General features: G+C 40.4%; 7 protein-coding genes and 3 pseudogenes across 10 annotated transcripts; 8 read left to right on the top strand and 2 right to left on the bottom strand.

Annotated features, from left to right (window-relative positions):
- Nucleotides 1-35,460: 35,460 nt before the first annotated feature.
- Nucleotides 35,461-36,464, bottom strand: LOC120295592 (filament-like plant protein; the record flags this gene model as incomplete). Its single annotated transcript, XM_039316833.1, is given in 5 exon segments — nucleotides 35,461-35,793; nucleotides 35,881-35,974; nucleotides 35,976-36,015; nucleotides 36,018-36,134; nucleotides 36,137-36,464. Coding segments are annotated over 5 exon segments (912 nt in total), but the record flags the coding sequence as incomplete, so codon positions are not given.
- A 2,185-nt stretch (nucleotides 36,465-38,649) lies between these two features.
- LOC120295594 (scarecrow-like protein 8) lies at nucleotides 38,650-39,913 on the top strand. The gene has a single exon (XM_039316841.1). The coding sequence runs from the start codon at nucleotides 38,650-38,652 to the stop codon at nucleotides 39,862-39,864; it is 1,215 nt and encodes a 404-aa protein (XP_039172775.1). The 3' UTR covers nucleotides 39,865-39,913.
- Nucleotides 39,914-47,779: 7,866 nt separating this feature from the next.
- LOC120295599 (scarecrow-like protein 8) lies at nucleotides 47,780-55,757 on the top strand. Its single transcript, XM_039316846.1, has 3 exons — nucleotides 47,780-48,704; nucleotides 49,827-49,831; nucleotides 55,245-55,757. The coding sequence occupies exons 1-3, from the start codon at nucleotides 47,780-47,782 to the stop codon at nucleotides 55,755-55,757; spliced, it is 1,443 nt and encodes a 480-aa protein (XP_039172780.1).
- Nucleotides 55,758-72,421: 16,664 nt separating this feature from the next.
- LOC104453916 (transmembrane protein 87B) lies at nucleotides 72,422-73,494 on the top strand. Its single transcript, XM_039316852.1, has 2 exons — nucleotides 72,422-72,898; nucleotides 72,935-73,494. The coding sequence occupies exons 1-2, from the start codon at nucleotides 72,778-72,780 to the stop codon at nucleotides 73,492-73,494; spliced, it is 681 nt and encodes a 226-aa protein (XP_039172786.1). The 5' UTR covers nucleotides 72,422-72,777.
- A 12,088-nt stretch (nucleotides 73,495-85,582) lies between these two features.
- LOC104430627 lies at nucleotides 85,583-90,372 on the top strand (annotated as a pseudogene).
- A 758-nt stretch (nucleotides 90,373-91,130) lies between these two features.
- Nucleotides 91,131-96,446, bottom strand: LOC104422466 (adenine nucleotide transporter BT1, chloroplastic/mitochondrial-like). Of its 4 annotated transcripts, none has more exons than XM_039310694.1 (8): nucleotides 96,027-96,446; nucleotides 95,565-95,916; nucleotides 95,074-95,126; nucleotides 94,553-94,631; nucleotides 92,763-93,101; nucleotides 92,584-92,649; nucleotides 91,837-91,998; nucleotides 91,131-91,766 (listed from the first exon to the last, which is right to left on the bottom strand). In XM_039310694.1, exons 6-8 carry the CDS (start codon nucleotides 92,599-92,601, stop codon nucleotides 91,293-91,295), a joined length of 654 nt encoding a protein of 217 aa, XP_039166628.1. In that variant the 5' UTR covers nucleotides 92,602-92,649; nucleotides 92,763-93,101; nucleotides 94,553-94,631; nucleotides 95,074-95,126; nucleotides 95,565-95,916; nucleotides 96,027-96,446; the 3' UTR covers nucleotides 91,131-91,292. The 4 variants fall into 4 exon arrangements, with proteins under 4 accessions (XP_039166628.1, XP_039166621.1, XP_039166617.1 ...); XM_039310687.1 differs by having other exon boundaries at nucleotides 92,584-92,682; nucleotides 95,565-95,637; nucleotides 96,027-96,445; XM_039310683.1 differs by having other exon boundaries at nucleotides 92,584-92,682; nucleotides 96,027-96,445.
- A 469-nt stretch (nucleotides 96,447-96,915) lies between these two features.
- LOC120295608 (WRKY transcription factor SUSIBA2-like) lies at nucleotides 96,916-101,575 on the top strand. The gene is made up of 4 exons (XM_039316856.1): nucleotides 96,916-97,307; nucleotides 97,567-97,671; nucleotides 98,196-98,410; nucleotides 101,232-101,575. Exons 1-4 carry the CDS (start codon nucleotides 96,916-96,918, stop codon nucleotides 101,573-101,575), a joined length of 1,056 nt encoding a protein of 351 aa, XP_039172790.1.
- A 7,582-nt stretch (nucleotides 101,576-109,157) lies between these two features.
- On the top strand, nucleotides 109,158-117,190 carry LOC104432640 (annotated as a pseudogene).
- Nucleotides 117,191-133,637: 16,447 nt separating this feature from the next.
- On the top strand, nucleotides 133,638-135,415 carry LOC104432630 (annotated as a pseudogene).
- Nucleotides 135,416-137,619: 2,204 nt separating this feature from the next.
- On the top strand, nucleotides 137,620-139,963 carry LOC120288896 (disease resistance protein RUN1-like). The gene is made up of 2 exons (XM_039303134.1): nucleotides 137,620-137,637; nucleotides 138,666-139,963. The coding sequence occupies exon 2, from the start codon at nucleotides 138,666-138,668 to the stop codon at nucleotides 139,932-139,934; it is 1,269 nt and encodes a 422-aa protein (XP_039159068.1). The 5' UTR covers nucleotides 137,620-137,637; the 3' UTR covers nucleotides 139,935-139,963.
- The last annotated feature ends 4,216 nt before the right edge of the window (nucleotides 139,964-144,179 follow it).

Here is a 144,179-nt window from a genome sequence, read left to right on the forward strand (position 1 = left end):
AATGGATGTAAAGAGTGCATTCCTAAATGAATTTATCTGAGAAGAAGTCTATGTGGAACAACCACCTAGCTTTGAAGATCCAAGAAAGCCAAATTCGGTATATGTGGAACAACCGGGATCGCAGATGCAGCACGCGGAGGAGAAGCAGGCCTCTTCGAGCTCCTCTTAACGTCGGCGAGCGTCTCCCACCGAGTGAGACCCCCACACACCAGAAGGCTTGGATGCGAGGTTGCTGGAGAAGAAATGTTGAGCCCCTCCGCCTCCGCTGGTTTCTTCCATCGCCCCCCTCACCGACGCCGACGCTGACGCTCCTCCACCTCCCTCTCACGACGTCCGCTCTACTCTCTCTCTCCCCCTCCACGAAGTCATGCCTCTCTTACAGCAAAATGCGACTCCGATGGCCCTCCACCTTCGCCTCCACCGGTTGACTCTGCCGCCTCGATTCCGATACCCCCTCCTCCCCGAACCCAACTCGACGCCGACGCCCCTCCGCCTCCCTCTTACGACCTCTAGTCCGCTCGGTGTCGTACTGTTGGAGCTCATCACAGGCAAAAGGCCTCTAGACCCCGAGTTCGGAGAATCCTTTGACATGGAGCCATTTTTCTCTATCCATCTATCGGCTATGTTTCTTGGGGAGGTGCAAATACTTGTAGATCTTGCCCTTTTATTTCCAACTTGAGATAGCTAGTATAAGCACCTAGAGGGGGTGAATAGGTGCAAAAAACAATTTCTCGTGATATGTGAACAATATTAGACAATGAAAATGAAGCTCGCCTTTTGATATCACAAGTAATTATGATCAAAGTAAAAGAGTAGGGAAGAGAAAATGAACACAATGTTTATAGTGGTTCGCTTATTCCAAGCCTACGTCCACTCTTCCGCACTGACAGCCCACCGGCTGGATTTCACTATGAACAAAGGAGTTGTTACAGCAAAGCTCTCCTTGATTTCACAGTGTAGATACTCTACCACACTTCCTCAAGATTTCTCTAAAATATAAACTCTTTTTTGCGTACAAGATTTCGCTCAGCAAATGAATTGACTAAGAACAAGGAGCTTTAGACTTTGGAATTCTTCTATCGCGCACACACTCGAATAACTGGAACGTCTTCCTTATAAACTCCTTTATGCCATCATACCCGTTGACACTTACCAAATGAATTCCTCTAATCTATCCGTTGGACGGAATCAATTAGGAAGATCATTCGAGCTATTTAAGGAACATGTCGATAGCCCATCAATCACGTTCGCCCATACAATCAGAATCTCGATTTCCATAAGTAGAACCTTCCAAGTATACTTCGCCAATCATTGGATCCTTAATCAATCTTGATTCGAATAAAGGATTCCGTTATGTCATATCCAGCCAAGAGATCTTCATCAGTCGATAAGATCAAATCCTTAACGAAACATCCAGTCCTGGATAGACCTTCTTCGACAAACTAGAAACTGTCAATGATGATAGACTTTGAGTCCTGAGTCTGGCAGTCCAGAGGTCTTCGGACTTTAAATAGTAGAGTACGCAAATCTTCGAGACTAGATCGAAGGAAACGTTTTGTCGGGTTTCAAAACACTCCAGGAAGATTTCTCCAACAATCTCCCCCTTTTTGATGGTGACAAAACTTTCATGCAGATTTGAATAACTTTGACCTGCAAAACATTACTCATGCAAATATGGATATCTTATAAAGATAAATGGCTTAATGATAACACTAGAATCTGCAACCACAGAAAATAGGTTAGTCTTTCATGTGAGTAAAGCCATTCATAAGATATCAATAGTACTTAATATAAGCAATCAAATCCAAATCCCAAATTCAGTCCACATCCAGACACACAAGTCAAGTCAAGTCAAACATCAAAACAAACCAAAAGTTCAACAAGTTTAAGTTCAAAGTTTTCAAATCTCGCATCTCTCCCCATTTTTGTCATCAGAAAAAAAGGTTGAGATAGAAAGAGAATGGAATCAAGATTGCTTGGGAACACGAACAAGCTAGAAATCTCCCATTGACTGGACAATGCCTTCCAGCTTTCTCAATTCTTCCTTCAGTTGAGTTACATCTTCACCCTTAGCATTTGCTTGAATCTGAAGAGCAAGGGCTTGGATCCGATCATTTAGAGAAACTGAAGAAGCTTGGCTTGTAGTATGCAAATTCTGCACTTTGTGTCCCATAGCATATATCTGACCCCGCAACTCTAAGAGAACATCGAGAATTCTGCGAAAATCTGTTGAATTATCAGTCTGCGTACTGGCTCCTGCACGATCAGATGGAGTAAAGGCAGACGATGACAAATCAGCATAGTTACGCAGATTTGGCGATGAAACACCATGTCCCTCCTTAGGAAATTGAGAGGCATAGATGTCCTCTGGATTTGCTGGAGATCGACTTACTCCTTCACTGGTGGCAGGATATGAGGACATTCCTCTTTTCTCATGATCTCCCCCTGTTTCCATGCCTTCAGGTGGAGAAGAGTGTTCCTCATGCTCTCCTTCCTCTTGATCTCCTTTCTTCTCTTCTTCTTCTTCTTCAATTCTTTCTTCCTCAGCATCTCTTTCATCTGCTTCTTTCTCCTCTGTTTCTTTCTCTTCTGCTTCCAAATCTTCTCTTTCTCCAGTCCTATGTTCTGAGTCTTTCTCTTGTTGTTCCGTTGATTCTGGAACAGAACAACTCAGGTTCTTCAATGCCATAGCAGAAATTGTGATGTCTTCCTCATCATCTTCATCCTCAACGATGAGAGCTCTTCTTTTCTTGGATGGAGCAACCATGGGCTCCTTCCCTTTTCTTTTTGCTGCTGAAGAGATTTGATGATTCTTGATAGGGGTTTTCTCCTTGAATTTCTCCAATGCTTTGTTGAGTTCCTTCAAACGCATTTTGGACACCATTTTCAGTCCCACCACCATTTGATCATAAGATCGAACACAGAGATTTCGGGGAGGCTGAATATTCAAATGTCTGAATAACTTGGTCACAAGAGCTGGATAAGGAAGTTGACCATTGTCTTTCACCACTGCTTTATACATGTGGAACATAATAGTGTGAGGAAGAGAAAACTTTTTCCCAGTATTGATGGTGTACATCAGCTTTGCCTCTGAGTTTGAAACATCAGTCTTTGAAGTAGATTTTGGTCTAAGGCAATTAATCACAATATTGTGAAGCAGAATGTTGAACGCATGCATCCTTGAGTAGGAAATTCTTCCATCTATCCTTCTATCCTTAACAAGTTCCAGTGTGGCACGAGCAATAGACACATTGATAGGTTGATATCTCCCTCTTTCAACCTCAATCACATCAGCCAACATATCTACATCCACCACATAATCTTGATCTCGGACACTAAAAGAGAATCTATTCGCGTCCAGGAAACTGAGATTCGAATAGAAGTATGCAATGAGTTCAGCATAAGCTTTTGTAGGTTCAGAACAAAACTGCTCAAGTTGAAGAAGACTGAATTTTTCCCTCAAATTGACATTCACAGAGTCAAGGAAATCAAAATCTACACTTCTAGGGTTTATCACCCCACGCTTCAACAACTTAGTGTAAAGATACTTGTGTTCCTCTGAACGAAACAAGTCTGTCCTTTTGCTTCGAATGCTTGCTGCAACACCCATTCTCAGTTGAAATTGACTGTACAACTTGTCATCATCATTTCCATCTGGCTGATTCAGCCCTCCAACACGCGGATCACTTGGGATATTTGCAAGTGTTTCTTCTACCAACCCCGTAGGGGCAATTCCCAAACGCTCCATATTTCGTAAAAAGATGTACTCATTACCATACCCTTTGTCCTTAAGAAACTCATCGATGTAGTTTAATGGAGTACCGGTCCTCTTTAAAGCACGGTAAAGCTTATAATTAAAAGAGGGCTTTTGAATTCTTACAAGATCTGCGCCTTCGACGATTTCTTCCTCTTCTCGATGACCAACATCCTATGGACTAAAGGGAGGAGATGGATGCTGCTGAGAATATTGTGGGCTCTGCTGCTGACTAGGAGACTATTCTTCCTTGGTGAGATCAAAGTGAGTAGGCCCCTCACGCATTTTCTGCGGTCCCCTGCTTGCAATCCTCGAAGACTTCCTTTGAGACGACATCTTTCATAGTCTTTGAAAGATTCCAAACTTGTTTTTCCCAAGAAAGATGAAGATTAAACAAGAGAAGAAGACATAAGTGGAAGATCGATGCTTTTTAGTGTTTTTTGGAGTAAAACGAAGAAGAACTGTTTGTATATAGGACAGTCGAAGAGAGGCATACGGAATGTCATAAAAGTAAGTAAAAAGATGCCCTTTTAAAAAAAAACTGCATTTTTTAAAAATTAGATAACTGCCATTTAAGATTAACTTCATTTTCGAAAAAGAAAGATTGCGATAATCACGGAAATAGCAAAAATCAATTATGGACAGATAATTGTACCTTTTCGAGATTTAATCTAAGAGAGAGAATAAAATAACTTACAGTAAAAATCTCGATTATCTGAGTCTGAGAGTCTCTAGACTTTTACTTCTTCTTCAGACTTCAAGATGTTGAGTCCGGGAACGAATAAGTTCAAATTGATTTTCTCCAAAGGTTTTGTAAATATATCCGATAGTTGGTTCTTTGAGTCAACAAACCGAATCGAAACTTCTCCATTCTCGAACATGATCTCTAATGAAGTGATGTCGAATCTCTATATGCTTTGCTGTTGAGTGAAGAATTGGATTCTTGGTCAGATTGATTGCGCTGGTATTGTCACACTTAATCTCTGTGCATGAATTATGCTTCTGCTGTAGAAAGAGTTACTGTATTTTGCTTCCTTGAAAACCAAGACACTGTCCTGCTTCCAAGTAGTTGACAGGTACCCGAGGTGCTCTTTCTATCAACTCTGCATCCGGCTAGGTCTGCGTCTTTAACAAACCCGTTTTGAATTAAAAACTTACTCAGCCTGTCGTACCAAGCTCAAGGTGCTTGCTTTAAACCATATAAGGCCTTTTTCGGATCCGAATATTGAATCTCGGTTTCCTTGGGTCTTCGAACCTGTGGTTGTTCCACATAGACTTCCTCATGGATGGATCCATTCAGAAAGCGTTTTTGACGTCCATTTGGAATAACTCGAAATTCTTATAACAAGCAAAAGCAAGTAATAATCGAATTGCTTCTAACCTCGCTACTGGTGCGTATGTCTCGTCATAGTCTATCTCTTCTTCTTGCGTATATCCCTTGGCCACAAGTCTTGCTTTGTTTCTTACGACTTTTCCTTTCTCGTCCATCTTGTTCCTGAAAACCCATTTAGCTCCAATAACAGACTTACCTTTCGATTTAGGAGTCAATTCCCAGACATCATTAATACTAAATTGCCTAAGCTCTTCTTGCATAGCTTCAATCCAGTTTTCATCAGATAAAGCTTCTTCTATGCTTTTGGGTTCTATTTCAGAGACAAGAGCCACAGCACTAGACTCTTCGCGCCTTTTGGATTTTGTGCGAATTCCTTCATTAATGTCGCCAATAATAAGATCTTTAGGATGACCGGACTTATGCTTCCAGTTACTGATTGATTTGTTAGGTTGATGATCACTTCCTTCATTTGAATCTTCAATAATCATTTGTTGCTGGTCTTTAGAAGACCGAACGCTTCCCGAAATTTAGACTTTGTAGAGTCTGGAGCAAATTCAGATTCTTCAAGATGAGTCTGAATAGATTCATTTTGCATAGAATCTTGAAATCGACATTCATTGATTCCTCCTGATTCAGTCTTCTTGTTGTAGACTTTATACGCTTTGCTTGTGGTTGAATATCCAAGGAAGATGCCTTCGTCCGATTTTTCTTCAAACTTGCCAACTCGATCATTTGCATTTTTCAATATAAAGCATTTACATCCAAACACATGAAAATATGAAACAATAGGCTTCTTTTCTTTGAATAACTCATAGGGTTTTTTTTTTTTTTCTAGAATAGGCCTTAGAAAAACTCTATTAATAATATAACATCTTTGTAGAAACTGCTTGACCAAAAAACGTGAAGAGATGTTACTTTCAATTAAAAGAGTTCTAGCCATTTCTTGAAGCGACCTATTCTTTCTTTCCACAACTCCGTTTTGCTCTGGAGTATATGGAGAGGAGAACACATGCTGAAAACCATATTCATCACAAAATTTTGTAAAATCTTGATTTTCAAATTCGCCTCCATGGTCTGTTCTTATGCTTGAAATAACATACCCCTTTTCATTTTGAACCTTTTTAGCAAACTTTTCAAAGTAAGAAAATGTTTCAGACTTACTTGCCGGGAAATATACCCAAGTAAATCGTGAGTAGTCATCCACAATTACAAGGCAATATTTCTTACCTCCAATACTCTAAGTTCTGGTTGGTCCAAAGAGATCCATATGCAGAAGCTGCAGTACATGATTAGTGGAAACTTGATTTATTGATTTAAAGGAATTTCTTACTTGTTTTCCCAATATGCATGGTGTATATAGATCAGACTTTTGGTATGACAGATTGGGTAAACCACGAACAAGCTTCTTTGCTGAAATTTTGGTTATCTCGCTTCATATTGATGTGCCCAAGTTTTCTGTGCCATAAGTTTGCTTCGTCTTGAATTGAGATTAGACATTGTGATTCGTTTGGTTTGACATCCAAGAGGTAGATATTTCCATGTCTTCGACCCATGAATGACTGAGTAGAATCTTTACTGGTTCCTGAATATATTCCCTCTTGAAAGTTGATTTTGAAACCGGTATCGCATAGTTGACTGCATCGAGTGTATTGTAGTTGAGTCCTTCAACTAAAGAAACATTGCTTATCGTGAGATTTCCAATCTTTACAGTTCAAAATCCCACAATTCTTCCTTTGCTGTTTCCTCCAAATTAGACTTTTCCACCATTTACTTGAACGAGCTTTATGAAGCAATTTGAATCTCCTGTCATATGTCTTGAGCATCCACTATCCAGATACCATTTTACATTTTTCTTGATAGTGACCTGCATTTAAAAAAAAAAGACTAAAACTTTCTTTGGTACCCATATTTTCTTGGGTCCATTGGTGTTAGTATGATATGCGGTTTTGCCCATACTTTCTTAATAGGTTTCCAAACCATAGGACATTCTTTTTCAAAACGATTTGCACTATTGCGCTTTGAACATCTGAGAGCATTACGACCTACTGGTTTTACAAAAACCTTTTTGAAATGATTTTTGTAAGCATCTCTTGTGGGTCTTTGCTTAATTCTTTCCTTCACTTTAGGAAAATCAATTAAAGGAATGGTTTCTATTTGTCATTCTCAAACCAGATTTATTGAAATAAGGTCTTTGTACTAAAAGAATTTTCTCAAGTTTCTCAGATCCTATTGAAATTTTTTTTGAAATATTTGATATGTCATTTTTTAAAAATACATTTTCTTTTAAAAGATTATCTTCACTTTCTTTAAGAGAAGAAACATTTATGTCTAAACATTTCACATTTTCTTTCAAAACATTTTCCTGTTGTTTCAGTGTAGAGTTTTCCTTTTTGAGTTCGGAAATCCTTTTAAGAGAAGTCTTAAGACTAAAACACAACTCATCAATGTATTTAGAAACTTTAATAGGGATTTTGAAGTTACTCATCTCAAATTCACATGTCCGAATGAGTCTGTCTCGAGTTTGAATCGAATCCGATTGTGCCATCAAACATATATTGGCATAATTATCATCACTTTCTTCACACTCTGTATTACTCCAGGTTTCTGCTTTAAGAGCTTTTCGATACTTTTCAGCTTTTTCCTTTCTTCTTCCTCAAAAGAGAACAGTTGGGTCTGATGTGTCCCTTTTTCTTACATTCAAAGCAGACTACATCTTTGTTTGATTCATCATCCTCAACAGACTTAGTCCGTTGCTTTTGAAAACTATGTTTCTTTGGATTGAATCTTCTTCCTTTTCTGTTAAGCTTTCTGAATCTTCTTATCATGAGAGCAAGCTCCTCATTATCCATATCATCTTCAGAATCTGTAACATCAGAATCATCATTGGATTTTAATGCAATGGATTTCTTACCTTTAGGATCTTCGTCTTCATTGATTCGCTCCACTTCATAAGACTGAAGAGTCCTAACCAACTTATCGACAGATAGTGGCATAATTCTTTGTCTCTCTTATTGAGGTCTTTATGTGATTCCAATCCTTGGAGAGTCCACGCAGTAGCTTGTTTACCTTCATGGGATCAAAAATTGGTTGACCTTGATTTTCAAGACCATTCACGAATTCTATAAAACGACTAAACATGTCAGTTATAGATTCTCCTGATTTCATTTTGAAGGCTTCATATTGACCGACGAGAATGTTGATTCTGGTCTCTTTCACTCGATCGGTTCCTTCATAGGTAATATGTAATCTATCCCAGACTTCTTTCGCTGTAACACAAGAAGATATTTTGTTATATTCAATAGGTGACAAAGCACAATATAAAGAATAAATTGCTTTTGCATCAAGAGCTTGTCTCTTGATTATCTCTTCCTGAGTCATTTCACTAGACTCAATGGCTTCTTTTCCTCTTTCTGAGATAGGTGCAGCTTTAGGAATGATTCCTTTTTCTACAACGTCCCATTCCAGAGGATCCTTTGATCTTAGGAACGCCTTCATTTTGTTTTTCCATATGTTGTAGTCCTTTCCATCAAAGTAAGGCGGTCTGGTATTACTTTGCCCTTCTACCAGCCCTGGAGCTAACATACTAGCCATGGATCTTTAACTCTGAAGTAAAACACTTCAAACAAAGTAAGTACACAAGCTCTGATACCAATTGAGATAGTTAATATAAGCACCTAGAGGGGGGTGAATAGATGCAAAAACAATTTCTCGTGATATGTGAGCAATATTAGACAATGAAAATGAAGCTCGCCTTTTTGATATCACAAGTAATTATGATCAAAGTAAAAGAGTAGGGAAGAGAAAATGAACACAAGGTTTATAGTGGTTCGGCTTATTCCAAGCCTACGTCCACTCTTCCGCACTGATAGCCCACCGGCTGGATTTCACTATGAACAAAAGAGTTGTTACAGCAAAGCTCTCCTTGATTCCATAGTGTAGATACTCTACCACACTTCCTCAAGGTTTCTCTAGAATATAAACTCTCTTTTGCGTGCAAGATTTCGCTTAGCAAATGAATTGACTAAGAACAAGGAGCTTCAGAATTTGGAATTCTTCTATCGCGCACACTCGAACAACTAGAACGTCTTCTTTACCAAAAAAAAAAAAAAAAAAACAACTAGAACGTCTTCCTTATATACTTCTTTATGCCATCATACCCGTTGGCACTTACCAAAGGAATTCCTCCAATCTACCCGTTGGACGGAATCAATTAGGAATATCATTCGAGCTATTTAAGGAACATGTCGATAGCCCATCAATCATGTTTGCCCATACAATCAGGATCTCGGTTTCCATAAGTAGAACCTTCCAAGTATACTTCGCCAATCATCGGATCCTTAATCAATCTTGATTCGAATAAAGGATTCCGTTATGTCATATCCAGCCAAGAGATCTTCGTCAGTCGATAAGATCAAATCCTTAACGAAACATCCAGTCCTGGATAGACCTTCTTCGACAAACTAGAAACTATTAATGAGGATAGACTGTGGCATCCCAAAAATTCAAAGCCAAGCCATGAGATGTGTTACAGTTCCTAATTAGGTGGTAGAATTTACATGGCTTATGTTTTAGCCATTAGTCTTTTAATTAGATGATTTATGCTTGTGATTGTGGAAATTTAAATTTAATAGATTAATGCTTGGCCATATGATTTAAATTTCAATAATTAAAATATATCCCAAGACTTTGGCCAAGGTGAAAATTTGGAATTCAAGAATATTTATAAAAGAATTTCAAAAAAAAAAAAGGGGAAAAAGGGTTAATTTTTGGAATGGGCCTTAGGCCCATTGGCCAAAGCCTTAGTGGGCCAAGCAAGTCGGCCCAATTAGGCCCACAAAGGGGGCTGTCGACCAGCCCAAGAGGAGGCCCAAGAGTGGCCGGCCCAAGCCCACCTTGCATGTCCTCCAACACTTGTCTTCAACCTTGCCACTTGTTCTCTCATTTTTGCCACTTGTTCCCCATGCAAAATAAGATGGCATGCAAATATATATAACCAAAAAGTGAGGGAGAGAGAGAGAGAATTGTGCGAGAGAGAGGGAGAGTGGCCGAGAGAGGAGGAGCTCGTCCGTCGCCGGTGTGCTGCCGTTCGTGAGGTCTAGAGGCAAGTTGGGAATCCACTTTCTACTCTTGCACCATTGTTTTCGCATGAACTGTTTGGAGTCAGAATCTTGTTTGAGCTTGCATGTGTCTTTAGAGTCCGATTTTGGCTTCGATGTCTTCATGAAAGTTGTAGCTAACATCTTTAAATATAACATACTGAAATTTCGTGGAAAATTATGGATATTGGAGGGGTCAAACTCTCATCTTACGGAGATGTCAGATCTGGAATGTTTTCGCATGAATCCGCTCGAGTCAGAATGTTGTGTGAGCTTGCATGCATATTTGGAGTTTGATTTTGGCTTCGATGTCTTCATGGAAGTTGTAGATAACATCTTGAAATATAACATACTGAAATTTCGTGGAAAATTATGGAGATTTAAGGGGCTAAAGCTTCATCTTACGGAGACCCCAGATCTGTGATGTTTTCACTGACCTCTTGTTGGATTCTTGGTTGAATGTTGGTTTGTGATGCAAATCTGACTTCGTTGTCTTCTTGAAAGTTGTAGGTAACATCTTAAAATACAACATAATCAAATTTTAAGATAAATGAAGGAGTGTAGCCTAGTTAATCGGCTAGATCTTGAAGATGCTTGATTCTGTTGAAGTATACCGAGACACTCGAGACTTCAAGGACTTAAAAGAGGATCATAATTTGGTTATTTAACCTATATCTCTTCATGAAACTTGTAAAGGACACATTGATACATAACATACTCGAATTTTAGAGGAAACGAAGGGGATTAGATGGGTCAAACCTAAGTTTTTCGGTGATATGTACTCTGGACGAAACGGTAGAGGTTCCAGAAGCTTCGTGGAGTTGTATAAATTAATATATAAAGAATTTGACTTAGAGTTCTTCATGAAAAATGCACGAAAATGTGTTGTCTATCACCCTGTAAAATTTAGTAATTTTGGAGGCCGAATAGATATTTTAATTAAATTTATTCGGAAACTGTGCATTTGGTTTAAATCCGAGAATTATAGGATGTTTTGGGGAAATTGTGGAATTTGGTAAAATTTAAATTGGCCACGAATTTTGCAAGAAAATATCATCCTATGGGTTTGTTAAATACTTCTTGGATTTTTGGGAAATTATTGATATTAAATAATAAAATAATAATAAAATAAAATGGATTTTTATTTGGCCATGGATTCAATTGTATTTGGGTAGCATATGTGTGATGAGGTCTTTGCACATGTATTTGATTGAGATGTATATGTGATAAAGTCTTGATATGCCTATGACATGGTCCTTGTACATGTATTGAATTGAAATGCTTATGTGATTAAGCTATGACATGTGCATGACATGTGAATTGAAATGCTTATGTGATTAAGCTATGACATGTGCATGACATGTGAATTGAAATGCTTATGTGATTAAGCTATGACATGTGCATGACATGTGAATTGAGATGCAAGTGTGATATGTTTGATGCCATGCCAAATTGCCATGTTAAATTGAGATAAAAGATAAATGTGGATTGAGAATGAGGTTGTGGTGGAGGATGTTGTCTGGTGGCCTGGTGGCGTAATTCTAGAGATTCCCTGGGAGTTTCAGGATGCCCAGAATGTGGGGGGCCGGAAGTCCGGTTGTATCTTGGATACATGCCCGGAGGTTCCTCGCGACACCAGGATTTGGGTGCGGGATGCCTGGCTAGAAGGGTAAAGGTCAGAAGTCCGGTTGTATCTTGGATACATGCCCAGGAGGTTCCTTGTGATGCTAGTTGGGATGCGAGATGCTTTGGAATGTGGGGGCGGATGCCCGGTTGTATCTTGGATACATGCCCGGAGGTTTTTCTCGCATGGGATGCGAGTGTAAAATATGGGATGAAATTGATGAATCGAGGAAGGGTGATGTGGTGATCAAATTTAAAGATAAAGATGAAAATTAACTCATGGCATGATATGCATGATGATTGTGATGATATGTGATGTGATATGATGATCACCCATGGCATGATATGCATGATGATATGCGTGATGATGGTGATGATATGTGATGTGATATGATGATCACCCATGGCATGATATGCATGATGATATGCATGATGATGGTGATGATATGCGATGTGATATGATGATCACCCATGGCATGATATGCATGATGATATGCATGATGATGATGATGATATGTGATGTGATATGATGATCACCCATGGTATGATATGTATGATGATATGCATGATGATGGTGATGATATGTGATGTGATATGATGATCACCCATGACATGATATGCATGATGATATGCATGATGACGATGATGATGTGTGATGTGACGATGTCATGATAAGGGTGACATGTATGATATAATGATGCCATGATGATGATTATGATGATGACATATGATGATATGATATGCATGATGATAATGCATGTTGATGCATGATAGTATTACGCATGGCTGCAAGGTAAGTTACGCCTGCAATGCATGTATGATTTGTATGATGCATTGAGTTGTTATGGATTCCTTTACTCGCCGAAATGAGTGGTTACTTCACCCTTTTGGGGACCAACATTTCAGATTAGTAGGGTTTGAACGGTTGGATGCGACCGTGAGGAGGAGGATAGCAAGGGAAGGAGCTTTTGACGCCGACACGAATCGATGGACTTAAAGTGTATGACTGTTTGAGAAACATCGGTCATCTTTTGGAGTGTAGCCGAATATAGAAGACTATGGCATTTTGATGTACCGATGAATGATGTCCATCTGATTTAAGTAAATAAAAAGTGTACGGCTTTTACCTATAAATGTTTAGTAGGTGTGCATTGTGTTTGAATATAAGGAAGGGAGTTGTTGGATGTGCTTCTGCATATAAATTGCGCAAGGGACCGATCGAATAAAATAAATAAATAAAAAATGTAAACCCCCAAGTTGTATGGACCCGCTGCAATTGAAATGGTATCAGAGTGACATGTTAATAGGGAAAGTAAATGGTAAGCAAACTGTGGCGACCCAAATCGGATCGGGGGCCGTCGAGGGGTGTCACATAGACTTTGAGTCTTGAGTCTGGCAGTCCAGAGGTCTTCAGACTTTAAATAGTAGAGTCTGCAAATCTTCAGACTAGACTGAAGGAAATGTTTTGTCAGCTTCAAAACACTCCAGGAGGATTTCTCCAACACAACTTTCACTTCTGATATAGTTTTTCGGTTACTGAATGATGCACCATTTTATTGTGAGTTGTTGTAAAGCTCGTCATTTTTTGCAACCATTTAGTTTGCTAAGTTAATATGGTTACTCGTTGAACCGAACATGTAATGTTCATGTTTCTTAATTTTCTGATGATCTCAAAAGACTAATGATATTCATGGTGTAGCATTTAATATCCGCCTCCCATTTTAACTTTTTTTTTGTCTTTTTTGGCCCCTACACTTTCCGACCATATAGGTTGTCTCTTCTCTTTTACCAATCGTTGGTGGAGTTGCACTTGCATCAATGACAGAGGCTTCCTTTAACTGGTGAGAAACTTTAGCAAAATGCTAAAGATATAGGAGTAGAAAAATGGATATAGCCTAACTTTATGTCTGATTTCAGATATGTATTCTAGCTAGCTCATCGGTCGAAGAGTCATAGTTTAGGTCTTTTATTTTTGTTCGGTGCACATGACTTTGGCTTTTATGGTTTCTAAGGGCTGGGTTTTGGAGCGCAATGGCCTTGAATCTGAGTAATCAATCTCGTAATGTGCTCAGCAAGAAAGTCATGGTCAATAAGTGTGAGCTATTGACACCTCAATTTTAATCGGGTCAATTTTATTAATCAAGTTTTTAATTTATTTTGTCTTTTCGGATAAGTAGATAATAAAAAAGAAAAACAAAAAAAAAATAAAAACAGGAAAAGAAACAAAAAGAAAAGCATAAGCCAATAGCCACAAGAGCTGGGCCATCAAAGCCTAGCCCCTCCCTCTTTTCTTTTCCTTCGCAGGCCCGCGAGGCCCAGCCGCGTGGCTTAGCCCGGCCCTTTCTCCTTGTCTTCTTCCTCCCCTATCTTCTTCCCCAACCGGATAAGCAGCACGCGCCGGAGAGGAGGACGCGCGCGACGCCGGAGCAAAATGGAGGAACAGTAGCGCACGTGGAGCAAGGGGGTGGCTGGCGTCGGAGCAAGGACGCGCAGGAGCAGCCGGGCGTTGGATGGGACGCCGGTTTGGCCGGCGGAGGCCGCTCGGCGCATGGGGACCGGCGGTCGAAGCTTCGTCAACCGGCTGCCCCCTCGCCTATAAAAGGGCACCACCTTCGTCGAAGAACGAGCAAGAGCGAGCTCCGAGATCTTCCCACTGAGAGACTTCGGGGGAGGAATCGAAGAGCGAGCGAGAGAGAACTCGGGCTGCGAGCTCGGCTGACCTCCCACCGAGAGACTTCGGGGGGCCGCCGCGAGCGAGTCCGAGGAGGTTAGATCCGGCCGGTGGAGGCTCGAATCTAACCGGAGTGAGAGAGAAGCGAGGCCGGAGGAGGCGAAGGAGTCTCGAAGAGGGGGAGCGCGGCGACAAGGAGGGCCGGCGAAAGCCCGGATCGATCGATCGGGATTCGTTGTTGCCAGCGCAACCGCGTCACCACCGCCATCTCCGACGTTGTCAACCGCCCACGCCGAAGCCCCAATTAGCCGCCGTGTTCGTCATCGTCCTCCGACGTTGTCCGACGGAAGCCGAGACCTTGCAGAGCCGCGTCACGCACCCTCTGATGTCGTCGCCGTCTCTGGCGCTTGCCGCCACCTCGCCACTGGTAATAGGGGTCGTCGTCATCACCGTCACCACCGTCGCCATCATCACCGTCGTAGTTGTCGCCGCCATTGCCCCGGCGATGCGCCCCGTTCCCCCTCCCCCTCGGCGCGGGCGAATCAGGGGAACCCTAGGGTTCCCGATTTTCCGAGTAGGACCCGGCCGAGCCGGGTAGGGTTTTGAGCGATTTGGGGCAGGCGGAGCGGGTCACGGAGCCGGGTTGTCGGGTCGGGCCGGTGTCCCGAACGCCCGGCCACGACGCCGTTTCAGTAAATTAAAGATGAAAAAATCTGAGTCGGGCCCGCAACGCGGCCCGTCCTCATTCGGTCGCCGACCCAGTCGAACACAACCCGTGGATCCGACCGGTCGGTTTTTATTTTAATAATAAATAAATAATTTATTTTCCAAAAAAACAAAAAATATATTTTATTTTAGAAATATATTTAAAAAAACATTTTAATTTCCAAAAAAACAAACAAAAATATCCAAAAAATATTTTATTTTCCAAAAATATTTAAAAAAATTTTAATTTCGAGAAAATCGAAAAATAGTAAAAAATGATAAAAATATTTTATTTTCCAAAAAATAAAAAAAAATAAAAAATATTCCATATTTTCCAAAAAATGCCAAAAATCCAAAAAAGGCCAAAAATTCATGAAAAAGCCAAAAAAATTTAGAAAAAGCCAAAAAGACTTGCATTTCCCAAAAATACCAAAAAAATCCCAAAAAAAAAACTCCTTTTGTGTTCAAAAATTAGAAAAAGACCTAGAAAATGTTTTTCCTCCCAAAATGCATGGAAAATCCCTCGAACATCTAAAAAACCTCGGGTTTAAACAAGATTAGGTACCGAAAGAGCATTAGTGATTAACTAGTGTAATCAAGTCCCCGATCCTAATTTCTCTGGTTGCGCAGAGTGAGTATTTCTCCCGATACTTCACTTGGGTTTCTAATCAACCCACCCCAAATCGATTAGTGGCGACTCCAATTTAAAAATTGATTTACGGGTTAAAAACTGAGACTATTAAAGTCCCGAATTGGTGGACTTGGGAGAGTCCGGGCATAACAAATTTCAGCCGAGCCATTAGCCTCCTTTAGGCGCTCGTACCCGATTGCGGGCGCCGAAAAAAAATAGAGGTCGCGACAGCTTGGGACGACTGGGACTTTGAGGACTTAGGCCATTTTATCTTTGTTTAAATGCTTTACCGACTTGGGTTTTTTTTTTTTTTGTGCGGAGTTAGTGTCTTAGATTTTCTTTTAAATAAAATGTTTTGTGATTATAAATTGCTATGCATGTTTTACTGTTTTAACACTACACATGGCACACACTCGGCCGCCGGACTCGGGCCGCCATAGGTTATTAGGATGGTGTTAAGAAAGATACGGCCGGACGCGAGATCGCTTCATGAGGTTGCCTTTCTTTTCCTCGAATTTCTTAGCCGAGGTTAGGAGGGTATGCTGCTAACGCGAGACTGCGACGGGCGGATATCCTTTTAATCTCTCCAATCCTTCTCAATTAGAAATCGAGCCGCACATCCCATGCGCATGTCTTTGTGCTTGCCATTTTTCTTAAAAAGCAAAATGATTTCTTTACTTTGTTACTCAGTTTTTATTTGGCCCATGGCAATTTAGGATAAGCTTTTCAAGTCCCGTTTATATGCGATGGGAAAGACGATATCCAGTTCATTCCTACTCCCAAGGCGTAACTCTTCGATGGTGGGTCAATTAGATCAATTTGCCCAAGAGCGTGTGAAGGCCGAAGTCGGTCATCTCCTATCGTTGATCCAAATCACTGTTCGCCCTGAAGTCATACAAGCCATGGCACATTTCTGGTGCCCGAAGACGGTTACTTTTATATTCGTAGGTTTGAGCTAACCCCAACCCCGGAAGAATATAGCATCATCACCGGAATGCCTCTTGAGAAAAAGCTCGTCAAACCATCGACAGGCGCCCTCCCGTTGCGCGGGTTGGCGCGACTTTTAGGAACTGAAATCCATGTCATGAGGCAAATTCTTGATGATAACCATAATACCTGCCCACTGGAATTCATGAATGCATGTTTTCAAAACCAGCCTATGACCCAAAAAAGTGAGATTTTCCTCCTAGCCTTTTTCGGGCTCATCGTTTTCCCCCATCAAAGAAATGCCATAAGTCCTAAGATGGTATGGATAATTGATCAAATCTTGAGAGGAGGGAATTATGTCAACATGATTTTAACTGAAACATTCTTGGCTTTTAATCGTTTTAAAGACAACTCGGAAAAAATCATGCGAGCATCTCCTGAAATTTTACAAGTCTGGTTCTTTTCTCACCTAAGCGAATTTCGAGATTTCATGCGATCATCTGAAACAAATGCTTTCGAAAATCCGTTACAAAAATTTATGGTTCTAAGACCATACATTCCCAATCAAAGCTGTTTAAATTGGGTAAACTTCCTAAGAGACCCAGCTCCGAGGCATTCCAATGGTGTCTGGTTGGTTCCATGAAAAGAGAGCTCGCTTTGCTTTCATACGCACCCGCCCAATTCCATTGCTCGGCCTCACTGGCGCCATTCTCTATTACCCGTATCAAGTAGCACGACAATATGGAGCCCTTCAGGAGATCCCACCGCCTTTCAAGAGGATGATCCCTCCAGTTCCTTACTCAATCAGCGAGAGTAGCCAGCACGAGCAAGCAGAGCTCATGGAGAGGGATTTGGGAATGGACTGGATGCACACCTCAGAGCCAGCCCAAGGAAACAAGCATCTGCGCAAGCGCAAGACTCCCCGTCGCATATAAATTGGCAATCATGTGCCCCTTAGTGTTAATAGTGTGAAAGTTTTGTCCCATTATTTAGGGACTCTTGTTTAATATCTAGTATTTCATCCCCTCATTTCAATTTCAAGTTTTAGATGTTAGGAGTTGGCAGCCTATAAATCCTCTTTTGATAAATAAAAAAGCAGTTAGACCATTGCCATGGGTCAATCTTTGTTTACTTTCATGCTCATTCATTGTTTTCGCAACAGCAGGTAATTATGAATCGCCAGCCGCTAATAGCTCGCGAATGGCCTCATGCACTAAGGCCCGATCAGAATGATGTACAAAATCGCCTCATTAACATTGAAGACGGCGTAAGACAGATGTCCATTGTCCTTCAACAACTCTCAAGACAAATGAAATCTACCCAAGCTGAGCCTAACTCTGCAGTTGCCTTAAACACCATCATGACACCTGCAAATTTGCCTTAAAATAGCCGTACCATAGACGTTTGAAAAGATCATGAAAAAGTTAAGCCACGCAGGAGAGAGTAATCCCATGGACTCCGTCCAATTACACCAAAGATTGAGATCCCCGAAAAACTCAAAGCACCTTAATGTGAAAGGTATGCTGATACCTCTCGCCCAGAGACCTACTTGTAGGCCTACCTGGTTCGAAGGATGATTCAATCATATCAATTGAGCTTAATTGGCCCTGCCTTGCGATGGTACATTATCAGGAAGATTAGTCCCCTTAAAACCTGGAGGGAACTAATTCATGTTTTTCACCAAGAATATGATATTGACATCAGCCTTGACATAGCCTTGCCCTACGAAGAATTGATGATCGCGGAGCACGAGGAACCGTTAGTCGATGAGATAGGAGAAGAGCATGTCAATGAAGCCTTGCATGATAAATGGGCAGCCGAACAACACCGTTTCGGAAAATTTCCCACTAGGAAAGGCAAGGAGCCTTTGTACGAGATCAAATACACAGAGCCTGTTCAAGACCGAGGCACGACTGGACAACTCCCCAAGCTTACTCCAAGAGCTAGGGTCCAAAGAATACTAACCCCTATCAACCCGGAAAGTGAATCGACAAAGTGAAACTCTAATGTCTCTCACTTCCCTTGACGAATCAAGCTGGCAAAACGAAGGGCCTTACTCAAAAGGTCTGGACCAGAAGCCAAGAAAAGAAAGCCTAAGCAGATCAATGCAGCACCTGCCGACGAGCCACCGCACCAAGGTTTCGAGCATTCCCAAGAATACAGCTTTGAAGGCTACAATCCCCTAGAATGCAACCCGAAAACTTCCCGGCTCCAGAATACAATCCCAAGGACTTCCAGCGTTATTTCGACAATGAAACTGACGATTCATCATATAACTGTTTCCTACTCTCATCCGGGGATGAAGGCCCGTCAAAAGAGGAAGCATACGTCTTTATCCACTACGATCCTAATGAAGTACTAAGCTTGTCCTCTGACCATGAGGATAGCTTCAATACTTTATCCTCATTCGGAAATTTTGACCAAGAAGAAAGTAATGGGGTAATCTCGGTAGAATCCAACTTCCCTGAAACAGAAAAATTCACCACTACAACAGATATGCAGTGGGAAAACCAGTGGCCTAACCAAGATACATCAAGCCCGTCTTGCGCTCATAGGATCATGACCCCTGGAGAGATGTGGATACCTAATCTCCGCAAGTATAATGGCACGACTTGCCCCGTGGCCCACTTGTAGTACTTCCATGCTGAAATGAGTCGGTACTATGGCTCGATGTCATTCACAACTCAGCCTTCCAAGAGAGTCTTACGGGATCCGCATTACAATGGTTCATCACAAAGAGATATCTACCTCATGAGAGATTGGAATGAGCTGTCTTCTATATTCCTGCTTCAGTATCAAAGCCAGATTGGGACTGAAGTGCCTTGTCATAACTTGGTTCACTTCAGAAGAAGACCAATGGAGGATTTCTGAGCATATGCAAGGAGGTGGGAGGCTTTTATGATGCAAACTTACCCTCAGCTGGCCAAGGAAGAAATGATAAGGCTATTCATAGGGGCTTTACCTCGCAAGCATCGTTGTTGGTTGTATGGGTTGCATTTCCATAGCTTCAATGAAGTGGTCCTCTCATGTGAATACTTCGAGTCTACTCGGAGGCGAGGAACTCAAAGGCGCTTGATTTCAGAACCAACACTATCAAAGCACTCCTTTACACAGGAGTTTTCATGGGTTTTACTTGTTTTTTTATAGTTTCATGTTTCTTATCTTGTCTAGTGTGCTACTGTTGTATTTTCCATTCCAAGTACTCTATTGTACAGTTCTAATATTTTGTTTTAAGAGCACGAGGCGGTACTCCAAACCAGCCCGGTGATGCTATCCAACCATGAAAAATATATCATCCAAGGAGAATACCGAGGGCCGGGCTTCCTCATGCTTTTTCTCGCCCCAAAGACGTATTTTGAAAATAAAAAATATTTCATCACCCAAAAGCTTTTGTTAAAACAAGATGATAAATTTAATCATGTTTGTCTTTCGACTCACTCACTTCATGTCTCGTAAGATCATTCCCGTCCCCTTTGACTTAGTGTGACGGGGGCATTTGAAGCAAGCGCATCAGGTGAACTCGCCAAATTCAAAGACATCATGCCAAGAAAACAGGGGCAAATAGAAAGAATCATCCTACACCAAAAGAGCGACGTAATAGGTACAGGCATACGATTGGAATCAAGCCGTTCCCAAGAGCTCTATACACTCCACCTTGCTCTTGCCCAACTCCTTTACAAGCCAGAGCAATATCCTTTCCCCACAATGTGCCTGAGCAACCAGATGCTGTGGTTTCATCAACGGGACTTCTAGCTTTGACAAGCCCAGAAGCACAAGGAGGGGATCTTTCTCTTTCTTTGAATTGGCTACTATCAACAGGAAGAAATCCAGACGGTTGAAAGTCTCTAGCCCCTATTCAAAATGAGGACCTAGAAACCCGACTTCCTATTCAGACACATGCTCTCGCAAGAAGTGATTGCCATCAGAGAATGGAGGTTTTGATTGTCCATCTCAGATTCCATAGAAGCTTGAGGTACATGACTTTTGCCCAATGATGCTATAGTTAAAGACAGAAGGAGAAATTCCACAGAAGGAAGGCGTTGAAGATGAACCAACGACCAGCAATCATGCATACATGGTCACAAGTGAGGAAGGCCAATCGAAAGAAATGTCAAACTATGCCAAGACGAAAAGGTTGTCATCGACATTCAAACATCATCAGGAGTCAGCAAATACAAACTTTGGGAAGAGTAATTTGGTATTATTTCCAATACTCCCCCTCTTTGAATTCACTTTTGACATATTCCCCCTATTAGCAGGAAGCACCAGGATTCAAGAGCCAAATTTGATGGTTAGGCAAATCAATATTGGCCAAGCTAGTACATGGAAATGACCTATATCAAATTTACCTGGCTTCATGTAAAAAGACATGTCATCCAGAGCTAATTCAGAGAATAATTGACCTAACGAAGCAAGGGACACAGGACTTCGTGTCCCCCTTCTCACTTCAGTTCACCCAATCATCTGCAAGCCAATGAAGGGTAAAGTTGTATCGATTCCAGTTATTCGACTCTTGAAAGAGTTCACGACTAACACATTCCCTCTTGTTTGTTGCAGATCACCGATGTCAAAAGCAATGATAACAAATCAACGAGAAGCATGTCTTGTTGTAGGATCACTTGACAAGGGTAATAATCAATGAGAGGCATGACAAACTCTCCTAAATGAAATGGCGTCTTGAGTAATCGCCAAAGCAAATAACAGAAAATCTTCAGGCCTTAACTCACATTTGATTTTGGCCAGACTGATTGATCTACTTGTACATCTTCTCTCCTACAGGGGCAAAAGCAGAGATGCCCTATCAGATCCCCAACCCCGGCTGATCCTTCATGTGTCATATCCCTAACCAATAGGGACAACTATCGACACCCATTTGTGACTAACTCTTTTGATGTTCAAAATTTAACATATTTGGAAACACCATTATGTTAACTCCTAAAGTTGTCAATAAGGTCTTTTTCAAAACCATTCACTTGTTTTGAAGAGTTCAAACTCCATCATATTTAAAATGTTGCATGTCATTTCCAGATGAATTCTGCATGATGATTTTGTCTGTTTAAGTCACTGATTCCACTAAGGATTATCAGAACAGACAGCTAAGTGAAGAATACAAGATTAATTGAGCATGCTGGATGAGGCGTGTCGGAATGATGACAGGCAAGCCATATCCTATACACAATCCCCCATCTATACACTTGTGAGATGAGTGCAGAAGATTCCATGGCTGCAGGGTAAAGAGTTCTCTCTCGAATGGTACAATAACCAAAATAGTGAGAGGCATTCCATCACTCACCCCATTGAGCCCCATACATTGGTGAAGCTTCTCTCATACCCCCGTCAAGAACAACCCCTACACTGGGGCAGATTAGAAGCGAAGTAGCATCACAAGGTGAGAAGAGAGATAGAAATTTTCTTACTCGCACTCGCATCAATCTTTGGGTGTCTTTATTGCATATGAACACTCACATTAATTTAAGTGCCCTAGAGTCATGAAGAGCAATTCTTTCTTTACGCACTTGTATCTATTGTACAACTCGATTGAGTCTGTAAATTCACCCTCACATGGAGGCAAAACAGAAGTTACTGCCATTTAAGCAGCATAGCCCAGAGCACCTACTGAAGATGAAGACTCAAGAGTCTAATAACGGTGCTTCGATTGAACTTGCCTAGGCCAGTTCCTCCAACGACAAGAATAAAAATAGGGGCATGAAAAAAGCAGTGTGCCTGGTAAAAGCAAGGCCAATGCCCATAAATGAAGAACTAGAATAAAAATAGGGGCATGAAAAAAAAAAGTGTGCCCGGTAAAAGCAAGGCCAATGCCCCCCAGTCAAAAATGCAACCAAGAAAATGTTGCTGTTGTGGTCCATAGAACCTCCATTTGACAGTGAGAAGAAAGACCGGTGACAAATGCCAAGGCAATCATCAGCTCTACCTTTTTACACATGAATCAAGCCTACGTTGCATCCCATTGTAAAAGTCTCTTCAAACTAGGGGCACTTCAATTAACGTAGGATTTCATATGTCTATAAACATCGCTCGAAGAAGTACGAGCAAGATTACTCTATCTCTTTTCGCAGGGTTCTTGACTTGTAAACCCGGAGATGATTGTGCAACATTTTCGTCCATCAGCTTCAACCTTGATGGTCCCCTTCGACGAGCCACTGACCAAGACTTCATCACAGTTTCAACAAAGACCTCTCACATTGGTAAAGTCGTACCGTTTGCGAGAATACTCAGACCCCTGCTGACATGATGACAGTGAGATAGTGCGGTCCTTATGAATCCTGCATCAATGGTCAGGATAGCCTTTTCCATGAGAGTGAGCGGAAAGTCCTTTCGATCGAAAGTCCCTCATCTCGGCATGCTCAAGACATCTACATTCTAAATGAAGGTTGTCTTTCAAAATCTTCCCCAGTGGAAATCAAAAGATGCAGAATTGACAAAATTATCATGCATGAACCTCATTTGAACTCATGAATTTACAGCATATACACAATCATGTGTGCATACTATGCAAATAGCAGACATACTCATAGAGATCAGAGATATTGCCAGGTAAGCATATCTCTATCCCCATTTGTCTCAAGGTACCTATCACTGTCCAGGTACTCTCTTCTTGACACTCGACCTATTCAAGTCGTCCCTTGAGTTTGGGTGCTTGCAATTGTCTTAGTATCCCGTTGTCTTTGAGTACCCACCACTTGCCGGGTACTCCCTCTTAACGACACTCGACCTGTCCGAGTTGTCCTCGGAGTATTGATGTTTGTGACTGACCAAGTATCCCTTTATCATTGAATACCTACTGCTGTCTAGGTATCCCTATCGTCTTTGAGTACCGGTCACCGTTCGGATACTCCCTTTTCCTGACACTCGACCTGTTCGAGTTGTCCCCAGAGTATTGATACTTGTGACTGACCAAGTATCTCTTGGAATACCTACTGCTGTCTAGGTATCCCCATATCGTCAAGTACCCACCGTTGTCTAGGTACTTCCTTTTCATGACACTCAACTTGCTCGAGTTGTTCCCAAATAATAGCAGCTGTTCAAGCATTCCACTGCTTTGTGTGCCTGCGCCTACCCAGGTATGCTTTCTTACACTTGGACCAACTAAGTGGTCCTAGGTTGTATCATTAAATACTTGTGTTCATCCAAGTATCCTAGTACTTTGTACACCTGTGGCTATCCAGGTGTTCCACCCCTTTTAAGTGCATGCGGCAATCCAGGTAAGCCTCGTGTTACATTCAAATTCCCAATTACCAGGAGGTGAGAGACCTTCACGAATATCCCGGGGCACGTCCTCGATATTCCCATTACCAGGAGGTGAGAGACCTTCATGAATATGCGAGGCACGTCCTCGATATTCCCAATTACCAGGAGGTGAAAGACCTTCACGAATATCCTGTGCACGTCCTCGATATTCCCAATTACCAGAGGTGAGAGACCTTCACGAATATCCTGTGTACATCCTCGATATTCCCATTTACCAGACGTGAGAGACCTTCATGAATATGCGAGGCACGCCCTCGATATTCCCAATTACTAGGAGGTGAGAGACCTTCACGAATATCCCGGGGCACGTCCTCGATATTCCCATTACCAGGAGGTGAGAGACCTTCATGAATATGCGAGGTACACCCTCGATATTCCCAATTACCAGGAGGTGAGAGACCTTCACAAATATCCCAAGTACGTCCTCGATATTCCCCTTTACCAGGAGGTGAGAGACCTTCATGAATATGCGAGGCACGCCCTCGATATTCCCCTTTACCAGGAGGTGAGAGACCTTCACGAATATCCTGTGTACATCCTCGATATTCCCATTTACCAGAGGTGAAAGACCTTCATGAATATGCGAGGCACGCCCCGATATTCCCAATTACTGTGGGAGGTGAGAGACCTTCACGAATATCCCGGGGCACCTCCTCGATATTCCCATTACTAGGAGGTGAGAGACCTTCATGAATATGCGAGGTACGCCCTCGATATTCCCAATTACCAGGAGGTGAGAGACCTTCACGAATATCCTAGGTACGTCCTTGATATTCCCCTTTACCAGGAGGTGAGAGACCTTCACGAATATCCCAAGTACATCCTCAATATTCCCATTTACCAGGAGGTGAGAGACCTTCATGAATATGCGAGGCACGTCCTCGATATTCCCAATTACCAGGAGGTGAGAGACCTTCACGAATATCTTAGGTATGCCCTCGATATTCCCAATTACCAGGAGATGAGAGACTTTCATGAATATGCGAGGCACGCCCTCAATATTCCCAACTACCAGGAGATGAGAGACATTCACGAATATCCCATGTATGTCCTCGATATTCCCCTTTACCAGGAGGTGAGACACCTTCACAAATATCCAAGGTATGTTCTCAGTATTTTCAATTATTAAGTACCCCTTCGATACTTGTGATCATCCAGGTATCCCCCAAGAGTTTGTACCTGTGATCGTCCAGGTACCCTTTCGATACTTGTGATCATCCAGGTATCCCCAAGAGTTTGTACCTGTGATCATCCAGGTACCCCTCCGATACTTGTGATCATCCAGGTATCCCTAAAGAGTTTGTACCTGTGATCATCCAAGTACCCCTTCGATACTTGTGATCATCCAGGTATCCCCCAAGAGTTTGTACCTGTGATCGTCCAGGTACCCCTTTGATACTTGTAATCATCCAAGTATCTCCCAAGAGTTTGTACTTGTGATCATCCAAGTACTATCTCCCAACTAGCAAATGCCTTGAGAAAGGTCGGCGCATCTCTCGTCAAGGCAACCGAAGAAAGGTTCGGGTCCTAGACAAACCAACTTATTGCTTTAACAGGCGACCGAAGAAAGGTTCGGGTCCTGGAAAAGCAATTCCCCATCAAGGCGACCGAAGAAAGATTCGGGTCCTAGACAACCAACTTATTGCTCTAACAGGCGACCGAAGAAAGGTTCGAGTCCTAGACAAACCAACTTATTGCTCTAACAGGTGACCGAAGAAAGGTTCGGGTCTTGGAAAAGCAATCTCCTCGTGCAGCAGGTAAGATGACGCCTTGATACTTGCCAAAACTCGGGGTTCACACCCTATCTCACTCACTCTCGGTAAGTCACTACAGGTATCTTCTTATCTGTCTTAGTATATGTAAAGTTATATTGCTCTTTTTCTGCATAGAATAATAGGTCCCAAATAAAATCTACTACGCATGCATGGATAAAATTGAGGCATCGCCCGTCTTTGAATGCAACTCGTGAGCTCACCTTAAAAGAGGGGCAGCTGTGACACCTCAATTTTAATCGTGTCAATTTTATTAATCAAGTTTTTAATTTATTTTGTCTTTTCGGATAAGTAGATAATAAAAAAAGAAAACAACAAAAAACAAATAAAAATAGGAAAATAAACAAAAAGAAAAGCATAAGCCAATAGCCACAAGAGCTGGGCCTTCAAAGCCTAGCCCTTCCCTCTTTTCTTTTCCTTCGTAGGCCCGCGAGGCCCAGCCGCGTGGCTCAGCCCGGCCCTTTCTCCTTATCTTCTTCCTCCCCTGTCTTCTTCCCCAACCGGATAAGCAGCACGCGCCGCAGAGGAGGACGCGCGCGACGCCGGAGCAAAATGGAGGAACAGTAGTGCACATGGAGCAAGGGGGCGGCTGGCATCGGATAAGGACGTGCAGGGAGCAGCTGGCGTCGGATGGGACACCGGTTTGGCCGACGGAGGCTGCTCGGTGCACGGGGACCGGCGGTCGAAGCTCCGTTGACCGGCTGCCCCCTCGCCTATAAAAGGGCACCACCTTCGTCGAAGAACGAGCAAGAGCGAGCTCCGAGATCTTCCCACTGAGAGACTTCGAGGGAGGAATCGAAGAGCGAGCGAGAGAGAACTCGGGCTGCGAGCTCGGCTGACCTCCCACTGAGAGACTTCGGGGGAGGCCGCCGGCGAGCGAGTCCGAGGAGGTTAGATCCGGCCGGTGGAGGCTCGGATCTAACCGGAGTGAGAGAGAAGCGAGGCCGGAGGAGGCGAAGGAGTTCTAAAAGAGGGGGGAGCGCAGCGACAAGGAAGGTCGGCGAAAGCCCAGATCTAACCAGATCTGGGATTCGTTGTTACCAGCGCAACCGCGTCACCACCGCCATCTCCGACGTTGTCGACCGCCCACGCCAAAGCCCCAGTTAGCCGCTGTGTTCGTCATCGTCCTCCGACGATGTCCGACGGAAGCCAAGACCCTGCAGAGCCGCGTCACGCACCCTCTGATGTCGTCGCCATCTCTGGCGCTTGCCGCCACCTCGCCACAGGTAATAGGGGTCGTCGTCATCACCGTCACCACCGTCGCCATCATCACCGTCGCAGTTGTCGCCGCCATTGCCCCAGCGATGCTTCGTTCCCCCTCCCCCTCGGCGCCGCGAATCGGGAACCCTAGGGTTCCCGATTTTCCGGGTCGGACCCGGCCAGAGCCGGGTAGGGTTTTGAGCGATTTGGGGCAGCTGGAGCGGGTCACGGAGCCGGGTTGTCGGGTCGGACCGGGTGTCCCCGAACGCCCGGCCACGACGCCGTTTCAATAAAATAAAAAAGACTAAAAAATCCGAGTCGGGCCTGCGTTGCGGGCCCATCCTCGTCTCGGTCGCCGACGGGTCGAACACAACCCGTGGATCCGACCCAGTCGGTTTTTATTTAATAATAAATAAATAATTTATTTTCCAAAAAAAAAAATATATTTTATTTTCGAAATATATTTAAAAAAACATTTTAATTTCCAAAAAAAAACAAACAAAAATATCCAAAAAATATTTCATTTTCCAAAAATATTAAAAAAATTTAATTTCCAGAAAATCGAAAAATAGTAAAAAAATGATAAAAATATTTTATTTTCCAAAAATCAAAAATATCAAAAATATTCCATATTTTCCAAAAAATGCCAAAAATCCAAAAAAGGCCAAAAATTCATGAAAAAGCCAAAAAAATTTAGAAAAAGCCAAAAAGACTTGCATTTTCCCAAAAATACCAAAAATCCCAAAAAAAAAAATTCCTTTTGTGTTCAAAAATTAGAAAAAGACCTAGAAAATGTTTTTCCTCCCAAAATGCATGGAAAATCCCTCGAACATCCAAAAACCTCAGGGTTTAAACAAGATTAGGTACCGAAAGGGCATTAGTGATTAACTAGTGTAATCAAGTCCCCGATCCTAATTTCTCTGGTTGCGCAGGAGTGAGTATTTCTCCCGATACTTCACTTGGGTTTCTAATCAACCCATCCCAAATCGATTAGTGGCGACTCCAATTTAAAAATTGATTTACAGGTTAAAAACTCAGACTATTAAAGTCGTGAATTGGTGGACTTGGGAGAGTCCGGGCATAACAAATTTCAGCCGAGCCATTAGCCTCCTTTAGGCGCTCGTACCCGATTGCAGGCGCCGAAAAAAAATAGAGGTCGCAACATGAGTAAATTGGATTGAACAGAAAATGAAGAAGAAGAAGAATATTGATGAATTGAGAGTTTTTGTAATTTTGCTGTATCCTGGATTTCATGAACAGTTGAGTAATACATTCATCTGAGAGCTTAGCTTTTCAGTTTCTCTTCCTCACTTGATTTATTCACCATCATCAAAAGTAAAAGGAAGAAGAAGATGAAACAAAATTAACAAATTCTGTTAATCTTGTAAAACCGAATGACTATTTTTCAGTAATAAAGCACGTGGACACGTGGGGCTCTGAGTTGTGCTTCTGATAGAGGCTAGAATCGAGCTTTTGACTTCATTGTCTCTGTTCTTCTCAATGACTCCATATGCACGTGTAGTTGTAGCTGTCGACACACTTGTAGCAGCAACATATTCTTCAGGCTTTGTTTCCTCATCCTCATTCACTTCCACGAACTCTGTTTTCTTGTACTTCTGATCCTTAGTATCATGAATCGTTTTGTCTTCATCTTCAGACTGTTAAGTATTTGAAGCTGCATTATGCGATTGTTCTCTTATTTTGGCAGTTGAATTTGCTTATGTACAGGAATCCTTGGACAATATAACTCTCTTTTCGTCATAACCATGATGTCATTTGTTTTATTATTCCCTGTGACTTTTTTCACGGAAGGTCTCAAGCTATGAAGCATGGACACGTTGTCCGTGCTTCCGTGTCGTGTCCGACACGTGTCGGAGCGTGTCGGACATGTCGACACGCTCGGACACACGGTCAACGCATGTCGGATTTTCCGACACGCGGTCAACTTTTCTCGACACGCGTGTCGACGCGTGTCCGGAAGACTCCGGGTGGAGGCGAGGGAGGGGGAGGGAGCAGAGGCCGCGAGCGACGGCGAGAGACGGCCAGAGAGAGGAAGAGAAGAGGAAGGGATCGGGGCCCGAGGGGGCGCCGAGCGGCGGCAGCGGCGGCGGCGAGAGACGGCTAAAGAGAGGAAGAGAAGAGGAAGGGATCGGGGCCCGAGGGGTGCCGAGCGGCGGCAGCGGCAGTGGCGGCGACGGCATCTCCTCCTCCTCGGCGTCGCGTCCGCTCCATCGTCGGAAGCTGAGAAATGATACGAGGTGTGAAAGAGGGGAGCGAGGTCTGCTGTCTGCATGTTTGTCTTGGTCCAGTGTTTTTTGTGCGAGCAGTAGAAGGAGGAGGAAAAAGAGGGTCGCTAGGGTTTGTGATAAAGGAATAAAAAATAATAAAAAGAGGGTGACGATGGCGTGTTTTTGAGTTTTGGGGGAGGGGAAGTGAGGCTAACAGCCTGTCCGTCGCGGGTTTTGGGAGGGAAAAAGTAAAATAAGTTTGGGGTGGAGGGAAATGGACAAAGGAAAGAAAGAGTGGATTTGAGAATTTTTTTATAGAAAAATTAAATAAATGAAATTGAAAAATAATTTCGAAAAGTAAAAGTATTGAATTTTGAATAATGATAAATTTTGATCATTCTAAAAATCATGAATTTATTTAAATAAATTGATTCTAATTTTTTATTAATTATTAGTTTTATCAATAACTTTTGTTAAAATTAAAAACATGTTTCGCCTTAGTTATGAATATATCTTTCAAATTTCAAATGAATTGATTTATTAATATTATTAGTGTAAATTTATTATAGGATTTATTTATTTATTTACTTATTTATGAATTTGAATCAAATTAATTAAAAATAAAAATATTCATTTAATATTCAACGTGTCACAACGTGTCGGAATTCTCTATTTTTTAGAAATGACGTGTCGACATATCGTGTCGTGTCGCGTGTCCATGCTACATAGGTCTCAAGTTCACTCCTGCATCCCTAGAAGCCGCAGTGAGTGTTCTTTCAAACTTTAATGTCCAGCAGGTATTAACCTGGTCCTTCCTTGCAGCGTTGTGCTTCCATGCATACCAGCAGGTGAGGCTTTTTGCTCAATGCAATATTTTCATTATTTTTGGGTCACGGGCCACACATTTCTTTGACGATCTAAATCTTTAGCTATGTTGTATGCCTCATTCATAATTGCTTTTGGCATTCATTTTCAAATCTATAGCTGTGACCTATTACTTTAAGCACTCAAAACCCCTTGAGTCTTCTCTATAGGACATCGAGTTTAGATAAGCAAATTTACGGGATGGCAGAAAATCGAAAGGATCAATTTGTGATATCACTAGTGAAATTTTTTTGGAACTTTTGAGAAACGAAACAGCTATGTCTCCATCATTGTGACATCAGTTGAAAATCAATGTGAGGCAATAGTGATTTTTAACTCATCTCGCATCGGATCAATTATCCCTTGATATTGTTGATCTTCTTATTGGATCAGCAAACTCTATAATGTTGTCTGTTTACATGTCTATAGAATTGGATAACCGTCTGCTTTGGATCAATCACGATATGCCACATTATCTGCACTATGTGCATAGTGTTCGTGCCCGCAAGAATAATGAAGTACATGCAAGAGAAGGAATTGATTGTTTTTCAGTCATGCAGGTCTTCAATAGCACTTTTTAATGGGGAAATACCAACCTTAATTGTTGAATTTGTGCAGGTCTCTTACATGATACTACAGAGGGTATCGCCAGTGACCCACTCCATAGGAAACTGCGTGAAGCGTGTTGTGGTCATTGTCAGGTCAGTTCTCTTCTTCCGAACTCCAGTTTCACCCATAAATTCCCTGGGTGACTTATGCTACCATCTAAACAGCCTTTTTCGAAGTTTGTTATTTTCTTGGCTTTTGTTTCTTCCCCTTCCCTCCCAAACCTTAGTGAGAAAGCATTTAATGGCATTTGCTTCTAGGAAAATGAGATATGGTATCTGTTTATTGGTTAATCAACTGGTTTAGCTTGGTTCCATAGTACGACTATTGTCATTACTATTTAGATTATTTTGCTCTCATGGTTATGGTTTTGTTATCTTTCTCATTGTAGTGATGTTATTAGGTACGGGAGTGGCCCTTGCTGGAGTCTTTCTGTACTCACGCGTGAAGCACATTAAACCCAAGCCAAGGACTGATTGAAGGACCACCAATGATGCTCCGGAAGAACGAAACGGTATCGGTAGTGGCAGGGTCCTATGGATACAATGCGCCGAGTAAGTTGATTATTACTCTCATAATCTTCCATCGAATTGATCAACTATCAGATCTTTCCAGTGTCCCAGTTAATAACCGTATTACCCTTGCAAAATAGCTACTGGTCAATGCTAAAAAGTGATGAAAGTATCGCATATGCTCATCACCTTTCCTTAGCTAACAATGCTGCAATTTTTTTATGTTCGCCGACAGAGTACGGATACACCATGAATGCATACAAAAAGATAGACATATACAGCTTCGGTGTCGTACTATTGGAGCTCATCGCAGGCAAAAGGCCTCTAGACCTCGAGTTCAGAGAATCCGTCGACATTGTCGAGTGGATACGGAGGAAAATCAGGGACAACAGAGCTCTAGAAGAAGCTCTAGAAGAAGCTCTAGACCCCAATGTAGGAAACTGCAAGCATGTGCAGGAAGAGATGCTTTTGGAGCTCAGACTAGCGCTCCTCTGTACTGCAAAGCTACTGAGAGATAGGCCCTGCATGAGGGATGTCATAACCATGCTCGGAGAGGCGAAGCCTCGGAGGAAGAGCAGTAGCAATGGCGCCGCAATGTATGAAGCTAGCAAAGACAAGCCAGTTTTTAGTACGTCACCTGTAAATGGCCTTCTCTAGGGACTGAGTTCTGAGCATTTGAGTTCCTTTTGGCTAATAGTTCCTTCAATTTTTTTTTCTATATGTAGAATTTCTTAATTAAATGCTTGTAGCTACTGGTTTTGATATCTGTAGAGATCACTGGTATATGATGTAGGTACCTTTTTTTGCGAATAAAACTTCATTTGCTGTATATGTCCGTGTCTAGAATCATGCAGTAGTATGTTTATAGAGCTTCAGTTTTTCTTCTTATGTTGTTTTCTTGGTAACTTTCACCTGAAAAGCAAAGGATATCCAGATGGTCGTTTCTGTTTAAGAGGTTATGGTTGGTAATGGCAATGGAAATTAACACATTCTTAAATCTGAGGAAAAAAACATTGCATGACATATAAATAATGTAGACCAAGTTCATAAGGATAATTGATCTTGTGATGTTCGTCTATATAGTCTATAGACCATGCAATAATTTCTTTAATAGGTCAATGCATTAAAGAGTTCATGGCATTAAGGGGTTCATGGATTATGAAGGGTATTTTTGGTTTTTTATTTATAACATGAGTTGTTTCAATCCCTGTTCCATAGTGTAAATAAATACTAAATTGAGCACCCTAGAAGCCTTAGCAGTCAGTATATATATATATAAACAAGGATAATCGATTGTCCTGTGGTTATTGATCCATCAAACTGTGCACGCACCTAGTTTAAAACCTCATTGTGTTATTGAGCAAAAAAAAAATTGGCGTCTAAACCCGATACCTCATTTTTTTTTTTTCTCTATTTCTTGCCCAACAACCCATTTCCAACTCTTTTTTGGGCAAGAAATAGAGAAAAAAATGAGGTATCGAGTTTGGATGCCAAATTTTTTTTGCTCAATAACACAATGAGGTTTTAAACTGAGTGCGTGCAAAGTTTGATGGATTAATTTTGAATATGGAAACACGTACGAATTTATTTTCGAAAGCTTTAAAAAAAGTTGGAAAAGGGTTGTTGGGCAAGAAATAGAAAAAAAAAATGAGATATCGGGTTTGGATGCCAAAATTTTTTTGCTCAATAACACAATGAGGTTTTAAACTAGGTGCGTGCAAAGTTTGATAGATTAATTTTGAGTATGAAAACACGTACGAATTTATTTCCGAAAGCTTTAACAAAAAAAAAAAAAACAAATTGGAAAAGGGTTGTTGGGCAAGAAATAGAGAAAAAAAATGAGGTATCGGGTTTGATGCCTCATTTATTTTCTATTTTCTTGCCCAACAACCTTTTTGGAAATAATATTGGGTTGTGTTGGATGGCATATCATACAACTGGTGAAGATAAAAGGAAATTGAGACCTACTCATTTTTAGAGGGAATAGAGATTTACATACCATTGAAATATGAAAGTAGATTGATAGATCAACTGTTACACGACATCACTAGGATAAATGACTATAGACACATACTTGCAAATTGTGAAAAATTAATGTCGATACGAGATGTTGGACCTACTAGATTATAATGTAATGTAAAATAAGTTAGAAAGAGTTGGTTGGCCGTGCTTCTTTTCCAAAGGAAATTCAGTTCCATCCATATTTTGCGGGTACAGATGGTGTCTTAGGCCAAAATGAAATGGTTTATGAACTACTCACAATTGAAAATTCACTTAGAGGACTTGATATTGTGAAAGCAAAGGACAATTAAGAATACATAAATTGCAAGATGTAGAGCTGTACGGATGGCAAGTTTCAGAGGTTAAACTGTTTTTCCGTTTAGTTTTCGTATTGCTCCTACGCAACTCCTTTTCATTTTATTTTCCACCTCTGATTTGATTTAGTGGAAAAACTGAATGCCAAGTTGCCAAACGGTCTAGCTAAAAGTTTTTCCTAAGAAAAAAAAACCAAACTAAAATGGTCACGAAAGTCGCTAATTATTTTGTCTGGTGGAGAAAGTTGGGGCATGTGTACTCTTCTAGGTGGCCCGCCATGGGATTACCGGGGGCCAAGATGAGCTTACAACCTCTGCTAAAACTCACTAACACCAAACAAGACAATTGGCAGCTTTAAGCAATATGGACATCCACATGCTATAAAGGAATTCAAACCTTATATCATTCAAAAATCTGACTATGTACCACTATACTTGAGATTCACGAGCGTCGGTTTCAGAGATGTCATGAATGCATTTACAATGGTGGTTGTTTATTCACAAGGCAAAAAATCAAAGTAAACACTCTTCCTATCTTACCTCACTCATTTCATCTTCTTGTCTCAACTAGTTGAATAATCAAATTCTTAAACCATTATTATTTCATCTTTGTTCAGCAAAAATGAGGACCGGTGGGCTGTTTAAATGGTGCAGCTCGTTTTCGGGGCTTAGTAATCCTTCATCCATGTGATTGCACATTGGATCGGAATCGGCGAAGAAGTCATCTACTGCAGCTAGAGATTTTAATTGCAGAGCGAGAGATGAAATAGTCTTCGGCACTGCAACCGGCTAGCAGCAATCGCTAGCTCTTGCTCCTGTTTTTACATAACAAAACTAAATGAGAACTTAAGGAGGAAACTAAATTCAGACTAAGTCATGATCGCCCATTTAGCATGAATAAAACATTGGTAAGCTTATCCTATCAGATAGTCGATGGTGTCAGCAAGCGCAGTATTGCTCAAAGCACCACAACCCACGGAAAAAAAAAAAGTTCGTCTAGCATGAGAATTTTCTGGTTAAGTTAGTTTAGAATCACCCTATCGCAGCACTATAAGTGCTTTTTAAGCTCAAAATTACATTACATCAAAGGTCAAGTGCTTTGAAATTCTATATTAACCTTTGAATGTCTTCAATGCTACAGTGAAATTTGAGATTTGTTTAGATTGTGCCCCAATCATACAGTTTGTACTAATAAAGTACAAGATGCTGATGCGGCCCTCCTATTTCTAACATAGCTATATGTCAATATGAAGATCAAAAGCATCTTGCATTACTAGAAAATAATCATTTCATCTTCCTTGAGATGGCTATAAATAAATAACTATTCACCTGGGAGATTGAAGTCATATCTCATAAAAAGCACCCAAATCGGATGTCCAGACACGAGATGTGAATGTACCAAGAGAGGCATCTCTCTTTTCTCATGTAGATGGAACTCACTCTACATGCAACTGTAACATTGCCACTCAAAATGTAGTGGCGGGTTTGTCGGCAAACTTGATCAATTATGTAAAAGGAGCAATACCATCTCAATAATTTACTCATGTTATCATGCTTTCCATTAGATATAGACTAACATCCACAAGCCATAGAGAACTAACCTGCTTTACTTTTAGCTGTTCATCAGAGACAGCCACACGTTGAAGCTCGATCTCATGCTGCAGTTCGGCATCCCTTTTCATATTTAGATTTTCATCCTCTAGCTCCCCACATTTTGCCTCATTTTCAGCAGACAAAGCACACTCTCTTTCAACCTCTTCTTGTAGTAATTTGTCATTAAGGAGCAAGTTTTTCATCTCCTCTTCAACATCCATCAGTCTTGACTCGTTACTTCCATCCTCTCATGGGTAATCCTTGCTTCCTCCTCTGCAGCTTGCTTCGATTTTTGTGCTGCAGACAACATGTTGTTGAGTTCTGTCAATCTCATCTCAACCTCATTGAGCTGACTCCATGACATTTCCAGCTGCTTTTGCCATTGACTTAGAGCCATCTCTAGCTTCTCCTTTTCTTCTTCCTTCTTCTCTAATTCCTCCTCCAGCTCTGCCGTTCTATTAATCATGGCTTCAAGCTCAGATTTGAGAGTGACTTCAGATCTGTTTTGATCCAGAGCAGGCCCCCCTCCATGGCTGCAGCTTCCACTTTCTGCGTCTGGTAAAGCTGCAAGCCTTTCCATCTCCAGAAAATCATCCATTAAATCAAGTTCTCCTGAAGAGATCATGAGATTCTTTCCAAAGGATTTCTCTTTCTTAAAATGGTCAAGTTCAGTTATTAGAGCAGATGCCCATGACTCAAAGTAGCACGGCTCACAATCACTTGGCTCCAAGCAACTCGCTTTATGCACGTCATTCTCAACTGCTAGCAACCTATCCCCTACATCTGATTGGCTATCATCGAAGGACTCTACACAAACCGATGATGCAGAGAAAGACTTAAGATCGTTTGTCGCACTTGCTTTTTGAGACATGGCTGAGTCTGCGGCATTCGGCTTCCAGCCTAGCTACCTTCTTATGCTCTCTAAATGCCATTTGCTGGCTGTTTCTGCTGCTTGGGTGCTCAAATCACGCTCAATAATCCTAAGTTCTAGCTCCTCCGACATAGAAAGGACTTTGGCTTTGAGGGCCACATTCTCTTTTCAGCAGCATCAAGCTTAGGGCCGAGGTCAGAACATATAACTGAAAAAGCTTCACTCTTGGCTGCTTGAAGCTGGGCATGGACATTGGAAAGCTTAGTCTCAAGCTCGGCCTTTGTTGATTCCCACTCACGAGTTTTCTTGACCACGGCTTCTTGGATCTTCTGATCTTGCTCTTCCCTCACCTGTCCGAGCTGCCTCACACATTCCTTAAGTGCTCCATCAAGATGACCGATTCGATCTTCTAGTGTCGAGTTCCTTTGTGTTGCAGCCTCCGGTTGTTTCTTTAGCACCAAGACTTCACTTTCAGCCTTCTCCAATCCTACCATTGAATATCGAAGATAAAAACTTACGGAAGTACATAGGCACACAAATGCAAATCGAATGCAATGTCAAAAGATTTAACGTAGGAACGGTTGAAGTAGATGTCATCCTCAAATCTAAAACTCCATGCGATTTCACTCTTGCTCGATTGAAAGCTTCCAATCTTGTTACCAGACATTAGTGCTAGTAAGGCTAGTATCCTCCTTCACTTTCTCCACTTTCTTTATTGACGTCTCGGCTGCAAGACCGGAGGAGGACGAAGTAGCTATCGATGATGATGGCGGCGCTTTAGGTTGTTTGGAGCATTTCCGGAAGAGGGGGAAGTCCTCATCCACTCGAGACTCTTGGTCCATTACAAAGCCAAGAAACAACTAATTACGAGCTGCCTTTTTTTCTAAGAGGATGGCCAGCAGAGCAAGAATCGAGTTGATCAAAGCCCCTCGAGCACACCCCAGCCGATTGGTCAAACCGAAGCTGCAAACCCACCACAGAGAGAATCCAGTGTGTGAACAAAAACTAACACTGAGCATGAACCTTCCCAATATTAACATAACCCGACACCGAAACTTCAATCACAACATCGAATGAACTTGTGATATCACCGACTAATAGCATAATCAGAACAAGGAAACAACTAAAGTTCATCTTTTGAGCTTCCAAAGCACGACCCAACACTCTATTCGGCACAAGAGACGCACATCCCATTACGAACAACCTCCGCACCAGTGTATCTTAATCTCAATCTCATGAAACGAACCTACCCATGATGCGTCATCAAGCTAGAGTACACTTGCTCATGAACATGGAACAGAAATAAGAAAGAAGAATCAGTGACACGTAAAGAGAGAGAGAGAGATGGACGACGTCTACCTGGCCGCGAAGGAGACGGAGACTCAGAGAGAGGTTGCTCGCGGGGTTGGCCAGTAAGGGCGCTCCGCAGAGGAAAGAGGGAGAGAGCGGAGAGGTCGCGAGAGGGAGGCGAAGGGGCGTCGGCGTCGGAGTCAACCGGCGGAGGCGGAGGTGGAGGGCCGTCGGCGTCGCGTTTCACGTACGGCACCAGCTTCTCCAGCAACCTCGCCTCCGAGCCTTCCGTGTGTGGAGGTCTCGCTCGGCGGGCGACGCTCGCCAACGTTGAGGGGAGCTCGAAGAGGCCTGCTTCTCCTCCGCGTGCTGCATCTGCAATCCCGGGAACTCCGAAACGAACGACGGAGCAGCAACGAGCCCGAAGAGAGAAGCGAGCGAGCACCAGAGTAGCGGCGGCCATAATGTGGTTCGTCGGCGACGGCAGGGGAACAGCCGCTTGATGCTCAGCGACGGCAGGGGAACGAGCGCGGAGAGAGAATTTCAGATTCAAAAATTCTAAAGGAAAGAAATGAGGAACGAACGGCCGTTTTCTTTCTCAAACGAAGGAAAGAGAAAAGTTTCCGCAATAAACGCTCTGACAGGAGAGAGAGCGTGCAGGCTAGAAGGAGAGAGGGCTCGGCACGGAAGAGGAGAGAGAGGGGAAGAAGGCAGAAGACACCAAATGGATCCAACCCTCCACATGGCACGTGGTCCGGGACCACGCTCACGTGGAGGTCCCAGACCACCCAATATTTTCTCGCATCTTCCTTGCCTCCTGCCCATCTCTCTCTCTACTTTTCATTCACTCCTTCATCAATGCAAAGCGTTCTGCTTGGCCTAAGAACCTCTCCTCCAGCCGCAAGCGCGCGATCCAGGAGCTCTGTGGCCAAAATCCTACGAAGCTCAGAGATGCCTTCGACGCTTGCTCTCAAACTGGCGATCACCCACGGCAGCCCTTGTTTGCGGAAGATCTGATCGACAGCGTCCTCGGGTCGTTCAGCAACACCCAATCCCTATCGAGCGGGTCTGAGTCCTATGAGGTATTGCAGGTCCCGAGCAATGCCTGTGTCATTTCCGAGGACTCCAAGGAAAGTGAGAGCGTCGAGATACCCGTCCAGAGGTCTCCAGTAGAGAGCGTCAAGAGCTGTGTCATGTCCGAGGACTCTGAGGAAAGTGAGAGCGTCAAGATACCCGTCCAGAGGTCTCCGGTAGAGAGCGTCAAGAGCTGTGTCATGTCCGAGGACTCTTAAGGAAAGTGAGAGCTTCAAGATACCCGTCCAGAGGTCTCCGGTAGAGAGCGACAAGACCCCCGTCCGGAGACTCCAGAGGTCTCGGGTAGCGTGGGTCATGGACCATGTCCGGAGACTCCAGAGGTCTCCGGTAGCAAGGGTCAAGACCCCCGTCACCCCCTTCTGGATACTCCAGAGGTCTCCAGGATCCATCTTGTTGGAGCAGTCGCTAGTGGAGGCTGCAACGGCGATATTCAAGGGCAGAGTAGACGTGGCTTCGGAGATCCTGAGGCGCTTGTCAGCCGTGCCGAAACCCATGGGTTATTCAGAGCAGAAATTGATGGAATACATGTTGTCTGCGCTTAAATCGCGCGTGAGCCCCGTCGATTACCCCCATCCCGTGGCGGAGTTGTTCACCGAGGAACATTTGTCGTCGTTTCAGTCTCTTTACGATCTGTCTCCTTGTTTTAAGCTGGGTTGCATGGCTGCCAATCTCGCGATTGTGGAAGCTGCATCGGAGCAACCCTCCACTAACAAGCTCCATGTAATTGATTTCGATATTGGTTGGGAAGGACGGTACCTCAATCCCCTCATTCTCCTTTACGCGGCGTCCGTGCATCAGGCGGGCAATCAATCCACCCTCAAGATCACGATGGTCGCAGATAGCTTCAACGGTGAGAAGAGGCTCAGGATGATTGGGGATCGACTGAGTGAACTCGCGGCCCAGGTGAAAGTTAGGTTAGCATTCAACATCGTGAGGCAGAAGCTGAGCGAGTTGAGCCGCAAGTCGCTGGGCTGCGAACCCGACGAGGTGCTGGCGGTGATCTTGGCGTACAAGCTGCACAGAATGCCGGACAAGAGCGTGTCTGTGGAGAACCCGCGCGAGGAGCTCCTCCGGCGCGTAAAGGGTCTGGCGCCGCAGGTGGTGACGCTGGTGGAGCAGGAGATGAACGGGAACACGGCGTCATTCCCGATGCGCGTGGGGGAGGCGCTGGCGTACTACAGGACGTTGCTCGAGTCGTTCGAGTCTGAATTTTTGGAGGACGGCTCGGAGCGAGGGAGGGCGGAGGAGGGGCTGAGTCGGAAATTGGGGAGCTGGGTTGCTTGCAAAGGTAGGGACCAGGTTGAAAGATGCGAGGTGTTCGGGGAGTGGAGGGCCCGCATGGGGATGTCTGGGATCGAGTTGAAGCCACTGGGTCGACACTTGGCCGCAATGAAGGCGTTGCTTCATTGTTGGCCCTTGCCCTGGGACCCGAGATTCACTGTGAAAGAAGAGAATGGCGGGTTTTGCTTCGGCTGGCGCGGCCGAACTCTCACTGTCGCATCTGCTTGACATTAACCGAATTGACATACGTATGTGTATGTCATGTGCGGCGATGGGATGTGATACTTATCATGTATTGTTTTGGAGGTGTTTTCATGAGAAAATGGGAAAAGAAGGAGAGGATCCAATTTCCCCACCCAAGCAATTGAGTAATAAAAAGAGAGATGTTTGGATTTGAGGGGAAAAAAACATTCCCATGTGTTGCATTCATTTCTTGTGTTATTCGATTTGTTTCATTTGGTATGTATTGAATTTTTGTGCGCACTCTTTCTTCTCGATCCATAACTGCTGTGGGGCTCCACCTGTGACAGCATTTATGGAGGTTTGTGATAGTTTGCAGCTTAGCTTGAGCTCCAATTTCGCTGTCTTTCAGGAGAGGGAGAGGGAGAGGGAGAGAATGTCACGCATTATTCTATTTGCGTCCATTTTAATCCCTCCCAAGTGATTCACGCTGGGAATAAGGAGAGAATTGTTTTAACTACTATTTGTACCTCCATTTCTTTAAGGATTAAGCCTTTGTTTTCAATAGCTAATATAACATTTTAAGTTAAATTCCTATATTTTCGTTCCATTTTGAGATCGAGTAGTTTTATGAGTGATTTGTCTTTTTTATGAAACTGAAAGTCGAAATTAGTTTTCGACATGAGTGATACTTAACGTCATAAGACGCTCATATTTGTGCTTTAATTCCTGTCCATGATGGTGATATCTCTTTTCCTGGTTTAATAGAGGAGCAATATTATTCATTTGCCAATGCTTTGCCTTTGAATATCCTTCCTCAAGCTCGCACTTACACCAAAGAAGCCCTGCGCAAGCTCCAAAAAAACATGAGGACCCTTGCTTCAACAAGCAGCTCTCACTATGCTACAGGATCGAATCTCGCTATGCTACAGGATCGAAGTCCAAGCCCATCCCTAAACATGAATTCTTCATTGTTTTGAAGGGTCTTGTAAAACGCAATGCCACGGTCGAACAAACATTGAGGCAAGTGGATGAATTGAGCTCTAATGAGGAAGAGGGTGAAAAGGGACAGGCGTTTGAGGAGAAAACGGAAGATTCATATAGAGATGATGCAGAGAGACAGTTGGCTGCGATTGGAATTGCGAAGGGGCAGGATTCATCCAGGTTGTTTCCCCATCAGGCAATGATAAATGCGATAAGGGCGAAGAGAGAATAGCTAAGGCAATCGTGCGCAGCTGCGTCGAACTATACTTCATTGGATGAAGGATTTAATCATGGCACGGCTGAGGGCTTAAGCGATGAGCAGCCGGAGTTTTAGGGGCAAATTGCCATGTTCAGAGGGAAGATTAAGGGTGGAAAGAAAGGTTTTTTTCCAGAGTTTCGACGATAGGGCGGTGGATGTGCCATTGAGAAAAGAGATTGAGCTTGAGGACGATGAAGACGAGATAGGGGAGGAGAAGCAGTTTAGGAAGGGATGATGGAACTATGAGTGAAGTATCTATTACCGGTAACGGCAGTACTGTTCTTGCTTAATGTGCAGCAGCCACAAAAGTTTGCATATACACGTCCTGCAGTGGCTTATGGTCCTGCACCATGCATCTGGGCAGTTGGCCCTCCTCCTCCAAGCATAGGAGGGGCGATGGTTGCTGGGCGGGAATTGGATTTTATGTCACTTCTACAGTGAACTGAGCTTGCTATGAAGGCTTTGTGCAATTATGCTAAGAGGCTGGAGGTAATGTGTTTTGTTTTGTTCACTTTTCTTCCCATAATGTTAAATTAGATCCCCTTTTCTTCTCAGTAGAGGCAAGCCATTATTTGGCCTGATGTATGAAGAAAACACTTTTTCTCCTTCAAGTTGGAGGACCTAATTATGTATATAATTCTTTTGCTTTCTGTCAGGAATTTGCTTCCTCATTGTTGAATATCACTGCACTTGAGAAGTCTCTGTCTGCTGCTGGTGGGTGTGCATCTTTCTGCAAAAGCTTCATGAATATATTTCTGTTTTACGTAAGTTGTTACAGGTGTGGCTTTATTTTGTTCATCTTTTACCCATATCCTTTAAACCATTTTTGTTAATTTCCTTTGATCCGTATAGGATAAGTTAAAGCTCTGTGGTGCTTATGGTTTCTGTGCCCACCTGCAAGCGATCAACACGATAACTCTGTGCAAGAATATGAATCACCTGATCTTCCCTACATGTGTTTGACCTTTCCAAGATTCATTAGAAGTCTCCAGCAATGAATGTATTCAATTTCATTTTGGCTTCATCGAATGCTTTGCAAATGTCAATCGGGGTGGCAGGAGGTGGAATTAATTAGGTTTGAGCTCGACATGTTTAAACTTCATAGACAAGCAAATGAAGATCATAGACATCTACATTATGTGCTGGGATACTAGCCAGGCCTAAATCCAGGTCATGGATATTTGTTTGCCCCTAGGAAATCAATAAACTTTATGTGTAGAAACAAGTGAGGAGTTGCATGAGATACTTTCTCTTAATTTTTATTTCATAGTATGTTACACATCAATTACCAAAGAGCAACGAGGTTGTCACGGATTTTTGTTTGAATGTGGCTGGAGAGAATCGAACCTTCCAAATCTTGTAAAGGTTTGAATTCACGTAAGATTTCAATGTGCAGCAATGTGGGCGATAAAATCATATTGCTATTAAGCATTTACTTAGTTCTGTGACTGAAAGACGCCATGCTCTGCCTATCAAAAGGAAGATGATGCGGTGAGCTTACACAATACTCTCCTAGTCATGGGGACAAGGACATAACTCCATAAAGATCACCATAATGAGTACACGATTTGCTCAAGCAAAAACTCCAAAATTAGAGACCTCTATGATTAACAAAAGAGCAAGAGGATGAATCTACAGTGTAGAAAAAAAAATGAAATTGTCACTAAGTACACCAAAGATGGAGCAACCCCCATTAGTCAGCATCGGGAGAGGGGTCCTTCTCATTATTGAGAGAAGTATCCATTGGTTCTTTTCTTTTCCCTAACTAACTTTATATTAATTAACATGAACCGATTCCATCAAGGGCCAAGAAACAAAAAGCCTCAAATACTATGATCAAGATATACCAAAATCATTACATATTCATCATATACACCACACCCTTTTAAAATCTAAACCATCGACCATAGCTGCTACATAATGGATGCAACCGCTCTAGAGGTCCATAATATGAGGGAGCTCTCCTCCATAGCACGTAATCTCAAATGCAGCTTAGAGGTGATTGTAACCTCGAGAGTCCCTATATATATATCGAAGCTGTGTTTGATTGTGAATCTCAACAGTTTGAATCACAACATCAACAAGAGGTAGAGGAAAAGATTGAATGTAGCTTGGAGTTGCTAGCTTTCCATTGATGAATGCAACAAACACTTGCGAAATTTACTTCTTTTAGCGGGTCTTGCTACAAACAAGTTAGTCCAACATTCCAATTGCCAATGCTTCGATGAATGAAACACGTCTGCAAAATGCGAACCCAAATCTAATGAGAACAACAGCACTGGAAGAATAGGTGAGGTCTGGATTCACTATGATCGTCATGAAACAGCAAGCCCGGAAATGAACAACTTACTGCTAAGCAATTTATCCTTCCTTCTGCTTCTAACAATGTTAGCTCAAATCCTTTTTATTTGACGAAAAATACCTAGAATTACAGTGCCTGACCCATCACATGTTTGACCTGTCTCCAATGATTCACGCTAGGTAGGTTGACTTTGTATTCACCAAATCGAACATGAAAATTAGCCTCTATTTTTGCTGACAATTTTTCTTTGAACATCTAATCGATTCATAAGGAAAATTACCAAAAATGTCCAAAATCTATTGTATTTTTTTCTATTCGGTCCTAAACCTTTTTTATTGTCAATTCAATTCCAAAAATTTTGTATTTGTGCTAATTTAGTCTAGCAAAGAAAAAAAAAGAAAGAGAAAAAGGAAAAGAAAAAGGAAAGTTTAATAAAAATAAAATATTATTTAAAATTATTTACATTAGCATTTCCGGATGGTCGACATCAACCGGCCTTCACATTAGTGCTCGCTACACAATATTGGTCAGATGAATTGAATTGACATAATTGTAAAAGGTCTAGAACAGAATTGGAAAAAAAAAATTAGGACTGTTTTGATATTTTTCTTTGATTTATATTAGTGCTAGTTTAGGCCTCGCAAACATTAAATTGAAAGAATGTGCCAGTTTACTGACAGCTAAGTAGTTGTTGACTTGTTATGACTAAAATATCAAAATTAGAAGTTCAAAATCCAACAAGGGCTAAGTTATCTCTAGTCGAAGCCCATGGTAGCTCAGCTCGTGGACTTCCGTTCAACGCAAAGTAGAGGACAAGAATAGAAGAGTGTCAATGTCACTGCGCAGAAGTCCCAATATGCAATTATCAAACCAATAAAAAAGTATTTTATATTCCATGTATTCCCCGTTAGTTTGATAACAAATTTCAATATATCATGAATATTAAAATCTCTGAATGCATCATGTTAACAAGTGCTAGAATTTACTCTCCTTTGTCTAATTAAGATTGTAAACCCATGTCAAATCATCGTCTTCAAAAAATTACAATTACCATTAAATCAAACCGGACAAAAAAGTGTTTTTTAGATTCATATTGTTTTGAAATTAGGATTTTTGTTTATATCTACTTTCATAAACATACCAAAAAAGACCGGTATCATTTGGAAAAACAACTTAATTATTCTCAATTTTGATGTGAAACTACGAAGAAATCTTTTCAAGATCCTCCTATACAATGATGTACAAAAAAAAAAGGAGAAGGGATATTGGCTAATCAATAGTGGTCTTCCTTTGAAATTCACAATTTTTGTTGATAATAGCAACTTACGAATCACATATCATTTTGTAACCTTCTTTACAAAACATAATTTCCATTTTTGTTGTCGCAAGTAATATAGATCCCATGATTTCTATCCGTCCACAAAAAAATAGCAAGCTGCCTAAGTTAATAGTACATCTCTTTTTCTATTATTAATAAATTACATAATGAGTCAAAACTTATATTTAATATGGGCATAATTTTCTTGTTGATGGTCATAAGTCCTTTCGATCATATGACTTGTAATTTTCCATGAAAATTAAGAACCTACCCAAGTTGATAACATAGTTTTTATGCTATCAGTAGTAATATACTCTTTACTCATCCAAACTTTAGTTAAAATGAGAAAATCGAAATTGGAAGTTTGATAATTTTTTATTGGCTAATCGATAGTGGTCTTCCTTTGAAATTCAAAATTTTTGTCGATAATAGCAACTTACGTATCACATATCATTTTGTAACCTTCTTTACAGAACATTATTTCCCTTTTTCAAGTAATATAAATCTCATGATTTCTATTTGTCCATAAGGAATAGCCAGCCGCCTAAGTTAATAGTACATCCTCTTTTCTATTATTAATAAATTACATAATTACTCGTAACTTTTATTTAACATGGACATAATTCTCCTTTTGATAGCCACACATTCTTTCGATCATATGATTTATAATTTTCCACGAAAATTAAGAACCTACCCAAGTTGATAACAAGTCTTTTATGCTATAAGTAGTGAAATATTCTTTACTCATCAAAACTTTAGTTAAAATAAGAAAATGGAAATTGGAAGTTTGATCATTATTTTATCCAAATAATCCAAATTTACTTATTGGGAAAGTAGGGGAAAATTCCCTTATTTTTCGGAAATTAAAATAAGGAAGATGGAAAGAATCTCAGTAGAGAGAGAGAGGGGGGTGAAGGAGGAAAGAGAAGGGAGTGAGGCAAAGCTCATCGTCGGTTAGGGTTCTTCTCCTCCTTCTTCCTCGTCGTGGCTCTGATTTCGATCACCGCCGTCGACGCCTCCATCCACAACTACTTCAACGAGGTCTTCACCTCCCGCTCCAACGCCTTCTTCTTCCAAGGCAGCAGCGAGGGCCTCCACGCCCCCCGGTCCGCGATCCCGCCTTCCTCCTCCACGACGTCTCCCATTATCATGACCGGCCCCAAGGGGAAGTCCTTCATGGTACGGATTCATTCATTTTTGCGGTTTGCTGGCGTCCCGAATGGATGCTCCATCTTTGTTTTGGTTTCTGGAACGTTGTGCTGCAGCCGCGTGATCGTTTGAACTCGCTTAGATTCTATGCGGTTTGTACGTATATCCGCGGAAGAACGCAATTGAAGTCCTCTAGATGAAACGTCTGGAGTCGGCCGCGGGTTCGCCATCCATTGGTGAGGTGAGCTCACCACTGGCCAGCGACTAGTCCTCCTCTTTGGCTGGTTGCTGGAGCAAGAGGAATGAAGGAAGAGGAAAAAGAGAGAGAGAGAGAAAAGAAAAAAATAAGAATAAAAAATAAGAAATCATAAAAATAAAAAAATTTATTAAAAAATTGTTCATTGCTGTCCACTTAGCGCTGGTTAGCCAAATTTAGCCAGATGAATTAAATTGACATAATTATAAAAAATTAAGAATTAAATTGATAAAAAATTAGAATTGAATTGAAAAATTACAATGGAAGTTTCCCTTCGTCAAGTGACTTTTCTCTTCTTTTTCTCAGTCATGTGCCGGCATTTGCCCCAAAAGAGCATCGGGTTGGTAAAAGAAAGAGTAGGGCACGACAATAATAAAATAAGAAAAATTGAGAAACGGCATTTGCACCATTTCGTGTTCTTCTTTTGTTTTGATGGTTAAACACCATGTGAAACCTCGGAATCTTCGACATTAAATGAATCCCAGCATCTTATAATCTTTGAGCGAAATAAAGATGCCTTTCTTTCTATTCATCTTTTAATCTCCGAATACATTTAAAGTGGGCCAGCAAAATCAATTTATATTGAAATTTTGCTTTTTTAGTCTAATGTTCAATTTTGTCCGCCAAACCGTAGTCATGCTTACTAGTATCACCTTAGTATAGATTGAATTCCATTTTGGCCATGGTTTGTTTTAAGGTTTTCTTTCTTTTAAATGGATAATGTTCCGTTACCCATGAAGTAACTCATTTTGAGAGAGTGAGGGCTGCTCTAATATAGAATATCACATTTGCAAAATACCCCTTCCTTTTACACATTAGTCTCTCCTGGGAAATTGGTGAGAGCACTTCTAGACTTTCCTATTACCGCTCAGGGGTCTTGTCCTGAGGTATAACAACAAAATACATTTTCCTTTTCCACATTTGTCTCTCTTAGGAAATTGGTAAGAGGCCTTCTAGACTTTCCTAATACCCCTCATGGGGTCCTATACTGAGGGGGTAATAATAAGACTTGTTTAATTTTTATCCTTAACGGCTTTGGGTTTTGTACGCACTATTAGTGACTTAGCTTTAATAAAAATGGACAAGATTGTGTGATCAAACATTTTCAAAATGACGAGAGAATATATAAAAATGGTGCTAATTAGACTTTGTTTAACTAAGTCAATAAGATCTTTAGCTCACGGAAGATGAAATGACTTCTGGCGTCTCAATTGGCTCAAAATTAGCTTAGAATAGGTTAGTATTGATTTTTGAAAAAGGAATAAAAATATTCATAATCAATCGAGTTAATCAAATGTTGCGGATCGGTGGAGCTTGAAAAAGTCCGCGTTGAGTGTTAGCAGAATCTTGCACGAGGCAGCGGAAGTTATCGCTTGGCGAGCCATCGTCGTAACAAATGCCCCTCTCTCCATTCCGAAGGGATGGCCATGATACTCGTTAAAGTGCGACGTAAGAAAATTTGAAAATAAAAGAAAAATGGAAAATGTCAATGTGAGCGCATGCTGTGTGGCCGCCCACCTAATATGTTCTCACGTCATCGCGCTATTTTATCCAAACCCCCAAAAAAAGAAAACTTAATATTTTCTCACGTCACCACGCTCTTTTATCTCCCCCTCCTTCTCTCTCTCTCTCTCTCTCTCCACTTTCAGTCACTGCCTCATCATTACGAAGCAAGGCACAAGACTTCTCTCATCAATGGAGCGTTCCGCTTGGCCCAAGAGTCTTTCCTCCAGCGGCAAGCGCGCGATCCAGGAACTCTCTGGCCAAAATCCCAAGAAGCTCAGAGATGCCTTCGACGCTCACTCTCAAACTGGCGATGACCCACGGCAGCCCTTGTTTGCGGGAAATCTGATCGTCAGCGTCCTCGGGTCGTTCAGCAGCAACACCCAATCCCTATCGAGCGGGGCTGAGTCCTATGAGGTCTCGCAGGTCCCGAGCAACGCCTGTGTCATGTCCGGGGTCTCTAAGGGAAGTGAGAGCATCAAGTCTCCGGTTAAGCGCGTCAAGACCCCCGTCCAGAGGTCATCGGTAGTGGAGGCTGCGACGGCGATATACGAGGGCAGAGTAGACATGGCTTCGGAGATCCTGACGCGCTGGTCTGCCGAGATCCTGACAAGCTTGTCTGCCGTGCCGAACCCCATGGGTTATTCAGAGTGGAAATTGATGGGATACATGATTTCTGCGCTTAAATCGCGCATGAGCCCCGTCGATTACCCCCCTCCCGTGGTGGAGTTGTTCACCGAGGAACATGTGTCGTCGGTTCGGTCACTTTACGATCTGTCTCCTTGTTTTGAGCTCAGTTTCATGGCTGCCAATCTCGCGATTTTGGAAGCTACATCGGAGCAACCCTCCACTAACAAGCTCCATGTAATTGATTTCAATATTGGTTGGGAACGACAGTACCACAATCTCCTTCTTTTGCTGTCCATGCGTCAGGCGGGCAATCAATCCACACTCAAGATCACGACGCTCACAGATAGCATCAACGGTGTGGAGAGGCTCAGGATGATTGGGGATCGACTGAGTGAAGTTGCGGCCGAGATAGGAGTTAGGTTAGTAGTCAACATCGTGAGGCAGAAGCTGAGCGAGTTGAGCCACGACTCGCTGGGCTGCGAGCCCTGTTAGAGATTGCATATAAACAAAACTTGGAGATCCCGATTTGTCCATAATAGGTAAATTCATACAAATCCGGGATCGAATAGCGGAAACATAATTATCAACTTACCTCCAGCCATTGATGAAATCTAGAAGTGGGAAACCTCAAAATCTTTGATGGATCCACACAGCACGAGGGATCTGCAGTATAGAAACACACGTCATGTTCTACTAGTCAATCCCCTTCACAAAAACTTGATGGTGTGTTTTTCTGTATCGTGAGGGTTTGAACCAGACGACCTGACGTTTTTATTCCGTTGGTTACGTTACCGATATCTCCCATCAAGACCATTATGGCAATGTAATAACGGACAAATATCACTTAATACACGTGGGTAATAAAATTGGGCAATAACGGGAATTTATATAGGAAATTCATTGGGTATTTATTAGGAATTAATATTGGAATCATATTTAGAATAACAAAATATATTACACATTTTAACATTCTCCCACTTGATCCCAATATTCCTTCAAATGAATTATTAACCCAAACCCACAAAACTTCATACTGAAATAAAACACATGAATCACGGCGATGAGTCCTCTTAGAGCGAGTATTATCTCCCGTGTATCACAATGTATTTCATCAGCCAATATGTGATCAAATAACTTAATGAATAAACCTTATGTTTACCAGGTCAAACGTAATTATTTTTCTCATAATAACTGAATGTATACAACTGTATTGAGAAAACATTATAAATTAATAAAAATCTCATAAATTCTTCCATATAAAGAAAAATTTACATGATTTGACCAATGCCCATTCTAGAAACATGATCCTTATAACTCATTGGCGGCATGCTTTTAGTTAAAGAATCAGCTATCATCAATCCAGTGCTTATGTGTTCTACGACCACTTTCTTCTCTTTAACACGTTCTCTGATGGCTAAATACTTGATGTCGATGTGCTTGCTTCGACTACCACTTTTGTGGTTCTTAGCCATAAAAACTGCAGCTGAATTGTCGCAAAATATTCTTAATGGCCTAGCAATGGAATCCATAATTCTAAGCCCCGATATGAAACATTTCAACCACACACCATGTGCGGTGGCCTCAAACAGAAACGAACTCGCCTCCATAGTGGAAGTGGCAACCAAGGTTTGTTTTGCACTCCTCCAGGATACAGCTCCGCCGGCGAACATAAAAATATATCCCGATGTTGATTTACGGGAATCAATGCAGCCAGCAAAGTCTGAGTCCGAGTAAGCAACTACCTCCAAGTTGTCCGTCCGTCTGTACATAAGCATGTGTCCCTTTGTTCCTTGAAGATACCTCATCACCTTCTTTGCAGCTCTCCAATGGTCAATACTTGGATTACTTTGGTTTCTTCCCAACATTCCCACAGCAAAGGCTATGTCAAGTCGAGTGCAAACCTGAGCATACATCAAGCTTCCAATAGCAGAAGCATATGGGATGTTCTTCATTTGTTCCCTTTCAAAATCATTCTTCGGGCATTGGTTTAAATTAAACCTATCACCCTTCACTATGGGTGTTATACTTGGTGAACAATCTTTCATCCGAAACCTCTCTAAGACCTTATTGATATAGGTTTCTTGAGATAGTCCTAATATACCTCGAGGTCTATCTCTATGAATCTTAATGCCAATGACATAAGATGCTTCACCCATATCTTTCATATCAAAACTCTTAGAGAGAAATTGTTTCATTTCATATAACAACCCCTTGTCATTGGTTGCAAGTAAAATATCATCTACATATAGCACAAGGAAACAAATTTTGCTCCTACTGACCTTTTGGTATATACATTGATCCATGATATTTTCTTTAAAACCGAATGAAGAGATGATCTCATGGAATCTTAAGTACCATTGGCGAGATGCTTGTTTCAAGCCATATAGAGACCTTTTAAGCTTGCCTACCAAATGCTCACCAGCATTAGAGAAAAATCCTTCTGGTTGTTTCATGTAAACCACTTCTTCTAATTTTCCATTGAGGAATGCCGTTTTCACATCCATTTGATGTAACTCCATATCAAAATGAGCAACCAATGCCAAAATAGTACGAAGAGAATCTTTCTTGGATACAGGAGAAACGTCTCCGTGTAATCGATTCCCTCCCTTTGAGTAAATCCCTTGGCAACGAGTCTAGCTTTATATCTCTCTATATTGCCTGATGAATCCTTCTTAGTTTTGAAGACCCATTTACAACCAATGGCCTTTGCACCATCAGGCAACTCAACTAAATCCCATACTTCGTTTGATGCCATAGAATTCATCTCTTCCTTCATGGCATTGTACCATAAATTAGATTTATCACAACTCATGGCTTATGAAAACGACTCAGGATCACTTTCAGCTCCAATATTATAGTCAGATTCTTGTAGATACACAATGTAGTAATTAGGAATCGCTGATTTCTTCATTCTAGTAGACCTTCTTAATGTCGCATCAATATTCTCCCCGAGGAGTATGCTGTTCTACCGGAAGTTCAAGATTCGGTAATTGCTGAACAGTTTGGTCAATATCGCCCGGTTGTGGATCTTCAATGATTGGTTGCTCGCCGACCGGTTGAACTGAAGGGCGCTCGTAAGCAACAACCAACCAATATCGAGGTGGAAGGTTAAGTATCTGAATGACCTTCTTCGGGGACAAAGTCCTTGAATTGATCGCTCCCACTAATCAGATCATTTTCAAGAAATTTAGCATTTCTTGATTCCACAAACCTAGCGGTGTGAGATGGACAATAAAATTTGTATCCTTTGGACTTTTTGGCATATCCAACGAAATACCCACTTATAGTCCTTGGATCTAACTTCTTTTCTTGTGGATTGTAGACTCTTACCTCAGATGGGCATCCCCAAACACGTACATATCGCAAACTCGGTTTCCAACCTTTGAATAATTCAAAAGGCGTCCTTGGAACAGCCTTGGTTGGAACTCGGTTTAATATGTACATAGCTGTTTTAAGAGCCTCATTCCACAAAAACTTAGGAAGTTTGGAGTTGCTAAGCATACTCCGCACCATGTCCAATAATGTTCGGTTTCTTCTTTCTGCAACACCATTTTGTCCGGTGAACTGCATAGTGTATTGGGCAATAATCCCATGCTCTTCAAGAAACTTCGCAAATGGACCAGGTGCTTGTCCATCTTCGTGTATCTACCATAGTATTCTCCATCTCTATCCGATCTCACGATCTTAATTTTCTTGTCGCATTGTTTCTCTACTTCGGTTTTAAATACCTTGAGGCATCCAGTGCTTCGTGCTTATTACGAAGCAAGTAGAGATACATGAATCGTGAATAATCTTCTATGAAAGAAATGAAGTATCTCTGACCATTTGAGTCCATATCTAGACTACATATATCTGTATGTATGATTTCTAATATTTCTGTACTCTTCTTAGCACCTTTCTTTGACTTGTTGGTCTGTTTTCTCTTTATACAGTCCACACAAGTGTCATAATCAGTAAAATCTAGAGTATTAAGTACTCTATCATTTACTAATTGCTTAATTTTATCCATGGAGATATGTCCCAACCTCCGGTGCCACAACATAGAGGAATTTCATTCACAACGCATCGTTTTATCCCAGCATTATCATGAACGTGCATCGCATTATTAACGGTATTGTCTTGTAAATTAATTCGAAAGAGACCGTCAGACAAAATATCATTCCCAACAATTTCAGATTTATACGATAAATTGAATGTTAAATCTGAAAATTCAAAGGAGTATCCCAAAGGTACAAGTCTTGAAACTGAAATTAAATTCCTAGAAAAACTAGGAATATAAAAGGTCTTTTCCAAAATTAAAACAAAACCACTACCGAGAACTAATCTGCATGTCCCAATAGCTTCTACACGCGAGCGCATCTTGTTTCCCGAATAGATGCCTTGTTCACTTCCCACCTGGATTCCGCTGGTTCAAAACCCTGCAAGGAATTGGAAATGTGGATTGTAGAACTAGAATCAATCCACCAAGTGTTGTGACTCACATCAACCATATTAGTTTCATAACATACACATGTGAGTTGGTTACCTTTCTTTTGGAGCCACGCCTTAAATTTGGCGCAATCCTTCTTCATATGCCCCTTCCTTTACAGAAGAAGCACTTGATTCCTTCTTAATGCCAGCTTGGGGAGGTAGAGGCATCTTACCCTTCCCCTTTTGCTTGCCTTGCCCTTTATACTTATCCCGTGTTGCCATATGAGCACTTTCTCCTTTCTCCATAAGTAGCCTCTCTTCCTCTTGAACACACATGGTCATGAGTTAATTGACCATTTAGTGTTATGCGTGTTGTAAGAGATCTTGAAGGGAGCATACTCTTGTGGGAGAGTATTTAGGATATAGTATACAAGAAAGGATTCTGATATCCCAACCTCAAGATCTTTCAGCTGAGCTGCAATGTCCCTCATCTTCATGATGTGCTCACGCACACCTCTTACACTGGTAAGCTTCAATGATGAGAACTTCATAATTAGGGTCATGGCATGCGCCTTCTCTCAAGACTCAAATTGTGCATCAATGGCCTTCAAAGCAATTCCTTGGCATTGTTATGTCAATGACCGAACCACGAATGCTAGCAGAGAGTTTTGTCTTTATGTACATCACACCGAGACGGTTGGACCGCTCCCATTGAGCATAATGAGTATGCTCGGTTCAGCATGAGTACTACTCTCGCAGGTTCAGGTGGTTCGTCCGACCTAAGAGCATAATCAAGATCCATGCACCCCAATTGAGAAGAACTAATTCTCTCCATTCTTTGAAGTTATTTCCCGTAAGCTCAGAACAATTATACCAGAATTAATCGTAGGTGGTAAACCGCATTATAATCAAAGGAAACTTATGTATCAATATATTTGAGGCAAATAAACTTAAATCATATTTTACCAATGTAAAACATGTTTTAAAATATGAATCATATAACATCAAAGACTACCTGTGGGTTAAGTTTCTAATTTAAGTTGATTCATAATTACTTCATGATGAAACTATCAAATTATATTCCCTTCCTTAATCCCTATGGGTAAATTAAGAAAGATAAAATAATATTTCATCCTAATTAATCACATTAATATATTGAAAATTCCTGTGGGATAAAATTGTAACATTAATGTGAATAATTACAATTATTGTCTTTAACTATATGTGATCCAAAGGCTCTTAATGTATATAATTTAATATAATCAAAGATGTTGTGGCTAATCCTTAATTAATTAAATATATACGGATCACTAGACATTTAATTTTATTCATAGAATTGCACCTTAGGGTAGAACAATAAAATCACGTGCAAAAGGAGTAAAACGGGAATTTTGCATGCAAGGCCGAATTGGAATTTTACTTTTAAGGGGTAAAACATGAATTTCATGCCCAAAAGGGCAAAATTGTAAGTTTACACACCCCAAGGTGGGGCAAAATCGAATTTTGTGCGGGCAAGGGCGTAATCACAATTTTCCTAAATGAGGGGGCAAAATTGAGAATTTTGCAGGCAAGGGCAGAATTGTAATTTTCCTAAAGGCGGAGGGGCAAAATTGAGAAACCATAGGCAAGCCCGCTGCAGCCCCTCGGGCGCGTGTGACGTCTTCTTTCGGGCTCTCTTCCACCGCTTCTTCCGCCGCGACCACCTCGTTCCGCCGTCCGGGTCTCCTCCCACGGCCCATGTCCGACCAAATTGGTTGATGGGTTTCAAGATAACGCCGGACAAACGAATAGATTCAAGATCCAGAAAAACGACCATGTATGGACCAGAATTAAGCCAAAAAACAATCTGCCCTATAAAACCCTAACCACCAAAATTTCACCGCTCGATTAACCTTCGACGATCAGCAATATGTCGAAAAAATTTAGGGGTTTCTCTTCCTAATGCGGTGTGATCATTCAGATCCATTATCGCATGGTGGGTGGCTCGAATTTGGTCGGAATTCTCAATTCCGATCCAAGCCATATACAAATCCGAAATTTATCCACATATAATTCAATAAAATAAATTCCAAAAGGTTTCACCAAGGCAGTAGATTGCAAATAAGGGCTCGATACCAACCTGTTAGAGATTGCATATAAACAAAACTTGGAGATCCCGATTTGTCCATAACAGGTAAATTCGTACAAATCCGGGATCGAATAGCGGAAACATAATTATCAACTTACCTCCAGCCATTGATGAAATCTAGAAGTGGGAAACCTCAAAATCTTTGATGGATCCACACAAAGACGAGGGATCTCGCAAAGATAGAAACACACGTCCCCTGTTCTACTAGTCAATCCCCTTCACAAAAACTGATGGTGTGTTTTTCTCGTATCGTGAGGGTTTGAACAGACGACCCGACGTTTTTATCCGTTGGTTACGTTACCGGTATCTCCCATCAAGACCATTATGGCAATGTAATAACGGACAAATATCACTTAATACACGTGGGAAATAAAATTGGGCAATAATGGGAATTTATAAAGGGAATTCATTGGGTATTTATTAGGAATTAATATTAAAATCATATTTAGAATAATAAAATATATTACACATTTTAACAAGCCTGACTAGGTGCTAGCGGTGAACTTGGCGTTCAAGCTGTACAGAATGCCGGACGAGAGCGTATCCGCGGAGAACACGCGCAACGAGCTCCTCCGGTGCATGAAGGTGCTGATGCCACAGGTGGTGACGCTGGTGGAGCAGGAGATGAACGGGAACACGGCGCCATTACCGATGCGCGTGGGGGAGGTGCTGGCGTACTATGGGGCGCTGCTCGAGTCGATCGACTTTAAAGTGCCGGAGCAAGTGAGGGTGGAGGAGGGGCTGAGACGGAAATTGGGGAACTGGGTTGCTTGCGAAGGTAGGGACCGGGTTGAAAGATGCGAGGTGTTCGGGAAGTGGGGGGCCAGCATGGGGATGGTTGGGTTCCAGTTGAAGCCACTGGTTCCACACGTGACCGAATCATTGAAGCTGCGGCTCGGCTATTGGACCTCGGACCCAAGATCGACGGTGAAAGAAGAGAATGGCGGGTTTTGCTTCAACTGGCGCGGCCGAATTCTCACCGTCACATCTGTTTGGCATTGACCGAATTAACATACATATGTGTATGTCATGTGTTATGGATTGTGATGGCAATGGCGATGGAATGTGATATCTACAATGTATTATTTTCAAGGTGTTTTTCCTGAGAAAATGAGAAAAGAAGAAGAGAATCCCATTTCCCCTCCCACACAATTAAGTAATAACAAGAGAGATGTTTGGATTTGAGGGGAAAAAACATTCTGACGCGTTGCCTTCATTTCTTGCGTTATTTGATTTGTTTCATTTGGTGCGTGTTGAATTTTTGTGCGCACTCTTTCTTCTCCGACAATAACCGTTGTGGGGTTCCACCTATTACATCATTTCTGGAGGTTCCTAGTAGTTTGCGGCTTAGCTTGAGCTCCAATTCCTCTCGGTCTTTCCGAAGGGAGGGAAAGAGAGAGGGAGAGAGAATGTCGCGCATTATTTTAATTGCATCGTCATTGTGCACCTCCGGTTTTAACCCCTCCCAAGTGATACATCTGGGGATAGGGAGAGAATTGTTTTAACTGCTATTTGTACCTCTATTTCTTTAAGGATTAAGCCTTGATTTTCAATAGCTGATATAACATTTTAAGGTCATTCCTACATTTTCTTTCCATTTTGAGATCGAATAATTTAATGAGTGATTTGTCTTTTTTGTGAAACTGAAAGTCGAAATTAGTTTTCGACATGAGTGATGCTTAACGTGGTAAGATGCTCATCGACTAGTACTTTGTTTTTGAATGTCCTTCCTCAAGCTGGCCCTTACACCAAAGAAGCCCTGCGCAAGCTCCAAAAAAACATGAGGACCCTTACTTCATCAACCAGCTCTCTCTATGCTGGGGGAAAAGTCCAAACCCGACCCTAAGCCCGATTTCTTCATTATTTTGAAGGGTCTTGTGAAACGCAATGCCACAGTCAAACAAACATTGAGGCAAGTGGATAAATTGAGCTCTAATGAGGAAGAGGGTGAAAAGGAAAGGCGTTTTGGGGAGAAAAGGGAAGGTTCATATAGAGATGATGCAGAGAGACGGTTGGCTGGAATTGGATTTGCAAATGGGCAGGATTTGTCCAGGTTGTGGTTTCCCAATCAGGAAACGACAAATGCAATAAGGGCATAGAGAGAAAAACCGAGGTAATTGTGGGGAGCTGCACCGGACTATACTTTGCTAGATGGAGGGTGTAATCACGGCATAGTTGAGGGCTTGAGCGATGAGGAGCCGGAGTTTCAAAGGCGAATCGCCATGTTCGGAGAGAAGATCGAGGGTGGAAAGAAAGGTGTTTTCGAGAGTTTTGACGATAGGGCGGTGGATGTGCCGTTGAGAAAAGAGACTGAGCTTGAGGATGATGAAGACAAGATAAGGGAAGAGAAGCAGTTTAGGGAGGGATTAGGGAAGAGAATGGTTGATGGAACTACGAGGGAAGTATCTACTATTGGTAACAGCAGTACTGTTCCTGCTTAATGTGCAGCAGCCACAAAAGTTTGCATATACATCTCCTGTAGTGGGCTATGGTCCTGCACCAAGCATTGGGCAATTGGCCCTCCTCCCAGCATAGGAGGGGTGATGGTTACTAGGCAATGTCGCTTCCACAGCGAGCTGAGCTTGCTATGAAGGCTTTGTGCGATTATGCCAGGAGGCTGGAGGTAATGTGTTTTTTTTTTTTTTTTTTGGTAAAGGTAAGATATATATTAAGAAAGGCCAAATGTAGAAAAGATCTCGTCACAGTAACTTGCACTCCAAATGAAGTACCAAAAGAAGTGGAAGGGTGACGAGATGCAAAAGCCGCAGAGGCGGCACAACAACAACAACAACACGGCCAAACTAAGCACGGCTAGCTCGACCAGCTATCTAGCAGAGACAAAAAACAAAGAGGAGGCCATCGTCTGATCTAGGACCTAAGGGTCCCCATTGAAAATAATCGGGTCTAGACTCCAACTTCTCGCAGCCTTCATTTCGAAATTGTCTTCGACGTTCTTGAAGGTGATAGCCTTGTCCCGAACCACTTTAAAGAGGTGGTTTTTAATGGCCGAAATAGAGAGAGGCTGATCTCTAAAGATGATGGCATTCCTATTTTTCCAAATGATATGACACAACGCGCCAAATGAAAACCGGGCTATGCACTTATAGAAATCTTTCCCCATCAAATAGGTAGTTGCCCATCTGAAATTCTCCCCCAACCTCTCTGCGCTGTGGTAAATTGCATCTCGGACGCCCAAAAGAAGGCAACGCTAGCCGTGACACCGTTAAAGTCAAAAATAAGTGGTCAAGAGAGTCAGCACATTCTTGCAAAATGTGTAGCATTTCCAATAATACCATAGGCCAAAAGGAGGTCCCGGGGTTGGAAGCCTACGTCCGGCCATGAGCCAAAGATTGAGTTGATATCGAGGCACTATGGCATTGTCCCATACAAAGGAGTACCAAAGGGACCCGCCCTCTTCTTCCCGATGAAGTTCCACGCCGATGCCATAGTGAATTGGCCCGAAGAGCTTCTCGCCACCAGCAACGATCCGAGTCATTCGTCAGTGGCTCGGAAGAGGTTGCCCCCACGATTGAAGCACCAATCTAAGAGCTTGGCCAAGCATCTCGAGAAGAGGTCAACACAAGCTTGTCTAGAGAGCCCCGAGCTATAGATAAGAGAGTCCGAAAAGAACAGTTCAAGGGCCCTCTAGGATGCCGCTGTCAAACCACAGAGAGGTTGTTTGGCCATCGCCAATTTTCCAGCCGAAGGCCATCCTGAAATTCCTTCTTAGGGTCAACAAGGTCTTCCAGGCCCAGGAGCCAGAAGTTGGCTTCCTAGCAACCCAGAAATTCTTGTTTTTTAAGAACGTGGAATGGACCCATCTACACCAAAGCGCTTCCTTGTCGTAACAAGATCCAAATATGCTTTAGCATGGAGGCTTTATTGCAATCTTGAGCCTCCTAACACCTAGCCCTCCTTCATCCTTTGGAAGGCAAACGTCATCCTGTGCTACCTTCGCACCACCCCCGCCTAGGTCCCACCTTTCCATAGGAATTGTCTAAATATTTTCTCTATCCGTTCTATCACAAACCTGAAGGTAAGACAAAGACACTAGCCCAAAGAGGCTTGTATAGCATGAAGAATCGACCCGATAAGTCAAGCCGACCAGCAATAGAGAGGAAACGGTGAGTCCAAGATCGAACCCTTGCAAAGGATGCGATTGACCAGGTACAGCCACCGCTTTTATTGATTCTCGAAGTGATAATGGGAACCCCTGTGTATCGGAACGGTAGGCTTCCTTCTCGAAAGCCCAACTCCAATAGAATATTATTCCTTAGGGAAGGATTGCCACCCGCCAAGAAGATTTCACTCTTGCACGAGTTAGACGAAGGCCACCTGTGAGGAAAATATGTTTAAAGCTTCCTTAAGGAGAGTTACCGAAGGAAGGTGCGCCTCACACAAAAGGAAGACATCATCTGCAAAGAAGAGATGTGAAAGACCCACTGCCTTGCACCTCCAAAAGAATTTGAAATCGGGCCTCGAGGATTGCTTAAGAATGATCCCTGAGAGCACTTCCATGACCATTGTGAAAAGGTAAGGAGAGATGGGATCCCCTTGGCGAAGACCTCGACCGCTCGCAAAAAACCCGTGGAGCTCTCCATTCAAGGCAATTGAGAATTTAGGAGTGCGAACACACGTCATAATTAGGCTAGTGATGAGAGTGAGGAAAGCCAAAGGCCAGCATCACATTCTCAAGGAAGCTCCAATCCACCGTATCATATGCTTTCCGAAGTCCACCTTTATCGCACATTTAGGTAGATAAGGCTGAAGGTGAAAGCTAGAGAATAGCTCGGGCCGCAATATATTGTCCCTAATTCGTCTACCTTTTATAAAAGCAACCGAAAAGGGCCTATCATGTTCTTCAAAGCTAGGGCCACCCGATTAGCTGAAGCACCTTTGTAATACACTTGTAGATAGTATTACAACAGCGATAGGCCTATAATCCTCCACGTAATGGCGTTGAGCACTTTCGGAACCATTACCAAGATGGTATTGTTAACCTCCTCAAGAGTTTTCCGGAGTTGAAGAAATCCAACACCGGCAAAGCTACTAAGGGAGCTACCGTGTCCTTTCTTTGAAAAACTCCGTTGTAGAAACCATCCGCCCAGAGCCTTTTTTCTTGGGCAAAGAGAAGATAGTGTTCCGGATCTCTATCTCTCAGAATCGGCTGAGCAAGAAGAGCAAACGATCAATCGAAAGTGGATGTTGGATAACCTCTCTCAAGTCCTCTAACGAAGGTCTAATAATCTCCTCTTGTGGCATCAAGAGGTCCTCAAAGAACTCTACAAACCTTCGTTGCACTGTGCATGGCTCCGCGCATGTTCCCCGAAGAGTCGAGGACGGAGAGGACTCGTTCCTTAACTGTCTTTTTGTTAACATATTGATGGAAGAATTTGGTATTTCGGTCTCCCTCCTTGAGCCATCTAACCCCGGACTTTTGCCTGAAGAAGGACTCTTCCGAGGAGCGCAACTCGCAAAGATACATCTTTGGCTTTTCCACCTCAAAGAAGGTCGGCAGAAAAAGGGATTTAGTTGTAATTCGCTTGGGTGGCCTCCATCATCTTCCGCACATCAAGAGTTCTAGCAGATATATTAGAGAAGGAATCTCGTTGAGTTGCTTGCCGACATTTGAGAGCCTTGAGTTTAGAAACAAGCTTGTACATAGGGACACCATTCCCGGCGCATTCCACACTTGTGAGACAATTTCCTTGAACTCCCGGGTGCTTCATCCGTAAGTCGAAGAACTTGAAGGGCTTCCTTGTATGAGTCGGATTGAGAATCTTCACCACCATAGGCGAGTGGTCCGAGATTCCAGAGCAAGGAAGGAGGCTTCGAGTAAGATAGATCCAAGCTCCACTTTGCATTCACTAGAACCCCGTCAATCTTCCTTGCTTTCCTAGTATGCCCCGAAGACGTAGTCCAAGTGTATCTAAACCCAACGAACCTCAAGTCTTCCAGCCCGCCTTGCTCCAAGCACTGTCCAAACTCATTGAAACAAGGAGCCAATCTTCTGAGCCACCGACCCGGTCCGATGGATCCTTAATAGCATTGAAGTCCCCAAGACAAGCCAAGGAGTGTCTCGGAGATGGGTGCTTTTCATGATGATGTCTTCCCACGGCGGTCTCCTCAAAGCGAAAAGGAGTGATCTCCATAAACAAAAGAAACACAGCAAGCCACCCTGCAGTCTAGGCTCTCAAGGTTCCCATGAATTGCCTCGCTTTGGAAAGAGAGAAGGTTTCAAACTTGACTCTCATGGGGTCCCATCCGACCCAAATTCTACCCCGGGAAGAAGTCATAGTTTGCAGTCCAACACCAACCTCTCAATAAAGTTTTGGAAATGGAGTTAAAGCGATCCTATGGCACCTTAGTTTCCACCAAACCAACACAAGACAAGTGGTTCAAGTAATAAAATTACGAATCTCCGCTTGTCTAGTCGAATCAACCATACCTCTAATATTCCAAAGAACCTATATACATATGTACAAAAGAGGAAACGAGGAAGGGTTACTCCTTTTCGAAGGCCCGCGACGGCCCGAGTGGAAGCCGCCTAGCCGCCGAAGGAGGCGGGTCAGAGGAAGCACGAGCGGCTTGTCCCGGGGTGTTCTCCTCCATGTTTTTCGTTGGAGGAGCCTTCGGCGATAGATTTGGAGGGCCTTCGGCGATTGACAAGGCGAGAGAAGATCTTCATCTGAGCTAAGGTGGTTGACAGACTCATTCAATTCCGCTCCACTCCCTAATCCTGCCTCTGGATGGCTAATGGGATCTTCCTCCATTGTCGAGGTGTGGTCATCCACACCGATTAGTGCTTGAAACCCACTGAGCCCTCCGGTGGAGGTTGATGGCAAGCTTTTAAGAGCTGCTTCGATCGCTTGAGAGGTGGTTCCTCTTCTCCCAGAGCTTGCCGGATGGTCCAAATATGTCTCCTGGGGGGGGAGATTTGTTCTTCTTTCCCTTGACTTGTTTCCATCCAAAATCAGCCTCATTCAGTCTACCACCAGCATTGGTGAAGTCTCGCAGGGGCGGGCCTCCACTCAGTGGGGGGGGGGAATGGTCTCGAACTTGCTTCGGCCTTGCACCGCCTTCCGCCCATTCAAAGAGGTTGCACAATTGTGCCCAAAGGAGCCACACTTCAAGCATTCCGCGGCTTCCACTCATACTCAATGGCATCGACCGAACAACTCCGTTTAGTCTTACTCGGTCAAGTAGAACCTGGCTTGTTTACTTGAATCTCCACACAAACTCTTGCAAAAGAGATCCTTTGAGATTGCTCCGTGCGTTGATCAACAAATAACGGCTTGCCAATGGTGCTCGCGATGGCACTAATTGCCGGGGCTGTCCATAGGTCAAGAGGTAGGTTTTTCAAGCGAATCCACACTGGCACCGTGGTTTGCTTCTCCCTCTTCAACTCTAGGAGCGGCTTCCATTGTTGCAAAACAAGTGCAACCCTTGCAACCGTTATATGACCTTCTTCCAAAATCTTCCTTCGAACTCTGGGTCGTGGATGCGGAAGAAAAAGAAACCCCGGTCATCAAAGAAACCTCAACAAGCTTCGGTCCCCAACATAGCTTGAGCGAGTTCTCCGTGAGCTGGAACGGCAAACTCTTTCCTACATAATATCCAACCAGACACTCATGCCATTTGGGATCCACCGCATCTAACACTTCTTCAGGAAGATCCACCACCGGGACATCATCCTCAAACGAGGGAGGAACAAAGGTAAGGTCATACCCCTTTCGCCGCAAGTTTCGCAACATTCGCCCACGTCCGACAGCCGGGGCGTCTGGTTTCTTCGCTTGTTTTTTGCGAGGCTTGAGGCCGTTTGAAGCCGACCTCGCTCTACTTCGTCCTCTCGAGCGCCTATCCCTCGCCTATAGTTTTGGGACCACGGTTTGAGGTCTCGCTAGTGCGGAGCCTTGCCGTGTGCATGGAGGCCCGGCCTCCTTGTCTCGATTGAGGAGGCTAGACGTCCTCTCCGATTCATCCTCAATTGTGCCGTGTTACTCGGCTCACCACCCACGGCCATTGGAGCAGCCATAACACTACCCAACCAGCCTAAACCCACCCTCTACACATCAGCCATCTAGAGAGTAAGAGACTAACCGTTCGGACGCCTCGCACCTCTCGGGTTGGCCGGACGCAGCAGACGGGGCGGGAGGAGGACCACAGGACCGCTCAGAGCAAGGCGGGCTCCAAAGAACCGTTCAAGATCGGCGCGACGCAAGGTCCGAACAGGGGAGCTCCGACACACCTGCTCAAGAATAGGCCGCAACACACGGCGTCGAGCACCAGCAGTAGTTCGGTGCGGTGGCACGGCATGCAGAGAGGAGCACCAAGAACCGCTCAATGAGCCGAGGGAGGCTTACCTACCGTTGTTGGGACGCCTGCGAAGCAAGACCCGAGCCGCACCAGCACCGCACCTCCAAGGGCCGAGCGGCGCAGCAGAAGGCGATTTCCGAAGCTCAGATCTCGCCGCAGGGATGGAAAGAGTCTAATCCGTTCGGTGAGGAGCGAGGGCCTACCCAGGAGCTGAACCCCAATTTTCATGCCAATCGAAGGTCGGATCGGCCGGATCGAGCAAACTCGACGCCGGCGAGCTACAGTTCAAAACCCCCAGGAAGAGAGGCGATGAACAGTACCCGTGCGAGCATTTTGGCTTTTTCACTTGGCGTAATGTGTTTTTTTTTTGCTCCCCTTTCTTCTAATAATGTTGAATTAGGCTACTGATCCCCTTTTTCTCGATAGAGGCAATCCATTATTTGGCCTGATGTATAAAGAAAATGCTTTTCTCATCAAAGTTGGAGGACCTAAATATTATATGATTCTTTTGCTTTCTATCAGGAATCACATAGCAAAACCATCTTTGGCAAAGACTAATGAGAATTTATTTTCCTAATTGCTGAATATCACTGCGCTTAAGAAGTCTATCGTCGAGGTGAGTATAGTACATCTTCACGCAAAAGCTTCGTGACTATATTTCTGTTTTGTGCAAGTTGTTGCAGGTGTGGCTTTATTTTGTTACTTTAAACATCTTTGTTAATTTCCTTTGCTCCGCATAGGAAAGGTTAAAGCTCTCGATGCTTATGGTTTTTGTGCCCACCAGCCAGCGATCAACAACAACGACTCAACGCAAGAATGTGAGTCACCTGATCATCCCCGCATGTGTTTGACCTTTGCCAAATTTTGTCAGAACTCTCCAGCGATGAATATACTTAATTTCACTTTGGCTTCATCAAATGCTTTGCAAATGTTGATCGGGGTGGTGGGAGGTGGAATTAATTAGGTTTGAGCTCGACATGTCTAAACTTCATAGACAAGCAAATGAAGATCATAGCCATCTAGGGATATCGGAGTTGTTCTTAACTACATTATGTGCTCCAAAAACAGCCAGGCCTAACTTCGGGTCATGGATATTTGTTTGCCCCCAGGAAATTAGTGAACTTCTTGTGCAGAAAACAAGTGAAGACTTGCCCAAGATACTTTCTCTTAATTCTTAAATCAATAGTATGTTACACATCAAATACCGAAGAGCAACGACTAATTGGTTGTCGCAGATTTTTGGCTGAATGTGGCTGGAGAAAATCCAACCTTGAAAATCTTGTGAGGTTTGAATTCACACCAGATTTCAATGTGTAGCAGTTTGGGCAATAAAACCATACTGCTATTGAGCATTTACTTAGTTCTGCGAACAAAGCTTTGCCTATCGAAAGGAGGACGACATGGTAAGCTTACACAATACTCTCCTAGTCATGTGGACAAAGGACATAATTCCACAAAGATCACCATAATGAGTACACAATTTGCTCACGTAGAAACTCCAAAATTAGAGACCTCTTTGATTAACAAAAGAGCAAGAGGATGAATCTACAGGAAAAAAAAAAGGAACAAAATTGTCACTGAGTATATCAAAGATGGACCAGCCCTCATTAATCAGCATCAGGAGAGGGATCTTTCTTATTATTTTTTCTTATTATTTGTGTGGCACCCCTCGAACAGCCCCTGATCCGTTAGGGTCGCCACAGTGCGCTTACCTTTCTCTTGTCCTGGCAATATATCACTCTGATATCATAAAATCATAATAGGACCATAACTCCTGGGGGTTTATATCTTTTAGATTGGTCCTTGCGCAATTTATATGGCAGAAGCGTATCCAACAACTCCATTCCCTATATTTAGAAAACGATGCACACCAACTAAATATTTATAGGTAAAATCCGAACACTTTTATTTACTTAAACCAGGTGGACATCATTCATCGGTACATCAAAATGCCGCAGTCTTCTATACTCGGCTATACTTCAAAAGATGACCGACATCTTTTCCAACAGCCGTATACTTAAAGTCAATCGATCAGTATCGGCATCCAAAAGTTCCTTCCTTTGCTGTCCTCCTCCTTGCAGTCATATCCAACCACTTAGTCCATTTGCCGGTGGCGGTGATAGCATGGGCATCTTATCTAGTCTAAAATGTTAGTCCCCAAAAGGGGTAAGTACAACCACTCAGCAGTAAAAAGATTCATTAAGCTATATCACGCAGTACCATCAATATCTAGATTCATGCAAGATAGACAAGATAGGCAATCAATGAATGAGTATGCATCCAAACCATATAACTCTTCAATGCAATGACCAGTGCATTTCCAACCAATAAGATGCATCATGTCCAGTCACACAAGTCCCGATCATAGGGCCAAACTATAATGACACGTCCCATTCCATAACATACAATTTAGTCCTACAACTAGACCACACGCACACTTAGTGGAACCATCAGTTTTAACATTCAAAAGGTTTCACCCCCAAGAGGACCAATGTTTGCGTCCTTCTGGGCATTCGCACCCAATCTTGGCATTGCGAAGTCCTCCGACACACACCTCTGGGCATCCGGCACACACCTCCGGGCATCTCGCATCCCACCTGGCATCATGAGAAATCGCTGGGACTCGCCATGAAAATGGTTACCCCTGCCTTCCGGAATTACGTACCAACATACCACGGGGCATCCCCTGGAATTACATGCCGATATACCACCGGGCGTCTCGACACTCCTGGGGAAAAACCTCTAGGCATATATTCATAATACAACCAGGCATTCAAAAGGCATCGACTCATTCGAACCTTTGGGCATCCCGACTCCCGGGGCATTGTTGACTCGAGGGTCTAACTGCAATAATTAACATCTTAATTTCCAAAAACACTTTTCAATGCAATGACAAGATGTCTCGAGTCTCATCACATCTCAATATTGCATGATATGCCAATGCTAGTATCATCATATCACATAACAACCCAAGATGCATTCATTTTTGAAATCAGTTGAGCAAAATCGGAGTAAAACAGCTTAAAAACCAGAATGTGCAGTTTTAATGAAAATTTTGGAATAACCCCTAAATGAACTCAAAAAATTATGAAATTTTGATATGTTATAAACAAGACCTAAAGGAAAAATTTTCATGAATAACACTATGTCAGATTCATTGTATATCAAGAGCAGTAATCGTTATACTCTTTACTGACATTCTGTAATAGCTTTCAAATTTAACATTTACAAGGAAAATCGTTTTACTGACCAAACCTTGTCCATTTATTCTCAAATTTTGATATGTTATTCCGAGGGATGTGTCCTACAATTTTCATTAAGGGTTTGAAGTCCAATTCTATCTAGGTAAATACAGAAAATTCGAAGAATCATCAAAGGTCAGGCCATTTTCTACAGAACAGTTTTTCTGTTTTAAAATGAATTGCTTCTATCTACACGTTCTTGTATTCATATAGCTATAACTATGAGTTAAACTGAATCTACTGAATGTTATCTTAAGTCAAATGGTTCTATTCCTCATCTTCATCTCTAGAAATTAAAGCGACACAATATAAATGACTTTCTATCCATGTTCCTCTAAGACAGAAAAGATCTAATGCTTTTCTCTTCATTTCCAGTTCAATCAAACCGTTTGTTTTACTACAAATTCATCATGTAGCATCTCAACACACTTACACAGCATCTAGGAGTAGTCATAGTACATTTTCACTCACCTAGAATCCTTCACAGCTCAGTACAAAGCACATACTCACATCTCGGCTTATGTAACTCAACATGCATCACCTTTTCTTCACTCAGCACACACCATTACACCTCACTCAACAATCACAGCTCACTCACAATTAGATTTCAAGACATGCAAGCCTCAAATGCAACATGCAATGACTTATAGCCTCAATCTAAAACTTTTCTAGCTCAATCCAACACAAAACAACAACTTCACATTCAATCCTCCACAGATTGGCATTCAGTTTTCATCTCAACCCTTTCTCAAGTCTATTGCACTACACTAGACAGCAACAGCACTACATCACATAGATTGATGAACTTCTACTTGCCTTAAGCCCTATGCGACCACAGCAAAATGGAGAACTTGGGGTCTCGGACGCGGCTCGGCGACGGTGAACTCGGGTGACATCAACGGTGGCAACTCACATGCACGGTAGAGGGGCGATCTCTTTCCCTTTCCCTCGCCGTACTCTCTCTAGCTCGCTGTTCTCTCTTCCTCTCTCTCTGTTTGTGTGTTACGAAACTGCCTCGTCCTCTCACTTTCTCTTAAAACTGAGCCCCTTGTTTCCTCTAATGTTAGTAAGCTAATGATGATTTTGCATGTAGGGGTTTCGGTGGATGCATGCATGGAGGACAGGTGGAGGAGGCAAGGACAGGTGGGTGTGAGACGTGGCAATTTTCTTTGGCCACTTGTAGACACGAACGAAGCAGCTGTTCCGAGCTCCTCCTTCGCTGGCCACCGAAATGTAGAGCAAAGTGGCTGTTGCTGGGTGCCCCTCGGTCAACCACCCACCTTGGTTGACTCCTCAACGTTCGTGTGGGCTGCATGGGCGTGGGCTGTGGGCTCTTCATTCTGGTGTGAATATGGGCTGAGAACGTGGGCCTTCACCGAGAATTTTTTTCGCCATCAATTCCCACTTCCCATAAACAAACGTGACCCTATTTGTTGCATGGGTTAGCCATCCTTTCTATTGTTTGACCGGCCAAATGGACGTGAATATGGTCATGCAAATTGATAGTCTTCCAGTCTTCATGAAGGAAAATAGAGAGACACGGCTGCATGGCTGAAGAACGTGGCCGTTGGCGAGGCCGTTCGCATGGCCGTCTAAGGAGAAAAATCGTGCATGAAGTTGTGAACGTGGACCTTCGGTTGCTTCATTTTTGCATGGAGAAAATGTTGCGGACGTATGTATGGCCGTTGCATGCTACGGGCCTTCAGCTCGGTTGATTTGCGAGGCTGCTCGGGACTAATATCGGACGTGTGCTTGGCTGTGCAAATTTCTCTCCGAAAGTTGATGTTTCGGAACGACGAATGGTGATGAAACGATGGCCTAATGCTATACCGACGATGATGAAGACGAAATAGTGTCCGTAAATGGTGCCAATGATGTAGATACTCCCGTCGATCTGTGATGAGCCGTTACTTATTCGAGGTTTGACGAAAACCCGGATGCCACAATTTGAGTGAACGTATCCACGGGCTATTTTTTTTCCTTGACTGACTTTATATTGATGAGAACATGAACAGATTCCATCAAGGGCCGAGAGACAAAAATGTTCAAATTCTATGATCAAAATATACCGGTACCATTATATGTCCAACATATACACCACACCCTTTAAAATTTTAACCATCGATAATAGCTGCTGCGTAATGGATGGAACTGATCTGGAGGTTCGTAAATATGAGGGAGCTCTCCTTCATAGTGTGTAATCTCAAATGCAGCTTATTAGGTGATTGTAACTTCGAGAGTCCCTACATATTTCGAAGCAGTGTTTGACTGTGAATCTCACGGTTTGAATCACAACATCAACAAGAGGAAGAGAATGGATGCAGCTTGGAGTTCCTAACTCTCCACTGGTAAATGCAACAAACAATTGCGAAATTTACTTCTTTTAGTGGATCTTGCTTCAACCAAGATAGTCCAACATTCCAATTGCCAATGCTTCAATGAACGGAACACTTTTGGGAAATGCGAGCCCAAATGGGCCAAATCTGATGAGAACAACCGCACTCGAAGAATAGGTGAGGTCTAGATTCATTATGATCATCACAAAATAGCAAGCTGGGAAATGAACAACCTACTCGAAAGTAATTTATCCTTCCTTCTGCTTCGAACGCTGTTAGCTCCAATCCTTCTAATTTGACGAAAAATATCTAGAATCGCAATGCTTGTCCCATCGCATGTTTGCCCTATCTCTAGAGTTTCACGCTAGCTAGGTTGACTTTGTATTCACCAAATAAATGTAAATATTTTCACCGACCTCATGCATATATAGATGCTAAGGAATGTTGCCGATTCAAATTTGACAAAACGAACATGATAGAATCAAACAATTTCTCATTTTTTATGCCAACAAGTTAAAATGGTGTGTTCAAAGCTTTTTGAGCATCTATGTGATCCAAAGGAAAAATTACCCAAAATGTTCTTAATTTATTGCAATTTTTTCAATTTAGTTCTATTTTTTTTCTTTTTGCCAAGTCAATCATAAATTTTTTGCAATTGTACCAATTCGGTTCATCTGGCCAATTTTGGTTGGCCATCCAGCCAATACTAATGTTGACAATATTTTAATAATTTTTTTTTCACTTCCTCCTCCTTCCTCCAACTAATTGCTATCGTCGATTAGCCAGAAGCAAGACTAGCAAGAGACCTTAGCGGCCTTAACGAAGCTTGGTCATGCCTGGGCAACCTTGCCTAGGCTGCCCATTGGGCTGGCGAGCATCGAGCCTCGCCGACCATGGGTGATGCCTAACCCTGCTAGATCCAACAAGGTCGAAGGCCATGACCTCATGTGGCCTCCGGCGTGGACGAGCTTCACCGACCACGAGTAGGTCACGGCCTCGCCATGGCTAGGCAAGGCCAAGCCTCTCTAAATCTTGTGGAGCCTCACTTAGCCATGGCAAGGCGGCCTTGCCATCGCCAAGTAAGGCTCGCCTGCCAGTGGCTAACTTGGGGTTCCAGAGGAAAGGAGAAGAAGGAGAAAACAAAAAGATAAAGGAAAAATTTAATAAAAATAAAAATATTATTAAAATTTGTTTTCATTAGCATCGCCTAGACAATCAACACTAACTAGCATCCACGTCGATGCCCGTATGGTCAAAATTGGCCGAATGAACTAAATTGACACAATTACAAAATATTTAGGATTGAATTGGTTAAAAAAAAGTTTGAAACTGTTTTGATAATTTTCCTCCTATTCGCATTGTTGCACTAGTTAGGCCCTTGCAAATATTAAATCGAAGGAATGTGCAAGTTTAGTGATACCTCAGTAGTTGTTGACTTGTTGTGACTAAAATATTAAAATTAGAAGTTAAATCAACAAGGGCTACGTTATCTCTAGTCAAAGCCCATCGTAACTCAGGTCGTGGACTTCCATTTCATGCAAAAGTGGAGAACAATATTAGAAGAGTGTCAATGTCAGTGTGAATGTGCAGAAGTCCCAGTCATAAAATTATCAGACCAATAAAAAAAGTATTTCATGTTCCATATATTCCCCATTAGTTTGATAACAAATTTTGACATATCATGAGTGTTAAAATCTCTTAATGCATCATATTATCAAGGTTATAATTTGCTTTCACGTGTCAAATTAAGATTGTAAACCCATGTCAGATCATCATCTCCAAAAATTACAATTACCATTAAATTGTGCTAATGATCTCCAAAAACTACAATTACCATTAAATTGAGCTGGACAAAAAGGTGTTTTGGTGTTTTTTAGATTCATATTGTATTGAAATTACGGTTTCTGTTTATATTTACTTTTAGAAAAGACAAGTATCATTTGGAGAGACAACTTAATTATTTTTAATTTCGATGCGAAACTACAAAAAAAAAAAAATCTTCTCAAGATCCTCCCATACGATGATGTAAATGAGAATGGATATTGACTAATCGATAGCAATCTTCCCTTGAAATTGACAATTTTTGTTGATAATAGCAACTTACCCATCACATATCATTTTGTAACCTTCTTTACATAACATAATTTCCTTTTTGTCGTCACAAGTAATATAAATCCCATGATTTCTATTTGTCCAAAAAAAAAAAAAAAAAATAGCAAGCTGCCTAAGTTCATAGTACATCTCTTTTTCTATTATTAATAAATTACATAATGGGTCATAACTTATATTTAATATGGGCATAATTTTCTTTTGATGGTCATAAGTTCTTTCGATCATATGACTCGTAATTTTCCATGAAGATTAAGAACCTAATCAAGTCAATAACATTTTTATGCTATGAGTAGTGAACTATTCTTTACTCATCCCAACTTTAGTTAAAATTAGAAAATGGAAATTGGAAGTTTGATCGTTATTTTATCCAAATAATCCAAATTTACTTATTGGGAAAGTAGGGAAAATTCCCCTTGTTTTCTCAGAAATTAAAATGTGGAAGATGGAAAGCATCTCGGTTCAGATCCGAGGTTAGTTCCCTTGTCAAAGCTCGTTCTGCTCAGGAACAGAGAGAAACACTGAGAGATAAGAGTGTGAAGGAGGAAGGAGATGGAAGTGAGAGAATCGCGCAGAGCTCATCGCCGGTTAGGGTTCTTCTTCTCCTTCTTCCTCGTCGCGGCTCTGGTTTCGATCGCCGCCGTCGACGCTTCCGTCCACGACTACTTCAACGAGGCCTTCACCTCCCGCTCCAACGCCTTCTTCTTCCACAGCGGCAGCAAGGGCCTCCGCGCCCCCCGCTCCGCAATCCCGCCTTCCTCCTCCTCCACGACGTCGTCTCCCAACATCACAACCGGGCCCCAAGGGGAAGTCCATCAGGTACGGATTCCTTTGTTTCGGTGGTTTGCTGCCGTCCCGAATGGATGCTCCGTCTTCGTTTTGGTTTCCGGAACGTTGTGCTGCAGCCGCGTGATCGTTTGAACTCGCTTAGATTCTATGCGGTTTGTACGTATATCGGCGGAAGAACGCAATCGAAGTCCTTTGGATGAAACGTTTGGAGTCGGCCGCGGGTTCGCTAGAGGATTTCCTACGTTTTGATTTGAGTTTTAGGGCTTGATTGGGAATTTTAGGACTCGATTGCGCTTTGTAGTCAAAGTGCGGGGCTAGATTGCGTTCGTTACATAAGGTTTAGGACTTAAGGTGCGGGTTACTCGTTCTCTTTCTATCGTAGATGGGGTGCTGGAATTTCCTTGATTTACTCTGCGTCATTGACCGAGTAGAGCTTTTGCTGGAGGTCCGAGAAGTCGATGATTCGTTACGAAGTTATGATGGAAATGGCAATTGTAGTCCCCCCCGGATTGTTGCTTGCTGTGGAAGAACTGTTTTATAGGTCGATTGTATGTCGGTTTGTCTAAGGAAAAAAAAGCTTTTTTTTTCTATTGAAATCTGAGTAACGAGTGATTTTTTAATGCTTTGCTGCCTCTAAATTATGCTGATGTTCTTTCTATTTGATGGTTCATGTGATGTAAGCATCATATTTGTACCTCTTGGTGTGCCTGCTTTCCCTTTTTTTTTTTTTTAAATGTGCCAACTACCTGCTCTATAGACATGAACACATGCCTTCACACAAAATATATTGCCTGAACTTTGTGCATATTGTTACTGGATTGCAGATGGACGGTATTGTAGTCTCTGATTATACATCTCTTTGGTGCAAACCCTCGTCAATCTCTGTTTGAAGGTTTTCCCTATGATTATTGATATTGATTCGATTTCTTTATCTTGATTCCCCAACTTAGGTTTGACGATGTCACCTTCATAAGGACAAAGGAGTCAGCTGATGCACAAAATGAAATGCAAGAGAATAGTGGCTCGGTGGAGGCTATCATACTTGATATAAAAGATCGGAAAAGGATTGGAGGTGCTTATTTGAAATCTGATATGATATGTTGCACTCCGCAGTTGGCTGAAGAGAAAGCCTGCAAATTAGGTCAAGTTATTATTTAGAGAAACCCAGATAACCTCGAATGGCCTAGACGCATAACAACTTCCTTTGCTGGGAGAAATCAAGAAGCAAAGATGGAGAGTGTGACGGTCGAGATCGATAAGACAGGGATGTACTACTTGTATTTTATGTTTTGTGATCCATATCTCAAAGGTACCATAATTAAAGGGAGGACAGTATGGAGAAATCCAAGTGGTTTTTTTCTTGTTTCGGTCTGAAGAAATCCAAGTGGTTATTTGCCTGGAAAAATGGCTCCTTTGATGGTAGTGTTTGGTTTAATGTCATTGGCTTACCTTGTATTTGGACTTATATGGTTTTTGAAGTTTGTTAAACACTGGAAGGATGTCGTACAGTTGCATTACCACATAACTGCAGTTATTGCTCTTGGAATGTTTGAATCGGCTCTCTGGTACTCTGAAAATTCCAACTTAAACTCCACTGGAAGAAGACCGATGGGCATCACGATGTGGGCTGTCACTTTTAGTGCAGTAAAGAAAGCACTCTCGAGACTTCTCTTATTGGTAGTGTCAATGGGTTATGGAATGGTGAGACCTACCCTTGGGGGCATAACCTCAAGAGTGCTTCTTTTTGGTGGAGCATATCTAGTTGCATCCGAGTCGTATGAACTCGTTGAACATCTTGGGAATATCAATGACTTGTCTGGAAAGACAGCATTGTTTCTGGTCTTGCCCGTTACATTGCTGGATGCTTGCTTTATATTATGGATCTTTTCATCATTATCCAAAACTCTGGAGCAACTTCAGGTACTCATGCTCTGTTTACTTTGGTAGGTAAATTACACGATAAAATTTCCATCCAGCAAACAGGTGCATAGAACATTATAATACTATTGCAAGAAGCAACTACCAACCCATAACAGCTCATACACTCTAAGGAAGTAGCATGGTGTCAAAACATAATATGCCCATTTTATCTTGATTTTTTTTTTATCCTATTCCTTAAACACTCCCTCCCTCCCTCCCCCTCTCTCAACTATGGACACAAGGGGCTGCATTCGGTCAAATACAACAAAAGCTAATCATTCTAGCGCAACTGATATCCAAGAACCCATTCAGCTGAGGTAAACTAACTACTCCAAGCCTTAGAAAATGGTTAAAAAGGCAATAAGCCATAACCAACAATATCTATCGAATTCACCTCAGCTTTCGAGCTCAATGACCTTCTCAGCAAGCGCTCGGCGGTCCTTCCCATCCATCTCCGCTTCGACCCTCCTCTCCAAACCGCCTCCAGTCCCCTCCCCCGCCCCCTCCATTGTCCTCCAACCTGACATTCCCCATTATATTACCATCCAGCAAGGCCACCGACGGAGGTGGCTGCAGCGGCCCATCAATGAAAGCCACTGCCTTTTCCCTTGCCACCGCTCCTTGCGGCCACGATCCATCAGGTAGACATAGAGCCATCTACCCGAGCCGCAAATGAGGGAAACAATATATGCAGGAGCCAAATTTACTCAAAATATATAAGAAGGGTGTTTTTAGTTTTTGTCTTTTCTTCTTTCTTTTTTCCTTTTACTTATATTACCGAAAAATAAAATGAAAAAGACTTCAATTTTCATCTCCATATGTTGTTTTTTGTTACACGCAATTTATGCGAATCTCAACATGCATTTTAAGGTTGAACCTGGCAATTTTGATTCATCGACTAACGGATTCTTCATTTTATTTTTATCTTTAAATATTGCTTTTGATGTCTATATAACTTGCAGTGTGTACTTGTTATGATGGTCGTGTTTGGAATTATCATATTCAATCAATGTTTGAGTGTATGTTCATCTCTCCTCTTTTATTGGGATCACCTCACACGAGGAAGATCAAGGGATATTTCTATGCATTCTCCTTGTCGAGAGACAATTCCCCGAGTATTTCATGAGCATGTAGTATCCTCATTTTACTGGCTGTTCCTTAAAAACCTCCATCTTCGAAAGAGAACGACCGAACCACCCCTTAGCAAAAGTGAGGGCGTATGAGCCCTCGCCCAGAAACGGTGAGGGTCGCAACGCCCTCGCCAGATCTGGCCAGGCGGGGGCTCCGAGGGCCATGATGCCCTCACCAAATAGGGCCAAGTGAGGGCTTGTCGTTTCTAGGCAAGGGCTCACGCTCCCTTGCTTTCACTAGTGAGGGCGTTGTAGCCCTTGCCTAGAGCTAGCGAGGGGCATGACGCCCTCACCCAAAACCAATGAGGGTTAGCTGGCCCTAACTTCGAAAGTCCACAAAAAAAAAGCAAAAAAGTAAATATAAAATTTTAAAATATCAAAATATTATTTAAAAAGTGCCACGGCAGCACCATCCGTCCGTCGGTAATTTCCAGTTAAAGTGAGCCGGATGACTTAATTGGCAAAAAGTAAAAATGTTTAAAATTGAATTTGCAAAATTGAAAGGTTTAGACTCAATTGGCTAACATGCAATAAGTTTAGGACCTTTTGAACAATTTTCCTGATCTCCTCAGGCTTCATGAATATAATTTTGGGTCACGTGCACACGTGCGTAATATGACATTTAAGAGAATTTAATCATCACTCCCATCAAGATATGAATATGATAACAATTATTACAATAATGTTACTAACAAGACCAGATATTCATTTTTATCTAGACCCCGCAGGACGAGGAATTTTCGCACCACCTCCCGTTCATCTTCCTCGCTTCGTGCTCATGACACCGAGCTCTTTTGTCCTCATCTCTCTTTCTCTCTCTCTCTACTTTCACTCCTCATCACAAAGCAAAGCACAAGACGTCTCTCATCAATGGAACGTTTTGGTTAGCCTAAGAACCTACCCTCAAGCCGCAAGCGCGCGATCCAGGACCTCCTCCACGCCTAGAATCCCACGAAGAAGCTCGCAGATCTCTTGGATGCTCACTCTCAAACTGGCAACAACAAAGGGCAGCCCCTGTTCGCAGAACATCTGGTCGTCAATGTCCTCAGGTCGTCCAGCAACACCCTATCCCTATCAAGCAGCGGTGAGTCCAACGAGGTACTGCAGGTCCCGACCAATGCCAGTGTCAGGTCCGAGGTCTCCGAGGGAAGTGAGAGCGTCGAAACCTCGCTTCCGAGGAAATTAATGGCCAAAATTCATGATCTTTTGCTTCTGATTTTGTCTGAAAAGTAATTTATCTATTTAAATGATGTTCCGAATAATTCAAAAATGAAGTGAACTTTCTTTTTGGGAAGAACGATTGCATATATGGTAAGCATCGCATGAAGATCTCTTAGAATTTAGGAAAAAGAGAAGACGTGAAAAGATGGTTCCGTTGTTCATATGATTTTGAGACACAACTTGATAGACATTAATTAGATTATAACTAGCTTGTCTAACTTGCTAAGAATACAATTTAATTTTTTTGTTATTTCATTTATCTTGTTAATGGGCAAAGGATGAAAGAGGTTTAGATGGACCTAAATTATATATATGGATCTAAGTAATTCTAACATGAAATGTAAAATTACTCATTTTTGCACAGAAATACTTCAGATATACAGACAAGACTAGACCAGAATATGATATACAACAAGCAGCAATGGAGGACATTTTATCAAGAAATGATTATCAACTTCAAGTTACCAAGGTACTTTAATAAATGATGCATCCATTTTCATTAATTTCTCATATTTATTTTATTTGATTTGTTATTAGTTAAGATATACACATGGATCTTGATACTTCTAACATGAACTGAGAATTACTCATTTTATAGAAGGACAATATTCTGCCCTGATTGAATCAACGGGCACCAATGGAGGAAATATGGTAAGAGATTGATTCTCAACAACGAATTCTCCTCATACTTCACAAATGATGTATCTTGATTCTCAATAACAAATTCTCCACATACTTCACAAATGATATATCTTCTCCTAAATCTCTCATATACATGCATTACTAAGAAAAATATTGTATAAAGTAGAGAGAAATCAATTCTTGCTTAATGTCTAAAACAAATATTGTTTGGGATAAGTCATGGCTTCAAACTTAATAAGAAACACATCCATCTATCAACTTGGCTAATAGATCATGCATCCCAGCAGAGAAATCCTATCTACAGAGGCTTCAGAGCTTCAAAAGGAAGCTCAAAGGAGAATTCAACTTGAGGTATGAATAATTTCTTTTTGGCAATTTATTTCTTTAAAAAGGAATATTCATAAAAGTGCATCGGAGAATATTAGGGAACACGCAACATGGCAATCATACAGTCGATTAAAAGTATTATCACTGTTAATATGATGCGATCTTTGATCCAAAGTCACAACAAGATGTGTTAATTAGAGATATATCCAAAGATAAACTTCACTAAGATAGTTTTTAATTAAGAGAAGTACGTTCTTAATGTTTAGGGGGATTAAAAGCCTTGGAGAAAGCCTAACCATTTCATGCTAATCACTCAAATCCAAAACAAAAAACAGGTACAGAGGAAGCTGCAGGAGAGAATAGAGGCCAACGAGAAGTAACTGAAGGCAATTACTGAGGAACAACAAAAGAGAGCCTCGCTTGATGGGAGCAATCCTGCGAATCTGGAGGGCGCAAGAGCCCAAAGAGCCAACTTCAATTTGGCCATCTCCAACTCTGTCGACCCCGCGCGTGAAAGAGGAGGTGGTGGTGGAGAGAGGGACAACAGCAACATCAGCAACATGACGATGGGCAAGAAAGGAGATGTAAGAGAGAGGAGGCCATTAAAATCGTGGCTCACCATTCAGAAATATGAAGGTGAGGCCGCCACACTTGCGGGATCATCCTCAAATCCACCTCAACTATTCATCCTGGACTCACCAAGCCCTAGGGACGATTCCATCCCCTAAGTTTCAACACTAGCCGCACCACCGAACAAGGCGATCGCATCAACACCCGTCTTCTTCGACTTTCTATCAGTGAATCATGAGCAATAGTTGCCCAATGAGGATGATCTGAACCCCCCACGGCCACAGCCATGGCCATGGCGACAATAGCAACAACGACGATCATTCCACATCAGCTGATTACTACGCTGTATTCAAATCTGTTGAGGAGATCAGTCGTGATTAAGGGGATGTGATGTGATGTCTAGCTCTTATGGTTTTGACATGATTGTGGCGTCTAATTGTGATGATCTTTTGGAATATGAATCCTCAACCTATCATTATCTCCCCTTTTCCACGAAGAAAATGCCTTTTGAGCTAATCATATTTGTGTTGAATCATAAGCAGTGCCATTGACAAGGACAAGAAGCATGAGGCACGGCAATTTTATACATTACTTGGACTATACTTGCCAAAATAATAAAGCTATTCTGTCCAAAAAGAATTGATCCAACACCTACAAGATGAATTACAAAATAATGATCGTAAGTAGAAAAACCATCAAATCCAAGTCCATCTTAAAAAACTTTGTTCAATATGTAATAAATCAGTAATTTCTAGAGATAGATTATGCATCCAACTCACATTCTCTCCCAGATTCAGCTTGTTCTCCAATGCAAGTAGCTTTTCCTCTTTTGATCTTATAATGCTTTCTTCTTACTGTACTTCCTGCAACCAAATTAAATAGTGAACTAAGCAACCATTGGAAAAATATGATGTAGGTTGATTGCAAAGACTGACAGGAGAACCAGCAGCACTGAACAGTGAACTTACCTTTTCTTTTGCAGCCAAGTTTGCTAAACTTTTATTTATATCTTTCTCTTTCTCATACAACATTGATTTAGATGACATCATGTTTCTGTAAGCTTCTTCAAGATCCATCTCCTTCTGCATAAGAAGTTGGTCAATTTCATTGGCCTTTCCCTCCTTCACGTTAAGGATTCTCCTATCCTCACACAGCTTTTTTTCCCTTTCCTGAAACTTTTGATCCCACTCTTGCAAATTTTCTCTGTGTTTATAAAATGCAGCCCTGTGTGCTTCCTGCCCGCCAAAAAAGGCCAGATTCGCAACATCACTTGCTGAGTATTTCTTACAGCTATAGCAATGTAACCAACGTTATCATGCATGATGCATAAAGATGCACAGGTTGAAAAGAGCATACTCAGTTTTCAAAGAAAAATGCTCCCTTTAAAATACACTTTCACGTGCCTCCATCTCTTGCATCTTCAAGTCCAATTGTGAACCTTTTCTGCTGACCTACGAAGTTTGGCATCAACATCATGCAGTGTCTCATTCACCTCCAATGACCCATCCTCCATTCCAATAGTCAAAGCACTCGCTTGAGACAACTTCTTCTCAGAATCAAGCTTTATTCGGTCCTGCTCATTATGTATTTCGTGCAGAGCCTTCTCAAGCTGCATTAACGAAGTTCATCTATGTAACAAAAATACGGAAGACTTCAAATGCTAATCACATTCACTTCCAGCACTCACATGAGATAATATATATTAAAAAAATCAAGTTGAAGAATGGCTCTCGTTATATCTTCCCATTTGCAGTGCAACTCAGGCAAAGGAAGAAACAAGGATAAAGCTCAACTTTTTATACTAAAATAGGAAAATATGGCCCCACATTGCCACATATTAAACCAACGTCGACAATCTACTATTTCCCTAGACATAAATTTGTCTAAAACATGCCTATGCATGTCCTGCAACTCTATGTGTGCGCAGTGCAATCACATACTTCATGTCTAAGAAGGGTCAGGTTGTAGGGAAAGGGAGGCTAGCAAATAAGATCCACAATGGCATAAATCCCGAACGCGTGAAACGAGCTTACAAAAGCAATACTTATTTTCCTTTTCACGCTTGGCTTTTACAGAGGAGTTAGAAAACTTACTTTTAAGAAGATGGTGACTTGTTGCCACAAACTGAAAATTCAATTGAATAAAAGGAGCAAGCTCTTCCCAAATTATACCATAACCCCACAAAAACCAAACAAAGCTAAAACAGCACTCTCGTTAACCTTTTTGGCACAAGAAGATTTTCATCAATAATTCATGAAAAAAACAGACAAAGATCTTGAACTTTTTTTAAGAATCGGTAGAGCACTCTCGGATTCATCAACCACCAGATTAACACAATCAACCAGAGTGGCTAATCTAATATGATTAGCAACACATAATTTGGCAATCGGAATCAAACCGGTGCTCTAGAAAGAGTTCTCCATCGGGAGTATGGTTGTTATGCCAGATCATAGAAGAATCATCTGGCAATTGAGTGTGTTTTACCTTTAAACTATCTGATTTAGCAATCCCTGGTGCCCATGAACGAAATTTTGGCAACATAAATTCAGTAGACAGCTTGTCATTAGTTGACTGTATTTCTAAAATATAAGACAATTAAAATGCAATGCAAAATCTAGAGCATTCAAATTGCAAGACTATCAGCAAGAAGTAGCATACATTTGCCACGCACTACCTTTCAAAAGCCAAAGCTTTCCTCAGATTTTCCTCTTTCTTCTTAGCTTCAAACTTTGCAATCAAACGTGTTGATTGTGTTGGAAAAAGTATTAGAATACATAAAATAATAATAATTATTGGAAATACATTACAAAAGATTAGAAAATAAAATGAAATGTCTAAGGCGTGCAAACACTATCCTTAAGGATAATTCCGCCCCTCGGAGTACGTAACTCGGTGCGTAAGGCTTCAGTGGCTATCCTCCCAAGATACAATAGACCTTCTTCTATACTCTGCACTGAATATCAGAAGGAAACATAACAACTTTTGTGTATAACCTAGTAAAAAGAAAAGGAAAGCTGTGAGAACATATTGTATCTACTACGATTGTGGTTTGAAGTTTATTTATATATAAACAAGGAAAAGAGAGAGCCATTATGAGATCATCATAAATCAATTGGTAATTAAAAAGATGACCGTTATAAAATAATGAAGAGTTTATGAAGTAATAAATCAAAGGTTATAAAGCCATTAGACAACCGTTATACAACCATTAGAAATGAAAAAGCCATTACAAAAATGATGACTTTCATGACGATCATAATTTCTAATAAATATTTCAAAATTGCTGAAATATCCAACAGATTGTTCTCGTTGGATAAGATGTTGTGCTTCTGATAATGGTTGACCAAACTCTTCAAACTTCAGGTTCCACTCCTTTTTGTCAAACACCCCACATTATACCGATGATCAAATAGCTACCAAAAGACTTCTATTTAGGTTAACAACAACTGCTAGATCTCAGTATATAAGAATTTCAGGGAATTTAATTCCTAAATGTCAAATGCTTAACCTAATACAACACTACATGTACAGATAAACATGAGATTTTGTGGCAATTGCACATCCAAAAGTTGGAAAAAGTACATTTCCACTATAAACCTCACCCAAAACAACATCATCATCCAAAATAACAGACATGATTCTTCCAACTATTAATGCAAACAAAAATCATAATAAATAATCAAATGAGAAATGTCGAGTATTAAGCAACACATTGCATGTTCATCTCAGCAAGATCGAGCCACAGATCAGTAGTTGCCATTTGAGATGCTTATCTTGTCCCCCACACTGACAAATTCCAGAGAACCCCATAATTCTCCTAAAATACTTTTGGGATTCCTACTAACCTCTGCTAATTTCTGTAAGAGGATTGGAGGGTAGTTTTCCCTGAAGTAGCTTGGTAAGTCTCGTAACTACTAAACTGCCAAGTCCATTTAAAAGACTAATCAACACCTCAATTGGACAAGATGCTTCTTGAATTGTAGCAAAACAAAGTGGAGATCCTATGACATCTCACTTTTCACACTTTTCACATCATCTATTAGCGTCTGAAAGTCTCGCTGCATACAGAGGAGCATAATATCTCCCCTAGGAGGGTTTGACTGGTCAATCAATCAAAAGTTACACAAGTAAATGAGCCCACCTATTCCAAACTGCATCTCATGCTGTGTTTACTCGGGTAGGTAAATTACACACGACAAAATTTCCATCCTGCAAACAGGTGCGTAGAACATTATTATACAATTGCAAGAAGCAACAACCAACCCAGAACATCTATATACACTCTAAGGAACAAGCATGGCATCAAAACATAGTATGCCCGGTTTATCATGAAAAATATTTATCCTATTCCTCAAACCCTACTACCCTCCCTCCCTCCCTCCCTCCCTCCCTCCCTCCGAACTCAACTATGGACACGAGGTGCTTCATTTGGTCAAACACAACAAAGCTAACCATTCTAGCGCAACTGATATCCAAGAACCCATTCAACTAAGGTAAACTAACTACTCCAAGCCTTAGAAAATGGTTATAAAGGCAATAAGCCATAATCAACCATATCTATCAAATTTACCTCAGTTTTCGAGCTTCCTAGCTGTCCTTCCGTTCCATCTTCACTTCAACCCGCCTCTCCAAATCGCCTCCAGTGCCCCCCTCCCATTGTCCTCCAACCCAACATTCCTCATTACTTTCCCATCCAGCGAGGCCACCGGTGGAGGTGGCTACACTGGCCCATCAAGGAAAGCCACCGCCATTCCCCCTTGCCATCGCTCCTCGCGGCCACGATCCGTCGGAGGGACGCAAAGTCGCAAATGGGGAAACAATACATGCAAGGGCCAAATTTACTCAAAATACATGTAAAAAGGGTGTTTTAGTGTTTTTTTCTTCTTTCTTCTTTTTTTCCTCTTATTAATATTACCAAAAATCAAGACTCCAATATTCATCCCCCATATGTTGTTTTTCGTTACACGTATTTTACTTTTTTCCAAAGATTTGTAGATTAAAAGCTTTTTATTTAGTTAAAATCACGCGCCTGAAACCTTTAGAAGTGTCTAATAAAAAAATCTTTAAAAGTGCAATAATTATATATTTTCAAATTTTAAACAATGCTATTTTTCTTTTTCTGAAAATTTTTGGAGGAAAACGGGAAAAGAAAACCATATCTATACGTATATTTCTCCACTTATTCTAATATTAATTTAATAAAGAAAAGAAAATAGATGTATTTCTAAATTACCCATGTATTAAATATTACATCTCATTTCACACAATTTCTTCCATAGTTATCTATTTTTAACCTCCATTAACAGTCACCAAACCCATGGCTGTATTATAGAGAAAGGGCATTTAGAAAGAGACTTCGCTCTCCAATCTCTCACTTAGAGTATTAAACTAATTTTGTAAACTAATTTTTAGTATAATTGGCACTACCTACCATTTTTATAATTGCTTGGTGAGGTGAGATCACCATTGGCCAACGACTAGTCCTCCCTTTGGCTGGTCGCTGGAGCAAGATAAAAAAATTACAAAATTACAAAAATAAAAAAATTATTAAAAAATTGTTCACTGTTGTCCACCTTAGCCTGGTTAGCCAAATTTGGCCAGTGACATAACTATAAAAGATTAAGAATTGAATTGAAAAAATTACAATAAATTTAATTTTTATTTTATTTTTTACAATTTTCCCTTGTCGAGTGACTTTTCTCTTCTTTTTCTCAGTCATGTGCCGGCATTTGCCCCAAAAGAGCATCAGGCTGGTAAAAGAAAGAGTGGGGCACGACAATAATAAAATAAGAAAAATTGGGAAACGGCATTTGCACCATTTCATGTTCTTCTTTTGTTTTGATGGTTAAACACCATGTGAAACCTCCGAATCTTAGACATTAAATGGAGCCCAGCATCTTATAATCTTTGAGCGAAATAAAGATGCCTTTCTTTCTATTTATCTGTTAATCTCGGAATACATTTATAGTGGAGCAGTAAAATCAATTTATATTGAAATTTTGCTTTTTTAGTCTAACGTTCAATTTCGTCCGCCTAGCCATATTCATGATTACTAGTATCACCTTAGTATAGATTGAATTCCATTTTGGGCATGACTTTTTTTATGATTTTTTTTAATTGGGTAATGTTTCGTTACCCGTGAAGTAACTTATTTTGAGAGAGTGAAGGCTGCTCTAATATAAAATATCACATTTGCATAATACCATTTTCTTTTACGCGTTAGTCTCTTTTGGGAAATTGGTGAGAGCACTTCTAGACTTTCCTATTACCGCTCAGGGGTCTTGTCCCGTAATAACAAAATACCCTTTCCTTTTCTGCAGTAGTCTCTCTTAGGAAATTGGTAGGAGAACTTCTAGACTTTCCTAATACCCCTCACGGGGTCTTGTCCCGAGGGGGCGATAATAAGATCTTGTTTAATTTTTATCCTTAACGGTTTTGGGTTTTGTACGCACTATTAATGACTTAGCTTTAATAAAAATGGACAAGATTGGTGATCAAACATTTTTGAAATGACGAGAGAATATATCAAAATGGCGCTAATTAGACTTTGTGTAACTAAATCAATAGGATCTCTATTTCACGGAAGATGAAATGACTTCTCGCTTCTCAATTGGCTCAAAATTAGCTTTAAATAAGTTAGTATTGATTTTTTAAAAAGGAACAAAAATATTCATAATCAATCGAGTTAATCAAATGTTGCAGATCGGTGGGGCTTGAAAAAGTCCGCGTTGAGTGTTAGCACAATCTTGCACGAGGCAGCGGAAGTTCTTGCTAGGCGAGCCATCGTCATGACAAATGCCCCGCTCTCCATTCCGAAGGGATGGCCATGATACTCGTTAAAGTGCGACGTAAGAAAATTTGGAAATAGAAGAAAAAAGGAAAACGTCAAATTGAGCGCATGCTGTGTGGCCGCCCATCTAATATGTTCTCACGACATCGCGCTATAGTATTTTATCCAAACCCCCCTTAAAAAGAAAACTTAATATTTTCTCACGTCAACGCGCTCTTTTATCCCCCCCCTCCTTCTCTCTCTCTCTCTCTCTCTCTCTCTCTCTTCACTTTCATTCACTCCCTCATCATTACGAAGCAAGGCACAAGACGTCTCTCATCAATGGAGCGTTCCGCTTGGCCTAAGAGCCTCTCCTCCAGCCGCAAGCGCGAGATCCAGGAGCTCTGTGGCCAAAATCCCAAGAAGCTCAGAGATGCATGCCTTCGACGCTCACTCTCAAACTGGCGATGACCCACGCCAGCCCTTGTTTGCGGAAGATCTGATCGTCAACATCCTCGGGTCGTTCAGCAACACCCAATCCCTATCGAGCGGGGCTGAGTCCTACGAGGTCTTGCAGGTCCCGAGCAACGCCTTTGTCAGTGCATTCTCCTTGCCGGGGGACCATTCCCCGAATATTTCATGAGCATGTAGTATCCTGATTTTCCTAACTGTTCCTTAAAAACCTCAATCTTCGAAAGAGAATGATTTGATCACCCCTTATTAAAGATGTGATCTCTCTCTCAAAAATTCACAAATTAGTCCAACATACTAATACACACATAGTACATTTATGACAATTTTACTTAAAATTAATTTTTGGACATTTCCAAAAATCTCATATTAATACCCACAAGACGTCGAACCTTCGCACCACCTCCCACTCAGTACGTGGAGATGGCTAGATCCCCCATGACAAGGGAGTAAATATTAGGTACGCTCCAGGCTGGCAAACAAGAAAGCTGTCGGAGCGCGACACGTGTCCTCGTGGACCCACAATTTCAGGCGCCCATTTTGAAAATTTTCCTAGCTCTGGAGAGAGCGTTTTCTGTCGCGGTTCTTTTTTGGCGCCTCTCTCTCTACACTCGCTCTCTCTCCCCGACGAAGTCCCTCTCTCTCTCTGCCCTCTCTCTTTCCGACCGGCAAACGACCGCCTGCAACCGACGAACCACCACATTGGACCGGCGAGAGGACCGCGACTTCCCTCTCTCTCTGCCCTCCTTCTTTCCGACCGACGAACCACCGCACGGGACCGGCGAGAGGACCGCGAGCAATCAATGAACCACCGCACGAGACTGGCGAGAGGACCGCGACCTCCCCCTCTCTCTCTGCCCTCCCTCTTTCCGACCGGTGAACTACCGCGAGCAAATCAGATGTTTTTGTAGAGATCTCCCATCGTTGCCTTCATCTTCTTTTCCCCCTTTTTTTTGTTTTGTTGTTTTTTTTTTCTAGTGTTCTGATGGCGGATCTGGAGTTGCATATGGAGGATGATGTGATGTCTCACATCGACCTCAGTGGCTTCGTCGGCGGCCTCCCTGAGGCCGGCGACGTCATCGGCGATTGCTCCTCGACAAACGCGTCGTCGTCGTCTCTAGACTCGGGGCTCTCGTGGTTCGACAAGATCGAGAACATCTTGATGAAGGACGACGAGGACGGCGGAGTTGTCGGTGGCGAGATTAGGGCTGATTCGAGCCAGGAGTTCTGCGATAGGTTCCTCGCCGACGTGCTCGTTGACTCCCCCGAGATGGGTCCACGGAGATAGCTAATGGGTCCGGCGACAAAGAGGAGCCTGGATCGTCAGATGACGGCAGGTCGACGCTGCGAAGGTTGATGGGGCTAAGGGTGGCGGTGAAGCCTATGATCCTGCTTCTAAGAAGCTCAGGAGGTACATTGATTGATCGGTGCTGCTGAATTATTCGATTGGTTGCTTTATGTTGAATTCTGTTGTAAGTCTTTGTAAAACTGGAATGAAGGTCATTGGGGAGGGGTCCATACATCACCTATTTTACCTTTGTAACTCAGTTTCTTGGGAAAGGTAAAATTTATTTAGTGGTTTGCCTATCGACAATGTAGCATTTAGTCAGATGCATAATCCATTACAAATGTTTTGGTATATATAATGTAAAATTGTTTGATATGTGGTTGATAGAGAGAATATGAGGAGTTCAAGGTGCGAATCAATGCTTTGGTTGCAAAGGCACAAAAGATGCCAGAAGAAGGGTGGACAATGCAGGATGGCACTGCCTGGCCTGGAAATAACCCCAGGGATCACCCTGGAATGATACAGGTATACGATATTAACCAGTATTCCGGAAGCATTTAAATCAACCCTCTCCCCTCTTATGCATCTAGTTAGTGTTTTCTTTTTGTTGTCGAAAATAATAGGTTTTCCTGGGCCACAGTGGGGGACTTGATACTGATGGAAATGAGCTACCTCGACTTGTTTATGTTTCTTGTGAAAAGCGACCTGGTTTCCAACATCACGAGAAAGCTGGAGCCATGATTGCTTTGGTTTGTCATCTCTATACATCTTATGTAGCTTTTCTTGTCATGTGTCTCTTTTAGTGACAGGCTGACATCTTTAATTGTAAACAAATGAATGTATGTTGGTGTGATTTGGTTTTTCACTTTAGATTCTTCATTTAGGTTCTTCATCGCTTGCTTGCATTGAAATTTATATCTATATGCATTAGGATCCTGATTAATGGATCTCTAGGTTCGAGAAATCGCATTCCAAGTTCACGCTACAATATTGAAGCTTATTCTTTTGTGCTTTCAGTTCGAATGTACAGTTGGAATTATTTTTTTCAAGGATCAGTTACCTTTTATTTTTTCCCCGTGGATTGTAATGTTGATAGTGGTGTCTCTAGCTTATAGTGAGGATTTGTTTATCATAAAGAGATTCATTGTTCCCGACCCTACTTTAACTTAATACTATTTCTCTTCATATTGAGAAACAAAAATTACGGTTTGATTTTGCCGCATTGCTGCTTGTCTGAATGTTGTTCTTATCCGCTGGAGAAATTGGTTAGATTTGCTTATTACTTTTTGGCATTTCTGAATTTATAACTTACTGTTTTATTTTGTGTAGATCTAGGCCTCAGCTGTCCTAACCAACGGACCGTATCTTTTTAATGTTGACTGTGATCATTACTTTAATAATAGTAAAGCATTGAAAGAAGCAATGTGTTTCATGATGGATCCCGCGTATGGAAAGAAGACGTGCTATGTGCAGTTCCCACAACGTTTTGATGGGATTGACCTGCATGATCGATATGCTAACCGCAACATCGTCTTCTTTGATGTAGGTGTCTCTTCATCTTTTCCTACTTCCAAAATGCTAGTTGTTTATGTTCATTTGTTGCCTTTTTTAACTGAGCTAGATTATCTTATTTATGATCTCAATGCAGATTAACTTGAAAGGGCTTGACAGCATCCAAGGTCCTGTCTATGTCAGAACTGGATGTTGTTTCAACAGGCAAGCCCTTTATGGATATGACCCTGTATTGACTGAGGAAGATCTGGAACCAAATATTATTGTAAAGAGTTGTTGTGGTTCAAGAAAGAAGGGGAAGGGTGGCAATAAGAAGTACATTGACAAGAAAAGAGCAATGAAAAGAACTGAATCCACTATTCCAATTTTCAATATGGAAGATGTTGAGGAGGGGGTTGAAGGTAGGTCTTGATTTAATTATGAGTTTCCTTTCGTATCTTTGGATGTTAGAAAACAGACTTATACTGGTCCAAATGCCTGGACTTACTCCATGATTACTGTCAAAACTAGCCTGAATTGATGTCAGATTGGGGTATCTTACCTTGCCCTTAAAGGACCCCCTTAAGCTTTAGAATAAACCAAAAATGTCTCTTTTGATGTCACTTAATTGTTCGACTGACTTAACAGTACCTTTGCTATGTGTTATATCATGTTAACAGCACCAATTTGTTTTGTAGGATATGATGATAAGAGGTCGCTCTTGATGTCTCAGAAAAGTCTAGAGAAAAGATTCGGTCAGTCTCCTGTTTTCATTGCGGCTACTTTCATGGAATAGGGTGGCCTACCACCATCTACCAATCCTGCAACACTTTTTGAAAGAAGCCATCCATGTTATTAGCTGTGGCTATGAGGACAAGACTGAATGGGACAAAGAGGTATGTTATGATGTTATGCAATTTCTATTCCAGATGTAAAATTCCATGTCATATGGTAGGAATTGACTTGATGTTCTTTCTACGAACAGATTGGATGGATATATGGTTCTGTTACAGAAGATATTTTGACTGGATATAAGATTCGTGCTCGGGGCTGGATTTCAATCTATTGTATGCCTCCTCACCCAGCATTTAAGGGGTCTGATCCCATCAATCTTTCTGATCGTTTAAACCAGGTTCTCAGGTGGGCCTTGGGGTCAATTGAGATTTTTCTAAGTAGGCATTGTCCTATACGGTATGGATATAATGGGAAATTGAAGCTCTTGGAGAGATTGGCATACATCAATACAATTGTGTATCCCCTCACCTCAATACCGCTGATTGCGTATTGTATTCTCCCTGCATTTGTCTTCTCACTAACAAATTTATTATACCTGAGGTAAGTGATACTTCTCTCTTCATTATAGAGTATTCAATCTCATGTATTTCGTTTGTTGTACGTTAATCCACATTGACTCTATTTAAGTGAGATGAACAAAAGAAGGGTCATTGTTTACTTCTATCATCTGATCCTAGCATCTCCACCTCTTTGGAATGGAGTTAATGTTCTCTTTGTATTTAGTTTTCGAGTGGCTCTGCATCTTGTTTTAATAAAGCTTGGATGAGAAACCATTAGGAAACATTGGTAAAAGAAGATGCCTAAACATCGTTCCAATGGCTATGGTGGTTGAATAATATTCAGCTGATAGCTGGCAAACATAGGCCTTTTGATATAGTTAAATAGAAAGCCCTAAGTCAACCATATTCTAGGTGCCCTTACTGTGTGGTCACCAAAGTCCTCTTCACAGGTGGACTCTTCTTTGTATTCTTTAGAGTATGATCATGATCCTCAATTTCATTTATCTGCATTTTTTTTTAACCTTAAAAATGATGTAGCTGTTAGTCCTGGCTCTACTGCATCATTTGTACATTTAAAGTAATTTTCATTGACAAGACGGCTCAATTACGATGCTAGTGTCCATCTTTATTAGATATTCTCCTTATTATGCTATACTACCGATTTCATAAACTAAATATAGTTGTCTCTATGCTAGACTATCTAGAGCTACATGTAAGTAATTTCAGCATAATTAGAGATTGTTTCCTCTTTTCTTTCATCTGATGACTGATCCAATGTTAAAAAAAAATTTGCAGATAAGCAACTTTGCTAGCATGTGGTTCATTTTCCTTTTCGTCTCAATTTTCGCAACTGGTACTCTTGAGCGTCGTTGGAGTGGTGTCAGCATTGAGGATTGGTGGAGGAATGAGCAGTTCTAGGTCATTGGTGGTACATCCGCTCACCTTTTTGCTGTGCTCCAAGGGCTTCTTAAAGTGCTTTCTGGCATTGATACCAACTTCAGAGTCACTTCGAAAGCAGCCGATGAGGAAGGAAACTTTGCTGAGCTTTATGTGTTCAAATGGACATCGCTTCTCATTCCTCCGACCACAGTTCTTATCGTGAACATCATTGGCATTGTTGCAGGTGTGTCTTATGCGATTAACAGCGGGTATCAGTCATGGGGTCCACTGTTTGGCAAGCTGTTCTTCGCCATATAGGTTATTGCTGACCTTTACCCATTCCTGAAGGGTCTGTTGGGTCGGCAGAATCATACTCGTACGATTGTTATTGTGTGGTCTATCCTTCTTGCTTCCATATTCTCATTGCTCTGGGTATGGATTGACCCTTTCACCTCGGCCTCCACAAAATCTGCTGCAAATGGTCAATGCGGCATCAACTGCTAATTGTATCATGCTCGCCTGTGGGGGGAGCCATCCTCAAGTGCTTATTGTTCTTTTATGTATATAACAAGATTCGCATTGCCACCCAAAGTCACTTTTCATCATTGAGGCAATACTTTCGTCCGGGAAGGTGGGTGTAAAACAAAAAAATCAGAGAATGTCATTTTTTGTCATGTCCTTTCCACAGTTGCCCGTGTTGGAAAACAAGCATCTCGAACCTTTGATTCGTCTGTTGTTATTTATTGTGCAGTATTGTGTTGTTTGATCACAAGAATGTAGCACTTTCGAACTTAATTCAGCACTTAAAGGTTGAATACAAAACAAGTTCATTGGTCAAGCTTAAGTCGATGCCTTTATTACTGTTCCCACAATTCTCTTGCAAATTGTCAACTGGTCTCTCATCAACGCAAGGCTCTACGGAAAGCATTTCCCACACGTTGATTAATTCTCTCTCACACTATTGATAATTGAAACGTGATGCTATTGTGTTCTTTGTATATCGTCAAATTCAGACTCGACAGGGTTGAATTATTGCCACTTTTCGATTTCATACTAAGTAGCAATCCCTTGGAGCCGCAGGTTTGCCAAGATTGGTAGGGCAGCGAGAGCTTTGCCTTGCAGGGTAACCAGCCACAATTTGGATCAAAAATAAAATCAATATCCGACGAGATCATTTAATACTGAGCTTTGTTCTGTCAAAGAAAGCTGAAGGTACTTGAACTTGAAACTGAAACATACTCCAAACATGAAACTGTTATTCATTCAAATCAACAATCCAGTAAGCAAAAAAGCTTTCCTTATGTTAGGTACTCCAAGAGATTTATGCACACACAAAGTAGCCGCTGTGAAAAACATTGCGTCTCAATCAGCATATTATTGGACAAATTGGCCATCTTTCTTGGTTTGACTCTTGCCAACTCATCTTCTCATGAAAGGCAGTACTCACATTATCAAAACATGCCAGTACCTTCTTCAAAAACACATAGAACTCCAAAAGAAAAGTAAACCCTTCGAATATCTTTGCGAGTGCATGTAGAACCAACCTTGGTAACAAGAACTTCCTTGAAGAATAAATCGTATGAGCAAAAGAAAAAAACATAAACTAAACCATTCAATCGCAGAATACATCTGACCAAAAAAAAAAAAAAAAATCGCAGTATACAAAATAGTCATCTTTATCCACTCTTTTTGTAGATGACCCATAGCAAAAGACCTCGCATTTCTTCTTGTCAAATATGTGGTTACGCCTCTTCATCATCCTCAACCAGAATCCTCTTGCACGCTTCGTAGCACATGAAGGATATCCCAGCAGCAGGCACCAACTTCATGCAACTAGGGCCTAAACCTCTATATAGACCTCCAACACCTTCCTGCTCAAGTATGCTCGCAAGAGCATGAACCACGTTTTTGTACACCTGCCTACCGCTGACTGGTCCCACTTGCATATGCTTCCGAGCTACCTCCAAGGGGAAAGTTGCACTACTCGAAATAGCGCCAGCTAATGATCCGATGAGAAGGGTCTCGATGTTCCCAATCTTCTCTTCCTTAAAAAACTTCCGATATGCCTTTCTCGACATGTCATAAGCAAAATAGTTGGTGGCAGCATATGGAATCACTCCGATAAGACTAGGAGCGAGGCCTCTATATAATTCTGCAGGTCCCTCGTCCCTCACTATTTTCAAGAACGCATCAAACATACCATCATAAACTCCCCTCTGCAATATGGAAGGCTCGTGTTAACAATGACAAGATTCAATCATATTGTTTTAGCATGCAGCACTATACCTGGACTGTGAATCGAGTTTTGACCAACTCAAGAGGATATGTACATATTGTTGAGCTCACACCAGCACAGGCACCTGCAACTAAGGAGGCAGGAAGGGGAAGCTTTGGCTGTTCCCCAGGTTTATGCGACAACTGTTTGTTGACTGTATCATAAGCAAATAGCTGCAATACACAGGACCAAAAATTCAATTGATAATTGAAAGATTGTAGAAGCTGGAGAGATTAAACCTGGCAACAAGGATACAAGGAACCAAGAGAAATCTTGGGCATAGTTAAATGTCAAGTTCCTAATAGTAGATCTCTTCAAACTGCATGCCTACCACATAATGTTTATTTGATTAATTTCCAAGAAGCCCAACAAAGCAAAACTTAAGCCCACAACTAGCGGCACACTACTTTACAAGTCAAATAAATATTCACAGCAGAGGATAACAGATTGAAGGCAATAGTCTAGCAGTCATGAACAAACCTTAATGACAATCGACAGGAACATTAGGTGGGGAAAACCATAATAGATACATTAGCTATTTAGATTACATGGATGCGGGATAGATTGTAAATATTGTAACGTAGGAGCCAATGCATGTGACCTCTTGAATGATCAAGTCATTGGCAATTTTCTTATATACCAAGATGATAACAAGTTCAATTTTCCTTCCATGAAGGAAGATCAAGAATTATAATGGCGACTTGAGATTCAAAAACAAAGTTCTCAGAAAATGTGCGAACCATACTTAAATAGCTTACTTTAATTAAGTTCCCCATAAGATTTGTGATGATCTGCCGAAATCTCCCCGGATCACCAATCAACTTCTGCGGAACATTTTCAGAAATGTAAACTGCTAGCTGCAGATTTGAAGGGGTGGAAATTATTAGATAATGACTCCGGTGAATTAGCAGCACCATGTAACAAAGCCAGTCAATACCTCCACTCCTTTTTCTTGAGATTTCCCCGAGAAGAGGGACAAGACATTATCCAATATGGCCCTTAAATCAAACTGCACAGCCTCAATCTCAATCTTGCTCGATTCAATCTTCGCTTGGTCCAAGACCTCATTTATAAGTGAAACCAAATTTGTGCCTTTGAAAATGTAGGAGTCAACTTCAACGATATATCACCATAAGATTCTTCTTGTTGCACATTAATAAGTCCGTAACTCTTTAAAGCCTGTCCACATCATATGAGAAGTCATCGACTTCCCTAGCAGCTCTTTTAACACGACCAGAAACAGGGGCGTCCACCAATTTTAGATCTTTTCCTTCATCTGCAATATGACACATGCAGCACAAAATTTAGAATAAGAATGCTGGCAAATAAACCCTTTAGTTTATCGAAATTGCTTGGACAAGTTTTGCTTCCAACATTCCAACAGGCTTTCACTCTAGGTCACTGAACAAGAAAAGGTATTAACCCTCCTAGCATAAGGACAAAACATTGAGATTTTGCAACCTCGTTTCCAAAGAACCAATATACTATTAACATGAGGCTAAAATTACAATAACAGCTATACTACACAAGTTGTAATCCAGCATTCCTCTTGATCAAATTACTTTCAAGCACTATCTTCTCCAAGATCGCATGTGCAAGCTCCATGCAAGAAGATACTATTTGAAGAACTAGAAATGGTTCGATCCACATCTGCGATATCATAGTTAGGATTTTCCCACATTAGGCCTAAATATTTTGATGTTGATCCTAGAATATATTCTTCATTTTGCCATCTTTTTCCATCTTTCATTGAAGCTAAAGAAGAACGAGGCAGCTCAGATCCAATCACCAATAGCTTGAAAGGGATGTCCCAACTGCTACTCTAACCATTCCTCTCATAAGGAGATTATTCTGTTACCTGCTATTTGAATGCATTTCTAACAAAGAAAAATGAGTCAATGAACCAAACTTGTAGTTCAGTAAATTTCTACTCTCAATTTGCTTCACATTTACTGGGATTTCCCATATTCACCGCTTTCTTAATCTGACAAGTCACCGTTTCCAAAGAACCAATATAATAGCACCTGTGTGCTATGCGGAAAACGTGAAGAATCTCAAATGTACTTGCTCTTTAAGTGTGTATTCTCAAAGCAGATTTTGGAAACAAGACTCTTACCGCTGATGTTAAGTGTTTGTGGAGAAATTGGCGAGTTCTTGTTGGCTAGCTTTGCTGTGATCCAGTGGCATGGTATTTGAGTTTGCATCATGTTTTTCTGGGTAGTATTTTGCTGTTGCTACTGGTAGTGTAGATGGAGAAGACTATTATGTCATGTTGTCATCCGGTGCATGGGGTCATCAGATTGAAAGTCAACCTGATGAATTATTCTCAAGTTATCAAGCTTTCCTATTATGATAGATTGCTCAAAGGGATCTCCCATCCTTTACATTGAGCAGGGACGAAAGTTCCCCTTAGTGATCGACAGTGCCGAGTAGAAGGGCCATTGCTCAACAGATAAATGTTAATTTAGGGATAGCAGACTAATCTTATCCAAAAGTTCACAAATACAGGAAGGTTTGGCACCATGATCCAGCTGTATATGTGGGACAGTATGCTGCAATGGACTTGTACGGGATGTGACCTCCCTTGTTTTTTTTTTCTTCCACAGGCTGTCCAATAAAATGAAGACAGACTTAATAAAAAAAGATATTGTGTAAAGTTTGTGCTCAATGAATGCAGTTCAAACAGTCAACAACACGTGGAAATTTTATAAACTCTATTCATCTTACCAGTTTCCGAAAACCATTCTCCAATGAGCTTATCCGTTGCTGCATTGCTTTGAGAGCACTCTCCATATTCTCCACCAAGCTACACCGTGGAAATTGACACCGTGAACAACTGCTGTCTTGTGGACTTATTCATAACAAATAGACAAATATCCATTCGTAACACTTTAGGTACTAGTGCATATGAATGTCAGAAGCAATTACCAGACTAATCAGATGCATTCCCTTGATCTAACACGACATAGAAAAGTCAATGTAAAGCTGGAATACATATTAATCCAGTTCATAGATAGCAGAAGCAAGTCAATCAGCAGCTATCTCTAAATGCACCACTTTCAGCAATAAAAAGAGGAAAAAAAAAGTTATGTGCAGGTATGACACTTTGCCAAACAGAATCATGGATTGATGGCACATGATACTTGATGATTTTTTTAGTTGGAGAGACAATATGGATCACAATTCTACTAGAGGAATCACTTGATGCATATAAGATACTGCCAACAAACCAATTGAACTATATTCACCTTTGAAGATTGTTAGCCCAGCGAGATATAAGAAGCTCCACCACTTTTCCAATCTGTCAAGCAAAGAGCAGTAGAAGAACATAAGCAAAAATCATCTATCATGTATCCATCACATTCTAGTTTCACATCACAGATATCTTTTTGTCCTACTACATGCAAACTGTCATTGACCACATATTCCAGGATTCAAGCAGATAATTATGTCCAGGGCACTTCTTTGAAATTTTGTATCTCCTTTTGATCCATACTCTCCATAACAACATGAAAAGCCTAAATCATGTTCTCAGCAAAAACTTTTCACAGGAAAACCCCAGAATTGTCAGCAGGTCATTTTTACCACTCAAACGATAGTTCTCTATATATCTTGCAGCAAGTTACTCATGCAGATTTCTATCCAGAAACTGACTGGACTTCTAATCGAAGAGATCAGCAATCAATATACAATGACAACAGTATTTGTATGTCCAAGTAGGCTACTTTACTTGTCTTACCTCTCTCTGGCCATCCTCCAACATGAAACAACTACTTGGCACGAAACCCCTCTCAGACCCTTTCCATTCTTGACTGTGTGGAGATCAGCAAAAGAAAGAACAAAAAAAGGCAAGATAGGATAATTTAGCAAGCAGGAGAGCAAGGGGAATGATAACAGATCACTTGCTAGGTAAAAAAATCTAACAGGGTTCAATTCCAATAAGGAGAAAGTCCTGCAATTGGCGTAATGCAAAATCGCATGGCAGATTCAAGACAACAACATTTGATATATGTAAGTTTTCACATAAAAGCCGCAGCACAACCCCACAAACAAATGCTAACAAAATGCTATACTTCGACGCAGGCTTCGATCTGACCGAAAAAAAAGAACTTCAGACTTCACATCTTCAACTTGAGCTCGAGCAAATCATCAAACAATTAATCAAGCATTGAAACATTTAAGACGGAAAGAGCGAGCCTACATGTTTTGATCCAAGCATGGCCTCTTGGATCCACTTGGTTCATCCAAAAAAGTGGAATCCGAAGCTCTCTTTTGCGTGGACATAATTTTTCCTTTATTTTGTAGAGTTTGACAAGAACTGAGAAAGTGTCGGAATTTTGGGAGTGTTCACTCGCTGAAAGTATGTTGCTTGTAGAGCTTAACAAGAACTGAGAAAGTGCCTGGATTTTGGGAGCGTTCGCTCGAAAGAATGTTGCAGAGAAAGAACAAATCAGTAGACAGTTTATCCGCGAACTCAAACTCAAGAGGGCAGAGAGAGAGGGGGGGAGGTCGCACGCCGGTCGGTTGCTCGCGGTCGTCTCGCCGGTATCCTCCTGGTTCGCCGGTTGCTCGCGGTGGTTCGCCGGTCGGAAGAGGGAGGGCAGAGAGAGAGGTCGCACGCCGGTCGGTCGGAAAAAGGGACGGCAGAGAGAGAGAGGGAGGTCGCACACCTGTCGGTTGCTCGCGGTCGTCTCGCCGGTATCCTCTTGGTTCGCTGGCCGCTCGCGGTGGTTCGCCGGTCGGAAAGAGAGAAGGTGGAGAGAGAGAGGGAGTTCGTCGGACAGAGAGAGCGAGGGTAGAGAGAGAGGCGTGAAGAAAGAAAGCCAGGACTGAAATTTTTTTAAATTGGCGCCTCTTTTTCTCTCCAGGACGTGGGTCCCACGAAGACACGTGTCGCGCTGCGACCGCCTTCTTGTTTGACACGCTGAAACACCAGACGTACCTAATATTTTCTCCCTCTCCATGACAAGGAACTTTCGCCCCACCTCCACGCGCTTCTTCCTTGCCTCTTTCGCACGTGACTCTGATCTCTTTTGTCTGTCAAAAAGCCACTCTCTCTCACTCTCATGCTTCACTTTCCTCCCTCGTCAATGGAGCGTTCCGCTTGGCCTAAGAGCCTCTCCTCCAGCCGCAAGCGCGAGATCCAGGAGCTCTGTGGCCAAAATCCCAAGAAGCTCAGAGATGCCTTCGACGCTCACTCTCAAACTGGCGATGACCCACGCCAGCCCTTGTTTGCGGGAGATCTGAACCTCAGCGTCCTCGGGTCGTTCAGCAGCAACACCCAATCCCTATCGAGCGGGGCTGAGTCCTATGAGGTCTCGCAGGTCCCGAGCAACGCCTGTGTCATGTCCGGGGTCTCTAAGGGAAGTGAAAGCATCAAGACCCCCGTCCCGAGCAACGCCTGTGTCATGTCCGGGGTCCCTGAGGGGAGTGAGAGCAAGACCTCGGTCCCCAGAGATCGCCGCGGATGTTACAAGAGAAGGTAATCGAGGGCCGGAATTCTTTTTTTTTTTTTTTTCTCGTGAAAGTGAACAGATCTCTTGCAGCTTAGCAAAGGTGATTTTGCTGTTCATAAATTGGACACGTCCTGACAGATCGTGATTGAAATATAACGAGTTTGTCTAACTTGCAAAGATTAAAAAAAGCTTTCTTTTGTCATTTCATCTGTTTTTTTGTTAAATAATGTATATGGATCTGTTTATAGTTCTAACATGAATTGCGAATTATTCATTTTTCTGCAGAAAGACTTCGGATAAACGGATAAGGATGGATCATAATTTGATTGACGACGGGCACCAGTGGAGGAAATATGGCCAGAAAGCAATTCTTAACTCAGAGTTCCCAAGGTACTTTGCAAATGAAATATTCAGTTTGGTTGATCTCTCTTATATAGGAGAAAAATTATTGTATCAATTAGAGTGGAATCAATTATTGCTTGATGTCTAAAACAAATATTATGTGGGAATCTTTTACAAGGTAAAGAAACTCACCCATTTCATCAACTTGGCTAATATGTATTTATGCTCCTCATATGTATTTATGCTCCTCTCATGATGAACAATTAAACAAATGATTAGGTGGTATGTCGGCCCACCATGTGCTAATAAATTAGGGCCAACTTAATTCTCTCTTAATTTCACTAAATTCTAACTTGGCTCTGCCATGACATGATATGACATGACATAGTTTGGAATCTAATTGAGATGAGTGCACTATATCACTTTTCATCATCTGTCCTCACATGTGAAATTTTTGGAATTATTCTTTGGATTCAAAGCATCTGAACCCCCGAATCTCCAATTGAGGGTGTTAATTTTCATACATGTTTGTTAGCAAAATGATTAAAGCCGTGTTTGGGGGGGATTTGCAGGAACTACTTCAGGTGTGCTTACAAGATCAACCAAGGTTGTCTAGCGACCAAAATGGTCGAGAAGTTACAGGACGCTCCGGTCGTCTACAGGACCATATACCAGAGCCAACACACCTGCAAGAACCTCATCCTGAAATCCCCCTCCCTCATCCTGGACTCGCCAAGCCCTGGGGACTCCTCCATCCTCGTCAGCTTCAAACCAGCCTCCCTCCCAAGCAAGACGACAACAACAGCAGCAGCAGCAACCCCTTCTCTTCTTCGGCTTTCCCATCGGTGAAACACGAGCCGAAGCTGCCCGGCGAGGATGATCTGAACTTTTCCCTTTCGTTCCCACTTGTGTGCACAGATGTGTATCACAAGTTGTCATCGTTTAAAATTCAAGATAAGCAAATAATGTAGCGAACCCAATTTTATATATATATATATATATATATATATATATATATATATATATATATATATTTTTTTTTTTTTACTCTGTCTTTTTTCTAAGAATAGACCCACTTTATCTAGAAAAAAAAAATTAGAATGAGGGATAAGGAAAAGCATGGTCATCGAAATTACCTGGAAAAAGGGGTAATGAATGATGCAAGCACGTGGCTGTCAAGAGCCAAGAAGGTGATCTTTGTAGACCTGAACGGTGAAGGACAGGAGATGGACCTACCAATTAGATGGTCAGATTCTATTATAGAGCCATCTCTAACCAGTGAAACTCCCTTCAGAAAAGCTCAAATCATGGATCAAACCCCATCATTGTTCTTCAGATTGGTAGAATGAATCAGAAAATTATCCCACGTGAAAAGAATAGTCACACCCGTCACGTTAGGAAAAAAAAAAACTACTAAATCTCATTACCCTGAATGATATCCTGTTAAGGTAAACTGGGAGGTCCCAATTCTTGACTAGAGGGTATACCAAATGTCTCTGCCCTTCCATCCCTTAGGTGAGATAACTAGGCCGAAAAAGTCCTATATCGACGGTACGATGTAACGTAGATCAATAAATATATCTTTATTAGTCAATAATTTATCAATTTAAGTTTTTGAATGAATATGATTTCTATTGATATTTTAAAAGTTTGGAATTTGAACTCTCTCCGTGATCTCCATGAATGAAATTATCATGGTTCTATTGCGTGTTTCGACACACATAAAAAAAGAAAAAAAAACTAACAAACATAACATTTGTAATAACTCCGTCAACTTGAAAAGACATTCTCGCATATCACCAAACCTTTGCTTCTTCCTGATATGGTAAATTGATGCATTCTTTATTAGCTTTAAAAGTTTGGTCTTTAAACTCTCGAATCTTCATAGCCAGAAAAAAAACTCTCCCCCACATTCTCCTATAGACCTTTCTTACTCATAAAGAGAAAGAGTTCACAGAATAAAAACAATTGAGTCCTAAATAAACCTTTTTCACTCTTATCTACTTATCTTTTAAGCTTTTTTCAAAAAGTATAATCAAGTCCTTTCTACCCTTACGACTGTTGCAGATTGCCTTTGTGATAAGAGGAACCATTTACATTGCGATTTTTGGGAAAATTGCCCCAAAAATGCCTGATTTATTGCATTTTAATCATTTTAGTTATAAACCTTTTAATTTTATCGAGTTATAAACCTTTTTACGTTTTCCCAATCAAGCCCATTTGATCAATTTTAGCTAGAAATGACTAGCATGGATGCCGATTGTCTTATGTAGCATGACCAGCTTTGATGTGGAAGTTTTTGAAATTATTTTATTCTTTTTTTTTCTTTTCTTTTCTTTTTTCCCCAACTTGGCAAGGGCCGTTGCTAACCATTGCCGATTACAGGTGGGAGCCGACCACGCCAATTGTGGGCTAAGGCTTCGTGACCATCATCGACTTGGTAGGGAAAAAAATAAAACAAAAAAGAAAAACAAAATAAAAAATTGTAAAAAAATTAATTTTTTTAAGTTATAAATTTGTTTTTTCACATTAGTTGGCTATTCTATGTGGCATTATTGGCATCAACATCAACGATTTCTAGTTAAAACTGGCTGAATGAGCTTGATTGCCAAAATATGAAAATATTTAGGATTCAACTGACCAATTTTTTTTATTACTTTAGAATTAAGTTGTTCAAAGTATAATAAATTTAAGACTTTTTTGATACTTTTCTTACAGTTTTAAGTTGTACTTTTTGATAAAATATTGGGACGCGATTAAAATTTAAAATTTCTTGCCACGATTTCTGTATTTATTCAATCATACCGAAAGATTTTATGCTCGCTTGATCCATCTGTTGAAACCTAAGGACTAATACATGCCATCTCTTATTATTGGTGTTATCCGCCTAAACTTCTGTGTTTAGGTGTTGACACCTAAATTTTGGCGACCTAATTAGTCATTTATTGCATTAAAAATTAGGGGTCAATTTTATCCCTGAAAAATAATTAATTGCATAGCATATAGATTTAAGTGCATTTGCATTTTTGCATTTTGTTTATTGGACCGGTGGCGGATGAATTGAATTAATGATTTTGAGCTTTAAATCGACAGCTAGACTAAGCCCACAAAGAAAAAAAATCGGTCCAAGCCCGTATCCTCGGAGATATTTTTACGGATTTATCTTTGTGAGATTTCAATTCAAAAGTAAATATTACGTTTTGGAAAAAAACAAATATCATGTTTGAAAAAAGAAATCTTCGTGGATATGGATTTAGAAAATTTAAAAAAACCTAATCCGTGCCCTATAAATAAGTAAGCATACGTAGGGTTTTAATGGAGGGAGGCCAAAAAAAAACATTGAATACACGGCCACATTAAGGGGGCTTCTCTTCGGTAAAAAAAAAGAGGTCAAGTAAAAAGAGAGAGAAAGGTTTTCTTCCTCGTCGATCTTCAGCAAAAAAAGGGTTTCTTTCTCTTTTCTTTTTTCCTGAAAAACTGCAGGGAAAAGGAAAAGTTAGAGAGAGCATTGCCGTGAGAGAGGGAGAGTGACAGGAAGAGACAGAGGAGAAGCGGAAAAGCAGAAAAAAGGGGGTGATTTGACCCCTACTGTTCATCATCTCTCCAAGTTTGCTGCCCCCGCGTTGCTGCTCCATCTGTGACTACCCGGAGCTACTCCGCCTCACCAAGCGACTACCGCCGTTCACTGCGCCCGTGTAGCTGTTCCGAGAGCCCAACGCTGGTCCTGCTCGATCCGCGACAACCGGGTCTCAGACTGCCCGGCACTCGTCGCGCCTCAGCCAGCGCGACTCCGTCCCTGCAGCAACTGACGCCGCTGCGTCTCTGCACCCGCGAGTTCACCACCGACGCCCGCGACATCGCCAGCCACTGTCTCCTGCAGCTCTGCCCGAACGACGACACCGAAGCTGCTGCCGATCCGAGCTTGACTGACCCGAACAGCCCTCTGCTCTGACGCCCATCCGACCGTCGTGACCTCTGATCAGCGACCCAGGTCGCAAGCCAGGTGGACCCGCGCCGCTCGATCCGACCCGCCGCTGCTCCGCTCGATCCGACCCGCCGCTCGTCCGCTCGTCCGCCAACAACGACCCACAACGCCTAAGCCTGCCGCGCCCACGTCACCGAGCACCGACGCTGATCCGCCCAACGCCGGCCCCTGCCCGTCCGGACCCGAGCCTCCCTAGCTCTGCTTCTGTGTTGCTGCCACCGTTGGTTCACCTTGGCCGGAGCCTCCTTTGCCGAACCGATTAGCCGGCTCCCCTTGGAAATCCACGAGTGGTGTCTGGAAAAGAAGAAAACAGAAAAAGAAAAAGAAAATCTGATTAGGTGGTTTTTCTTTTCTTTTATTTTATTTTTTTTAATATTCTGTTTTAGTGGAATTATTCCTTGATATATTATTGATATCCCAATATGAAATAATCCTCAAGTTAGGGATTGACAGTCCGATTTTCGCCCAAATCCGACTCGCAACTTCACAAAATCGACAATCCAATCTCGTCTCAGAGATTCGATTTGCATGATTTTAATTTAAAATCGACCAACCTCGATCTCGTGCGCGAGATATGGTTGTCAATTTTGGCTATCAATCTTATCTTTTGTTTGATTTCTTATCGTCGAGTTGGTTGAGTCAAATCTTATTTTTGTAAAATAAAAATCAAAAAAATCAAAAAAATCTTAATTAGGATTAGGTTTGTTGTCATCCTGCATATTTAGGATTGCAATCTTATTATAAATTTTAAATAAAAATCCAAAAAAAGTGCATTCATTTAGGTTGTTAGTTTTTTTTGAATTGCATGTTAATTAGGTATTAATTTTAATTTCGAGATTAAAGAAAAACATAAAAAATCATTGTGCATATTAGATTAGAATTGCATGTTTCATTTTAGATCATCTTTTTTAGATAAATGGCATTTTAGATGTAGATAATGTCTTAATTTAAATTAGGATTTAATATGACTTAATCCCTAGTTTAAATTAGATAGAATCTTAATCTAGCTATAGATCATTTGAAATTTCATAAAATTTGCTTAGGATAAATTAGTTGCAATTTCTAAGATAGATTGCATTTTTTAAAAAAAATGTCATATGCATATGTCATGTAGAATTAGAGCATTCTTTGCACGTCATTGCATGCTAAGATTGCATATTATAGGTTTAGATAATTTCTCCTAAATAGATTGCATGCTTATTAGAAAATAAAAATCATGTGCACGTCATATAAAATTAGTTTCATACAACGCACGTCATTTAGTGATTTTTGTTAGGTGCATTTAATTAGAAATTGCCCGTCATTAGAATTAGGTCATTAGATTAATTTAGATTGCATGTTTAAATGTTGCATTTCTTTAATTTCAAATCTCATAGAAAATACAAAAAAAAATTATTTAGAATAAATCATCTCATGCTTAGGATAGATCACATGCTTAGTTATATCATATTGCTTAGATCATATAGCTAAGTCATGTTGCCATGTCATATCATTCATGTTAAATTAGTGGCATGCATTGCATATTGCATAATTTTCATTAATTAAGTGAAAACAAAACAAAAATTGCGTGTTAATTAGAAATCATATTTAGACTCCGATGTGAATTCTAAACTAACATTGCAGATGCTTTCGTTGCTTTAAGGTAAGTTCTACATCATTTATTCATTTGCTTTCTTGAGTGCTAAATTGGTGGTTTGCGTACTGCATTGGCCACCTCACATGTTAAGAAATTAAAATCAATCCAAATTGCTTGCCAAACATTTTTCAAAATAAAAAGAATGGTACCGAAAGGGCATTAGAGAAATCTAGCGTAACCAAGTCCCCGTACCCATAATCTCTGATTCGTAGAAGTAAAGTAAATCTCTCATTACTTTACTTGGGTTTCTAATCGACCCACCAAAAATAGATTAGTGGCGACTCCTAGTTAAAAAATTAATTGCATGTTAACAATTCAAACCTAAGTCGCGAATTGGTATGGGCTTGGGAGAGCCCGAGTTAAGCTAGGCTAACAATCCATTAGCCAAACCCTAGTGGTTCACACGAAAAAAAATTGGTCGCGACATTAGGTATTAATTTCATTTTTGTTGTGTGATATGATAAAAAGATTTGTTGGTTTTTTTTCTAGTACCGACTAGTATTTCCTTAGAAGGGTCATGTTCTTCCTTTATTTCTGATTTCTTCCAACCACATTTTTTATTGATGAATGTTAAATATTAACATCATTGGTTTTTCAATTTAGTTAAACTTGCAGATTTGAATCTTCATAACTTATAATCCACCAATTAAAAATATAGTAGGGAGAAATCTGATCCAACCAAGAAAAGAGGAAAATACTGCCCTCCTTCCAAAACTATGACACTCACACAAGAGAATCATAAATGACAAAAACCAGTCTCAACAATAGAGAAGCGAAAAGTATGATTAAAAAAAAAAAAAAACCTTTGAATAGATTAAGACATCCATATGAGAGAGAATTTAGGTCCTTTCTCTCGCTACTAGGTTGAGTTTATTATGTTCACAAAAAAATTTGGATAATTTCACCAGCCTCATGCAATTTATAGGTGAATGTCACCAAGTTAGATTCGATTAAACTAAACTCTGTAGTATCACGTTGTTTCAGCTTTTTTATGCTTACAAGTTACAACAATGTGTTCAGAGTTCTTTGAACATCTAACTTATTCAAATTATGATGCTAACTCCGGTCCCCCGAACATTAAATTGAAGGAATTGGCAGTTAGGGATATTTAAGTTGTTGTTGACTTGTCATGACAAAAATATCAAAATTAGAAGTTAAAATACAACACGGGCTAAGCTACGTTTGCTTGTCCTACGGGGATCTGTTGTAAAAAGCCCATCGTTGAGTCAGTTCGAGGGCTTCCATTCAAAGGCAAGTAGAGAACAAGATCACAAGAGCGTACATGTACCAAAGTCCCAGTTAGGCAATCATCAAAACCAATAAAAGTATTTCACATCCTACCTAGTGTAATAACAAGTTTCGACATAATTAATACCTTAATTAACTAGGCTTATAATGTACTTTCAAGAGTTAAATTGAAATTGTAAACCCGTGTCAATTCATATTTATCATCGTAATTATTACGTTTTTTTATTAAGCTAAAAAATGATGTGTTTTGAATCCATATCTTTTCTTACCGAAATTGGGATTTGTCGGAAATCTACTTTCATAAACTTGCCAGAAAAGACCACTATCGTTTGGGGAAAACTTTTGTGACCTTCAATACGAAACTCTCAATTCCAACGTGGCATTATATACATATCTATTTAAGGTCCCTTCTATGCGGCCCCGTAAGAGAAACATGACACCGAATCCTGCCAAGTTAATTGTTATCTTCATTTGAAATTCGTAGTTTTTCTCATCATTAGTAATTTCATTGCTACATGTCATTAGTGTCCTGTAGACCTGAGTTGAGGGCTTGTAGCAATCGCCTAGTGGTGCTACGAGGGCTAGGTGAGGGTCATGACCCTCGCATAAATCCAACAAGGGTGGAGGAGCAACAATAAAAAAAGACAAAAACGAAAGTAAAGGAAAAAAAGAAAGAAAGAAAAAAATTAAGATAAAATTGCAAAAAAGTCAACTTAGTGATTTTAGGTTGAAATTGTCAAACAAACTATATGGAAACATTTTCAAAAGATCTATGATTGAATTGGCAAAATGAGAAAGTTTAAAATTGAATTGACCGTTGTACTATAGATTTAAGACCTTTTTAAAAAAAATAATAATTATCTCGAAATTAAAAACAGAAACCATTCACACAATTAATTCAATCTTTCATTGTCACGAATGAAGGTATTGACACTCAAGCATTAAGAAGAAAATAACTTTTAATTTAATCATCAAACCACAAACAAGAAACTTCAACATCCAATAAGAGCCATCTCTAAAATAAATGTCTCATTAAGATAAATAAAAAAGGGAAAATTCCAAATAACAACTTGAAGTGCTATCGCTTTTTTTAAATAAAGGTTAAGTAACGCTGCTTTCAAATAAGCGACTAAAGTGCTTTCATTTTTTAAAATAAAGCTTGAAGTAGACATTATTTCAAATTAGGGCATGAAGTGACCATATTAGTTTCAAATAAGAGCTTGGACTTGCTAACTGTGAAGCGTAATTTCATCTTTTTATTTTTTTTCCTTTTTCTTCATTCTTTCTATTTTTTGGTAAAAACTAAATAAAACTAAATTTAAAAAAAAAGAAAAAAAAAAAAGAAATCACAAGTGGGAACCACCCCATCACTAGTGGGGTAGCGGCGACGACTCGTGAGGTCGCCGGGGCGCCTAGGCAAGGGCCGATGACCGTCGCTAACCGCAGGTGAGGGCCTATTGGCTCGGTGGCAACCCTCTCCGAAATCTAGGCGAGGGTTGATGGCCTCACGTTGGCTTGGTGGTCCTCGCTGGGAGAGGGTCACCATCCCTCTCGTCTTTGATGAGGGCCAGCACACCCTTGCCTCTTGTCACGGGGTCATCCGCCCGCTCAAATGCCGGTGACCTTACTAGCCATAGCTGCCGCCCCACTGGTGATGGGGTGGTGGCGCCCTTCCCCCTATGTGTTCCTCTTCTTTTTCTTTTTTCAATTTTTCTTTTTAAGTTTTAATATAATTAAATTTAAATTTAAATTGTGTTTGAATAAAAATATTTTTGAATCACTCAGAATTTTTTGCCAATCGCCGAGCCGGCGAGGTCTTTAGGCCCTTTTTTGATATTGATATAGCTACTTCAAGCCATTATTTGAAATAAAGTCAACCTTAAGCTTTTTATTTGAGAAAATGAGGGCACTTCAAGTCTTTATTTGAAATTTTCTCTAAAGAAAATCAACTCCAAAAGAAGATCAGAGTTCATTAGGACAGAATAAACCTCCTTGAACCAAAAAGCAATAATAAAATAACCCTCTTAAATCACACATTGACAAAAACATTTGATCCTCCTTACACAATGCATTTTGGGAAAGAAAAAAGCACATTGTTGAATTACGTTATGAATAAGATTTTCCTAAAAGACAAAATCCTACTAAAGCTAGGCCAACACAAATGGATCAAGAAGTTTTACAATTTTTCCAGGAAGAGATTGAAGATCTCTAAGATAATAAACTTACCAAAAAAAGAAAAATAAAAAACCAATCACCTTGGAGATGTTTTACTCTCACTTTCAAGCATGCGGTTGTTGCACTCTTTCTGGGACGATAATATTGACGATAATATTGACGGACGATAATATTGACAGACTAAAATGTTAATTTAGTAAGTGATAATCTTGACTAAAACTTTAATTTGAATAAGTGATGATCTTGACTAAAAGCTGAGGGGAAAAATCAACATATGTCCGAATAAATTATTGGATTATATAGAACTTGTTGGTCGGGAATTTATAGATGTGACACTGTAAAAGTGATGGAAAAGGTTAAAATTAATAATGTAAAGAGAGATTTAACTAATTAGGATGAAAGCGGTGATGACTAAGGCAATCTTTAGGCTGATGTGACATGAAAAAGTCTAGTTTGGGAAATTGTCTTGAGGGAAATCTATTTCGGGAGTTATTTTCTAGAAAATTATGTTTTGAAAGATAAGGTCAATTGTGGATCGAGAGTATTAAATTATCCTTGAATATCTTAATAAAGTGTCTTGACTCATGTAAATTAGGAGCATCGATATTTTTTTGATCTAATACGGTAGTATATTGCTAACGGAAAATAGATGAACCGTTCCACATCATATCCGAGTACATAAGATCAAGTAAAAACGACGGAGGAGAAGATAGCCAATCGTAAGATAGTAAAGAAGCCCCATGGGCTTTTGCGGCCCGATCAGCAACGGAGTTCGCCTCGCGTCTGCAGAACCGGGATTTGCAAATTAGGGAAACGAAGCAAGAGAGCCGCACAGCTTGTGGATGAGAGCTCTGCTCTCCCATGGTGTCAGGTCAGGGTGAAGGAGGGCTTCCACAAGGAGCATCGATATTGATAGTTGGTCTTTCTTCCTCTTTGGTCTAAAATGGTCCACTTTCACTTATAGTTTGAGCACAAGGCAATTAGGAATTGCTAGCATAGGGACAATATATTAAAAGTCCTAAATCTATTACATTTTCACTAATTTAGTCATAAACATTTTAATTTTACCAATTGAGTCCTAAACCTATTTATCTTTTTCCAATTGAGTCTATTCAACTAATTTTGGTAAGAATTTGCTAATATGGACATCGACTGCCTTATATGGCACAGTCGACGTTGACATAAACATTTTCAATAACATTTTGAAATTTTTTATGTTTTTTTCCTTTTATGTTTTTTTTTTTTGTTTTTAAAGTCAGCCATCCATCGTCGGCCAAAGCAAGGGTTTGCGAGCTCTCGCCCAAAATTGGTGGAGGGTGCAACATCTCACTAGATTTGGCTAGGTGAGGGCTTGCCGCCCCTCGTTGGCCTCAAGCGAGGTCACAGCCCTTGCCTAGAGCCAACAAGGGTCAATTGGCCCTCACTTGTGGCTAGCGAGGGTCGCCGGCACTAACTCCAAAAATTGAAAAAAAGCAAAGGGAAAAAAAGAAAAATAACCTTAAAAATTTCAAGAAATTATTAAAATATTATTAAAAATATACATGTTGACATTGACCATCCATGTCTATAATTTCCGGCCAAAATTAGTCGAATAGACTCAATTGACAAAAATTTTTAAGATTCAATTGACAAAATCAAACAAATTTATGATTCAATTGGTAAAAGCGTAATAGGTCTAGGATTTTTCAGATAATTTTCCCTGAACATAAGAGATACCATAAAAAAGGCGATTTGCATGTTGAGAAAGCTGCTTCTCGATGCTGCTTTCCATTTGCCTTGAGCTAAAAGCCCTCGGAGGTTACTTGAAAATGCGAGCATTTCCCAAAGGGTTAATACCTTGAAAACCCTAAACCTGGTACACCTCGCGACAAATTTACCCCAAACTATTTTTTTGACCGCCAAAACCCCAAACCGGATACTTTTGACAAATTTACCCTAAATTGGTACACTTGTGACAAATTTACCCTCCGTTAGTTTTAGTTAAATTTTCTTGTTAAATTATAAAGTTAAATAACACGTGACAATTCACCGGTATATCAATTTGGGATTTTACACTCTGTTTGTCATAGTTTATAACTTTTGGTGATTTTTTTGTGGTATTAATCTAATTATTTGGAGGTATATTAGTCACAAATTTACCAGTTTGGGGTTTTTTGTGGTCAAATAAATTAATTTGGGGTAAATTTGTCATAAATGTACCAAGCTTAGGTTTTTTATAGTTATGGCAGAATTTTACAAAAAGGTACTCATGTGTTTTTCTACGATAAAAAATAAGGTAGAATTTGTCATAAAGATACCTGCTCGATTTTTTTAAGGTGTTAACCCTTTCCCAAATGGGCTCCAAAATTTTTTTACACTAGCCTTGAGTTGACGGGCTTTTACGAACTGATCTGCTAATTAGTTGGCCTCTATTAGAGAGTGGATTACCTGAAATTTCTTGACATTGGGCCAAATGAAGAGAGTCCACATCCCGTCCTGGCTTCGTCATGATCTGCGACAAAGCTTATCGAAAGACAAGCTATCGGATTCCAAAGAGAAGCTTTCCCTCGGTTCGTGCGCTGAGGTAAAGTTGACCGTCTCCTAGTTTCCCTGGAACGTTCGCCGGCGAATCCGTCGATGATTTTCGCCGGAAAAATCACGGCGCACGCGACGCTGTAGCGCCGGCGCTGTACCCATGTGGACGGTGAGTTTTCTGGCTTCAAATCCTGGGTGTTTTGTCCATTTTGTTCCGTCTGATATGGCTTCCATGCATCGCCGTCTCCGCTTCCACGACCGACCTCAGGCCTCGGGTCGGGGCTCTGTTTCCTCAGGACTAAATTATCGCGAGCTTCTGCAAATTGCAGAGTACTCTTAAAGGAAGCTCTGTTGGTTTTCTTTTCTGTTTTCTTATTAACGGGAAAATCAAAGTCAAGTCAAAGTCGTGCTCGCTTTCGATCAGAGGCCCTTGCGTAGGTTCTGCGCTTCTTCTGACTAATGCCGCGGAAATTATTTGTGCAGTAATTGCCGTCCCTGCAGTATGCGTCGCAGTGGTTTGCTTAGCATGAAGGGTTTTGGACCGTTTGGCGGCAAGAACTCAGCATCGTTCGAGCACGCACGGTAGAGAGCGTTGTGTGTTGGTAATCCATCGTTGAAGAAGGCTGAGAATCGGTGGAGATCACTGCAGTGGGCGGATTTTCTTGTTTGAGAAGTCCTCTGGCAATTGATGACTTTTTGCTCTTCTCGTCCCTTCTCTGTTTCTTGCTCAGATTGCTCCATTTTCTTCTCATGAGTTGTGTAAGAGTTTTTATTTTTGTTCGAATGTAGCTCCCAATTGAATTTTGAGAGACATTTCTGCAGTTCCCAAATCTGGGATTTCATATTCCTCTTCTTTTGAGGCTCTGCTCCATCAATCTCTTTTACTGCCTGTGTATTAGTGCAATCCTCTCAAGATGAAAAGAAGGTATCCCAATGATCCAGAAGAGCCGATGGATGGGGCGCCTTCCTCATCGACCGCTCCACATGGAGGTGATCATGAATGCAGAACCGAAAAGCCAAAAGGAAATGACCATGAAGTATTCTTGAGCTTTAGAGGGCAAGACACTCGCAAAGGCTTCACCGATCATCTCTATATTGGCCTTCGTAATGCAGGAATTCGCGTGTTCAGAGACAACAATGAGCTCCCTGTTGGTGAGGAGTTTGGTCAGGAGATTCTCTGCAGTATTATGCAGTCTAAGATCTCCATCCCGATTATCTCAGAGAACTACGCTTCCAGCACATGGTGCCTTCGTGAGCTAGCTCATATGTTGAAGTGCAAGAAAAGCAGAGGGCAATTGGTGTTGCCCATATTTTACAAAGTTGAGCCCTCGAAGTTATGATATCTTACAGGGAGTTTTGGAGCTGCTATCGATGAACATAAAGAGAAGTTGGATGAATCGGTTGTGAAGGAATGGGAAGAAGCACTCAAAGAAGTCAGTTTCTTGACAGGATGGGTACCGGACGAAGTTAATGATGGTACGTCATTCTCCACCAAAACCTCGTTTTGTTTCTCATAACTAGATCTTACTTGAAAAAGAATATTAATATTGCCATCCTATACTAAAACTCATTGTTATTTGACAGGCATGAAGGAGAATTGGTTACAATTGTTGTGAGAAAAGTTGCGAGTGAGTTGAAAAGACATTTTCTGCTAAATATTCCCGAACAGTTGGTGGGAATTGATGATCGCGTGGAACAGGTAATGAGCTTGATAGATGCTAAATTCAATGGTACAAGGATTATTGGAATTTGTGGACTCGGTGGCATTGGTAAGACAACTCTTGCAAAGGTGTTATACAACAAACTCTCCTGTCATTTTCAGTTTCGAAGCTTTGTGGCAAATATTCGAGAAACATCTCGTCACAAGGGTATTGAATGCCTACAAGAGCAGCTCATTTCTGATATACTAAGAAGTCCACATCAAGTGTCTAATGTTGATCAGGGAATTGAATTCATCAAATCTAGATTTACAAGTGACAAAGTCCTTATTCTTCTTGATGATATTGATGACAAGAATCACTTGAATGCTTTGGCTGGAGATGATAGTCAGTTTGAAGCAGGAAGTATAGTCATCATCACAACTAGAAACAAGAGCATTCTCGATAAGATCGGTGTAGGTCACATGTACCAACTCAATGAATTGTCTCTAAATCAATCATTGGTTTTATTTAGTAGACATGCATTTCGGAAGGATTCTCCTCAGAGTAAATATTATATTCTCTCTCGTAATGTCGTATCTACTACTGGGGGGCATCCATTAGCTCTTGAAGTTATTGGTTCATTCTTACATGGAAAGTCAAAAAAAGTATGGAAAGATACATGGAAGAAATTAAAGAAAGTGCCTGATAAGAAAGTCCAAGAGAGTTTGAGGATAAGTTATGAAGCATTAGATCATAAGGTGCAACAGATATTTTTGGACATTGCGTGTTTTTTTATTGGACCATCTAAACAAAATCCAACTTACATGTGGGATGCCTGTGATTTTTTCCCAGAGAATGGGATTGAAGTGTTATCTCTTATGTCCCTAGTTGAAGTTGATAAAGACGGCAACCTAATGATGCATGATCAACTGAGAGATTTTGGAAGGGAAATTGTTTGCCAAGAAAATCAAAAGGAGCCTTATGGCCATAGCAGATCATGGGATTATGAGGAAGCCATCAATGTGCTTGACAGCAACAAGGTAAGCATTTTCTCTACTTGTCTTAGTCATTGAATATGAGTCCATCTTCTCATTCTTGTTTGAGATAAAATTATTGTCAGTCCTGAATCTCCAAAACTTGCCGCTTTTACCTACAAAAAGCTCCTCCATTTAATTGCTGTTCTTGCCTGATTCTGGGACATAGTCAGAGGAGCAGTTTCTTGGTTATTAATGATATAATGATGATGATGATGATGTGATGAGGACATTCTTTTGGAATCTTCAATGCAACAACAAAACTACATAAACGTAATGATCGACGGAGCACTTTCAGAGAAAACATGACATCTATAAATTGTTGGGACCCATGTTCCATGTATCTGCATGATGCACATGTTTGATGTTTGGATTCTTCTTCAGATTTCTCGTGAGGTCTTTCCTTTCTTTTCCCTTTGACCGAATATTAACTTCTCTCATGAGTTGTTTTCTATGATCAATGAGATCTCTGTTCATTTGTGACCATTAGCTATCATGGTTCTGTATTTTTCAAGTTGCGCCCCTTATATTTTTAGCTCAATGTAGCCCTTTATCTTTCACAGTTTGTGCAATCAAGTCCTTTGTTGTCAAGCGTTAGTTAACAACGTCAATTTGTTGATGGCTTTTGTATTTTTTTTTATGATATATGCGCAACTCTATAATATTAACCCTCTAAATGTATATTATTTCATTTTATAGGCTCTTCACAATCGGGGATAAATTTCTTTCTATGAATTTGCTAACTTTTCTTCTTTTTTTTTTTCAATTTTTTTGTGGCGGTGTAAAATTTTGCTATTAATCCCTTGATAACATTTGCATGTCATATATAGGCTATCATGTCAACTGTAAAAGGGTATCTGTGAAGTCATTGACCAAAATACAATAATTATACAAGGTGCATTTGACGGAAAAATTCGAACCACCAAACAAATCCATATGATGACTCTTATGATTTGTGCTCAATGAACAATTTACCACCTAAAACAAAAAATGAATTTGAGTTCCTAAAATGTTTTATTGCAACTAAAGAAAAATGTAAAAGGCTTGATTTCCTTCAAAATCCAATTTGATCACTCTTCATGTCCAATCCGTCTGAACGAGATCTCATTAATTTGTCAGCAAATTGATAAAACAAATTTAGATTTGACTATGACAAAATCAACATGACAATGAAAGGATAGCATCAAACGTCTATAGATAAGAGGAGTAAAAATCATTGATATCACATTTGATATAAAGAATGAAAAACCTTTATTCAAGATACACATGATAAGAAATGAATGTAAAACACGTATGTACATTTATGGATTACATTCTCGTTTTCATTTTGCTATTGAGAATTGCAAACTAGGTACACCGAAAAAAGAGGGGGATCCTACAATTGGGATTTTTTTTTCATTTTGATACGTGTTTTGATGGGAAGTTTGATGGTTGTATTTGGACTGTAAGAGTGATGTTGTTTTACATATAGAGACTATGAGTTAGGGGTGGGTTGTTTCACGTATAAAGGGCATGAATTTTGTGAGATATATTTGATATGGTGTGTGCACAAAGAGAGGCCTCTACTGTAATCTTGAAAGGATGTAATTTCTGGGAATTCAAAGGTGCAAATTGCGATGGGCATCGGTGGAAGAGAAGTTCAGAAATTCCCTTGCGAGCTTCACCTTCTTACATAAATTAGATATATATTTTTCAAGCACAACGTGCATTTCGGGAGGTTGAAAGTGAGAAGCCTACACCATTATAGTATCTCAACAAATTAAAATTAGTCCGACTTTTCTTAAATGCAGTTGGTTTCATCTCATCATTCAAAACTTACATTACACAATGTTTTCTAATTGCAGGGCACTAGTAAGATTTAGGGCCTTTGTCTGAACAAATGTGGTTGTACAAGAAGCTACAGTGGTGAACAATTTAAAGAATTGACCAATTTGAGGTTCCTTCAATTGAATAGTGCGAATCTCATTGGAGATTTCTTCAACTTGCTTCCTCAATTAAGATGGCTTCAATGGAAGGATTGTCCCTTGGATTTCACAGCGGCCAACTTTTATCCGAAGAAATTAGTCGTGCTTGATCTGTCGTGGAGTGAGATTTCGGAGGAGTGGAGAGGATGGGATTTACTCAAGGTAAGATGTAGAGAAGGTATATTTTGTTGAAGGTCCAATCTCACCAGGTTCTCCTTTTCTCCTTTCTTTTTTTCTCAAGAGGTGTAATATCCTTCCTCATATTAGGAATTTTTCCCTAAATGTAACAGGAATTTGTAGGCATTTAAATATACGATAAGCTTGTGTCCTTAATATCTTGAATTAATAATATCTGAACAAACAGTCATGCTTAATGCAAGACATACTGAAAAAAAAAAAAATTCACTTGTTTTAACTGTATTAATTAAAGTCTATTAAAAAAAATTACAATATTTGTACTTATCTTTAGGTTTTTTTAATTTGAATTGTTTATGGCTTCTAAGTGAATCTCTCCTGATGTATGTCTTTTTAGCAATACTTGTTACATATCTATGTCAATCTTCTTTGACAAAAAATGAGAAGTTACAATTATTTAGGTATTGTTTGGTATGTTCAAAGAAACACTAATGGTCATATACAGAATCGATTGTTTTAGAAGCAAAAGTGAACACTAATACTTGAAAATTGAAAATAAGTGCATTGCTTCATGATGGTTTTTGTGAGGGCGATATGTTAGTTTTGTGAGTGCTAGCCAGTGGATATTTATTCTAGCCAAATTGGAAGATATGCCTACTGCAGTAAGAAAATATAGTTGACACTGGTATATCCCTAACATTCTTTTTGCAATAGATATGCTCAAAAATTATTTCTATGTTGGTGCCGTAGCCAAATGCTACTACTTAAGGAATGTTTAAATAAAACAAAAGTGATGTAGTGGAGTATTATAGCAATAATAGCATAGGAATTGAGCTATGAAACATTTATATAGTGTTTTAAAAAAGTTTAAATTAAAGGAGTTATGGTGCATTGGCATTTTTTTTGGAATTTTAAAAATTCCAGAAAAGAACGAGGAGTATCGGAAAAGCAGTCTAATCCCTTTGAAATATCCTCTCTCTCTCTGTCTCTCTCTCTCTCTCTCCGTCTCTACTTTTTTTCAGATGGCAACCGAGCTCAAAGTTCTCAACCTCTTCAATTGTCGATCCATGAGAAAAACTCCTGACTTGTCCGCTTTCAAAAGCTTGGAGATTTTTTTGTTTGAAGGATGTTGCAATCTGCAAGAGATTCATCCTTCTATTGGTGACAGCAAGACCCTCGTCTCCTTGAATGTCAAGAGTTGTGAGAGACTAGAGGAGCTACCGGCTGGAGTAGGTAGAATGGAAGTATTAAGCGAGCTAATCTTAGATCATACTGATATACAAGAGATTCCTATTTCGAGAGGTTGTTTGAAGAAACTGAAGACACTAAGTGCCTCGTCTTGTAGACGACTAGCTCAACTTTCAGAATCCATTGGTTATTTAACAAAGCTCGAGAATCTTAATGCCTCTAATTGTGCATCCTTAGCCTGCGTACCCAGCTCCATAGGCAATCTAGCATCTTTGCAGTGCTTGTCATTATGGGGATGCCCCTCATTGAGAGAAATTCCCGATTTGATCGGAAAGTTGGCATCATTGGCTGAACTGCATTTAGCAAGGACAACAATTGCAGAATTACCTGAAAGCATTGGGAATCTGCATAATTTGAGGATCTTGGACATTTGTCGAACTCACATAACAAAAATGCCTGGTGCCATTGGAATGTTGGCGGAACTCCAAGAGTTGAGAGCTTCAAGATGCAAAAATCTGGAAGGACTACCTAGTAATATAGGCAGACTAGTTTCGCTAAACAAGCTTAATTTAGACAAGTCAGGCATTACGGGCTTGCCAGAAAGCATTTCTAAGCTCTCTTCTGTCCAAAACCTGAGCGTTCGATATTGTCAAAAGCTTCGAGAACTACCAGAACTGCCCTCTGGCATAGCAGCTTTACATATCACCTGCCAGAGTCAGTCATTGCCACATCTTTCTCAACTAAGCCTTCTAAAAAAGCTCACTCTTTCTGGATTGCCCTTGGCTTGGATGTCTTCCAAATCTTCCCGTTGGGCTATCGATGCTTTCTATTAAACGTTGTGGAAAATTGAAAGCGGTGATAAATCTGTCGAACTTGAAGCACTTATCTGAATTGTATCCTGAGGAGTGCTATGAGCTAACAGGAGTCATCAGCCAGGAATGTTTACAATACCTCTATAACTTTCGTGTGCGGGAATGCCCTAATATATCTTGGCTTGATGATGTCGAATCCTGTGATTCTGCATCCTCAACACAATATCGAGAACCAGACTTAGATTAATAATTATTTTGCAAGTTCTGTACTTGAAGGTTGTGGTTGCAAGCAGGTAATCCACTAACATGTTTGTTTTTTTTACACGGCGCGTTAAATTTTTATCTTCTATTTGATTGTTATAATGCCGGGCATTCTGGTTTATATGCGATGTTGACATGGTGGAAATTACAAGACATTTAAAGAACAAGCAGCTCTTTAAGAAAATTCTTTGACCTTAGTCATCACATTTTCTTAAGGTGGATGATTGAGGTGCCATGCTTATCAATGACGTGAATTTGCTTGCATTCCCGATTGCTTTCGTCGTCGTCGATGTCGTCGTTGTCGTCGTCGTTTATTATCATTATTAATTTTAAATTAATTAATTATATCCTTCTGCGATATTTCAACAGTAATTCACTCTTTTTTCTGTTCTCATATGATTGCTCAAAGTAATTTAATGATTAACATGTGGGTTATCAAGGAAGCTTCTGGAGGCAAAGGAGAGAGGTCATACTGCTGGATTTGTGGTACTATCGATCCCCAGAATTTGTTGGGTTCTTCAAGCTAATTTCAGAGGGTGCGAATTTGAAAGGCTGCAATTATTCGAGAGTGAGTTCATAGTTCCATTGTCATTTTATATTCTTTATGAATTGTCAATCTGTTGAGTTTGATCCTACCGAGATTCACACCTTTTATGCTGTCACCACGTGATTTACCTTTAGTTCATTAGTCATTCTAATATTAGTTCGCTACACCAATAAGGATTTTGTTCTAGTGATGCTCTGTTTCGACTTTCCAGAATGCAAGTTTTGTCTCCTGCTGCTTTCTGATTTTCCAGTGATCTTGGTCTTCCTGATATAGGAACTGCGAATAGAGCCAATTAGAATTATGGAGAACCATATATGATATATGTATTCCAAAGAGACTCATGAATTATTATGGGTTTGAGCAATCTTATCTGTAAGAGTCATGCTGGAATTATGAGAGGAAGCCTTTTAACGAGTTTATTCACTTTATGACGAGTGGCAACATCTCACAATCTATCAATACCCCACCTATATGAATTGTCAATCTATCGAGGGGGACACTTGTGGTCTTTCAATTTTAAGAATAATTATGTGGTCTTCTTTTTCGGTCATATCGAAAAAAGAACATATCTTGTTCTTCTATTTTGCTAAAAAGTATGTAGACATGTGTCTTTTCATACTTAATTTTTTCAAAACGAAGTGTCTATTCATGTAAACACAGAAGCAGATAATATTTGTTAGACATGATATATGATGTATCGTAAAAAATAGTCATCTAGAAAGTATGCCACTCAAAATGCAAAGAGGATTGTCTGGACCGAGCATACCATTTCTGAAATGTTTTGTCTTTTCATGCAATAATAAAGTAAGTAACGCTAATCATTGGGGTATTCCTGTCTAAAAATCGAGGTAGAAAAAAGAATCGTAAGTATGCTTAATATTAGTTTGGTCGGAATAAATATGCTAATTTAAAAATGTGAAAAGTGATGCATAATTAAATGCCACTATTTTGAATAATATGGATAGAAGCTCTGTTTATCTACGTTATTTAATACAAACTTACTATTTTGATTAAGGAAATAACAATGACGAGATATTATAATTAAGATCCTACTGTAACATCTTTTTTTTTTTTTTTTTTTGTTCTGTCTATTTTAACGTTAAAAAAAATAGTGTTTGCCCAAGAATGAAGACCACTGAACTAAATAACTTCCTTTTAGAAGAATGATGCAAATTTCCCTAAAGATATTCAGAACCACAAAAATATTTATAGAAGAATTGTTATTACGATCTATACATATATAGATATATCTGAACATTAACTCTAGCTCACGATTTTTCGTAGAAAGTGTATACAAGGAAGTTTTAGTGGTGAAATTATAGATTAGTTTACAATGTTATAATATACATTTATAGAAATGTATATTTAAAATAATATGTTTTCAAAAGATTTTATGATTTAATTTGAGAATGATGTAATTTAGATTTAACATTTATTAACAAACATACAGCTTCAATCACATAATTATGAACTTTTTTTATGTCCAGTGGTTAAGGATAAGGCTCTAACCTTCTCAAATGTTGAAGATAACCCAAGAAACAGGAGACTTCAATGTAGCTGGGGATAGGCCCCTGCATTTTCTCTTCTACTCCGGCACATCTGTAATATTTCCAGATTGGAGTGGTGGTGCAGGAGGGTCCGCTGCTATGCTTGTTTTTTTAGTGCTGGCCTTGATGCCTGCCGGTTGTCTCGTCCTTTCTGTTTGGGTGATGACGTTTTGTTTGGTTTTAGCTTGGGTTGCCATTGTTTGGTCGGCTGGTCGCCTTTTTTTGTTTGGTCCATCTTTTGGATGTGGCCGTAGTTGTGCGGCTTAATTGCCTTTTGTGCTTTGTTGGCTTCCCTTTTCTTTTTCCTTCGACATTCTTCCACTCATTATGCCTCTGTTCATTATGAGTGTGTGTTTTGGTGTCGTTTTTGTTATAAATTTTTTAGGTTAATGTGATTACCTTTTTACCAAAAGAAAAGAAAAACTAAAATTTTAACATGATATTTATTAAAATTGGAATTAAAATATTTAAACTAAACGTAGAATTTTTTTTTTTTTTTTATGTAGAGAATCATCAAAGTTTAGATTTTAGGGATCAAATAACCTTACATTTACAACTTTTTAAATAATTAGTAATAGAATAATAAAAAAATCCCAATCATATAATACATAGAAGTAATATTAACATAATATATCTTCATATTATTTTTTAATTCAGTCATCAAGTTTAGGACAAGAAATAGTATCGATTCTAATTTTTTTTTAAAAGATATGATCATCGTATAAGTTTTAGGACCATGTATTCAGCTAATAACAGTTAAAAACATCCCTGTCTTCTATTATGATTAAATGCACAATTAGAGATAGCTCTTATCATTTAGTAGGTCAAAATAATATTTTTTTAATGATTAGATCTAAGTGTGAAGGTTATCTAATCGCATAAATTTTACTAAGGAATATTTATTGGCAAAAAAGTGACAGATTAAATTTTATTAACAAAGGGTTACCCTTTCTGGATTGCACTTCGTCTCCCTCAAGTGCCGTGAGCTTGGGACAAAAGAGAGGAGAAAAAAAAAAGGACACAGCGAGTTGTGAGATATTAGAGTGAAAAATAGAGACAGTCGTGAGTTAAGGTGAATGAGAGTGCATTGCGGGTGTGAGATCGGAAGAGTAAAGGAGGTGTTTATTTGCCTTAACTCTTCATTCATGGTAGGACTTGCGCTTCATTTATCACCTTTTTTTGTCTCCTTCATTGTGCGACTGAGCATGGAGCCAAAGTTTAAAGTTGGAGTTCACAAGTTTGTCTCACCTTTATGGGCCTTGCATACTAGCTACTCCACTCCATTGATTCATTCAAGCCGGTCGTGATGATTGGTGCACCTTTGATGCTATGCATATACACTCAATGACGCAAAATTTATGAGATTACCATCAACTGTTCTAAAAATTTAAGGTAACTCTCAATTTTATAAAATTTGCAGGACTACTATTAACTACTTTAAAAATTTAAACTGTTAAATGAACTTGCAATTTATTATTTAGTTCTCTCTCTCTCTCTCTCAAGTAGACTGTACTTTGATCTTAGCTTAAAACGTACAAATATTTGATTTTTGAAGAATTCGAACTCATAACCTCTTATTCTAATACTATGTAGAATTTGTGAGATTATCGTCAACTATTTTAAGAACCTAAGCTGTTAAGTGAATGCGTGATTAATGATTTAGATATTCAAACAAATGAGGCTAAGAGCTTTTTAGTGTTATCTCAATATATTTACCTTGCTATCGCACTCGTGTCCAAGTTCAGGTTCATCACCGTATTAGCTAGCTAAATGCATTCCCACACTTTCACTTCTTTAGTCCCGAGGATGATATTTATTGCTCCAAGTTGTATGCTGGGATTATTTTTGTTATTCAAGTGGATTGTGCTTTGGAATCAGCTAGGCTAACCATACCGTTATGTTGACTTTGTAACGGTGCTTTTATAGTCACAAATCTTCCATTATACTAGTTGGACTTATTTGGACTCATCTAGGCAAACCGTACCGTTATATTGACTCTGTAACGGTGCTTTTATAGCCATAAATCTTCCACTAAACTAGTTGGACTCATTTGGGCAACCGGAGGACAAATTTCCTTTGTCCCCTCACTGTCAGGTGATGTTTCTCTTCTTTTTCTCGGTTGCGTACTGGCATTTGCACCAAAAGAACATCGGGTTGGCAAAAGAAGAAGTGGGAAACGACAAGTATAAAAGAAGAAAAAGTGAGAAACGGCATTTGCACCATTTTGTGTTTTTTCTTTTGTTTTGATAGTTAAATACTATGTGAAACCTCGGAATCTTAGACATTAAATGGAGCCCAGCTTCTTGTAATCTTTGAGCGAAATAAAGATACCTTTCTTTCTCTTCATCTTCTAATCTCGGAATACTGTTAAAGTGGGGTAGCAAAATCAATTTATATTGAAATTTTACTTTTTTCGTCATGCTTACTAGTATCATCTTAGTATATAAATTTTACTTTTGGGCATGGTTTTGTTAGGATTACATTTTCATAAAGGATTGTTATTTCTTTTAAATGGGTAATGTTTCATTACCTGCGAAGTAGCTCATTTTGAGAGAGTGAGTGCTGATCTAATATACAATATCACATTTGTATAATACCCTCTCCTTTTACGTGTTAGTCTCTTCGAGGAAATTGGTGAGAGCACTTCTAGACTTTCCTATTACGGCTTAGGGGTCTCGTCTTGAGGTGTAATAGCGAAATACCCTTTTCTTTTACGCGTTAGTCTCTTTTAGGAAATCGGTAAGAGTGCTTCTAGGCTTTCCTGTTGCCTCTCTCGGGGTCTTGTCCTGAGGCGTAATAATAAGATCTTGCTTAATTTTTATCTGGTACGGCTTTGGGTTTTGTACAAACTATTAGTCACTTAGCTTTAATAAGAATGGACAAGATTGCATAATCAAATGTTTTCCAAATGACGAGAAAATATATCAAAATGGCGCTAATTAGACTTCGCGTAACTAAGTCAATAAGATCTCTGGCTCTTGGAAAGTGAAATGACCTCTCGTGTCTCAATTGGCCCATAATTAGCTTGAAATTGGTTAGTGATGACTTCTCGTGTCTCAATTGGCTCATAATTAGCTTGAAATTGGTTAGTGACGACTTCTAAAAAAGCAACAAAAATATTCATAATCAATTGAGTTAGTCAAATGTCGTGGATTGATAGGGTTTGGAAGAATCCGTGTTGAGTGTTAGCACAATCTCGCACGAGGCACTGGAAGTTCTCACTTGACGAGCCATCGTTGTAACAAATGCCCTGCTCCCCATTCCGAAGAGAGGGTCGTGATACTCATTAAGTGCCACGTAAGAAAATTTGACAATAGAAAGAAAACGGAAAATGTCAACATGAGTGCAAGCTGACGTTGCACTCGCGTATTGTGGCCGGCCCACTTATTTTCTCATGTCAACGCCCTCATCAATGGAGCGTTCCGCTTGGCCTAAGAACCTCTCCTCAAGCCGCAAGCAGGCGATCCAGGAGCTCTTCCATGGCCAGAATCCCACGAAGAAGCTCGCAGATCTCTTAGACGCTCACTCTCGAACTGGCAACAACACAGGGCAGCCCCCGTTCGTGGAACATTGGTCGTCAATGGCCTCGGGTTGTTCAGCGACATCCGATCCCTATTAGGGGTGTGCATGGTCTGGGTGGATGGTTCCCAACCTAGAATCGGGAACCGCCCGCTAAAAACCGGTTCCGAAAAATTGGAACTGGAAACCGCCCGCTAGTTGCATGGATTCACCCGAGAATCGGACCGCCGGTCCGGTTTGATTCCCGAGTGGATCCATAGAACCGGTCCAACCTCCATGCTTTCCCCTTTTCGCCTTTAACTGGTTACGACCCTCGCTCTGCTTCCGTCTCGGCCACCACCACCATCTTGGCCACCGCCTCTGTCATCTCCCACTCCTCCCTCGAGACTGACAATGAGGAGGACAATGGGGACGATGAGCCGTTCTTAGACCTACACAATGGGGACGATGAGCAGAGGAAAAAAGGCGCAGCATTCTGCTCCTTTTGAGCCGGAAAGCTTTCGACTTGAGCTGCATTTGAAAGTTTCCCGACAAAGAACGTAAAAAAACATGGTAAACGAGGAAAAAAGAGAGCTTCCAAAACTTACCAGCAAGAGAGAGAACAGAGAGAAGTAAGAAGAAGGAAAGAGGAAGATGCTCCATAATGCCGGTGGTGGTTCTTCAGAGGAGAAACAGAACAAGCGAAGAAGCTGGGAGAGGAGGAGCGAATGCCTCTCCTCTGTTCTCTTCTTCTTGTCTGCAATTGCGCACCCCCTTGGATCCTCGCTTCGCTCTTTCAAAGCGCATGGCAGCGTCCCCCACATCGAATTTTTTTAATATTAAAAATTTATATATTATTATAATATAACCGGTCTGGTTCGGGTGGATGGGTCTGCCCATGGAACCGGAAACCAGATCGGTACCCACCGGCTCCCATAAATTGGAACGGAACTGAACCGGTTCTCTTAAGAACCACCAATTCCGGGTAGTCCGGGCGGATCCCGGTTCTTTTGCACATCCCTAATCCCTATCAAGCAGCACTGAGTCCGAAGAGGTCTTGTAGGTCCTGATGAACGCCTGTGTCAGGTCTGAGGGAAGTGAGAGCGTCGACACCTCGCTTTCGAGGTAATTAATGGCCAAAATTCGTGATCTTTTGCTTCTGACTTTGTTTGAAAAGTAATTTATCTATTTAAGTGGCGTTCTGCGTAATTCAAAATTTAAGCGGAGTTTCTTTTTGGGAAGAACAATTGTATATAAGGTGAGCATCGCATGAAGATCTCTTAGAATTTAGGAAAAAGAGAAGGCATGAAAAGATGGTTCCATTGTTCATATGATTTCGAGATACAGCTTGACAGATTATGATTGGATTATAATGAGCTTGTCTAAGTTGCTGAGAACGGAAGTTAGTTTTTTGTTATTTCATTTATCTTGTTATTGGGCAGAGGATGAAAGAGGTTTCAGATGGAGCTAAATTATATATATGGATCTAAGTTATTCTAACAAGAAATGTGAAATTACTTATTTTTACGCAAAAATACTTCAGATATACAAACAAGACTGGATCAGAATTTGATCGACGATGGGCAGCAATGGAGGACATATTATCAAGATTTTTATCAACCTTGGGTTACCCGGGTACTTAACAAATGATACCATGTTTATTAATCTGTCATATATATTTTATTTAATTCATTATTAGTTAAGACATATTCATGGATTTTAACAATTTTAACATGAACAGAGAATTACTCATTTTATATAAGGACAATATTCAGCCTTGATTGGATCCACGGGCATCAATGGAGGAAATAGGGTCACAGACTGATTCTCAATGACAAATTCCCCACATACTTCACAAATGATGTCTTTTCCTAAATATCTCATATATATGCACATACTAAGAAAAAATTTGTATAAAGTAGAGAGAAATCAATTCTTGCTTGATGTCTAAAACAAATATTGTGTGGGATCTTTACAATAAGTCATGTCTTCAAACTTAATAAGAAACACATGCATCTATCAACTTGCTAATAAATCATGCATCCCAGCAGAAAAATCCTAATGGAATTTATGAGGCGATGGATGGAAGTTGAAAGGAGACTGCATGCGCAACTTGAGGTATGAATAATTTCATTTTGGCAATTTATCTCTTTAAAAAGGTATATTCATAAATTTGTGTTGGAGAATGCTAGGGAACACGAACATGATAACCATACCATCGATTAAAAGTCGTATCATGGTTAATAAGATGCGATCTTCAATCCGAAGTCACTGCAAGATGTATTAATTAGAGATACATCCAAAGATAATCTTTATTAAGATAGTCTCTAATTAAGAGAAGTAAGTTCCTAATAATGTTTAGGAAGATTAAAAGCCTTGGAAAAAGCCAAATCATTTCATGCTAATCACTCAAATCCAAAACAAAAAACAGGTACAGAAAGGGAGTCTCGTGCTCGATGGTAGCGATCCTGCGAATCTAGAGGGCGCGAGAGCTCAAAGAGCCGACTTCAGTCTGACCATCTCCAACTTTGTCGACCCCGCGCGTGGAGGAGGAGATGGTGGTACTGGTGGAGAGAGGAACGACTGCGACATCAGCAACATGATGGTACGCATGAAAGAAGAGATGTACGAGAGAGGAGGCCATCAAAATCATGGCTCAGCATTCCAGATTTATGAAGGTGAGGCCGACACACTTCCAAGAATTTCATCCTCAAATCCACCCCAACTCATCCTGGACTCACCAAGCCCTAGGGACGACTCCATCCCCCTAAGTTTCGACACGAGCCGCATTGCTGAACAAGGCGACCGCATCAACACCCCCGTCTTCTTTGACTTTCTATCAATGAATCGTGAGCAATAGTTTCCCAATGAGGATGATCTGAACCCCCACGGCCACAGCCATGGCCATGGCGACAATAGCAACAGCAACAATCAATCCACATCAGCTGATTATTGCGCTGTATTCAAATCTGCCGAGGAGATCAGTCGTGATCAAGGGGATGTGATGTCTAGCTCTCATGATTTTGACATGATTGTGGAGTCTGATTTTGATGATTTGTTGGATATCGTTCAATGTTAATCTTGGTGTAGGTTTCTTGATTAATGTGAGGTTTTTACTAGGTAAGTTTCCTTGAAAATATTTTTCCTATGCCGCCGGTTTGTGAGAAAAAGGTGCCATATAATAGCTAGTGTAACAATATTACATTGTCAAAATATATTATGTAATTTAGGGGTTTTATATATCTCTAAAAATCCACACTTTGAGGAATGCTGAATATATTGGAAAATTGTATAATCAATCGTAAACTTAAGGCATAGTTATCAATTTAGTACTAAACTTTCAAATTTGCCAATTTAGTCTATAATTTTTATCAATTTTCGTCGGAAATCGTAGACATGACAATGCTCCATGTAGGACGAAAGGCAATAACTAGACCGTCATGTTAGTGATTTTCAGTAAAAATTGATTGAAAATCCTATATTGAAAATTTAGGCAAAGGGTAGGACTTAAATTGATAAAATTAAAAAGTTCAAAACTGAATTGACATCCTTACCATATTACCATATTTTTAAGGCTGATTGGTGATTCTCCCCAAAAGATACAATAGTGTATCTCATTTTAAGTAACCCAAAAAACATTTGGGAGAGCATTTTGATTTCAGACTAAAAAGTATTCACGATGTTGTGGAAACAAGCAAGCGAACAATAAAGTAGACGGAACAAGGAAATATATCGGAGCATTCGATTGCACTCATTCTGCACTTTCTCAGATAAATCAGATTCTTCATGTTTCATCTTGGAAGCAAATGATTCTTTCTCCAGTTTTATCGCTTCCAACTCCCTCCGCATATACTTTTCCATTTCGTGTTGCTTCCTTTCTTGTTCAGAATGCCATTTTCCTGACTTCTCTTTCTGTTCCAGAAACTACCTTTGCTCTTCAATAACTGCAGCTCTTTTCTAATCCAAGGCTTCCCACTCGTTCTCAAATCTCTCTCTTTCTTCTTTCAGCTCTTCATTTTCTCTAAGAAGCAACTCCTGTTGAAATCGGCACTTATCTATCTCCATCTTCAATTCTGCTTGCAAGTGGAGATGTTCCGACTTCTCCTCATCATTTAATCTAAGGTTTTCACTCTCCTCTTTGATCTCCAGTGTCTTTTCAGCAATATCTGCTTTCATTTTCTCAATTTCATCTTTAAGATTCTCTAAGGCCTCTTTCTCACCAGATAACTGTTTCTTCACCACCTCCAGTTTCTTCTCCTCAACTATCATGGGCTTCTATCTCTTTCAATATTTTCAACATTGACTCAAGGTCCTTATCTTCCTCCTTAAATCTCTGTCTTTGCATCCACAGCAGACTCTCGCTTCACCAACTTCTGTCCTTTGTGGTTTATTTCAACTTCCTTCCGCTCGATTTCTTCTTCCTTGTCAAGAGATTTCCTCCTCTCTTCCAATTCAGTCTCAAAGCTGAGCATTTTACCATCCAAGGTGGCCTTTTGCTCATCGACAAGTTTCTGGATCTTTACCTGCACAGCAAGCAGGAATCAATTCTACACTGCTAGATGTGAGCTATAACACGCCATATTATCCCATCCAATCCAATCATTTAAAGAAACTGTCATGATAAAACTTACCCAAATAAAATCAATTGAAACAAAGGTGAAAAGAAAATAAAACATAGGGCACCCACAGTAAATTTCACAAATTACCCCAAAAGACAGAACGATCAACACACAAGCATGGAAGGAAACCCCTATGCATAAAAATGTTCACTGACATGATTCACAAAATAAGGGAATCGACAAGAGTTGTTTCTACTTCCCAGTACTACCTCTGCTTTATACTGTGCAGGACCTAATACCCAACATTCGCCACACCAAGCAACATGGGATTGGGTCTAGTCAATTAACTATTGAGTGATTTAGCACGAAATATTAGTTCTGGCAAAGTATTAACAAAAAAATGTACTCATTTAAAATTTGACCGCTACATCAAATGAATACACGAAAGGAAAAAAGGCATCATCAATCCTCAGTGCACAAGAATATGAGTCGCCAACCTATCAGCATCTCTCCTTTCCCACAAAGAAAATGCCTTTTCAGCTAATCACATTTGCGTTGAATCATAAGCAGCATCATTGACAAGGACAAGAAGCATGAGACACGGCAATTTTATAAATTAGTTGGACTATACATACCAAAATAATAAAGCTATTCTGTCCAAAAAGAATTTATCCAACACCCACAAGAAGATGAATGAAGTATGAATACTATTCACCTTGAGATACAAAATAATGATCACTAGTAGGAAAACCATCAAATTCAAGTCCATCTTCAATAACTTGCTCCAGTATGTAATAAAAAAGTAATTTCTAGAGATAGATTATGCATCCAACTCACACTATCTCCCAGATTCAGATTGTTCTTCAATGCAAGTAGCTTTTCCTCTTTTGATCTTATTATGCTTTCTTCTTATTGTACTTCCTGCAACCAAATTGAAAAGTGAACTAAGCGACTATTGGAAAAATATGATGTAGGTTGATTGCAAAGACTGACAGGAGAACCAGCAACACTGAACAGTGAACTTACCTTTTCTTTTGCAGCCAAGTCCGCTAAACTTGATTTATATGTATGAATTTCTCAAACAACATTGATTGGGATGGCATCGTGTTTCTGTAAGCTTCTTCAAGATCCATCTCCTTCTGCATAAGAAGTTGGTCAATTTCATTGGCCTTTTCCTTGTTCATGTAAAGGATTCTCCTATCCTCACACAGCTTCTTTTCCCTTCCCTGCGACTTTTGATCCCACTCTTCTAAATCTTCTCTCTGTTTATAAAAAGTGGCCTTGTGCGCTTCCTGCCAGCCATAAAAGGGCAGATTTACAACATCACTTGTTAAAAACTTCTTACAGCTATGGCAATGTAAACAACACAATCATGCATGATGCATAAAGATGCACAAGTTGAAAAGAGCATACTCAGTTTTCAAACACAAACGCTCCCTTTAAAGTACACTTTTGCGTGCCTCCATCTTTTGCATCTTCAAGTCTAATTGCGAACTTTTTCTGCTGACCTCGGCAAACTTGGCATCAACGTCGTGCAGCTTCTCTTTCACCTCCAATGACCTATCCTCAATTCCAATAGTCAAAGCACTCGCTTGAGCCAACTTCTTCCTAGAATCAAGCTTTATTTGGTTCTGCTCATTATATGTTTTGTGCAGAGCCTTCTCAAGCTGCATTAATGAAGTTCAGCTATGTAACAAAAATATGGAAGACTTCAAACGATAATCACGTTCACTTCCAGCTCACATGAGATAAGATATATTCAAAAAATCAAGTTGAGGAGTGGCTCTCATTATATCTTCCCATTTGAAGTGCAACTCTTGCAAAGGAAGAAACAAAGATAACACTCGATTTTTTATACTAAAATAGGAAATATGGCCCCAAATCGCCACATATTAAACCAATGTTGACAATTTAATATTTACCCAAGACATAAATTGGTCTAAAACAGGCCTATGCATGTCCTGCAACTCTATGTGTGCGCAGAGCAATCACAGACCTTCATGTCTGAAAAGGGTCAGATTGTAGGGAAAGGGAGGCTAGCAAATAAGATCCTACTGGCATAAATTCCTAATGCGTGAAACGAGCTTACAAAAGCAATACTTCTTTTCCTTTTCGCGCTTGGCTTTTACAGAGGAGTTAGAAAACTTACTTTTAAGAAGATGGTGACCTGTTGCCACAAAACTGAAAATTCAATTGAATGAAAGGAGCAAGCTCTCACCAAATTATACCATAACCCCACAAAAACCAAAAAAAGCTAAAACAGGCTCTCGTTAACCTTTTTGGCACAAGAAGATTTTCACCAATAATTCATGAAAATATAAAGCAAGGACAAAGATCTTTAACTTTTTTGAAGAATCAGTAAAACACTCTCAGATTCATCAACCACCAGATTAACACAATCAACCACAGTGGCTAAGCCACCCTCCAATCAAGCAAACACAAACTGTTGATTTATATGCTTGAGTTGGCTACATATAGTCAATAAAATTGTCTGGAAATAGAAAAATTGAACATTTTCACACAAATCCTACTTTACCAAGACGCAAGAGATCAATTGCAAGAAAAGAAATGAGGACAGAAAAAAAAGGACAAAAAGAAAAAAAAGAAAGACACAAGTCCTACATAAGAGAAGTGATAAATTGAGCACAGCATTGATCATAGACTCTGCAGGCAGTTAAATATACTCATGATGAACACACATATTCACACGGGATCTAGCACTAATGCAATAACTTGGGTTAATTAGTCTAGAGAAAATCCCTCACTTGATCAGTCCCAGTGCCTACATTTGATTCCTTGTCCACGGGGATGAAATATTGTAATGTGGCACTCGGCAACAGTGTGGACTAACTAGTCCAGAAAAAAATTCTGCACTTGAACCCCATTGCCTACTTTTGATTCCTTATGCAAGAGAATGGATCTTAGGTGAGAGAAGTACCCAATATTTTATGTCTTCCGAATTCTAACATGAATGGCAACACATAGTTTGGCAATCAGAAGCAAACTAGTGCTCCAGCAAGAGTTCTTTACGCTTATTTCAGATCATAAAAGAATCATCTCATAATTGAGCTTGTTTTACCTTTCAACTATGCGATTTAGCAATCCCTAGTGCCCATGAATGAAGTTTGCGCAACACAAATTCAGCAAACAGTTTGTCATTAGTTGACTGTATTTCCAAAATAGAAGACAGTGAAAATATACACAATGTAGAATCTACAGCATTCTAATAACCGAAAGTTCAAATTGCAAGACTATCAGCAAGAAGTAGCATACACCTGCCACAAATTGCCTTTCAAAAGCCAAGGCTTTCCTCAGATCTTATGTCTCCAGAAATCTAACATGAATAGCAACGCATGATTTGGCAATGGGAATCAAACTAGTGCTCCAGCAAGAGTTCTCCACCAGGAGTACGGTCATTATGCCAGATCATAAAGAATCATCTTGCAATTGAATTTGTGTTACCTTTAAATGATCTGATTTCGCAATCCCTCGTGCGCATGAACGAAATTTAAGCAACACAAATTCAGTAGACAGCCTGTCATTAGTTGACTCTATTTCCAAAATATAAGACAGTTAAAATGCAATGCAAAATCTAGAGCATTCAAATAAGAGAAAATTCAAATTGCCAGACCATCAGCAAGAAGTAGCATACATCTGCCACGCACTGCCTTTCAAAAGCCAAGGCTTTCCTCAGATTTTCCTCTTTCTTCTCAGCTTCACATTGCAATCAGATGGGCTGATCGTTCTTGTTGGAGGAGCTGTTGTGCTTCTGATGATGCTTGACCTAACTCTTCAAACTTCGATTCCACTCCTTTTTTGTCGATCGGAAGCAGCCCCATATTATACTGATAATCAATTTGCTGCCAACAGACTTCAATTTAGGTTAACAACAACTGCTAGATCTCAGTAAATAAGATTTTCAGGGAATTCAATTCCTAAATGCCAACTGCTTAACCTAGTTCAACACTACATATACAGATAAACATGAGATTTTGTGGCCATTGCACATCCAAATGTTGGCAAAAGTACACTTCCACTGTGAACCTCACCGAGAAACAACAATGCCATCATCCAAAATAACAGACACAATTCTTCCAACAATTAATGCAAACAAAAAATCATAATAGATAACCAAATGAGAAATGTCGAGTATTAAGCAACATCTTGCATGTTCATCTCGGCAGCATCGAGTCACAGATCAGTTGCCATTTGAGTCGTATTTGAAAGGCTTATCTTGCCCCACACTTTGACAAATTCCAAAGAACCCCATAACTCTCCTAAAATACTTTTGGGATTCCTACTACCCTGCTTACGTAAATGGTAATTTACGTAAGAGGATTTGAGGGTAGTTTTTCCTTAAGTAGCTTGATAGGTCTCATAACTGCTAAACTGCCAAGTCCATTTAAAGACTACTAACATGTTAACAAGTCATCTCAGGACAACCAGATCACTTTATGGCATCCATGTCCTTCCACGTCCCATGCCATGCACCTCGATTGCACAAGATGCTTCTTGAATTGTAGCAAACAAAGAGGCGATCCTGTGACATCTCACTTTTCACATCATCTACTAACGTCTGAAAAGTCTTGCTGCATACAAAGGAGCATAATATCTCTCCTAGGAGGGTTCGACTGATCGATGAATGGGATGTTACACAAAGTAATGAGCCCACCTATCCCAAACCACATCTCATGCTCTGTTTACTCGGGTAGGTAAATTACACACCAAAATTTTCATCCCGCAAACAGGTGCATAGAACATTATAATACCATTGCAAGAAGCTATTACCAACCCAGAACAGCTTTATACACTCAAAGGAACAAGCATGGTGTCAATAATTAATAGTATGCCCGGTTTATCTCAAAAAATATTTACCCTATTCCTTAAACACTACTATCCTCTCTCTCTCTCTCTCTCTCTAGCACACCGAACTCAACTACGGATACAAGGTGCTGCATTCGGTCAAATACAACAAAAGCTAACTATTCTAGCGCAACTGATATCCAAGAACCCATTTAGCTAAGGTAAACTAACTACTCCAAGCCTTAGAAATGGTTAAAAAAAGCAATAAGCCATAATCAACAATATCTATCAAATTTTACCCATTTAGCTAAGGTAAACTAACTACTCCACCGCTCCTCGCGGCGGCAGCGAGAGCGCCGGGTATGCCTTCCTCTGGGGAGTAAACATGCTAATGGAAGAAAGAATCGAAACCCCACAACTTCTTCGACGCCCCATCAAAAAGAAAATGCGGAGAAACACGGAAAGAGGACTCTTCTTGAAAACCCCCCACAGCTTCAACTCCTCGCGGCCTCGCGGCAAATGGGGAAACAATATATGCACGGGTGAGGGGGCCAAGTTTACTCGAAATATATTAAAAGGGTGTTTTAGGTTTTTTTTTCTTTCTTCCTCTTTCTTTTTTCCTTTTATTAATATTTCCGAAAAACAAGACTCCAGTTTCCATTCCCATATGTCGTTTTTTGTTACGCATATCTTACATTTTCCCAAGATCGTAGATTGGAAAATTTTATTTAGTCAAAATCATGCGCCCGAAACCTTTTAAAGTGCATAATTATGTATTTTTCCGAGTTTAAAAACGCTATTTTCCTTTTTCCGGAAACTTTCGGAGGAAAACAGAAAAAAACTGTATCTACCACATTTATTTCTCCACTTATTCTAATATTACTTTTAATAAATGAAAGAAAATAGATTTATTTCTAAATTAACCATGTACTAAATAATAAATGTTAAAAATATCTAAGTCTAATTTCACTTAATTTCTACTATGATTATCTATTTTTAACCTTCATTAACAATCACCAAATCCGTGACTCTATTGCAAAGGAAAGGGAAACAGACAGCGACTTCACTCTCCAATCTCACAGATGGCGTACTAAATTAATTCTGTAAACTAACTTTTTTAGTATAATTAGCATTACGGCCATTCCCACAATTGCTCGGGCGGAGCTGTATTAAAGAACAAGGAATGAAATTTCATGGGCGAATTTTTTCATCAAAAGAGTAAAGACATGTGGTGGTGCAAATAATTTTGCATTTAAATCATTCACTTCGATTTAAGCTCGAGCCTTACCCGATCGGGGGATATCTTATGGGTTCCACAAGTACTTATATGAAAGGTGAAGTTCCACTTGGGCATGAAAAATAACTATTCTATTAAGTTTTTGAAAATACACGTTTGATAACGATACAAAATTTCTATTCTTTGAATAAAAATTCATTTAATAACAACATAAAATTTAGCGGCCATTCATGTTAGCAATTTTTGGTAAAAAATAGCCGGCTGGATTCAACTAACAAAACACAAAAATGTTTAGGATTGAATTGATAAAATTGTAATAAATTTGAGATTTTTAGATAATTTTTCCGTGAGCATAAAAGGTTCCATAAATAGGCCATTTGGAGGCTGGAAAAGCTACTTCTCAATGCTCTCCATGTGCCTTGAGCTAAAAGCCCTCGGAGGCTACTTGAAATTGCAAGCATTTCCCAAATGGGCTCTTGTGTCAAGCGAATCCGAAACCTGAGTGGGGCTAGAAAGCCAATTACAAGGGAGGGACTTCAGTCGACGGCCTTTTACTACCTAATATGCTACTTGGTGGGCCTCTATTATAGAATGGATTATTCGAAATTTCTTGATATTGGGCCTGATAAAGAGGGTCCACATCCCATCCTGGCTTAATCACGATCTGTGCTCAAGCTCATCGAAGACGAGGCATCAGATTCCCCGGAGAAGCCTTTTCCTCAGTTCGTGCGCTGAAGCAAGTCGACCGTCTCGGCGAATCCGAGGCAACAAGCCTCGCTGATCTCGCGAATCCGTCGACGATTTTCCCCAGCAAAAATCACGGCGCACGCAACGCTGTAGCGCCGCCGCTGTACCCATTTGGGCGGTGAGTTTTCTGGCTTCAATCCTTTTTTTTTTCTTCCATTTGGTTCCATCTGATATGGCTTCCACGCATCGCCATCTCCGCTTCCACGATCGACCTCGGGCCTCTGGTCGGGGCTCCGGCTCCTCAGGACGAAATTATCGCGACCTTTCTGCAAATCCCAGAGTACTCCTGAAGTCGTGCTCGCTTTCTATCAAAACCCCTGCGTAGGTTAGGTTCTGCGCACCTTCTGTCTAATGCCGCGGAAATTGTATGTGCAGTAATTGCCGTCCGTGCAGCATGCGGTTGCAGCGGTTTGATTAGCATGAAGGGTCTTGGGTCGTTCGACGGCGAGAACGCAGCATCGTTGGAGCACGCACGGTAGAGAGCGTTGTGTGTTGGTTATTCATCGTCGAAGGCTGAGAATCGGTGGAGATCACAGCAGTGGGTGGATTTTCTTGTTTGAGCACTTCTCCGGTAATTAATGAATCCTTGCTCTTCTCTTCTCTTGTCTTCTCTGTTTCCTGTTTTGATTGGTCCATTTTCTTCTGATTAGTTGTATGAGAGTTTTTATTTTCGTTCGAATGTAGCTCCGAGTTGAGTTTTGAGAGACATTTCTGCAGTTCCCGGATCTGGGATTTCTTATTCCTCTTCAATTGAGGCTCTGCTCCGTAAATCTCTTTTAGTGCCTGGGTATTAGTACAATCCTCTTGAGATGAAAAGAAGAGAACCCGCTGATCCTGAAGATCCGGTGTATGGGGCGTCTTCCTCATCGACCTCTCCACATGTAGGTGATCATGAATGCATAACCAAAAAGCCAAAAGGAAATGACTATGAAGTATTCTTGAGCTTTAGGGGGGAAGACACTCGCAAGGGCTTCACCGATCATCTCTATATTGGCCTTGTCAATGCAGGAATTCATGTATTCAGAGATGACAATGAGCTCTATGGTGGTGAGGAGATTGGTCCTGAGCTTCTCTGCAGTATTAAGCAGTGTAAGATCTCGATCCCGATTATCTCAGAGAACTACGCTTCCAGCAGATGGTGCCTTTGCGAGCTGGCTCAAATGTTGAAGTGCAAGAGAAGCAGAGGGCAAATGGTGTTGCCCATATTTTACAAAGTGGAACCTCACAATTGCGACATCTTATAGGAAGTTTGGGAGATGCTATCGATGCACATAAAGAGAATTTGGATGTAAAGGTTGTGAAGGAATGGGAAGAAGCGCTCGAAGAAGTTAGTTTCTTGAAGGGATGGGAATCAGACAAAGTTAATAAAGGGTACATTATTCTCCACAAAAACTTTGTTTAGTTTCTCATAATCAGATCTTACTTGAAAATAATATTAATATTGCCATCCTATACTGAAACTTATTATTATTTGACAGGCATGAAGGAGAATTGGTTAAAATTGTTGTTAGAAAAGTTATGAGTGAGTTAAAAATTCAGCTAACTATTCCCGAACAGTTGGTGGGAATTGATGTTCGTGTGCAACAGGTAATGAGCTTAATAGATACTAAATTCTATGATACAAGGGTTATCGGAATTTATGGATTTGGCGGCATCGGTAAAACAACTCTTGCAAAGGTGTTATACAACAAACTCTCTGGTCATTTTGAGTATCTTAGCTTTGTGGCGGATATTCGAGAAACATCTCAGCACAGGGGTATTGAATGTCTACAAAAGCATCTCATTTATGATATACTAAGATATCCACATGATGTGTCTAATGTTGACGACGGAATTGGTGTCATCAAATCTCGATTTACAAGTAAGAAAGTCCTTATTCTTCTTGATGATATTGATGACAAGAATCAGTTGAATGCTTTGGCCGGAGATGGTAGTTGGTTTCAAGCAGGAAGTATAGTCATTGTCACAACTAGAAACAAGAGCATTCTTGATGAGACTGGTGTAGGCTACATGTACCAAGTCAACGAGTTGTCTGTAACTCAATCATTGATATTATTTAGTAGACATGCATTTCGGAAGGATTTTCCTCAAAGTGGTTATCGGATTCTCTCTTGTGATGTCGTATCTACTGCCGGGGGGCATCCATTAGCTCTTGAAGTGATTGGTTCATTCTTATGTGGAAAGCCAAAAGAAGTATGGGAAGATACATCGAAGAAATTAAAGAAAGTGCCGATAAGAAAGTCCTAGAGACTTTGAGTATAAGTTATGAAGCATTAGATCATCGGGTGCAACAGATATTTTGGATATTGCATGTTTTTATTGGATCATCTAAACAAAGTCCAACTTACATGTGGGATGCCTGTGATTTTTCCCAGAGAATGGGATTGAAGTATTGTGTCTTATGTCCTTAATTAAAATTGATAAAGACGGCAAGCTAACGATGCATAATCAAATGAGAGATTTTGGAAGGGAAATTGTTCGCCTAGAAAATCAAAAGGAGCCTCAAGGCCGTAGCAGATTATGGATTTATGAGGAAGCCATCAAGGTGCTTGACAACAACAAGGTAAGCGTTTTCTCTACTTGGCTTAGTCATTGAATGTGAGTCCATCTTCTCTTTCTTGTTTGAGGTAAAAATTATTGTCAATCCTGAATCTCCGAAACTTGCTGCTTTTACCAACAAAGAGCTCCTTCATTTAATTGCTGTTCTTGCCTGATTCTGGGACATAATCAGAGGAGCAGTTTCTTGGTTATTAATGATATATACCTCATGATAATAATGTGATGAGAACACTCTTTTGGTAACTTAAATGCCACAACAAAACTATGAAAATGTAATGATTGACAGACTACTTTCAGAGAAAACATGACATCTATAAATTGTTGGGGCCCATGTTCCACATATCTGTATGATGCACGTGTTTGATGTTTGGATTCTTCTTTTGATTTCTTGTGAGGTCTTTTCTTTCTTTTTCCTTTTACTGAGTACTGACTTCTCTCGTGAGTTGTTTTCTATGATCAATGAGATCTCTTCATTTGTGACCATTAGCTATCATGGTTCTGTATTTTCAAGTTGCGCCCCTTATATTTTTAGCTCAATGTAGCCCTTTATCTTTCACAGTTTGTGCAATCAAGTCCTTTGTCGTCAAGCATTAGTTAACAACGTCAATTTGTTGGTGGCTTTCATATTTGTTTATGCTATATTTGCAACTGTGTAATATAACCCTCCAAATGTATATTATATCACTCTATAGGCTTTTTATAATTGGGGATAAATTTCTTTCTATGAATTTGCTAGCTTTTTATTTTTTATTTTTTATTTTTGTGATGATGGACAATTTTGAGTTGCTAAAATACTTTTTTGCAACAAAAGAAAATGTAAAAGGCTTGATTTCCTTCAAAATCCAATTTGATCACTCTTCATGTCTAGTCTGTTGTAAACAAGATCTCATTAATTTATCAGCAAATTGATAAAAAAATTTAGATTTGACTGTGAGAAAATCAACACAACAATGAAAAGATAGCATCAAATGGCTGTAAACAAGAGGAGTAAGAATCATTGATATAACATTTGATATATGACCAAATTTTCTTCCATAAAGAATGAAAAACAGTTATTCAAAATACACATGATCGGAAATGAAAGTAAAACACGTATGTAAATCTATGGATTACATTCTCGTTTTCATTTTGCTATTGAGAATTGCAATCTAGGTACAAAAAAAAGAGGGGGATTCTACAATTGGGATTTTTTTTCATTTTGATATTTGCTTTGATGGCAAGTTTGATGGTTGTATTTGTACTGTAAGAGTGATGTTGTTGTACATATAAAAGACATGAGTCAAGGTTGTGTTGTTTCACATATAAAGGGCGTGAATTTTTCTAGATATATTTAAAATGGCGTGTGCATAAAGAGAGGCCTCTATTGTATATTTGAAAGGTGCAATTTCTGGGAATTCATAAGGTGCATATTGCAAAGGGCATAGTTGGAAAGTAGAAGTTCGGAAACACCCTTGTGAGCTTCACGTTTTCACATAAATTAGATGAATTTTTCAAGCAAAACCTGCATTTCAGGAAGTTGAAAGTCAGAAGGCTACACCGTTATAGTATGACAACTTATTGAAATTAGTCCGGCTTTTCTTAAATACAATTGTTTTCTTTTCATCATTTCAAACTTACAATCCACAATGTTTTCTAATTGCAGGGCACTGGTAAGATTGAAGCCCTTCGTCTAGACAAATTTGGTTGTAGAAGAAGCTACACAGGTGAACTATTTAAAGAACTGACCCATTTGAGGTTCCTTCAAGTGAACACTGCGAATCTTGTTGGAGATTTCCTGAACTTGCTTCCTCAATTAAGATGGCTTCAATGGGAGGATTGTCCCTTGAATTTCACAGCGGCCAACTTTCATCTGAAGAAATTAGTTGTGCTGGATCTGTCGTGGAGTGGGATTTCGGAGGATTGGGGGAGGTTGGGGTCCACTCAAGGTAAGATGTGTAGAAGGCATATCTCTTGTGGACAATCACATGTTGAAGATCTAATCTCACCAAGTTTCCCTTTGCTCCTTTCTTTTCTTTTCTTTTTGGGGAGAGGTTTAATATCCTTCCTCAGAATAAGGATATTTCTCTTAATATAAGAGGAATTTGTAGGCACCTAAATATATGATAAGCTTCTGTCCTATATATCTTTAATTAGTATTATCTTAACAAAACAAACAATCATGGTTAACACTAGACATACTGAAAAAGAAAACTTGTTTTAACTGCATTAATTAAGATCTATTAGAAACATAATTACTATATATGTGCCTATCTTGAGTTTTTCTAATCTAAATGGTTTGTGGCTTCTAAGTGATTCTCTCCTGATGCATCTCTTTTTAGCAATTCTTGTTATGTATCCATGTCAATCTTCTTTCATGAAAAATGAAAAGTTACGTTTTGGTATAGTTTGGTATGTTCAAAGAAACATTCTTTACTGTTTTTGACCTGAAACACTATATGAATGGTCATATACAGAATCAATTATTTTAAAAACAAAAGTAAACACTAATGCTTGAAAATAAGTGCATTGCTTCATAATGGTTTTTATGAGGGCGAATTATATGTTCGTTTTGTGAGTGCTAGCTAGTTGATATTTATTTTTGCCAAATTGGAAGATATGCCTACTGCAGTAAGAAAATAAAGTTAAACACTGGTATGTCCCTACCATTCTTTTTGCAATAGATATGCTCAAAAATTATTTCTATGTTGGTGACGTAGCCAAACACTACTACTTAAGGAATGTTTCAATATAAAAAACGTGACACAGTGGAGTATTATAGCAATGCAAGCATGGGAACTGAGCTATGAAACATTTATATGGTGTTTTAAATAGTCTAAATTGAAGGAGTACGGTGCATTGCTACTTTTTTTTGGAATTTTAAAATTTCCAAACAAGAATGAGGAGTATTGGAAGAGCAGTCCAAACTCATTGAGGTATCCTCTCTTTTTTTTTTTTTGTTTTTTGTTTTTTTCAGATGGCAGCCCAGCTCAAAGTTCTCAACCTTCTGAATTGTCGATCTATGAGAAGAACTCCTGATTTGTCTGCTTTCAAAAGCTTAGAAATTTTTTTGCTGGAAGGATGTTGGCATCTACAAGAGATTCATCCTTCTATTGGTGACATCAAGACCCTTGTCTCCTTGAATGTCAAGAGTTGTAAGAGATTGGAGGAGCTACCGGTTGGAGTAGGTAGAATGGAAGAATTGAGTGAGCTTATCTTAGATCATACTAATATAAAAGAGATTCCTATTTCGAGAGGTTGTTTGATGAAGCTGGAGAAACTAAGTGCCTCGTCTTGTAGACGACTAGCTCAACTTCCAGAATCCATGGGCTCTCTTGTGTCATTAACTCTGTTGGACATATCTGGGACACGGATTGAAGGCTTACCTAAATCCATTGGTTCTTTGAAGGAGCTCAAGACTCTTGATGCCTCTAATTGTGCATTCTTAGCTTGCATACCCAGCTGCATAGGCCATCTAGCATCTTTGCAGTGCTTGTTATTATGGGGATGCTCCTCGCTGAGAGAAATTCCCGATTCTATCGGAAAGTTGGAATCGTTGGCTGAACTACATTTAGCAAGGACAGCAATTGCAGAATTACCTAGAAGCATTGGGAATCTGCAGAACTTAAGGATCTTGGACATTTGTCGAACTCACATAACAGAATTGCCTGGTGCCATCGGAATGTTGACGAAACTCCAAGATTTGAGAGCTTCAGGATGCAAAAATCTAGAAGGACTACCTAGTAATATGGGCGAACTGGTTTCGCTAAACAAGCTTAATTTAGAGAAGTCGGACATTACAAGCTTGCCAGAAAGCATTTCTAAGCTGTCTTCTGTCCAAAACCTGAGTGTTCGATATTGCCAAAAGCTTCGAGGACTGCCAGAACTGCCCTTTGGCATAACTGCTCTACGTATCACCTGCCAGAGTCCAGCGTTGCCACAACTTTCCCAACTAACCCTTCTCAAGAAACTCACTCTTTCTGATTGCCCTTGGCTTGAATATCTTCCAAAGCTTCCCATTGGGCTATCAATGCTTTCTATTACACGTTGTGGAAAATTGAAAGCGGTGACGGATTTGTCGAACTTGAAGCACTTATCTGAATTGTATCTTGAGGAGTGCTACGAGCTAATGGAAGTCACCGGTCTAGAACGTTTACAATCTCTCCGTAACTTACGTATACGAGAATGCCCTAATATACCTTGGCTTGATGGTGTCGAATCCTGTGATTCTTCATCCTCAATATGATATCGAGAATTATACTTTTAGATTAATAATTGTATTGCAAGTTCTGTATTAGAAGGTTGCGGTTGCTCGCAGGTCATCTACTAACGTGTTTGTTTTGTTTACATAGCCTGTTAGACTTTTATCTTCTGTTTGATTCTTATAATACCAGGCATTCTGGTTTATACTCGATTTTTTTTTGGGTCAGAATACTCGATGTTGATAAGGTGGAAATTACAAGACGTTGGAAGAACAAACCGCTTTTTGGGAAAAATTCTTTGACCCTAGTTATTTCATGCAATTTAACTACTGGCCTAATTCTAATGACGGACTATAATTTATAAGCAACTACTCTACCTGACATGCGCCTTTAATTAACTCTCCATGACATGCAACCTGATTTAACAAGCCTATGATGCAATTACTAAATGAGACTTGGCTAGGACATGCATTAATTACACGACTTAAACTATATGACATGGCAAATGACGTGGATGCGATGCAATCAATCTACATGACACGTACCTGACATTTTTTGTGCTTTTCATCAAAATTTATGATTAAAAAGTGAGATATTATCTACTTTAAGTAGGAAATAGACTAACCTAAATCTTATCTTAACTTAGAAACTTATTTCAACAAGCAATTCAATTCAAAGGCAACTTCAGAGGGAGCCGAAAAGTCTTTTTCTTTCCTTTTTTTTTTCTTGTTCCATCCTCTTCTTCAACCTTCAACCATGGGGGAGGGTTTAAGCTAGTCTCACCCCCCCTCTTTTGTTGATTTTGTTTGCGTTTATTATTCTTTTCTTACTTTTTTTTTTCTCTCGATTTGGATTTGGGAGGTCTCTTCTCCCGATCTAGTTCTCAATTTGAGAGTTTGAATTTTCTTGATCTAGTTCTAGATTTAGATGCTATCTTCTTCTGATCTAGATTTTTCTGATCTAGATTTGGGAGTTTGATAAATATGCTTTTGGGGATTCCATGCCCCTCTGCTTTGTTCATGTACAGGTACTCTACTTCTAGTCTCAATGATGATCACAGGCGTTTTGGCTTCTCCTTAAATTATGAAGATTTGCTCCTCCACATGTTAGATTTGCGTTTATTTAATATATTATGGTTGTTTCCATACGACGATAGTGCAAAGGAAGCCAAACCTAGGCACCTACTACTAACTGGCAACGACGTAATTATTGAAGAAGGAATTTTCGATGTGTGCTTATCACCGATGAAGAAATGAGTCATGGTGTGAAAAGATCTTCTCGATCTTGGATTCACCACCGAGCGCATGGAAATGATCTTATTACAAACGAAACCATGGTTTTGATACCATGAATGGACTCGAACTACTAGAAGCACCGATTACTCTCACCTCATCCACATCTTTCTCAACTCTTTTAGATTTTCGCGTGTCAAATGCTTATAAGATCGATTATCTTTATGAAGTCTCTCTTAGCAATGAAACCAAAATCTCTTAAATTCATCTCCCCCTTATGAACCCTTATTTTGCTTTTGTTAAGCCTACTTTATTATTTTCTCCCATTCGCTCCATCCGACAATTTATTCGCCAAACTCCTAAGGAAGTAAAAGAGTACGTCTAGCCCTCAAAATTTGATCAACATCCCTTCCCTACCACTGAAAAGAAGTATTTTGTTACTCTTCAAATTCCATTAGAATTTCCCAAGCAATGGACTCAGCAAGGGTACTCTCATGTTCGTCTTGCTCTCACCTTTCACGGTCGTAAACGCTTGCCAGTCGTGGCTAGAATAGCCTTATTGGATACTCGGTTTTTAGAATATTAGTATGCCTGTTTTGATACTGTCCAAACCACTTTGAATGTTGGAACAGTTTTTGTAACCTTATATCCAAACTTCAATCGTTTTTTCAGACCCCCAGCTACTCTCCTTTCTAAAAGTCTAGATCCGCTCACCGGGAGCTCCCTGATCGCCGACTCTATTGCAGCAACACTGCGCTACCAAATGATTTATTGAGTGCAGAACCATGCTCTTGATTTAAATTTCCAGAATGGAAATGAAGATACTCTATTCATCTCTATGCAACATGACTAAGCATCCTACATTCATGTTTCCATACAAATCCCAAGAGAAAAGTTGGCCAAACACCTTTCAGAAACTTGGATTACCAACTATGAAAAACTACATCAGAACAACAAGCCTCTCCAATCCTCATACTCCGAGTTCGTTAGAAAAAAAAGATGGCACCGTTTCCATCAAATTTGGCAAGGAAAAGGAAGAAAATCCTTCTATCTTTCAGATCCTTTTCATGATTGAACCATGTGTTCCTGAGTCAATTTCCGAGCCAGATCCCAAAAGGCTTGTCCAATATTTTCAGAGTAATTGAAACCCTATCCATTACTACAAGGATCGATATGGTTACTGTTTTTGAGACCCTTTTTTGTCAATGCTCTTACTGTACAAATTCTCCCAATGAGGTAGACCCAAATGCAAGACCCCGATGGAAACACAAGAAGTTAAATGATACTATGTATCAAAGGTACTTAAACAGAGACTCTTTTATTGATACTTTTGGTGAGTGTGACAAATTCCAATTTATGGTTTCTTATGCTCCAACTCCACCAATAGAGTTCGCTACTCCACCACCATCACCTCATCCTCATAAAAAACCAGTTATTTCTTCGTTTTATAAGCCAATCCTAAAGTGGGCAAGAAAGCATTCCTACCCACTTGAGGCTCCTGAAGAGGCATCACCTAATTCTTCCATCGCTATGTTTCAAGAGGCAGATTTTCCTCCTCTTGTTCGAGAAAGTCCGAAACTTTTATTCCCTGCCCCAGAAGAATTCATCAACCCGCAAGGTAGTTATCAACATGCTCCCAAAGTACTTGCCCCCACTGATGTGGAAGAACATGGAAGACAAAAAAGGACTCATGTTGCTGAAGCCATCCTAAAGTGGCAATCAGAGACTCTTTTAGCACACAACAATGAGTTCAAAACAATTGATTCCAAAATTGTGGATGTGCAATGATATCTTCGAAGATATGATGAAACCATCAAAAAGATGCTTTTGGACTTTGAGAAAAGGCTTCATGCCTTGGAATCCGGACAACATTTGGGATATCATCATCTCGAGAGCCCCAAGGTGGAAATAGAAAAACTCAAAAGGCAAATCTAACTCATTGAAGAAGGAAGATTCAATCCTTTCAATTTATTTCTAACTACATTGCAGATTGAGCATTCACTTCCCGCACTATCTCGAATACGTCTATCTTTGCTGCCCTTACAAAAGCTCCCACTAGACAAGACAAGACCGATGTGGTAGATATGCGAAATCACCTCAAAGAACTGGATTGAATAAGGAAAGAAAAGGAAAAAGAGAAGATGCCTAAATAATCCTTGATAGCTATAAAAGAAAAGTTAAACCAAATGATGCTATCCAATCTGTTAGAATCCTGAGAGATCTGGGCAATCAAGAAGAACTGGCATGATCTTGTTACTTTGAAAGACTAGATTCTAATTCCATTAGAATTAGTTTTTCCAAGCAACTTTAACACTGGATCGGATTCAATATCAAAAGAAATCAAGCGAGGATAATGAGACCAACAATGATGTGATTTGCTTCGAATGCAAGAAAAAAGGGGTACATCAGACCCAATCGCCCTTTGTTGAAGAAAAATAAAGGAAAAACAGAGAAATTCAAAAAGGCTCTCAAAGCAAAGACATGGAGCAATACTGAATGCAAGGAAAGCGATGAAGATTACGCAAATATATGTCTAATGGCCAATTTAGACTCGAGACTCAAAGGACTCGAGACTTAGATGAGGAAATCAAGGTAAGTAACCTAAAAATTCTTGCTAAAGTCTCAAAGTATATATATGAACTTTGTCTTAGTCTCAAAACATCTCTTAAAAGAATTTCTGAGCTAAAAAGGGAGAACTTCAAACTGAAGCAACAAGAAACTTTTTGGAAAGAGGAGTTTGAAAATCTAGACAAGAAAAACCAGCAGATTCAACTAAAGCAAAGGATTAGCAGACTCACAAACCAACTAGTAACTGGAAACACAAATCAAGTCATCCCAAGGAACTCATCATTAGCAACATTGATGAAGGAATTTGCACTAGATCCAAGAAGTGAGAAGAGTTTAGTGCTTTAGCACTTATTTTTGAGATTGAACCCAAAAGTATAGAAGAAGCTTTGGCTGATGAAAGTTGGATCGAAACTATGCAAGAAGAACTAAGACAATTCAACATCAACAATATTTGGGAATTAATTCCTAAACCTAAAGTTAAATCTATTA

This window comes from Eucalyptus grandis, chromosome 1, assembly GCF_016545825.1.
Source record: "Eucalyptus grandis isolate ANBG69807.140 chromosome 1, ASM1654582v1, whole genome shotgun sequence".
In the NCBI taxonomy this organism is placed as follows: Eukaryota; Viridiplantae; Streptophyta; class Magnoliopsida; order Myrtales; family Myrtaceae; genus Eucalyptus; species Eucalyptus grandis.

Coding starts and splice junctions, on each gene's coding strand:
- LOC120295594 (XM_039316841.1), top strand. CDS start 38,650: ATGGACCATGTCCGGAGACTCCAGAGGTCTCCGGTAGCAAGGGTCAAG.
- LOC120295599 (XM_039316846.1), top strand. CDS start 47,780: ATGGAGCGTTCCGCTTGGCCCAAGAGTCTTTCCTCCAGCGGCAAGCGC.
- LOC104453916 (XM_039316852.1), top strand. CDS start 72,778: ATGGAGAGTGTGACGGTCGAGATCGATAAGACAGGGATGTACTACTTG. Junction 72,899..72,934: donor AGTATGGAGAAATCCAAGTG/GTTTTTTTCTTG, acceptor GAAATCCAAGTG/GTTATTTGCCTGGAAAAATG.
- LOC104422466 (XM_039310694.1), bottom strand. Junction 91,767..91,836: donor AAACTCGATTCACAGTCCAG/GTATAGTGCTGC, acceptor TCCATATTGCAG/AGGGGAGTTTATGATGGTAT.
- LOC120295608 (XM_039316856.1), top strand. CDS start 96,916: ATGGAGCGTTCCGCTTGGCCTAAGAGCCTCTCCTCCAGCCGCAAGCGC. Junction 97,672..98,195: donor CTTAACTCAGAGTTCCCAAG/GTACTTTGCAAA, acceptor GGGGATTTGCAG/GAACTACTTCAGGTGTGCTT. Junction 98,411..101,231: donor CAAACCAGCCTCCCTCCCAA/GCAAGACGACAA, acceptor CATCTCTCCAAG/TTTGCTGCCCCCGCGTTGCT.
- LOC120288896 (XM_039303134.1), top strand. CDS start 138,666: ATGGCAGCCCAGCTCAAAGTTCTCAACCTTCTGAATTGTCGATCTATG.